At 42.3% G+C, this 144,179-nt stretch overlaps 1 protein-coding gene across 4 annotated transcripts; it reads left to right on the forward strand.

The window, feature by feature from the left end:
- The first annotated feature begins 6,866 nt into the window (after window positions 1-6,866).
- Window positions 6,867-77,775, forward strand: LOC147634911 (phosphoserine phosphatase, chloroplastic-like). 4 transcript variants are annotated; one of them, XM_086804156.1, is made up of 8 exons: window positions 6,939-7,317; window positions 34,085-34,217; window positions 34,343-34,450; window positions 34,588-34,681; window positions 76,683-76,832; window positions 76,933-77,031; window positions 77,101-77,154; window positions 77,437-77,775. In XM_086804156.1, exons 1-8 carry the CDS (start codon window positions 7,107-7,109, stop codon window positions 77,575-77,577), a joined length of 990 nt encoding a protein of 329 aa, XP_086660282.1. In that variant the 5' UTR covers window positions 6,939-7,106; the 3' UTR covers window positions 77,578-77,775. The 4 variants fall into 4 exon arrangements, with proteins under 4 accessions (XP_086660284.1, XP_086660282.1, XP_086660283.1 ...); XM_086804157.1 differs by having other exon boundaries at window positions 76,933-77,027; XM_086804159.1 differs by having other exon boundaries at window positions 7,174-7,317; window positions 34,339-34,450.
- Window positions 77,776-144,179: the final 66,404 nt, after the last annotated feature.

Here is a 144,179-nt window from a genome sequence, read left to right on the forward strand (position 1 = left end):
TATCCCCCTTTTTGTGGGAATCTCTTTATCTCTTGAACCACCTCTTTATTTTTCTCCCTCCCTTTTTTGTGAATCTCTCTCTCTCTCTCTCTCTCTCTCTCTCTCTCTCTCTAGATTAATAAGTCGATGTTAAGCAACTCTCGTCTCGTCTCTCCCCTTGTCGTACGCCTCTTCATAGACTTTGGGATTTTTTGTGGTGCTTCATCCTCAGAATCGTGTGATTGGACATTAGTTCAATGATTTTATACACATGACAATACGGCATATCTTTTCACTAAAGCCTTATCACGCGAAAAGTTAGAGGCCTTCCTACAAAGATTTGGGTCTCTTCCCTTTAAGAGACTACTTTGCAATCTCACATTCGTACTACAAGGAGGTTTGTTAGATATTTGACTTCATCATGTGAGGTTATGCACTTACGCCATGAGCACTTTTGTCTCGCTGGGTTTTCCCCATGGCCATCCAAGTGTATGGGCACCTTAGGTTTAGTTAGTATATAAGCAACCTCATTCACAGTTTAGGGTTGCTTGCTCATTTGTGTACTTGTAGAGAGTTTACATCTATCTCCTTTGAGCTTGCCATTCTCTCTCACACTCTACACCCTTGTGTTCTTGTCATTGATCATTGTGTGTGTGTGAGTCCGACTCTCCATTTTGCGAGATCCAACAACTGGTAGGATAGAGGAGAGTAGGCATAACAAGCCTCCATGGCATGTTGATCTTGCATGTTAATGGTGTAAAATATCACATGAGCGGGGTTAGAGAAGATGTGTGTTGCCATATATATAGGCAGTGATGTGTGTGAACACACTTAGGACCGTCGGGGCACTTTTGCCCTCTTTAGGAGGTTTTTTCTCTCGGCTTGTATATACGCCCATTATTCTAGGACTAACTTATCTTTTATACATTGACACAATCTAATACATTTTGGTGTTGTGTGCATTCTTACTTCTTCTTCTCCAAGCTTTGTGTGCTTTCCTGCAACCCTAATTCCAACAATTGGTATCAGAGCAAGCATCGGCTCTCAGGGCTACACCGCTAGCACCCTCCGACTCACGTTCTCCAATTGAGGTGAGCTTTCACGAGCGCTTGCAGGTCCCTATACTCTGCAAATAAGCCCATAGGGCTTGGCGTTCTCAAAAATTGCATCTGAGGTCGTTTCGGGCTTCGTTTTTGCATTACAAGTTCTGCACAGGTGTTTTCGTCATTTTGTATAGAAATTTCGACAGTGCAGTTTTTTGCAAAACAGGCATACGTATTCTATTGTGTGGACCGTGCTACATAGCACGAGTTGTTTTCTGTTCAGTCTTTGCTTCATTTACAGGTAGCTTTTGCATCAGTTTCAGTCAGTGGCCATGGCTGCTAATAGCAATGATGTATTTCGCATGTTGTCTGCTGATGCAAATTGGATGGAGACAACAACTACCCACTTGGGGAAAAAATAATGTAGCATGTTTTGGTTACAAAAGGAGTGTGGAACATTGTGCAGGGTATGGATGTACATCCAAGTTCTGTGGATGTAGGATCTGTTTTGAGGATGTTGCAGGTTCTGGCAGCTCTACTATTGCTGCTGTTTTACCCACTACTGAACAAGCTCGTTGGGATGGTAAAGATGCACAAGCTCATGACTTGATTGCACTTTCTGTCAAACGTAACATCACCCCACATATTCGTTCAGCTAAAACAACAAAATAGCTTGGGATATTCTAGCTGGTTTGTATGCAGGTCGTAACGAGGCAAAAATCTCTTACCTGCGTAAAGAGCTAGAATCGAAGATTATGCAGGAAGATGATAACATGAATGTTTTTCTTGCTGAGATTAAAGATCTCAAGGAACAATTGATTTCTACATGTGAGATTATTCCTGATCATTCTCTTTTGTAGACTGTTCTTGATGCTTTACTTAAGTCATATTAGACTTTTTCTTCTATGTGGAGACTTGTTTTACTGCAGACCTGATGTTGTCAAGTATGATACTTTAGTCAACAAGCTCTTGAAAGAAGTGCAGTTCAGGCAAAACAGGGCTAGGCAGCGTGTAGTTGATCAGGCATTTGTTGTTGCCAAGCAGAGAAGAAGTGGTAAGGCAGCCCCTTCCACTGTTAGGTAGCAACAATAGGTCTGAGAAGACTCTTGATAAAGGCAAGAAAAAGAGCAGGTGCAACTATTGTAAGGCAACTTATCATGTCATTAAGAATTGCCCTAAGCTAAAGGCTAAAGAGGCAAAGAAGAAAGAGTCAAATGCAGCCACAATAGCGGATGCTTCTACAAATGCAGATTTTGCAAATGTTGTGCAGGATACAGAATGGGCATTTAGCGTGTATTGCCATTATGACCCATCTGTACACATGATGCATGTTTGGCAGTCTCTGTTGACTCTGATGTATGGTATTTTGACAGTGGTGCTACAAAGCACATTACCTCGCATCGTGATATATTCACTTGTCTTGAGGCTGTCCCTAATGGGAATACTGTCACATGTGCCAATAATGCTTCTTACCCAGTGAAGGGCATTGGTAAAATTATGCTTATTGCTGCAAATGGTAGCGCTTTCACACTTTCAGATGCTTTGTATGTGCTAGGGATAAAGAAGAATCTATTGTCTATCTTTGCGCTTGCTAGACTTGGACTTGTAGTCAAATTTGTGGATGACAGATGTACTGTTCATGATTTGACTTCTGGTGATACGATTATTATATCTGGTACCTTGTTTCGTGGGATGTATAGGCTCAATTCTTATGACAAGTGTGTGGAAGATTCAGCAAATGCAATTTCTGATGAAAAGGCAGTTTCAGATGCAAAACTATGGTATGCTCGTTTTGGTCATCTGAACTTTGCTAGTTTGCTGCGTTTGTAGAAATTTGATATGGTTGCTTCATTGCCCCCTCTTGAGGCACCATTAAAACATTTTTGTGAAGGCTAACTCCGTCATTTGGTAAACACTTGTACTTCGTGACTTTCATTGATGATTACTCAAGGCATGCATGGGTATATCCACTGAAGGCAAAGTCCGAAGTGTTTTTGTGCTTTAAACAGTTTTTGCTTATGGTTGAAAATGTATCCAATTGTACTCTGGGCACCCTCCGTTCTGATCGAGGGAGGGAGTACATGTCTAAAGAGTTTGATGCATTTCTGGCTAGTCGTGGGATAAAACACCAATGTACAGTGTCGTATACCCCTCAGCAAAATGGTGTTGCTGAGAGAAAAAACAGGTCACTTATGGAGATGGCACGATGTATGGTCAAGAGCCAAGCTTTGCCACATGCATTTTGGCTTGAGGCTGTCATGTGTGCTGCATATGTACTCACATATGTACTCAACAGGTGTCCCACTAAGGCCTTGCAGTCTATTACTCCATACGAAGCTTGGCATGGCAGGAAGCCTTCTATTGGTCACTTGCGTGTCTTTGGTTGCTTGGCCTATGCTTTAGTGCTTGTGCAACAACGCATAAAATTGGATGATAAGGCTGTCAAATGCATTTTTGTTGGTTACAGTGCTGAGCGCAAGGGTTACAGATTGTATCATCCACAGTCAAAGCGTATCTTGATTAGTCGAGATGTTGTATTTGTGGAAGATGTTATGCAGCCTTTGTTATCATGTACCAAAGAGACAGGTGTGAGCTCACGGGATGTATTTGATACGTTGTTGCCTCTTTTTACAAGTGGGAATTCAAATGTAAGTCCTAAAATGAGGCAAATATTCAGCCTATGCAGATTTCAAACGACATCATAGATCAGCCTATTTCTGATGCAGATTTACAGGATGTAATTCATGAGGATAGGGCTGAAAATGAGCAGACTAGAGGTATGCCTAAATGGCTGGTGCAAACCTTGCGTGATAGTAAAATTGATGCACCTATGACTAGTCGTACTCGTTCAGGTTGTTAGTATGCCTCTTATGCATCAGATTGTTATGCTTTGGCTGTGTCTAGTATGTGTGAAGAGGAAGAACCTCTTTCATTTGATGAGGCACAAAAATCAGAAAACTGGTTGGTTGCAATGCAAAGTGAATATGATGCTATAATGAAGAATGGTACATGGTCTTTGTGTGATTTGCCTATTGGTAAAAAGGTCATTGGATGTAAGTGGGTTTTTAAGTTGAAACGAAAACCAGATGGGAGTGTTGATCGCTATAAGGCTAGACTTGTTGCAAAGGGTTATGCTCAAGAAAAGGGCATTGATTTTGATAAGACCTTTGCTCCCACTTGTTGATCGCTATAAGGCTAGACTTGTTGCAAAGGGTTATGCTCAAGAAAAGGGCATTGATTTTGATGAGACCTTTGCTCCCACTTGTATGACTACCATTCGTAGCATTTGTGCATTAGCAGCTCATAATGGTTGGAATGTACATCAGTTGGACATAAAGACTGCGTTCTCGAATGGAGATTTGCATGAGGAGGTGTATGTATAGCAGCCTCGTGGTTTTGTTCAAAGAGGGCAGGAAAACAAAGTGTGCAGGTTGAAAAAGGCTTTGTATGGTTTAAAGCAAGCTCCACGAGCTTGGTATGAAACGATACATGCATATTTGACAGCATATGGTTTTCAGAATAGTCCAACAGAAAGCACTTTGTATGTTAAATGTGTGGATGATGTACATCTAATCGTTGCTCTCTATGTCGATGACATGCTGCTCACAGGACCAAATGAGAGTCATATTGCTGATTTTAAGGCTGATTTGAATGCCTCTTTTGAGATGTCAGATTTGGGGCATTTGCATCATTATTTGCGGATACAATTTAAGCAGTGCGATGGAGGTATTACTTTGTGTCAGACAAAGTATATTGAGACATTGTTGCGGAGATTTGGCCTTGAAGACTGCAAGCCTATTGCTACTCCAATGGAGACAGGTTTGAAGTTGAGTCTTCATGATGCTGGAGATCACTTTGATGTCATACTCTATCAAACAGTTGTTGGTTGCCTCATTTATGTATGCATTACGAGGCCGGACATTCAGTTTGTAGTCTCACAAGTGAGCAGTTTTATGCATAGCCCAGGGTCTCAGCATTGGAAGGCAGTTAAACGCATCTTTCGTTACTTGAGTGGCACCATATATCTTGGGTTGTTTTATACCAAGGGGGGATCGTTGCCGCCAGATTTACATACTTTTTCGGACTCAGATTGGGGTGGTTGCTATGACACAAGAGTGTCCACAAGTGGTTTTTGTTTCATGCTCGGTAGCTCATGCATATCTTGGTTGAGCAAGAAGCAATCTACTGTGACCACTTCTAGTTTTGTGAAGCTGAGTACAGGGCAGCTTTCACAGCTACGGTTGAGTGTGTGTGTGGCTTAGACAGCTTATGGTGGCTGACTTGGGTGTTGGACAGGAGTTTGCCACCTCTATCTACACTGCGGTCAGAGCGCATTGGCAGTTGTGAGAAACCCAATTTTTCATGCTCGCACAAAGCACGAGTTGTATGGTCTTTGGTGAGTTCAACTAACTCAGCAAATCAAACCTGCGACTTCTCGATTTTCTGTCAACAATTGCCGAGATTTGCTTGCTTGATCTTATGGCTAAATTTGGATTTCCCCTTTGCACAATGGTATGGATTTTCTATTTATGGTTTTTGGGGGGCTTAAGTGGAACTATTGCATATTTATACTTAGGGTTCTTTGCCATGCTATGAACTTTTTTACTATTGGTTAAGATCAAATTGTTATAATTGAAAAATATGTGATTAAGTTCTATAATTTGGGGATTATATGTCACTATGGGTAGGGAAAAACTCATGATACATAACATATTTGATTAAGTTCATTAATTTTTGGGGATTATATATCAATGTGTGTAGGGAAAATGATAGCATCTCAATATACATAAGATATTTGAGATTTCATAGCAAGGTACAATTGAGAGATTTTGTAGCAAAACAATTTTGAAGTTTTGTAGACAAAACAAGATTACGAATTCCATGGCTTTACTTGATGAAATTGCTAGAACCAAAAATCCCTAAGCATCTATGCCATGGAGACCTTGCTCTCCTCTATCCCATTGGCCAATATGTGGTTTTTGGATTGCCACATTGTTTGGAATTAGGGTTGCAGGAAAGCACACTCTTAATGCTGAGGGTCCTATACTCACAGTCCCCCTCTTAAATATGTTTTGTGTACTGAGATGTAATCATGAACTTTTCTCTATCTACAGTGAAATCTAATCCCTAAATTAGAGATCTTAATCATACATTTCACAATCGCAACATCAAATTGGATCTTGGTTAGTTCCAAAAGAGAAATAAAAGACTTCATAGCATGGCAATGATCAAGAACTAGAAGTCTTAGTTGAGCTCCCGTAAACCCCAAACAAAAAACTTATACAATCTTGGAAGGGAGAACCCCAAATCTAACCACAGATTCAAGCAAGCAAATCTAGGCAATGACAGCAAGAAAATTGCAAGTTTGATTTATTGGGCGAGTGAACTCACTAAACATACATGTCACTTCTTTGCCTATTTGGGGTCGTGCTGCTAGAGCTCTGGACTGATAGCAAAGGACCTTGTGTGCCGTAGAGGAGCTTGGGTCAGACATCATCTTCCATCTGTTTTGTAGTTGTTCCCAGCACGAGTCTCGATGGAGATGTGGCCCCAATGTGTGTGTGAAGTGGAGTGGGTGAAGGGGTACTTGTTTGGGCATGTGTGTGTGTGTGAGAGAGAGAGAAAGATACACAGAGTGAAGAAGTGAAATCGATCCCGTCAAGTGGGAAGACTCCGTTGGACACCCACACGCTTAATAGCACAACTTTAAAACCACAAATTAAAATGGACAACTTAATACAACTTGAAATTGAAATGAAATGAAATGGAAAGATGGACACCAGCACTGGGGCCGGAACGGGACGACCCCCCCCCTCGCGTGTTCACATTGTCCACCACTCGAATGTTTCTTTTGGCAGCCTTTATGGTGTGCACGGGAGCAGCGAACGTGAGAACGATTGAGTAACCTTTCATCACCCACTACCAAAAGCTGGCAAGTAGTCTTGAGAAGTATCTACCGATACCCTCACAATTGCCTTAAGACCGGGTTAAGCATTTGGTTTCTCATCTTTGAAACTCAGTTTTTCGGCTGCGATTTGGAGTTTTGGGTTTTGTGGGCTTCCTGTGCAGTGATAAGTCCCCGCCATGGAAGCTCTGCTATGCAGAAGCGCTTCTGCTGTTCTGGGCGCCAACTCAAAACCCTCCCTTCAAACAGCCTTTCCCAAGAGATGCCTATTTTCGAAAGTGCATCAGCACAATTGGGCACCGCCCCTTCGCCTCCGCCTGGCGATGCATTCCTCCAACACCATCACTGCCTCTCTGACCACTCATCCCCCTTGCCCTCCCCCATCCAAAGGTATGGCCTTCCTTGCAATTTTATTTTATAATTTGGTCATAGTAATGTACCGTAGTTTTAGTACTCTGATCCCTTTTTTTTGTAAAAATTGGAGAGAGAGTATTTTAGAATCGTTAGATCAGGTAACGGCAATGCATCATAGATGCGAAGTAGCTAGATCCAGCCCATGCAAAAAAAAGAGAGTAATGCATCATATTTTTGATACAGGAATTGTTCAGCCCTGGTCCCTGCTCCTGCCCGTCGTAATATTTTCTGGCAAAAAGCAGCAGGCCAGGTTTACATAGCATTTAGATGGCAATGCAGATCATAATGTAGGACTATAAAATTTTTCTTCTCTTCATCTTTCTTCTTTTTGAAACAATCTTTAATTACGTGTGTGTTCCTGGACAGTAATCAACATATTAAAGGTCTAATCCAGTAGGGTTAGGGACCCCTACAAGCAGATACTTGGCTAGGGTTCCTGGATTGATAAAACAAGCATAATGGCCTTTTATAGCAAGTTAGCTATTTATGGCGTAGTTATCACGATACAAGTGAGAGCTTGGATTAATATGATACATAGTTGTGTGGATGCACCACTGAAGGTCTAAGTTGGACCAAGAGAGCAAACACGCTCATGCCACACGCATGGCAAGTACGTAGGTTGGCGTGTCAAAGGCCTACGAATAGGCTCTAGTGGTATGGGATGTCGGAGTTAGACATAGGTCTCTGGGATTGTGCAAGAAGCGCTAGCCTTGGCTTGGATGCTGGTCGCCGTTGGGAGGTGAGGTTGCCTGCGGCCTCATGATTTGGTTTAGGACTAACCTTTGCTTTTAGCCTGTTTAGGACAGATTTTGGGAAGGACTATATAGTTGGATTCAAAGCCATCCTAACACAGGGGGTGAAGAGGTATATACGTCTAGGTGTCATAGATGTCGGAGTTCCAAGGTATTCCTCTCATCGTTTTCTCTTTCTATCAAAAGTGAATTGCTCTAAGTTGTACAAGGTTTTTTGTTGGCGTCAGGATTGCATGTGACTCATGTGTCCAAGAGATGAGAAGAGTGTTCCCCTCCCCCTTTGTGTGATTGGGTTGTAGCGACTACCCTGTAGAGGCCTGAGGCGGCTGAGGGCTGATAGCAAGGGAAGGTATCATGACCAAGCCATAGGGTAGCGGCTATTCTGTACAACAGCTAGGCTAGGTGACCAGGCCAGCCAGCCAGCCCTGAACAGCAACGGCCCAGCCAGCACCCTGGGCATCGCATGAATGCATCCGACACAGCCAGGCAGTCAAGCATGGCAGAGGTGGCCAACAGGAATGGTGCTCAAAAAAAGAGAGAGCAGTACTATGGCTGTGTGCGCAGAGAAAACAACAGCAAGGTTGTTGAACAAAGGGGAGAGAAGCCTGCAGAAAAGGCATGCATAAGAAAAAGCATCTGTAGGTTGGAAAAAAACAGGTCGTGAGTTTTTTTAAAGGAAAAGGTTGTTTTAAGAAAAGTAATATTGTTTTTTCACGAAAATATTCGATGGCTTTTTTCTAAAAGAGGGAGGAAAGCTATAAGCACATGTGGGTTCTTTTATTAAAACTGAATAGCACATTAGTTTTTAATTCTAAAAACCTTAACCTTTTGTTATAAAAGGGGGGATTGCTTGTGAGTTCTATGCATCTGAAGTCCATCTCCTTGGTTAAGAGGGTTGAAAGTACTTGGCCAGCTTCCAAGAGTAGGATTGGAACTTCAGTTCGTGGGAGAGCTGGATTTTTGCAGCACTTCATCTCAACATGTGAATTCTCTTTAAGCAGGGGCAAACTATCTTGGGATTGTCATGGGTGATGAAGTACAGAGCGATTGTGTGATGGATGAGATTGTTCACTTGACGACGACCATCAGGATGACGGTGTGATGGTCGATGACTTGGCCACTAAAGGTGACTTCGATGCAAGGATGACATTGCTTGAGGAACATATTACGAACCTTACCCACACCATTGTTGTTATACAAGCAACATTGGCAGGTTTGGTGACAACAGGGAGAGCTGGGACAGCTTTACTTGTATCCTCTTTTACTCCAAAGTCCTATATGGGGGATCAGAAACAAAAGACTCAGGAGACAATTGACTCCTGGCTTCACAGATTGGGTATGGACTTTGAGTTCCATCTTTCCCCGAGGATAAGACGATACAAATGGTAGAGGTGTTCTTGATAATAGGAAAAGCCCTTCCTTGGTGGAAAGAGTTACGAGTAAAGCCCATGACGTGGGTAGATTTTGAGAGTTTTTCGGGAAGAGTTCTTGTAGGCCAAGGATGAGTATGACATTATGTCCAAGTTTAAAACCTTGGAAATGAAGAATTTCCCTTATGACACATATTTATAGAAATTTAGAGAGTTGTAGACTCCTCCAACAACTAACATGGATTCTATTACTATTTTGGGATTCTTTGTGGATGGATTACTTGAGGGATATAAGCTTCACATCAACAATAATCGAAGCAAAATGTTGGATGATGCCAATATTTTTGATGAGATAGTGGCAAAGACACAACTAAAGAAACCCCAACAACTCTCATTGATAGATCATGCATGATCCCAATGTAAACGAAAGTTTAAGTATGGGAAGACTTCATAGACTCGTGTAGAGACCTAGAGTCAAAGAAATCAAAGAAAGCGGAGTAGACAATGGACTCTTTAGTACATTGAGGGAGGGTCGGTGCTTCACTTGTGGTCAGCAAGGGCACATGAGGACGAATTGTCCGCAATCGAAGGGTAAGTCAAAGTTAAAGGGAGCTCATGCGACCGAGGCTAAAGGTAAGATTACTTCCGTACATACTATTATTTTAGATCAGAATTCTTACAAGGGTTGTAGCCTTAATATGAAAGTTTTAGTCTTGCGGACCTACTATGGATGTATAGGTTAGTCGTGGTTCAAAACTGCACAGAGTACTCACAACAACTTAATGAATGCTAAGCTTGCAAAAGTTGGGAGTGGAGATGCAGCCTAGTGATCACTAGTATCATGTCGACATGTCGTCAGGCTCACAGTTCTGGGATTGGCAGGTGTCTCAGTTGCCTATAACTTTCAGAGCTACTTGGAGCCACCAGTATGAATCTAGAAAGAGTAGATTTTATTATAAGAAAAGAGTGGTTTTATAACCACGATGTACAAATAGATTGGAAGGTTCATAAGCTATCTTTCATCATGGACAATGTTTAGTTTTGTCTATAGGGGGGTTTTGATGTCCCATCCACTATTGTAAACTCAGTTGAGCTTTGTAATGTAGTAAAGGATTCTGATTATGAATTGTTTGAATGTGTTCTAGATACCATGTCATTTGATGCTAGTTGTGAGTTTATTTCAGGTAGTCTTGATGTATGGGAGACAAAGGCTTTAGAGAACATTAGAGTAGAGTTTGTTGATGTTTTTTCAGTTGAGTTACGTGATGGTCTTCCTGCTAGTCGGTTGGTTGATCATAAGATCAATTTAGTTCCAAGGTCTCAGTTTGTGAGCTTTGCTCCTTACAGGATGAGCTAGTTGAAAGAGGATGAGATTGTGCGACAGTGTTGGAATGTCTTCGGATGCGACAGATTCGTAAGAGTAAATCTCCTTGGGGGGCACCAATACTTCTAAAGCACAAGTAGGACGGAAGTTGGAGAATGTGTGTATAAAAAGTTATTATCAAGAATAGATATCCCCTTCCCGAAGAGGATGATTTGATTGATAGGTTTTAGGGAGCTTCCTATTTTATGAAGATTCATCTTCGTATTGGTTATCACCGGATACGGATAGTTGAGGGAGATGTCTTTAAGATGGGATTTTACACGTGGTATGGCCATTATGAGTTTCTCGTGTTACCTTTTGGGCTCATGAATGCTCCTACTACTATCCAAGAGATGATGAATGATCTCTTTAGAGATTATTTAAGGAAATTTCTAGTCGTGTTTTTAGATGATATCTTGATATACAATCGTACTCATAGTTGCATGCATTCTTTGCATGCATGCATTTGCATTCGAGAATGCCAAGTTTGCAAAAGAATGCAACGAGGGTGGTTGAGTATGCATTTGTGGCATGAAACTTGAAAGCTGAATTTTAAAGCTAGGGACTAAAAATTCAAACATACACATCTCACAATCAGAATGTCATGACTCACAAATTCACACACATAAACTTCGAAGTTCACATTTAGAACTTCAAAATGGACATTGAAAGTTGAAACTGAAAAGTTCTGGAAATGCACTCACAATATGGCCATAAGTGTAGTACAAAAGTAAGAGTACTAAAGAGTAAAGTACTCTAGTCCCAAGGCTAAAAGCCCAACACACTAAAGTGTGCTCACACGGGAAAAAACCCTTGTCCAGCCAAGGTAAAAAGTACTCGTGTATGAGACCTATCACCTACTGAACAAAATGTTTAATTATCATTCTTCATCCTCCTTATCGGAGCAAGAAGATGAAGTGTAATCCTCATCCGTCTCCACATTGCTAGCTTCAACCTGGACATAATTGGCATTTGTTGCTGCATGCATGTTCTCTATATTCTCATCCTCTATACACTCACGAACCTCTTGTAAAGCAACAAGTCTGTCATCATCTTTCTCCTTGTTGATCATCTCCAAAGTTACCTCCAATTTCTCAAATCCTCTAGCCTTGATTTTGGATACCAGTCGAAGATTGGTGTGTATGTAAACCAATCTCTCGGTGTTTGATGGTTTGAGCCTGTTTCTCTTTTTGGTATGTATGAGAGAGAAAGTGCTCCAATTTCTCTCGCATGGGAAAGCCATACTTCCCAAAGAAAGCACACGAATGGCAAGCTGCTGTAACTTAGGTGTGCTTGCACCAAAAGACTCCCACCACTTTACTCCTTCATGCATTCTACTTTCATCTAAGGCAAGTGGGCGAGAAAAAGTACCCTTTAAGGACTTGTAATCATCCAATTCATCTATCAATGCTCCTTGCTCTGCTACGTTCATATGTGTATAGCGCTCTATGAGCGTCATCCATCCATTTTGAACTTCCTCGTCTGCCTCTTGTCCCTTACCTCTCCATATAGGATGCAATACATAGCCTGCTGCATGAAGGGGAGAGTGCATCATGTCCCAACGACCAACACATAGAGCTTTAACCTCATTCAATTTTGTTACATCAACACCAACCATATTCTGTATGCTCTCTATCATGCGATCTGTGAGCTCATTAACTAATCCCATTGTAGCTCCTTCCCTATTACACATTTGAAGAATCTTCAAAATGGGAGCCATTATTTTCACAATCTCCTTTGCATCGTGCCAAAACTTGGTTTCCAATACCTTGCTTGTGATCTCCAAGCCAATAACTCTGTTCTTAAACAGACTTTGCATTTGGTCCATTCATCACTTACCACTATCTTTCTTAAGCCATTGTAAACCCTTTCATCAAGTGAGTTTGATAGCACAATAAATGTGTAAGCAAACCGTGTGTCTGTTGGCTTTAAAAGCTCCTTCTTGCTGTATGTTCGAAACATTGCCAAAAGTGTAGGCTTTCTTGTGATGAACTTCACAATCTTCTTTGCGTGCTCAAGAACGGGTGAAACCCAGTCCAAGTTGCCAATGTCTTCAAAAAGAAGGTCTAAGCAATGACATGAGCAACGAGTAACAAAGATGTGAGGCCATTGCTGCTCAATAAGCTCTCTAGCTACCACACAATTTGACGCATTGTCCATGCACACTTGCATAACATTACTATGTCCAACATCGAGAATAACATCTTTGAGAATACCAAAGATGTACTCTCCAGATTTCATTTGGCTGCTTGTGTCCACAGCTTTTAAGAACACACTACCATAAATACATGATGCAAGTACATTTATTATCGGTCTTTTCTTGGTATCAGACCAACCGTCACATACAATTGTGCATCCATATTTCTTTCACTTGTCCCTTATACCCAACAGGTCTTTATCTATGCATTTGACCTCTTCTTTAAGCTCCTTAACACGCAATGCTTCATATGTAGGTGGCTTATACGAGGGCCTTGCTTCACCAATGGCTTTGACCATGTCCAAAAAATAGGGACTTCTCACTTTACAATGAGCAATGTCCTCTGCATAGAAAAACCGCCTATTCTTTCTGGCTTGCAATTGCCATGTATCTGCAAGCTTTCCTTGTGACTGGCCAGCTTTATAGACTCTTTGTCTCTTGTTTGCTACATTCGTAACATTGGCTGTACTTGAAGAACCACATGCATTTGATACAGACCCAACATTTGATGCGCCTTGTGATTCTCCCAAATCAACCACTTGTGCATCAATGGCATTATCCCCGCTCCCACATGTAACCTTCTCCATACATCTTTTACATTTTTTGGAGCATGTGCACATTTATCAACACCATTGCCCACAATGTTCAAGATGCGAAGGCCCGCCAATCCAGTCGTGGTGACAATATTTACATTTGCAATGATACAATCCCCTCCCTTTCTGCTCCAAACGAGTGACAAACTCCCACTCAGGACCAGATTTTTTCCCCATTCTTGAAGCTGGGTGATAGGATCTGATTCCTGAACAACCAAATGGCAAACAAGAGGTTTCAATTTTCAGCATTGCAAAAAGGCCCAAATTTGGGGAAAAATGTGTTAAAAAAAAGGCCCAAATTTGACAGAGCACTTGCACATTGCAGGTGCTCTGTCAAATTTGGGCCTTTTTTATTTCAAATTCATTATTCAGCCTATAAAAAGCCCTGTGCTAATTGTATTACACTTTGCAAATGTGCATTGCCCAATGCCCACTGGCCCTTGCCCACAGGCTACAGCCCTCATTGCTCAGGAGTCAGCCCGCACTCCACACTGCACAGCCTTGGCCCTTCAGTGCTCACTGCTCAGCCGGCTCAATCCGCAAGCTCATGCTCATGAACTGCTCAGCCCGTTGCCCACTTGCGAGACGCTGCCCAGTGCCCATGAAGTCGTCGCACGCAATATATAACACAAAACGTTAAAAAAAACGTAAAAACGGCCAAATTTTGGCCCGGCCAAAATTTTTAATGGAAAAAAAAATCCACGTTTGCAAAGGCCACGCATTCGCAAGCATGCTTCAAACATTTGCAAACATCTGCATGAAGGTGCATTCGCGAATGCAGGTAACTATGTTTTAGTATATAGTTGTACTGTAACTCGCGGTGGGTGCCCGGGGGACTAGGGCCTTTGACACACTTGTTGATACCATCAATGCATATTAAAACATTTAAACATGGCCACAGCCTTAACACATATCCATTGTCATGGCCCTGTGAAAATGGAACAGTACAAGTGTGGGCATGGTGGTTGCAGAGTTAGAATATTTTATGATTCACATGGGGGGTGCCCGGACAGAGTTTAAGATGTGTGGACATCCCTAGGTGTGAAGGGGGGAACTAGAAACATTAAACTTTAATGTTTATAAAAGTTGCCCCTAGGCCTTAGTGGCCCTAGGGAACTTTTAAAGTTTGGGGCCCTAGGGATTATTTTGGGGAGGAGGGCCACTCTACTTTTGGAGTGTTTCTCTCTCCTCTCTCTCTCTCTCTCTCTTCCCTTTTGGGAGTCGTGGAGCAAAAGGGACACACAAGCGTGGAAAAGCACAGGGAAGAAGGAGGCGGCTGCTGTATTTGTGCTGTAGCTGCTGTTTTTCTGTGAGCTGTGTGTTGAAGAAGGCCGTACAACAGCCGTACAGTGCTGTACGACTGCAGGCACTGCTGTGGACAGAGAAGCGCAGGGCTGTGGGACTGAGTCAGGCGCCTGCAACTGTTGAATCCAGGCTGTACAGTGCTGTACGACTGCAAGTACAGCACTGTACTTTTTGCAGGTACACTGTACAGCCAGTTCTAGGGCAAGTACAGGTGCTGGACAGTACTGTAGCAGACGGCGCAGGCAACCAGCAGCAAATCAGCAGGCGGCTACTTCTGGTTTTCTGCAGAAACAGCCCGTACCGTTCAAGTACAAGCAAGTACAGTCAAGTACAAGCAAGTACAGTGCTGTTTTTCAGATCTGTACTTTCAAAGACAGCATAGAGGTGAACACAAGGAGGAAGGTACAGGCAAGTACGTGCACATGTGTGAAGCAGGGTTGTGGAAACAAGTGCTTGCAAGTACAATTTGGTACCGTTGCTTCCTCTAGTGCTGTTTCACGAGCTGAATTTGGTAAGCTCCGTTTTTGTTCATCTATCTCTCTTTCTACTGCTTGATGTCTGTTGCAGATATGAGTTATCTGGCCCCTTGTGAGAGGAGGGGTATGGCAGATTTACAAGGGTTGAGACAGAGTTTGGACAACATATGTATATATGAGCTGAGATGTTGTATCATGCTCTTGAGATATGCCAGATGTATGCCCATGGTTGCCCTGCTTAGTGGTCTTGGCTAATCAGAGGGAGGCACAGTGTGTTATTTGGAGACACAGATTTGTGTGCATAGATCCTTTGTGCTAAGAAGGTTTTGTGGGCCGTGAGATTGGACATACAGGTGTAAAGTCTTGGTTGATTTTTGTTGTACTTAGCCATTCATATTATTTTAATTGAATAAAGAAATACCGTAAGAGGCGCCAAGCTTTGGGGCCAACAGGTGTCGCCTTGTTTTCAGATTTGGGCACTTTAGCTCCAATCTGTTTTGTTTTCACATCTAGACTACAAGTGGACGGGTGACTGCTAGTCTACCGCACTCTGGTTTCTATCAGAGGCCGGTTTCAAAGTTCCGTTGCCGGGACCAATCATCAACTTTCTGAAGGGGATGAGCTCGTGGTTGCTTTGAAGAAAGCCATCGCTGAAAATTCAGCAAACATGTCTGATACAGAAGATGAGTACTTCTATCATGAAGAAGAAGAACAAGACATTTCACCTGAGAGAGATGTATCTGGGGATATTTTTGCAGGAGAACAGGCTGCAGATGTTGAGCCCTATGAGGATGTAACCCAGTCAGAAGATGTGCATAGTAAAGAGGATGATGATGCTCGGTTCAAAGATCGTTTGGCTGGTGTTATGGATACTTTTATGCAGCTCACACAGAGTGAGAGATTTGCTGAATTTATGAGATCTCGCACAGAGCCCCGCACAGAGCCCGAGAAAAAGAAGAAGAAGGTTCGTTCAAAGAATCTTCCTCACGGTCATAGTGGTGCCATCCCAGAGGAACCATCTTTTGGCCAGTTTCCGAATGTGCAGCATGCTTATGGTGCAAACTCTCAGAGTTCCTTCTATGGACAGCCACCTATTCCTCGGCAGAATATGCATCCAGGTTATTTTGGTGGTGGTTCCGTGTTCCAATCCATGACTGGGGGTTACCCTCAGGGAGGCATGGGTATGTATGGGCCTTTTGGAGCCAATTTTCAGCCTGGCATGCAAGGGAATATGTATGGTGGTATGCAGTCCGGTATGCAAGGAAATATGTTTGGAGGTATGCAACCTGGGATACAAGGCAATATGTTTGGTGGTATGCAGCCAGGTATGCATAATGGAATGTATGGAAACATGGCTGGAATGTATGGTATGCATGGTGTGGGAATGGGAAATGTTGACCCAATGATGGGTATGAATGTTGGGGGCAGCAATCTTACGAAACCACTTCCATATGATAATCTAACGCCTATGGGAAAGGCGAAGGATTACAAGGAAGGGGGAGCTGCAGTGAAGTTTGACACATTCAGTGAGGCCAAGGATAAATTGAAAGCACTTACCTTTTTACAGCAGTTTGATGCTGCTTTTTTCTGGTGGGAATTACACAGAGTCCTCTAAGGTGAGGAAAGCTGCCACTTTTCTCAAGGGCAATGCTTTGCAGTGGTGGTCAACTCTTCTTTTGCAGGGCATAGCACCCACTACATGGGTCCAATTCAAACAGGTTTTCTCTTCCGTATGGTTCACATCTACATTTGAGGTGGATGTTATGACCGCTTGGCATAAGCTGGATGCTTCAAAGTGTGATAGTTTGGAGGATTATAACAAGAAGTTTTGGGAAGCTTTACTCCCAGTGACTTCTTATCGTGCGATGCCATTATTTGAGCAGGTAGAGAAGTATTGTTGTGGGCTGCCCAAGGAGGTACAAGATTATTGTATAAAGACGAGTAACGAACATGTCACAGATGATTGAAAATGCTATGACAGCTAATGCGTTACTCACAGGTGGTTCATCTGGGTTTAAAGGCAGTAAGAAATTGGGCAAGAAAGCTGAAAAATTTGGGCATGCTTCTCGTGATGCTAAAGGGTCTACAGAGACAAAGTATAAGAAGTTGCCAATGCCCAAGAGGACTTCTGAGGAAAGACAGGCTTTGAGAGATGCTCAAAAGTGTTTTTACTGTACTGAAGAGGGGCATATGTCATTCAATTGTCCCAAAAGAAAGTCCCAAAAGGATCCTGACAATAAAGGAGAGCCCAAGCCAAAGAAACCAAAGCCTTCTGCAGGCTTAGTTCCTGATCTTGTGGGGGAGCAGCTAGGTGGTGAAGCTACAGAGTTGTGCAGGGCATGGGGCAAAGTGAGAGATCAGAATGCTTTGATCTTCTTTGACACAGGTGCTAGAGCCAATTTCATTTCACCAGATTTGGCTGGCCGATTGGGGATTCGCGAAGAGGAGATGGGGCCGTTACATGAGGCAAATATGGCTTGTCCAGGGTATGCAGAACCCGTTACTCCTATTATTGGGAAGCTTCGGCTTCATTTGCAGGGTTATGTGGACAGCGAAGAGTTCTTCATCATGCCTTTGGATGGCTGTGATGTTTTGTTGGGGATGCCATGGTGCCACAGGGTACATGTGGTGGTGGATACTTACAATAGGAAAATTACTCTGACTCATAGAGGGAAAGAGCATGTATTGGATGTAAAACTCAAAGGGGAATCTGTTCCTATTGTATCTGCTTCGGCGATTTCATCAGTAATGAAAAAGCATCTTTCCGCGTACTTGATTTATGTAAAGGATGCACAGGATGATGAGTCTAAGTCTAATTTGTCTATGTTAGATAAGGACAGGACTGATTTCTTATGTGGATTTCAAGACTGTTTTTCCGAGTCATTGCCAGGAGAACTTCCTCCTGAGAGACCAGAAGATCATGCCATAGATCTGATTCCTGGTAGTACTCCACCGAATAGACCGCCGTACCGTGTTAGTGCAGCCCAATAGGAAGAGATTATGAGTCAGGTGCAGGAGCTTTTGAATAAAGGGTTGATACAGCCTAGCTCATCACCCTTTTGCTCACCTGTGCTCTTAGTGCAGAAGAAGGATGGTTCTTGGCGCATGTGTATTGATTACAGGGCGCTGAACAAGAATACCATCAAGAATCGATTCCCCATACCGAGGATCGATGACATCTTGGACCGCTTACAGGGCTCCGCAGTTTTCAGTCGTATTGACTTGAAAAGCGGGTATCATCAGAGACGCATGAGACCCGAGGATGTGCATAAGACAGCATTCCGAACCACGTTTGGGTTGTATGAGTTCTTGGTTATACCCTTTGGTTTGACAAATGCGCCTGCCACATTTAATAGAATGATGGACAAGATTTTCAGGCCTCATAGAGAGTTTGTGGGCACATTCTTTGATGATATGATTGTACATTCACAAACTGAGGAAGAGCATAGAAGGCATTTGGCCATTGTGTTTGCAGAACTCAGAAACCATAGGTTGGTTGTTAATGGCAAGAAGAGTGAGTTTTTCTTGCAGGAGATACATTTCTTGGGGCATATTGTGTCTGGTCATGGAGTCCGTATGGATCCAGCCAAGGTGGAAGCAATACTTAATTGGCCAGCTTTGAGGACCGTGCATGACGTACGCAGCTTTCTAGGATTGTGTTCCTATTACAGGCGTTACATACGGCACTTTGCTGAAATTGCTTCGCCTCTTCATGCTTTGACGAAGAAAGCAACTCTGTTTAGATGGGCTGATCGGGAAATTACAGCATTCAAAAAGCTCAAAGAAAAGCTTACTTCGGACCCAGTATTGGTGTTATCGGACCTCCGAAAGGCTTTTGTTGTCTAGTGTGATGCATGTGGAAGTAGCATTGGTGCAGTTCTCATGCAAGAGGGACATGTCATAGCCTATGAGAGTAGAGTTTTGCAAGATGCTGAGAAGCATTTACAGGTGTATGAGAAAGAGATGTTGGCTGTAATTCACGCTCTTTCTACTTGGAAACACTACTTGCTTGGGGTTGATTTTACTGTACAGACAGATCATCAGACCTTGCGTTATTTCCTCACGCAGACTAAGCTTTCAGAGAAGCATATGCGTTGGGCAAACTTTTTGTCAATGTTTCACTTCCAGATTGTGCATGTGGAAGGCAAAAAGAATGTCGTGGCAGATGCTTTGTCACGCAAGCCACAGGTCTCTGCAGTTTTACTTGCTTATCATCATGAGCTTGATGAAATGAAAGAGCAGTATGCCCATGATGAGGATTTTGAAAGGTTGTATGATCAGATGTCTGAGGGTCAGCGGCATGAGCACTATACTTTCAGAGATGGGTTTTTATTGATGCATGGCAGACTGTGTGTTACCAGGCCATTGCGACTCAAGGTTATGATTGAAAGTCATGCTCCACCGTATGCAGGTCATAGAGGTATTGATGCCACGGTCAAAGCAGTGGAGACTTTCTTTTATTGGCCAACCTTGAGAAGAGATGTTGATGCCTTTGTGAGGCAATGCATCGTATGTCAGAAGGTAAAGTTTGACCGTCAGAAGACACTAGGGTTATTACAGCCTTTACCTATTCCGGATAGACCTTGGGAGAGCATTGCCATGGATTTTGTATTTGATCTTCCACGGACACAAACGGGAAATGATGGCATTTGGACTATCATATGCAGGTTCAGTAAGCAGGCTCATTTCATTCCCGTGCGGAAGACAATTAAAGTGGATCATATGGTGAAGTTGTTCATGGCGAACATCTTCAAGTATCATGGCTTGCCTACGTCTATCATTAGTGACCGTGATCCACGGATACAACTCTCAAGTTTTCATTGTCATTTCATCCACAGACAGATGGTCAGTCAAAAGAGGCTAACTCTACAGTGTTGGATCTCTCAAGTGTTATGTGTCAGAGCACAAGCAACAATGGGAAAAGTATCTTCCTTTGGTGGAGTTTGCATATAACAACACTGTACATAGCTCGATAGGCAAGGCGCCTTTTGAGATTGTAGAAGGAGGGAAGAAGGTACCACCCATTTTGCATACAAAGGATAAGATCTTTGAGGCTGATCAGTATGTGGAGAGCTTGGATGAAGCTTATCGGAGAGTTAAGTTGGCCCTCCAGAAAACTCAGCAGAAGCAAAAGAAAGCCGCAGACAGTCACAGACGTGATTTACAGTTTGCATTGGGTGATTGTGCTTTGAAAAGGCTAGACTCAAGAAGATGAAGGGTAAAGAGCGCTTATTCCCTAAGTTGAGCATGCGATATTATGGACCTTTTCAGGTATTGGAACAGATTGGTGAGGTAACCTATCGTTTGAAGTTACCAGATCACTGGAGGATTCACAATGCTTTTCACGTGAGTCTTCTTACACCTTTCCGTGGGGATGTGCCTGAGGATGCATCAGATGAGGCTCAGCCGGAAGTTGAGGAACTTGATGAGGTTTTGATTCCCGAGCAGATACTGGCACATAAAGAAAGGAAGGTACGAGGTAAAGTATCCCGTCGCTATCTTGTGAAGTTCAAGAACTACTCACCGATGGATGCGAAGTGGATGGAGGAAGGTGACTTAACAGATTCACCTCAGGTTTTGCAGCTTTATCTCAATGCCTTTGAGTTAGAGCCGACCCTTGTTGTGGCTCATTCAGGTTCAGCAGAGCATGGGTCTGGAGCATTACCTGATGCTCAAGAGGGGGGTCGCACCTCCACTCCCTTGATACAGACCAAGGTTGATGTGTACGTACTGTACGTAATGTACGGTACGTATTTGTACGTTGTTCCGTACAGATAAAATTTTTGTGCATGTAAAAATACGTACCATTGTAAAAAATATCAATCTATATGGCATTTCATATCAAAATAAACATAAAAAGATCCAAATACATTTTAAATTGTGAGAGAGACCTACAAGACAATCTAATAAGGTCTTTGCTAATACGCATTTGATTAGTAATCACAAAACCCTTGCCGCATGTTGTAAAACTTGTTACTTCAGAAATCAAACATCAGATACCAAAACCAGTTTTCAATCAGATGACAGAGATCAATCTTCAATCACCAATCACCACTCTTAGAAGTTAGCTCTATATAAACTGATGAATCAGTGTTCACACAACAAAAGTCTCGACTCTCATCCATGTCAAAAGGCTGCAAATGCATCAAAACAAACTGAATACAATGCACATACTACATAGCAAGCTGCAACAGTACGTCATAGAAATGTCCTCAAAAGGCCCATAAGGGCTAGTCCAGAGTCTAGACTCCACAATGAAACATGACCTAAGAGTCAAAACTCCTCATCAGATGATGATGATGACGATGCACCAGAAGAGAGCAAGTCCCCATCTGTCAAGACATTGCCCTCGTCGTCATACTCAGGCTCTGCCATCACGGGCACATGTGATGATGTGAAAGATGTATCATGAGATCCATGTGCTACATCATCATCTCCTGGCTCACTCTGAGTATGAATGAGAGTGACAGCCTCATTCGCCCGAGTCCGCTGCGTACGAACAGGCAGCTTCCCCCGACGAATGCTCCTCCGTCTAGCGCTCTCTGAATCTGCAGCCTCCTCACGCAAAGGTATCGCCAAAGCCCATGCGCGTGACCTTGTGACACGACGATCGATGCTCTCCAACTCTCTATGAAGGAGTCGTATAATATCTGCCTGCTCGTCTCTGACACGCTGCTCCACGTCGCCCTCAGTAGAGGTTGGCACCATCTTCACATGGGTCGGATCTGCCAATGGAAAAGCAAAATCCGACAAGTCAGAACCACAAGCAAAATACTTGCACTGCCATCTACGCGTGCCAGAACCAGCTTGGCTCGGCGTATTAATAACACGGATGACATTCGTGTGCTCCTGCCAGTAGGGGTTGCATGGCTTCGGCATATTGGATCCTGGAAGCTCTGTGACACAAACAAAGAGAGAGAGAGAGCTTAGAGTAGAGTACATACTCCAAAGGAAGAAAGAGAGAGAGAGAGAGAGAGGGAGAGCGTAGAGCATACTCCAAAGGAGGAAAGAGAGAGAGAGAGAGAGAGGGAGAGGGACCCCGGACTCGGGAGGGAGTGAGAGAGAGACGAGATTAATCATGTAGTACATTGGCACACACAGAGAGAGAGAGAGAGAGAGAGAGAGAGAGAGAGAGAGAGAGAGAGAGAGAGAGAGAAATGAAATGAAATGAAATGTTATATTAACGTCTTCAAAAGGCCATAATGACCTATGAGACCAAAAGTTACATCATGGTGGATCTGATACAATGTCTGGATAAAAAAACCCAGAAAATGAAAAATAAAGATGATACTACAGGCACCTAGAAAATGAAACTGGAAATGGAAGGTAAACAGAAACCCTTATAGGGTGTGAATATAGTGAGGGGGGGGGTACACTATGGAGGTGAGTGGAATATAGTGAGGGGATACAATATCATGTGGGACGGAGGGGTACACTATGGAGGTGCCTCCATCTCATAATATGTGCCGCATCGGACGCTGGCGGATCTCCTCAATATCCTCCATGGTGAGTACTCTGACTGGACGTCTCCCATGCCGTGCTAGTATGGTCCTGATCCTCTGTTGTAGTCTCCGCCGGTGTCGAGATGGGCCTCTCATCTTGGGGCGCCTGGACCGCCCCAGCTCTATAGCCCGATCAATCAGTGTACCTCTGGTGCGGCTGTGCTCTGGGGCTAGCTGCAATGCCTGCTGACCTGACTGCTCAATCTCTGGTCGAAAGAAGTCTGTAATCTGCCTCTGTAGGTGTCTCTCCCTCTCTGATCCCCTCCCTCTCAGGAGACCCTCTCTATGTCTACGCAGCTCCAGCAAGTACAATCCAAGGCATCTCTGATCCTGGTATCTCATGACTCTAGAAAGTGGTCCAAAGACCTCTCTGAACAGGCAGTGGAAACGGCCTCGTATCTCATAATATACTGGAGAGAGAGAGAGAGAGAGAGAGAGAGAGAGAGAGAGAGAGAGAGAGAGAGAGAGAGAGAGAGAGAGAGAGAGAGAGAGAGAGTACAGTACGAGACAGAGATGCATCATGAGGGACCAAGGCCATGAGCGAGAGAGCGTGTGAATTACCTGGTTGCAATGTGCACAGTGTGCAGAGACGGAGCGAAACAGAGCACTGTAGGCGAAACAGGCGAAATTCCAAAACAAGGCCAAAATCGCACGTTGAAGGTCAAAAAGGGGTTTTTTTTAAAAAATAAACGTACGGATCGATCCGTACGCGCACGGATCCGTACAGTACGTTCTGTACGGTACGGATCGATCCGTACGTACGTACGGATGCAACCCTGATACAGACAGGCTCAGATGACATCTAGAGGTCGCTTGGTGCAAATTTAATCTCACCCGAAGGTACTGAGGCTGACAGTACATGTGTTTATGGGACTTCTATGATATATGTGTACTAGTCACATGAGATTTTTGTGGATATGTATGGTTCACAGTGGTATACAACTTGGACTATTACTATGCCATTGGTTTGCAGTGAATGTTGATACATGTGTATGGCTTAGAGAGATTGGGACGCTGATCTTGCCATATTGTATATTTCACTTTGGATATTTTGTTGCATCACCAGAATGCAATCGAGGACGCTTGCCATTTTTCAAGAGGGGGGTATGTCATGGCCCTGTGAAAATGGAACAGTACAAGTGTGGGCATGGTGGTTGCAGAGTCAGAATATTTTATGATTCACATGGGGGGTGCCCGGACAGAGTTTAAGATGTGTGGACATCCCTAGGTGTGAAGGGGGGAACTAGAAACATTAAACTTTAATGTTTATAAAAGTTGCCCCTAGGCCTTAGTGGCCCTAGGGAACTTTTAAAGTTTGGGGCCCTAGGGATTATTTTGGGGAGGAGGGCCACTCCACTTTTGGAGTGTTTCTCTCTCCTCTCTCTCTCTCTCTTCCCTTTTGGGAGTCGTGGAGCAAAAGGGACACACAAGTGTGGAAAAGCACAGGGAAGAAGGAGGCGGCTGCTGTATCTGTGCTGTAGCTGCTGTTTTTCTGTGAGCTGTGTGTTGAAGAAGGCCGTACAACAGCCGTACAGTGCTGTGCGACTGCAGGCACTGCTGTGGACAGAGAAGTGCAGGGCTGTGGGACTGAGTCAGGCGCCTGCAACTGTTGAATCCAGGCTGTACAGTGCTGTACGACTGCAAGTACAGCTCTGTACTTTCTACAGGTACACTGTACGGCCAGTTCTAGGGCAAGTACAGGTGCTGGACAGTACTGTAGCAGACGGCGCAGGCAACCAGCAGCAAATCAGCAGGCGGCTACTTCTGGTTTTCTGCAGAAACAGCCCGTACCGTTCAAGTACAAGCAAGTACAGTCAAGTACAAGCAAGTACAGTGCTGTTTTTCAGATCTGTACTTTCAAAGACAGCATAGAGGTGAACACAAGGAGGAAGGTACAGGCAAGTACGTGCACATGTGTGAAGCAGGGTTGTGGAAACAAGTGCCTGCAAGTACAATTTGGTACCGTTGCTTCGTCCAGTGCTGTTTCACGAGCTGAAGTTGGTAAGCTCCGTTTCTGTTCATCTATCTCTCTTTCTACTGCTTGATGTCTGTTGCAGATATGAGTTATCTGGCCCCTTGTGAGAGGAGGGGTATGGCAGATTGACAAGGGTTGAGACAGAGTTTGGACAGCATATGTATATATGAGCTGAGATGTTGTATCATGCTCTTGAGATATGCCAGATGTATGCCCATGGTTGCCCTGCTTAGTGGTCTTGGCTGATCAGAGGGAGGCACAGTGTGTTATTTGGAGACACAGATCTGTGTGCATAGATCCTCTGTGCTAAGAAGGTTTTGTGGGCCGTCAGATTGGACATACAGGTGTAAACTCTTGGTTGATTTTTGTTGTACTCAGCCATTCATATTATTTTAATTGAATAAAGAAATACCGCAAGGGGCGCCAAGCTTTGGGGCCAACAGGTGTCGCCTTGTTTTCAGATTTGGGCACTTTATCTCCAATCTGTTTTGTTTTCACATCTAGACTACAAGTGGACGGGTGACTGCTAGTCTACCGCACTCTGGTTTCTATCTGAGGCCGGTTTCATCCATCATCACTTTGCATAAAACATAAAGCTGGACAAAACATCCACAAATGCTGAAAATGGAGCTTGCACGTGTGACACCGCATAGAGGCCGGAATGGGCTGGACCCCCCTCCCCCCTTGGAGTATTTTATTACCCAAGGAGAATAATATCATGTACAAGCTTTGAGGGCCTTACTCTCCCCACGGGAGATGCTGGAGTATCCATATACAAATGCCATAACACAGCCCAACACGAGGCAACCAAGCCGGAACATAGGCTGTAGACATGCCGAGCCAACAATATAATCCATATACCTCCGTGTGGGTACTGATTCTTCCCCAAAAACCACGGGTCTTCATGCAATAGAAAGGGTACAGCAAGTACAATTCTCCATTCAGCCGGTACAGTAGGTATAATGGCTGGTACAGCAGGTACGGTGGTTGGTATAGCCGGTACGGTTGGTTGGTACAGCAGGTACAGCAAGTATAGAAGCTCGTACAGTCAGTACAAGGGTTGGTACAGCCGGTACGGTGGTTGGTACATTGGCTAGTACAGTTGGTACGATGGCTGGTACAGCAGGTACAACAAGTACAAATGCTGGTGCAACAAGTACAATGGCTAGAAATCATAATAAATGATTAAATACCCTTGCCTCCAGTATTTCTTCACGATGGAAGCCTCCAAAACAGTCCCCAACAGCTGGTATTCTTCATGGGCAGCCTTCAAGAGAGAGAGAAAGAGAGTAGCCATCATTAGGGCAGCCTGTAACGGTGGTAGAGGCTAGTGTGCAGCAAGAGAGCCTCCATTAATGAAGAGAGAGGGCTCCAATTTATAGATTTGGGCCTCCCATGAGCTAAAATGGCAAGAGAAGGCTACGATGACAAGTGGAGAGCCACACAATAGCTGAAGCGACAAGTGTGAGGCCACTTGTCTCACTTTGATCCACTTTCTAACAAATGTCACGCCACTTGTCTCACTTTGGTCCACCTCCTTGCCACATGTCCCAATCTAAGAGATGGGTCCTTCCATAAACTTTATCTCTAAAATATCCCAACTGGTAGACATTCTGTCATAGGCACTTTGCCAACTCTTGGTATCTGCTCAATTCCAGATGTAATGACGCGAACAGAATTTCCATCGGAGTTGGGCCAAAAATAGCAACTCTCCTAAATTTTAGGAGTGTGGTCCTTTGTATTCTGGGATAATCCCCCATTCCCAAAGCTTGTACTTTCCAAATATTTAAACATCCTGGAGTCCATCAGACCCCTTTCAGACTGGGAAATGTCGAGGCTGGTGACATCCTCCCCAGCTTCTTAAAAGTTGTCCGCAACTTTAAGCTTCAAGCCATATATTCAAGATATAATCATGTCCCATCGATTGGGCGAGACGAGACAGTCTCAAAAATCCAATATAACTGAAGAATCCATGTCCCAAAGAAATGGGCGAGACTAAATAAGTCTCCATAATACCAATATCAAAATCATGTCCCAAGATAAATGGGCGAGACAAAAACAGTCCCATAAGTCCAGATATCATAATCATGTCCCAAGATAAATGGACGAGACAAATCAGTCCCATAAGTCCAGATATCATAATCCATGTCCCAAGTAAATGGGCGAGACAAAACAGTCCCATAAGTCCAGATATCATAATCCATGTCCCAAGTAAATGGGTGAGACAAAATAAGTCTCCTGCCAACAAGACATCGGTCCACATGACCCTTGGCATAGACATAAGTCCGTCATGTCCACTTTACCACTTGCACTCCGTGTTGGTACTCTGACCACACACCTTGGATGAGAGGTGGGCTCAAGTAACAAGATAAAACAATCACTCGTAGGCATAGATAACCTGGTGTTCCATAAGCATTTCTGCTACACATAGTTTATAGGCATTTCGGCCACCAATAGTTTGTAGGCATTTCGGCCACCAACTCACACTACCCTCTCAAGTGTCCATGTTCCCTTCCATCTGCTCTCTATTGTTCCACCCACACATGGTAGAAACAATCTTCAAGAGAGCACGTAGGACAAGAGAACACTACACAGGGTATGTTGTGCTTGTCACTACCCTTTGAAGTGCCCATGTTCCCTTCCATCTGCTCTCTATTGTTCCATCCTCACATGGTAGAAACAATCTTCAAGAGAGCACGTAGGACAAGAGAACACTACACAAGGTAAGTGAACCATGAGTTCCATAAGTCCAATGCATCCCAAACAAAGGGAGCCAAAAAGAATAATCCATCCCAGTAAAAGGAAGCCATAAACATAATCCCTAAACCTGAGAGATCCAAATTCCTAGAAAAGAAGTCGAGGAATCCATAGACCTGTATACCATAATCCTTGTATACCATAACTCTTACCACATACTCCGTGCTAACCACACACCTTGGAGTAGAGGTGGACTTTATCCATAAAAGCATCATATCCATGAGATAACCAAAGATTTCTTCTCTATAAACTCGGACAGATTCGTCCATAGAAATTGCTTGTGAAGCCCAATATCTATATAAATCTCGTCGAAGAAAGAAATCTCCATAGATATATTTCATCCCAATAAAGGGAGCCATGAAAAGAATTCATCCCATTAAAGGGAGCCATAAACAATGTTTTCCTGAAACCATCTCAAGGCAAACAACAACACCTTTCTCCTTGCATAGCTATACAAGGGTTAGTGAACATCAAAAACACTTCATAGTAAATAGCAAAAGCACCAACTTTGCAAACTCGAAGTATACTTAGCTGTTCTTTGCCAGGTTGGTCATGAAGCCAACTTTGCAAACTCAAAGTATACTTAGCTGTTCTTTGCCAGGTTGGTCATGAAGCCAAAAGAAATATCTCCTCACCATATCCTTAAGATATTCCGAGATATATCTCCGTCATATAGCTTGCTTGTAAGCTTGATAATATAATCCACAATATCCATATGGAAAGAGTGCTAAATGTGTGCACATAAAGCCAACTCCGTACTTCCAAGATAAATTTTGTGAATTCATAAATCCTTAGATCAACAAGCTGTCTACTGCCCATGCTCTTGCTTCATAAGCTATGAAGCGGCTGGCCATGCTTAACAGCAATGATGGTAAGTGTGGTCCCCACTTGAGATCTTTTCTCTTCCTTATTGATAGAAGGAAGCCTCCGCTTCCAAGAAAGCCTATGCTCTGATACCAATGTAACTAGCGGCGGGTGCCCGGGGGACTAGGGCCTTTGACACACTTGTTGATACCATCAATGCATATTAAAACATTTAAACATGGCCACAGCCTTAACACATATCCATCATCACTTTGCATAAAACATAAAGCTGGACAAAACATCCACAAATGGTGAAAATGGAGCTTGCAGGTGTGACACCGCATAGAGGCCGGAATGGGCCGAACCCCCCCTCCCCCTTGGAGTATTTTATTACCCAAGGAGAATAATATCATGTACAAGCTTTGAGGGCCTCTCCCCACGGGAGATGCCGGATTATCCATATACAAATGCCATAACACAGCCCAACACGAGGCAACCAAGCCGGAACATAGGCTGTAGACATGCCGAGCCAACAATATAATCCATATACCTCCGTGTGGGTATTGATTCTTCCCCAAAAACCACGGGTCTTCATGCAACAGAAAGGGTACAGCAAGTACAACTCTCCATTCAGCCGGTACAGTCGGTACAATGGCTGGTACGTAGGTACGGTGGTTGGTACACCGTACAACCGGTATGGTGGTTGGTTCAGTAGGTACAGCAAGTACAAAAGCTGGTACAGCCAGTACAAGGGTTGGTACAACAAGTACAGAAGTTGGTACAGCTAGTACAGTGGTTGGTACAGTCGGTACGGTGGTTGGTACAACAGGTACAGCAAGTACAAATGCTGGTGCAACAAGTACAATGGCTAGAAATCATAATAAATGATGAAATACCCTTGCCTTCAGTATTTCTTCGCGATGGAAGCATCCAAAACAGTCCCCAACAGCCGGTATTCTTCATGGGCAGCCTTCAAGAGAGAGAGAAAGAGAGTAGTCATCATTAGGGCAGCCTGTAACGGTGGTAGAGGCTAGTGTGCAGCGAGAGAGCCTCCATTAATGAAGAGAGAGGGCTCCAATTTATAGATTTGGGCCTCCCATGAGCTAAAATGGCAAGAGAAGGCTACGATGACAAGTGGAGAGCCACACAATAGCTGAAGTGACAAGTGTGAGGCCACTTGTCTCACTTTGATCCACTTTCTAACAAATGTCAGGCCACTTGTCTCACTTTGGTCCACCTCCTTGCCACATGTCCCAATCTAAGAGATGGGTCCTTCCATAAACTTTCTCTCTAAAATATCCCAACTGATAGACATTCTGTCATAGGCACTTTGCCAACTCTTGGTATGTGCTCAATTCCAGATGTAATGACGCGAACAGAATTTCTATCAGAGTCGGGCCAAAAATAGCAACTCTCCTAAATTTTAGGAGTGTGGTCCTTTGTATTCTAGGATAATCTCCCAATCCCAAAGTTTGTACTTTTCAAATATTTGAACATCCTGGAGTCCACTAGACCCCTTTCAGACTGGGAAATGTCCAGGCTGGTGACATGTACTCTTGAGGATCATGTTAGACACCTCATGATTGTTTTGACTATTTTAAGACAGAATCGACTGTATGCTAAGTTACGTAAATGTGAGTTTTTTATGACGGAGATCATTTTCTTGGGACACAAGATCACAAGAGACGGGTTGAGCATTGACTATGACCGAGTTCATAAGGTTTTGGCCTGGTCGATACTGCAGACAGTGAGACCACTTCGTTCTTTTCTCGGTTTTGTTGTCTTTCTTCCGAAATCTGTGCAAGAGTACTCTCAGCTCACACTACCGAGACCGACTTGTTGAAAGGTTGTGAATGTAAGTCCAATCAGCCTATCCCTTGGAATAACGATTTGGATATAGCCTTCAAACTTTTGAAAGATAAAGTCAAGGAAGCCCCTATCTTAGCACTACCCGATCCTAGTCGGCCTTATGTTCTTGAGACTGATGCGAGTGACTATGCGATCGGGGTTGCTCTATTCCAAGATGGTAGACCTGTTGCTTTCGAGAGTCGAAAGCATGGTTACTATGAAACTCGTTTCAGTGGCTTTGAAACTCATTTCACGTTTCGGTGTTGAAACGTTTCATGTGCACATTGAAATCCTATCGTTTCATGGGGAAAAAAAGGTTGTGATTTTGTGTACTTTTTATCTTTTATAATTCTTTCTCTTTCCTTCTTTCATCCTATTTATTCTTTTCTGTTCTCTTTTGTATGTCTTCTTTGTTTACTGATGATAAATATGCTAATATCATCTTATAACTATTGGCTAGGACCTTCACATTTTATGTATATGATCGTTTCGGTCCTTTGTCCATCTACCTGGTGTTGAAACGTTTTGTTCCAAAATAAATCGTTTCAGTAGTGAAAAGTTTTGCGGTGACCTTGGTCGAAAGCTGGACGACACTCAATCTCGTTGGCCAACCCTTGAGAAGGAGCTTTATGCTGTCATTTACGCTCTCAGGGTTTGGAGGCATTATTTATATGGCTCTAAGTTTGTGGTATTGACTGATCATCATTCAATTAAGTATGTGTGTGATGCGGATGATTTGAGAGGACGAAAAGCTAGATCGGCAGAGTTAATGCAAGATTTTGATTTTGAAATACGCTATTGAAAGGAGTCCATGAATAGTGTAGCAGATGAGCTTAGTCGGACCAGAGAGGTGAATACTTTGTCGCTCACCGAGATTTCCACCAACTTATTTCAGTCATTGAGAGGGCTTTACAGCAAGACTAATAGTTATTTTGGTCCATATTGGCAGAGGGTCCAGGACGGGAGCTCATTGATTTACCAAGACTCAGTGACTGAGCAGCCTGGGAAGCCAGTGGATGAGTCGGAATGGTTTACTGTTCCCTAATGACAAAATTTGGTACCACAGGTCCTGGACACATTAGGTCCAAGATTCTTAATGAGTGTCACGAGATTATGTCCTGAAGTGTTCGGTTTGTCAAGCAAATAAAGTTGAACGCTTTAGACAGGTTGGGATGTTGTATCCTTTGCAAATCCCAGGTAATAAATGGGAAAGTATTTCCATGGACTTTATTACCGGATCGCTAAGAACACATCAAGGCCATCATTCTATTTGGGTTGTGGTGGACCGCTTGACAAAAAATGGCTAGATTTTTGCCTACTCGGAAGACTGTTACAGCTACGCAATTAGCAAGGTAGTTTATCGAGCAATTGTTTAGACTGTACGGTTTACCGTAGGACATAGTCAGTGATAGGGACTTTACAAGTGACTTTTGGCGGCTTGTTTTTGAGAAGTAGGAAACAACTTTGAATCTGAGTTCCTTAAATCATCCTCAATCTGATGGCCAAACTGAAAGGGTGAATCAGAATTTAGAGGACATGCTTCGTGTGCATGTCTCCAAAAGACAAGGTTCATGGGAGGATTATCTTCCTATGTTAGAATTTGCGTATAATAGTACTAAGCATACAAGTATAATTGTACTTTTATGCTTATGTACGGATTTCAACCTAGATCACATGTTACCATGGGATTTTCAGGACTTCAGCATGATGTAGCGCGTACTGTTTTGCAAGATATATAAGAAATGTTACAAGTTGCGAAGGAATCTATTAGAAGTGCTCAAGACAGAGATAGATTTTGTGAAGGAACGATGATGTATTTGTGAGTTCCGAAAGATCTCGAGACTTTACTAAGGATGGGTCGATTTCTGAAATTATCTCCTAGATATTGCGGACCATTTTGGGTTATACGTCGAATTGGTTCAGTTTCATATGAATTGGACTTGTCTTCTCATGTGAAAGTTCATTCCCTATTTCATGTCAGTAGACTTAAGGAAGTACTGGGTGGAACAGACGGGTTAGTTACTCCTCAAGAAATCATAGATGTGGAGGATATGACATTTGTGCCACACGAACCGGAAAAGATTCTTGGATTTCGTGGAAGACGATTACGGAATACGCTACTCACGGAATACAAGATCAAGTGGAAGGATCGTGTTGAGGAGGACGCTACATGGGAGACATTGACTACCCTTCAGAGGGACTACCTTGGGTTTTAACTGAGCTCAAGAGTGAGCTCTTAGAGGAAGGGGAGTATGTCATGTGTGCACAGAGTGTACTTACCGTGTGCAACACCCACACAAGACTAGCTTCGAGGCTTGGGGAAGCTTAAAACTAGGCAAGCTGATTGGTGAGGGATAGACTGACGGGCGGGCACCCAAGTATGGATGGGCAAGCGCCTAAGTGTGGACGCCCGGTGACCGGCCAAGAGCCCATAAAAGGGTGGCCAAGGTTGGTTAGTTGTTCATAGAGTCTTGGGAGTCTTTGCGAGAGCTTTACGGTTAGGAGCCTGGATCTAGTGCAGACGTGCACCTGCTTCATGCAGCTGAGGCCAATAGCAGTCTCGAGGCCTGTGAGGGTAGCTCCGTGTGGTGGTATGGGACGTCACGGGGTAGAGATTGGTCGGTGCATCTTGCTAGTTAGCTCAGCTCGTGGCTCGGTGGGGACAGCCAAGACTTGTGGGTTTTGCCCACGGCTGTCATGGTTGGGTGGTGAGTCAGGCTTGCACCCCCTTCACGTTGTTTGGCTTTGTTGTGCAAGTTTCGAGTCGTGTTTCAGGAGCGCTCTACGAGGAGATCCGTGGGGATTTGACACACTTATAAGTGACCGGACAACTTATAAGTTGTACACACTAGACAAGACTTATTTAATACACGTGGTGCCCAAGTGGAACTCTAGATTTACTGTAGGTGCATGCTTTTTTGTGCATGGGAGCAGGTCGACTGGTTCTATAGGTTGTTATAGCCATCTACCACGACTGATACCCACCAGATGTAGGGGAGAAGTCGACTGACTCCTATTGGATGCTTCCCTACTGCTGGCCGACTGTTTTACAGCCCTGAAAAGCAGCTGGTCAGGTCATGAAACAGGGGAGAAAAGCTGGTCGATTTATATGGACAGATTCTCGACTGATTGGAGACCTTTAGGCTGGTGTACTGCTGCTGGTCGCTTTCTTCTGCGGCTACTGAGAGCTGGTCGACTGCTGTAAACAGCCCCTCAAGGCTGGTCGACTTGTTCTGTGAGCCATACAGGAGGAAGGTGATGATGCAGGGTTGTCCCGGGCTGATGTGGGAGTGCTATGGGCTGATGTGGGAGTGCTATGGGCTGTCCATAGTTGTCCTGCATGTGGTTGATGCCGGGAATGCTCTCTTGTGCTGAGGAGCGACATCGAATTCAGCATATGTTTTTCTTTTGCTATCGTACTGTACTGGAAGAGATAGGTGCTAGCCAGTGGAGAATTCTTGGGCACTTGTGAAGTTGTATTTGGAAGTAGACTCTTTTTTGGTAATCTAACCATAAAGGGAGGGGGGAGCCCATCTTCTAGTCCCTAGTGTGGTGTTCTGTGCAAAGTTGTCATCTTTCCTTTATCTGGCATGCTTATGTGTATTTTCAGTTTTCATGATTGATAAGATTTCCGTGTTATAGTTGCCCTGCTGTTTACAAAAAAACCCAACTAGAATTGAGAGAAGAAAGAACAGCCCTGTAAGTGCCACTGATACAAGAGAAAGAGGTGTACTGTTCTAGCAGATTTGAGACAAGAAACTTGGCAGTGCTTTACAAGGACACATACTTGTTTGGTTGCAGATATCATAGAAATTTGGAAAAATGCTGAGGCTGTATGTTTCGACGTCGATAGCACAGTTTGCATGGATGAGGGCCTTGATGCCCTTGGAGAATTTTGTGGTGCAGGTGAAGCTGTATCTGCTTGGACTTCCAGGTTTTCCATCTTACACCATCCCCATTGATATGTAACTGCAGATTTGTACTCACGAGAAAGTGGTGTGTTTGTGTGCATGCCTTGAAGAAGTTAACTTAGAGAAGTTATTTTTAATCCCAAGGTAGGGCCATGAGTGGGTCCGTTCCCTTTGAAGAGGCACTTGCGGCCAGACTATCCTTGTTTAAGCCTTCATTCAAGGATGTGGAGAATTTTTTGGCCAGCAATCCTCCGAAGTAAGTATCCAAACCTTTTGGGACAGGTTTATTCTGTTTTTTCATTTTTCTTATACTTTCTACCATGCTTAAAGCACTGGCTTGGAAAAGCTGGCTCAAGCTGCAACTGTTTTTGTTGAGGAAAATTTTATGTGTAGGATTACGCCCGGAATCGAAGAGCTTATCAGAAAGCTTCGATCAAAAGGCAGGGTTGTTTATCTTATATCTGGGGGATTCCATGAAATTATAGCTGTAAGTGATTTTATCTCGAGGCTTAGAACTACTTTGCATGACTTTTCTTGCAAGCAGGCATGCTCGCACTCGTACTTACACCTGTGTGTGTGGAGAGAAAGAAGAGAGATTTTTTTACATGTATGAAAGACCCAAAGGGTCTGTGAGACCAAAAGTAATGCATGTGATCTGTGGGTGATTTAATGGCAACAAAACATGAAAGAAAAAAAGGACTAGCTACCGAAAGAAGCATGACCCATGTATGCATGTACACTGTGATCAATCCAATGAGCCATTTGGTGTCCTCATCCAAGAATAGTACAGTCCTTCTCCGAGAAATGAAATGAAATGATATATTAACGTCTCTAAGAGGCCATAGTGGCCTATGAGACCAAAACTGAGAGTACATCTGAAGTTGGTGTCTCATCAAAGAGAAACTAAATGAGACTAAACAGTACAATAAACTGATTGTCCTACAGTTATAAGAACAGAACTGTAAGACTCCGAGATGATATTGAGTAGAAAATACTGGAAAATACTGAAAAATGTATTTCAGGTAGATCCATGTATGCTGATTAGTTGAAGTGTTGGCCTCTCCTTAGATCAAGTATCTTCGCCATGGGGCTGTCTAGAATGGAGAGGTCGTAGAAGCGAGGTAGGCGCCTCCTATGCCGAGCAATAATGGCTCTGATCTGGCGATGGTGAGGATGCTGTGGTCGGGATCTTGGTGGGCGTGGCCAATGAGCATGACATAAGACAACTGCTCTATCGGTGGTGACTCCCTGGGAGCGTGGTCGGTGCCCTGATGGCCCAATGGAGGAGGTATCAGGAGGTGTGTGGGCTGGGTTGCTGGTGCTGGTGCCGAAGAAATCTGTCAGGGTCCTCTGTCTAGGTACATATCCGCAAACCATGTAGGTCAAACCATGATCTCATCTGAGCGTACCAACAATGAGTATCTCCATTCTCTGCCAACTGTATGGATGAGGTCAATGCCAAACGGGAGTACCTCTGCTGAGGGAGCTCCCATAGCCGCTGTAAGAAGGTAACTGCCTGGAATAGGGCCTCGGTTACTACTGGTGGGGCACCCAGCTCAGCCTGAACAATCTCATGTGGTACTGATGATTTGCTCTGAATCATGTGGGCAATCATCATAATCAGTGGTCTCTCCATTTGCCTCCATCCCTCATCTGTCCCTCTCTGAGATTTGTGATGTATACTGGGCCCCCAAATTGGAGCTCCGTACAGGAGGGTCGGTGTGACAAGCGTATCAAATAGCCACAATTTGGTGCGTGGCTCCTAAACTGTATGTGTGCACACTGCCTCTCAAGTGCCCCCAAGGCTGCATGTCCTCGAGCTAATCTAGCTGCTGCTGCCTCCTTCAGGGAGAAACGCGGTCCTGTGAAAGTAACTCCCAAGTAGACATATGACCTGACGTTCTCTACCGGCTCCCCTCGGAAAGTGAACTGAGGCTATGATCTCGTCACCCATGCTTGTGTGGTGTTAAATACCATAACCTTGGTTTTCCCAAGGTTCACTGTCAGATCTCTATCCACACAGAAAGCCTGTAATGCATCCAGGTGTCTCTGTAGTCCCTCTGGAGAGTCTGAGATTAGAACAATATCATCAGCATATAACAAGATGGGTATCAACACCCCTGCCAGGCATGCCCCTGGGCCTCCCAATCTGTCTACATAATCAGAGACTGCATCAATGTACAATCCAAAGAGGGTGGGCGATAGCGGGCATCCCTGATTCACCCCTATCGCGCTGGTCACCCTATCAGATAGTCCGCCTGGAGCTCGGACTCTGCCTGTCACACAGACTCATACAAAGCATATATCCCCCATTGCATATCCTCGGGTATTTCAATGTCATGCAATCTGTGCATAAGCTTGGTGTTATGGCCCTGTGAAAATGGAACAGTACAAGTGTGGGCATGGTGGTTGCAGAGTCAGAATATTTTATGATTCAGATGGAGGGTGCCCGGACAGAGTTTAAGATGTGTGGACATCCTTAGGTGTGAAGGGGGGAACTAGAACATTAAACTTTAATGTTTATTAAAGTTTGCCCCTAGGCCTTGTTTGGGCCCCAGGGATTATTTTGGGGAGGAGGCCACTCTAGTGAGTGCTTCTCTCTCCTCCCCCTCTCTCTAGCTTTTGGGAAAGGAGTCGTGGAGGAGCCTTCATGCGCATGTACTCTAGCGTGGAAAAGCTGAGAAGGAAGAAGGCGGCTGCTGGAGACTGTTTGCTGCTGTTTTCTCTGTGCAAACCAGCCGTACAGCCTTGTACGGACAGGCTGCAGGCTCTTTCTTGGTCCACGCTACACTCAGGAGCTGCTGCAGGTCTTCTCTCCTGCTGGACTGGCTGCGCACAGGCTCTGTACAGACTGTGCAGACAGGTACAACAGCAGTACAACACTGTACGACTGCCGTACAGAGTACGGACAGTCAGGTACAGCAAGTACAGCAGCAGGCGGCATTGGACAGGTTGCTGGACAGGCCTGATTACGCAGATTCAGGCGAGTACAAGTGTGGACAGCAGGCTGCGTGTGCAAGTACAACTCCTGGCACGTATCCCGAGGAAGTACAGACGGGTACGGGGCTGTTTTTCAGATCTGTACATTCAAAGTCAGCGTAGAGGTGAACACAAGGAGGAGGGTACAGACAAGTACATGCACAAATGTGAAGCAGGGTTGTTGATACAAGTGCCTGCAAGTACAGATTGGTACCGTTGCTTCCTCCAGTGCTGTTTCACGAGCTGAATTTGGTAAGCTCCGTTTCTGTTCATCTATATCTCTTTCTACTGCTTGATGTCTGTTGCGGATATGAGTTATCTGGCCCCTTGTGAGAGGAGGGGTATGGCAGATTGACAAGGGTTGAGACAGAGTTTGGACAGCATATGTATGTATGAGCTGAGATGATGTATCATGCACTTGAGTTATGCCAGATGTATGCTCATGGCTGCCCTGCTTAGTGGTCTTGGCTGATCAGAGGGAGACACAGTGTGTTATTGTGGAACACAGATCTGTGTGCATAGATCCTCTGTGCTAAGAGGTATTGTGGGCTGTCAGATTGAACATACAGGTGTAATCTCTTGGCTGATTTTTGGGTTGTACTCAGCCATTCATATTATTATAATTGAATAAAGAAATACCGCAAGGGGCGCCAAGCTTTGGGGCCAACAGGTGTCGCCTTGTTTTTAGATTTGGGCACTCTAGCTCCAATCTGTTTTGTTTTCTCATCTAGACTACAAGTGGACGGGTGACTGCTAGTCTACCGCACTCTGGTTTCTATCAGAGGCCGGTTTCACCTGGCACGTGGTACGGTATCAAAGGCTTTGTGGAAGTCCACAAAAAAGCAGCAGTAATATCCTTCTCTTTTGTGCCCTGCCCTCTTCAATAAGTGCCCGAAGTGTCAGTATGTGATCCAAGGTAATAAATCCTCTCTTGAAGCTAGCCTGTCCATGTGCTCGATGACCATGCCTCTCTGCCCATCGGCTCAGCTCCGACTCCAATATAGAGCCATATAATTTGGCCAAGTAATGACCGATCATGATCGTCTTGTAGTTGCCTGGTACCATGGGGTCCCCACTCTTAAAGAGTGGTACAATGATATGCTCTGTCCAGCTTGTCAGGAAACCCTCACAAATGGCACAATTAAACACATGTACGATGAGCGGAGCCAAAGTGTCTCGTGCATATGAGAAGTGCTGTCCAACTAGCCCATCATGATCCTGTGCCTTTCCATTTTGTAACTTGTCTGTCGCATCTAGATACCCCTTGATGTTGCAGATGGGTATTGAACCCACGGGCCACAACCTCATGCTTTCCACAAATCAACCTTACCATCTCAATTAGATATAAATGTGTGCCTAGAGTTGAAAACCATAAAATAATGAATATATAACCAAGGATTAATTTGGGCCCTTGGGTGATCAAAAAGGTACCAAACGGTAGGCTCTAGATACTTATAATAATTATATATGTATGCATGGATGTATTTATTATTTTTAATGTGATATAATATTTATATGTTTATGTATGTATATACATATGTATGGATGTAATTTAATGTGATATAGTATTTATATGTGTATGAATGGAACAATCGCCATTCTAAAGAACATTGTGGATGTTAGAATGGCCCTAGGGCCATTCTAAAGCACACCATGGATGGTAGATTGGCCCTAGGGACATTCTCCCTATTCATACATGCAAAATACATGAAGATTATGCCTAACGCTATTCCACCATGCACAATGTGCTGGAAAGAATGTCCCTGTAAAAAAGGTGCTGCTAGCCGGTCTAGCTCCGAGTGGAGGGGGGGTGGGGGGCTGTCTTGGTGCATCATATAGCTCTCTAGCATAAGTATGCCATGCCTCAGGTGCAGTAATCGGAGTACCAGGTGTCTCTCCTGAAACATCTTCCATGCCCTCTTGCTGTCCTTCCCTAGGAAGAGTTGGTAGATCTCCTCCTCTAGCTTAGCCAGATAGGCGAGTTTCTTCCTCCACACAAGGCACCGACAGATCATCCTGGCCTGTCTATGCGTGTGAGACCCAATGGCAATCTTACGCTGTAGCTGTGCTCGTGTCTCACGACACTCATCATCATACCAACTGTTCTGTGGGGCAGTGCTGCGGGGGTGGGTGGAAGGGATCATAGTGCAGGGAAACGCATATGAGGCGGATGCATGTAGAACACCTGCCAATCCTCTCGTGATCTCGTCCAAAGGGCTATGCGGGTCTAAAGCGAACAAGCCATCAGATACTGCATCCCAATAAACCCCAACTGTCTCATGTCACCAATTGGCCAACCATTTGGTCCATCTCCAGATTTTGAGTCTCGTTCACTTGAGGCCAAGCCGGTGTCTCATGTGAAGAGGCCAGTATTTTGCTGACATGGACGGGAGCCAGACTGGTGCCACCCGTGTATGACCTGGACTGTGTTCGACCCATGGGATTGTCACACCATGGAAGAGCGAGTATTCGTGCCGTGTTTTGCCTATGGGATTGTCACACCATAGGGAGACTCGTGCCTGGAACTGTGTCTTACCTATGGGACTGTCACTCCATAGGAAGACCAGGTTTTTATGTTTTACGTCGTGCCAGTTTTGTGCCGACAGATATCAGCCATTGCCTATTCCCTCGCAACCTTGGGAAAGCATTACTATGGATTTTATTATGGACTTGCCTGGATCCCAGCATGGAAATGATGCTATTTGGACCATTGTGGACAGGTTTAGCAAGCAAGCTCATTTCTTGCCCGTCAAGAAAACCATCAAAGCTGATCATATGGTAAAGCTTTTTCTTGCTAATATTTTCAAGCATCATGGTATGCCTAAATTCATTGTTGGAGATAGAGATCCCAGGACTACGAGCCTATTTTGGAGGACTTTATTTGATAATATGGGTACTAAGCTTGAGTTTTCATTAGCTTATCATCCCCAAACAGATGGCCAAAGTGAAGCTGCAAATTTAGCAGTGTTGAATTTATTGAAGTGTTATGTGGCAGATCAAAAGAGTGCATGGGAGAAGTATCTTCCACTTGTTGAGTTTGCCTACAACAATACGATCCATGCTTCCACGGGAAAGGATCTGTTTGAGATTATCTATGGCAGAGTGGTATTGCCACCCATCCTTCGTACAAAGGATGAGATTTTTGCAGCTGATGAATATGTTCGTGATTTGGATGTTGCCTTTGGTCAGGTGCGGACAGCCATTGCAAGATCCCAGGATAAGCATAAAATGGCTGCTGACAAGCATAGAAGGGACATGGAAGTCAAAGAAGGTGATTGGGTTTTGCTGAAATTTGAGAAGGCTAGGCTTCGGAAGAGGCCAGGACGAGAAGGATCATATCCTAAGCTTTCTCCTCGCTATTATGGACCCTTCCAGGTGATTCACAAGATCAATGAAGTGTCCTACAGGCTTGCTTTACCTAGTCATTGGAAGATTCACAATGCTTTTCATGTGAGTCTATTTCGGAAATATGTGGGGCCAGATCCTGATGAGCCTGTCACAGAAGATCCGCCAGAAATTGAAGAGCTTGAGGAGATCCTCCAGCCAGAACAGATTGTTTTTCACAAGGAGCGAAAGCTACCTGCCGGAAAGCTTTCCAAGAGATACCTTGTGAAGTTTAAGAATTATTTGCCTATTGATGCCAAGTGGGTAAATGAGGATTATTTTGTTGATTACCCACAGTTGTTGCAGGCATATCTTGAGGCTTTTCAGTTGAGGACAACACTTTAGAAGCCCGGGGGGATGTCACCAATTGGCCGACCATTTGGTCCATCTCCAGATTTTGAGTCTCGTTCACTTAAGGCCAGGCCAGTGTCTCATGTGAAGAGGCCAGTATTTTGCTGACATGGACGGGAGCCAGATTGGTGCCACCCGTGTGTTAGCAAGATAGTGTCGTATGGACGGGAGCCAGACTGGTGCCACCCGTGTATGACCTGGACTGTGTTCGACCCATGGGATTGTCACGCCATGGAAGAGCGAGTATTCGTGCCGTGTTTTGCCTATGGGACTGTCACACCATAGGGAGACTCATACCGAGAACTGTCTTACCTATGGGACTGTCACTCCATAGGAAGACCAGGTTTTTATGTTTTACGTCGTGCCAGTTTTGTGCCGACAGATATTTTGTACTTACTCCATGAACGGGAGATATGTCCATGTTACTATTTGCACATGCACACATGATTTGCATGTTTGAAACTGTTTCCGCATGACATGTATTTTTGTGTTTGCCTGCTTGACGTGTTACTTACTGAGCGGGGACGCCTGCCAGTGAGTCGTGAAGTCTGCTCTGTCTTCTGACGAGTTTGAGTGCATGTGAATAGGTGGTAAGTATATTGCACATGTTGTTTTAATGTTACATATTCTAACCCTTTGTTTTATAAGGTTTAATGTTCACACACACTTAAAAGTGGGCATTCCCTTTGGGCACCCACTTAGGGGCCAAGGTGGGGAGCCCCACTTAAGTGAGTGTGGGGGTGGGCATGGTCACCTACCCAACCCACCTTAGAACTGGCCACCCACATGCAAATCGTGGGGAGCCAGCCAACACTAAGGTTGAACTTCACTTTAATTTTATTAAAAGAAAGGCCTTCTCCTTCAGCGTGGACATCACCCGGCGAATCGCTTCTACCATCTTTTGGCGACCATCTCTTGCGCTCGTTCTCCAACCGGCGGCTGAGTACTCTCTCTGCTCCCAGGCGGCTGAAGCTTGCTGCGCATGCTCCTCTAGTAGGATGTGCGCACCATCTGCAGCAAGACTGCTGCGCATGCTGCCTTTCCCACTGAGCATGTTACCTCTCCCACACAGGCACTTTACCTCTACAATAGGGGACTGCATCTAAGGCTGCTGACTGCCCTATCCTCTGCACTACAGGCTGCAGCCAAAGCACCTCCCCATGCTCCCCTGCAGGTGACTGGCTACTGTTCATGCTTTTCTACTGTCTATGCAACTGCTGGCTGCGCATGAACTTCTACAGGCGGCTGGGTGGCAGACAGCAGGCGGTTCTTAGCAGACGGCTGCACTTCTCCTAGGCAACTGCATCCCCACCACCTATAGGCGACTGTGCACAGCATCACCACCTGCAGGCGGCTGTGCACTCCATCTCCAATAAGGCAGGAGGCTGTGTGCTCTAACTCCAGCAAGCTGCTCATTCTCCCCACGTTGCAGCCAGGCCTCTCCTCCCTTGCAAGTGGGTACTCCTCTCACAGCAGGCGGCTGTGATCTTTGCGGTGGTACTTGTCCTAGTGGCAACACTAAGTTTATCTACAAGGCGGCTGTGCCATCTCAACAAGATTGCACCTTTTCTCCACTGGCGACTACAAGAAGACTTTTTTTTTTTTTGAAAAAAGATCCTTCTATTAGTTAATGAGAGAACGCCATAAGGCTACAAAGCTCACCTCGCAAGGAGGGATAAAAACACAGTGAACTTCTGAGCTCCACCCCCGTGGCTGGCCGCTCTCTGGGGGGGGCTACCTAGTAGTACATGTGGGAGGTGAGAAAAGCCAAACTGGAGGCCTGTAGTGCCAAGCGACATCCTCGCCCCTCGCGGTGAGGAAAGGGCCAGGCTGCCAAGTGCGGAGGAAAGCCTTGCGGCGCCCTCTCATGCGATCCGAGTCGCCCTGGAGTTTCCCCCAGTGTCCTCTCAAGGTGTGAATGACGTCCACCCAGAGGGCCTGTATGACCTCCGCCGGTGGAGTCGCCTGGCGGTCAATGGCCTCCCTGCATCGGGCTCTCCAAATGTGCCAAGCCGTCATGCTGCTGATCAACTCCCATCTGTGCCCGACCCCCTCTTGAGGGGCTGCCGAAGAGAAGTCTGGCGTCGGAACCACCGCCATCACCCTGTCAGAGACCTGGATGGTCGCACTACCAGGGACGTCCTCATATCCAAGGGCCGGGCCGCTGTCTGTGGCCCAAGCCACCGCACCCCACGTCACCAGCATCTCACCTGGTGAGCCTGCAAAAACCATCCTGAGAGCGCGCTGCCAGACCTGCTGTGCTTGTGGGCAATCCCATAAGCAGTGCCGCTGCGACTCCTGTGCATGGCCGCACCGAGGGCAGGACGCTGGGTGATTGCCGAAAGCTAGCCAAGCCCCCACAGCCAGTCCTCTATGCGCTGTGAGCCAGAGAAACAGCGTCACCTTCCGGGGCCGGAAGCTGGCCCAAAGGCGCTGCCAGAAGTCCCGAAGAAAGGCAGGGGAGAGCCCCTGTCACCGCCAATGCTCGGCCGCCGCCGGGGTGCTCGCTATCCTGTGTCTCTGAATCCGCCGCCCCAGCCTCGCTGTGTACTGAAAAAAGGGGATGCCTGGGCTGGTATGGGCCAAGTAGGGATCTCGCCAAAACCACTCACCTGGATCCCACTGAAGGCGAATAAGAGGCCTGCAGTCCCAAGCCCATAATCTCCAAGAACAGTCCTCCCCTATCGAGGCCGGTGAGGGGTCTACATGCCACTGTCTCTGATGAAAGCCGACCACCCGCACCCTCTGAAGAATACATCCCTGGAGCCCATCCAAATCTAGTCGTGTCCTCTGAAGCTGGCCACCCTCTCCCACCTCGAAAGTGAGTGGGGCGACTCTCTCCGCAGTGCCGCAGAACGCTAGAAGGATCTCATGCCGAGTAAAGACACCCATCCACTGTGGAGGTGGAGGGTCCTGTACTGGGGTCCGCCACTCCCTGGGGATGGCCGCCTCAATGTCCTGTCTCATCAACTCTCTGCCCCTCATCCCACTGAGTCTCCTCTCCTGAGCCTCTAGAGGCAGCTGTTGAAAACCTATCCAGTCGTCTAGGGACTGGGCTGGGCCTGAGCTCAGCGGGCCCCACGACACGTGAGACCGCGATCCAACCATATGGCCACTGGGGAGACGAATCAAGGGGTTCCAGATCAAAGGCTGCCTCATGCGCTCCTCATCGGTGCCCGGGGGAGTCTGGAAGAGTGACGGCCTCAGATGCGACCAGGCCCTCAGAAGGCTAGCTGCAAAACGCTCCTCGAAGCCAAGGCCCACTCCTCTGGATCGCTGCTCTGTAAAGATCCACCTGATGCTGGGGGTCCAGGGGCCGCTAAGAGAAGGGGTGCGGCTGAGCATCCTGGAAACAAGAAACTCCTTCCACGGCTCAGCGCCTGGCAGGAGGCCACGAACTACCAACTTGCCAAGCAATGCTCGGCTTTGGCAAATAGGATCAACAATGCCCAGGCCGCCTCTCTCCTCGGCTGAGTGATCACCGCCCATGCCACCTTGGCCCTGGCGGGCCGCCCGTTGCCACCGGACCAAAGAAAGTTCCTGATGAGCCTCTGCACCTGGCCAATGCATGCCCGAGAGAAGGCCCAGCAAGAAGTGATGTACCACATAGTAGCAAGCAGAACCTGGTTGGCCACAACTACTCGGCCAGCCAGAGATAAACGAGCGGTACTCCAATACAGAAGCTTCTTCCGAATGCTCAGAAGAAGGGGGGCTATCTGCTGCTCCGGAGATATGTCAATGCCCACATAGCATCCCAAATAACGCACTGTAGTGCCGGGGGGCAGCCACTGAAAACCGTCAACTGGCCTCCAAGTCGGGGGGGGGCATAGAGCTGACCCACAGCCCACACGACTTGTGCCAGTTGATCAAAGCGCCCGAAGCTCTGCAAAACCTGTCCATGGCTAAGGCGAAGCGGCGGAGGTTCTCCTCACCTCCCTGAAGATAGACAGCAGTGTCATCCGCAAACTCCGAGTCTAGGAGCTCCTCCGAGGTGCGGATGGGAAGCTGGAGGCCCCGCAAACCTGTATCCTGTGCCGTCAAAAAAGTGCTCATGGCCTCCGCCACAAAAAGAAAAAGAAAGGGCGCCAAGGGGCACCCCTGCCGCACCGAGCGCGAGAGCTGGAACCTCTCTCCGCGCACGCCCTGTATCAGCACCTGGCTATGAGCCGATGTGTAGAGTGCAGAGACCCCACGGATCCACTGAGGGGGGAAGCCCATCCTCTCCATAGTGCCTTCCAAGAAGGCCCAGTCCACCCGATCATATGCCTTCTCGAAGTCGAGAAGGAGCACTGCCAGATCCTCCTGTCGAAATCTAGCCAGAGCCGTAGCCTCCCAGAAAGAGAAAATGTTATCCAGAATGCTCCTATCCTGGATGAAGCCAGTCTGCGTGGAGTGGATGATGTCTGGAAGGTGAGGCTGAAGCCGCCTGCTGATCGCCTTAGCTAGGACCTTGTAGGCCGTGCCTAGCAAGGTGATCGGTCTCCACTGTCTAATCTCCAGTCTGTCTCCTCCCTCTTTGGGGATCAAGTGGATCAACCCCTCTGCCATGCTGTCCGGCATGACTCCTGACTCCATAATCTCCTGGAATGCCAATCTGAAGCCCCTGTGTAAGAGGCCCCAGTACCTCTGGAAGAAAGCCACCGAAAGACCGTCCTCTCCTGGGCATTTGCCCCGAGGTAATGCCTGAAGAGCCTCCTCCAGTTCCGTATCCGAGAAGGGGGAGAGAAGGGAGTGCTGCAAATGGGCCGGCACAACCGGTCTCGTGAAGCTCCAGACTGCCTCCCGAGCCTCTCTCACCCTGTCATCTGCTGGCTCAGCAGAGAGAAGGTCCCTGTAAAAATCTGTGGCTATAGCCCGAACCCTGGGAGGATCCACCACAACCTGGCCATCAGCCTGCCGAAGACGCATGAGACCCTCTCGTCTGAAGCGAGGCCCTGTCGCCTCAAAGAAATCTCGAGTCACTCTGTCTCCAGCCTGTGTCCAAAAAGAAGCCCGAGCATGGAATCGGAACTCCACCCTCCTCTCCTCGATGGATCTGATCTCCGTGCGAGCCGACTCCATCTGCTCTGAGATCCAAGGGCTCGTAGGATCCCTCTCCTGGAGTCTCTGGAGGGACGCCAGACTCCTCCGCAGGCTCCTCTCCTGCTCTCTGAAGGCCTCCAGCCGGTCCAAGGCAGCCTGTCTGAGCATCTGGCTGATCTCCTGCAAGCCACTGGCAAGATCGCTGGCTGCCGATCCTCTCCTGAACTGCAGCTCCTGCCAGACCTGCTCAACTCTGATCGCAATCTCGGGCTCCTCTATGAGACAATCTGGAATCCGGACGCTCTGGCCCTGCTCTCCTCTCGTGGGGTCCTCGATCTGGAGAAGCACTGGATAGTGGTCTGAAAACGAGGAGCCTGCAAGTATGCCCACTGTGCCACCTCTATCACAGGCCCACTCATCAATGTAAAACCTGTCGATGCGGGATAGGTTAACTCCTGTGGCCCGTCTATCCGAGCGCGAGAAAGATAGACTCCCCTGCAACCTCCCAAACTCCGGGAGAGTCCACGGATCCTGGCCTCTCACCTGTAGCACTAGTTCCTCCCAGGCAGCGAGCTCCGGCCCATGAATGGTCTCCTGGCTGCCCCCCATCCTGTCCTCTGCATCCTCCAGCATGTTGCAATCCCCTCCGAGGCACCAGTGGTCTGCCAAAGGGAGGGACTGCCTAATGGTGCTCCAGAACTCGGCTCTCCCGGTCGCCCCATTAGGGGCGTAGAAGTTGAGGAAGCCAATGCGGTCTTCCCCAACCCGAAGGATGATCCACTGCGCACGACCCTGGACCAGAATGCCAGAGTCCACAACCTCGGATAGAAGCTGCTCGCTGACTGAGATGCATACTCCACCCTGGTTCCCCTGGGAGCCATATGCCGGTGACCAAAAAGTGTGACTCCTGCCTGGCAAGATCTTCCCGCAGGTGCGGGTACGCCCGGCAGAAAGGTGGTGCTCCTGGATGAAAAGGATATCTATGGGTCCTCCAACGAGAGCCCTCTGGATCTCCTGGCGAAGACTGCCCCGACCAATGTAGCAGCGATGTCCACCGAGACCCTGGATGTTCCATGAGAGGATCCTCATGGATGAGCTATGGCAAGTGAAGCAGCCTCCACTGGCTCACCCCTCTCAGCCGGCCCGGATGATCTGCCCTCCACTCTGTGAGTCTTGGGCGCCGGCTTGGAGGGAGAATAATCACTGTCTGTCCGGGTGCGGAGTCTCTCCAAAAAGAGGGTGACCTGTCTCTGTGTCCAGCCCCACTCCGCCTTCGCCCTGTCCAGGGCATAGGCGTGAGACCAATCCTCTGCATATATGTATCTAAAGGTAGGCTGCACCCTCGGGGCGGCATGGAGGAGAATCAGAAGCACCGCCTCAACTGAGGTGTGGACCGGATCCGCCCGCCAGTCTCCTATACCAAACAAGCTCATGCGGGCTGAGTGTAATCGGGTCTGCAATAGGTCCGTGAGCCCCAAGTCACTGAAGTGGTGAGAAAACTCCAGTATCTGATCACGTAAAACTTCCTCTACAGAGTTGCAATCCCATGCTGTGTCTGGGGCAACACTGAGAGGAAAGGAGAAAGCCACCATGCTGCTCACCACAGAGGGAGAACGAGAGGGATGGCACACCACGCAAACTCGCAAGGGCGCGACCAGTGTCTCGAACGGGCCAGCGTCCAGCTGGAGGCACCTGAAAAAACCGTAATCCACTGGTAGCCCCATCACTCGCGGGGGCCCCCCAGGGGAGGCTGGAGAGAACTCTGTGGCGGGCGAAGCGAGGATCGCCATCTCCACCGGCCCGGAGTGGCGGTGGAACAGCCGCTGGACTGAGCTCTGGCCTACCCAGCTGCGCTGCCCCGGGGCAGTGGGTGGTCTGGCGAAGTATCCTGGAGAGGCCGAGGGAGGGATGGGGGCTCGTGGCGAGGAGGGGGGAGAGCGAGGAGAGGATGGAGAGGCATCTGCCAGAGGATAGGTGTCAGGGGGGGCCGCCGGGGGAGGCGGGAGGGGGGGGGGCTGGGGGGGGGGGAGGGGAGGGTGGAAGGAGTGCTCTCCGGGTGAGGGGAAGGGGAGCCGGGGGTCGAAGAGTGTGGCCCAGGATCCTCAGGAATCTGCTCCAAGGAGGGGGCGGGGCCCCCCGCGGGGGGAGGCGGGAGCGGGGTCTCCACGTGGGAGGCTCCACCAGCGGCCTCAACGGGCACTGAGTCTGAATCCTCGTCCATCGGGGTGGGACCTGCTGGCCGCCTATCCCTGACAGGAGCATAAGTGCGGATAGGTGCCTGTACGCCAGCCGGAGTCGCCTGTCCGCCAGCCTGTGCTGCCTGTTGGCGTCTGCGACGACGGTCCCTGCGGGCCGGGCGTTTCCGCCGGCGAACCTCCTGCCATCCGCCAGCCTCCTGGGACTGCGCGGCATCCTCCGCCGGGGCCTGCTCGTCAGATGATGGCGCTTGCTGTGACGAGCCAGGGATGTCCGGTCTCTGAAGTGGATGGCCACCCCTCGGGTCTCCTGCAGGGTGTCCAGAGGCGGCATAGCGTGAAGGATGAGCCCCCTTGCGGGGACAGGCGCGTGCGAGATGGCCCATCTCCCGACATATGTAACACTGGCCGGGGAGGCCCGAATACTCCACGCGCTGTATCATATGTCCTCCAGAAAGACAAGGGAGAAGGATCGTCTTCGGGAGGGACTCCGGTGACGGAACCACAACCCGAATGGCCGGGAGTCCTGCTGCCCGAGCAATCACTGAAGCCGCTGTCTGAGGCGTCTCCACCACCTGCCCGAACGCCTTGCCAATGGATGACAAGAGGGGCAAGTACTCCCTACGGAGTCCAGGAAAACAGATAGTGACGGGGAAACTTGTCGCGCCTGCTAGCGGGTCAGAAGCGGGTCGAAACCATGAGTCCATCGCGCCAGGAACGCCCGGGATGAGCGGAGGGCAATGGGGCTCCGAGCCAGCACCATCTGAGCTGCCTGTGGGGACTCGAAATCCACCTGATAGTAGCCACGTCCCAAAAAATCTACGCTGACGATCTTGGCGGGCACGCCAACAAGGCTGCCTTGCAGAAGGTCGCGAAGCTCTCTCCGCATCGGACGGCTACCCACTATCTTGCAGACCAAGGAGGAGGCCTCAAGAGCGGAAACTGTGGAAACAAACAACTGAAGATCTTCAGCTGTGAACTCCAGACGGAGACCGGAATCGGCAGGGTTAGTCGGAGCGGCTTCCATGGAGTCCTCTAGAGGGAAAAAGCCAGAAACCGGGGTCACCAACGGGAGGGACACAGCCCTGCGAGGGAAAAAGAGAGGCGGAGGGCTACAGGGGCGGGGCGGGGCGGGGCGGGGCGGGGGAGCTGAGGCGGGGAGGAGTTAGCGGTGGGCGGAGGGGCGAGACGGAAGGGAGGAGAGAGAAGGCGGAGGGGGGAGAGGTGGCGGGGGAGAGAAGAGAGGCAGGGGAGAGGGAGGCGAAGGTGGTTAGAGAGGCGGAGGAAAAAAGGATGGGGGAAAGGCGGGGAAGGCTGCGAGGAAGGTGGCGAAGGAAGAGAAGGCGGGGAAAAGAAAGCGGACAAGAGGAGGGAGGCGGGGGAGTGAAGGCGGGGGAATACGCTAGGCAGAAGGCGGTGGAGAGATGGCGAAAAGGGGCGCGCTGAAGAAGGCGGGGGAGAGGGCGGAGGAGACAGCGGAAGACTGGCGGGGGGGGGGGGGGGGGGCGATGGCGAGAAGCAGCGGGGGGGGGGGGGGGGGGGGGGGGGGGGGGGGGAAACGGAGCTCGCAGGCGAGGTCGACAGTTTTCACTGCATAGATTACAAGAAGACTTCACATCTTCTGGGTGGCTACATCTTCTACACAAATACCACGGGTATTGGTTCTCTATCAGCCATCCACAAGTAAGTGAATTTCAGATTTAAGTAAAGTATTTTGTGTTTAAATCTGATAAGGGATTCCCGACTCCCTATACGGCCAACACCCGTTTGGTGCCGGGTTGTCCAAGCTCTATTGGAGAACCTCGGTCCAAAGGTGCTGAGATCGGGAGAGTCAGGCGTTAGTACGAGAGCGCCTGTTTGTGCATGGTCTCGGAACACCAGTGAGGCGCTCTCCTCAGAGTCCAATGAAAGCACAGGACCGTAGAGATTGGACCACGCTAGTGGTCATTCTGCTTCGAGCATCTACATCGAATTTCGACTTCGAGCTTATTTTGTTTTGTACTGTTTTCATATGTACATGGACATCATCTGGTTCTTGGAACCCATGGAGCATTGTATTTGTTAAATACTCCCAATAAATATATCATATATTGAGGGGGGGGTCGGCCCGTTCCGGCCCCAGTGCTGGTGTCCATCTTTCCATTTCATTTTCATTGCAATTTCAAGTTGAATTAAGTTGTCCATTTCAAATTGTGGTTTTAAAGTTGTGCTATTAAGCATGTGGGTGTCCAATGGAGTCTTTCCACTTGACGGGATCGGTTTCACTCACGTGTAAACTGATATCTCGGGTACCTGGGTAGATGAGTGGCTGGCCCATCTCTCTTGGATCTACCTACTAGTGTGAAACTCAGGTATGCATGATCGGCTGCTATGCCAATGGGCCTACTGGAAATCGTGAAACCCTGCACATCAGGTATCAATGAAGGAGATCCCATCAAGTAGTCCACTATGCTCGCTCCCCCTTTAGAGTTCCACAGTGTGAGAGCATCTGATCCTTGCCATCTCGTTAAGCCATTGTATATGACCAACCCATGTGCACTCTCGAGTGTGAGAAAATGCCTGCCATAATCTGTAATCTCCCCCTTATCCTGTGTTGATCTCTGCAACCCTACATCCTCTGCCGTGATCTCCCGGTACATAGCCTCTTGAGTATCATACAACTCTGTCTGCTCTGTGCCTGTATGTGCATTAAAGTCTCCCAATAGTAATATGTCTCCCATGCTGGCAAACCTCATGATATCATCATATAGTAGTATATAGGGCGACTCTCCTGATGGTGCAAACCTGGAGTGGGCTGGGGGAAAGTAGCATACCGCCACATATAGCTCGCGGAGCCCCCCTCTGCATATTCGGACCCACATGTACCTCTCATCTGCATCTCTATGTACCACATGTATTTTGTCACGAAGCTCCTCCTTGTAAAGTATTGCCACTCCTCCAGATCCTCTGGTACCTCCCACTATGCGTGGCTGAGGGCGGAAAACTGATTCCCATCTATAACCCCGGACGTCAGGAAGCCTCTTGTTTGTGCACTGATGGATCTCCGTATACATAGCAATATCACTATGTCTGAAAGTATCCTCAAAGTATCCTGCATTTGTTCTAAGGGCTCCGTTGCAATTCCACACCGTGAATCGCAAGGTCTCATAGGCCACGCACTGTCACCAATTGGCCGACCATTTGGTCCATCTCCAGATTTTGCGTCTCGTTCACTTGAGGCCAGGCCGGTGTCTCTTGTGAAGAGGCCAGTATTTTTGCTGACATGGACGGGAGCCAGACTGGTGCCACCCGTGTGTTAGCAGGATGGTGTCGTATGGACGGGAGCCAGACTGGTGCCACCCGTATATGACCTGGACTGTGCTCGACCTATGGGATTGTTACGCCATGGAAGAGCCAGTATTTGTGCCGTGTTTTGCCTATGGGACTGTCACATCATAGGGAAACTCGTGCCTGGAACTGTGTCTTACCTATGGGACTGTCACTCCATAGGAAGACCAGGTTTTTATGTTTTTATGTCGTGCCAGTTTTGTGCCGACAGATATTTTGTACTTGTTCCATGAACGGGAGATATGTCCATGTTACTATTTGCACATGCACACATATTTTGCATGTTTGAAACTGTTTTCGCATGACTTGTATTTTTGTGTTTGCCTGCTTAATGTGTTACTTACTGAGCGGGGACGCCTGCCAGTGAGTCGTGAAGTCTGCTCTGTATTCTGACGAGTTTGAGTGCATGTGAACAGGTGGTAAGTATATGGCACATGTTATTTTAAATGTTTCATATTTGTAACCCTTTTGATTTATAAAGTCTTTTGTTCACACACACTTAAAAGTGGGCATTCCCTTTGGGCACCCACTTAGGGGCCAAGGTGGGGAGCCCCACTTAAGTGAGTGTGGGGGTGGGCATGGTCACCTACCCACACTGGTCACCCACATGCAAGTGTGGAAATCACTAGTGTAACTCCACCTTAATTTTTATAAAAAAAAGGCTTCCTCCTTCAAGCGTAGAGAGATCACCCGATTCCACCATCCTCGTGAAGATCAAGATACGGCGACCATCTCCTACGCTTCTGCTCCTACAGCAACCAGGCGGCTACCTCTGCTTCTTCTCTCTCAGGCGACTGCTTCTCCACATGCTGCTGAGTCTCTAGTACAGGCGGTTGTTCTTGTTGCAGGTGGCTGCGCCTACACCCTCTCCCCTCCTACAGGTGGGCTGCGCAAGTTGCAGCCAGGCATAGCTGAACTGCACAGGCTGCGAATACCCCATAGGCTGCAGCCCCAGGCGCCTGTGTACAGCAGCCAGGCGTCCCTTTTCTCACAGGCGGCTGTGTGCACCTCTACAGCCGGTCGTTTCCTTTCTACACAGGCTGCGTTATATCCCCAGCAGGCTGCCTCCATATGGTGCTGCTCTTGTAGGCGCCTGTGTGCTCACGTGCTGCGCCTGTCTTCAGTAAGGCTTCCCACCATCTATAAGTGGACTGCCCACTCTCAACTGGCGGCTACCTCTTCAAATCAACCGGTTCATTCACGCTGTAGCCAAGCCTCTCCTTCCTTGTTAGTGGGTGCTCCTTCTCTCACAGCAGGCGGCTGTGCTTTTTGCGGTTGTACTTATCTTGGTGGCTGCACTAAGTTCACCACGAGGCGACTGTGCCATCTCAACAAGGTGGCTTTTTCTTCACAAATACCTCGGGTATTGGACTTCCTTCTGTCATCCACAACAGGTAAGTGAATTTTCAGATTTAAATAAAGTACTTTGTGTTTAAATCTGATAAGGGATTCCCGACTCCCTATACGGCCAACACCCGTTCGGTGCCGGGTTGTCCAAGCTCTATTGGAGAACCTCGGTCCAAAGGTGCTGAGATCGGGAGAGCCAGGCGTTAGTACGAGAGCGCCTGTTTGTGCGTGGTCTCGGAACACTAGTGAGGCGCTCTCCGCGGAGTCCAGTGAAAGCACAGGACCGTAGAGATTGGACCACACTAGCCTCTTGGCATAGTTTGCATATCCTCTCTGCTCTGGGAATCCGTGCTGCCCTACCTGCCTCAATCTCAAGCTGGTGTGATGACACTCTGAGCTGGCCAATCACCACTCGGGCACTGTGAGGCATGTACACATCCATGTATCTAGGTCTGTATGAATCCATCCGCTGAGATACGCATAAACTGATCTCTCTAGTATAGCATCTTCCGCGGTAGAGGCTGACTGGGTGTAATCCAAGTCTCTTGAGTGTATCGCTGCCATAAATCCTGCGGAAGGACTCTGATCCTCTCACTGTGAGAGAACTGGATGTGTGGTGCATGTATATCATACTGGAAAGGTGGCAGGTGATCTATGTCAAGACCATGCTGAGTGAGCCACTGTATCATCTGTGAATACCATGATCTCCTATCTCCACTCTCTGCGAGCTACCTGGACGCCTCAAAAGATCTATGTGAGTCGATCTGATGGCATATCTATGATCCTCTGTATGAAGCAGATCGTCTGGAAGAGGGCCTCTACTAGCATAGGAGGTGCAGCAAACTCCGTCCGGACAATGTCATGTGGGACGGAGGGTTTGCTGCGGATCATCCATGAGAGCATGAGAATCTGAGGCCTCTCTATCTGAGACCATGTGGAGGTGGCAAGCCTAGGTGCCCATACTGCTGCAGCATACATCAAAGCAGGGGTGACTAGTGTGTCAAACAACCACCCCTTCGTGCGGGGCTCTTGTAAGTGTGCTTGGTGACACTGTCTCTAGCATGGCTAGAGCTGCATACCCTCGTGTGAGTCTATCCTTGGTTGCCTGTGCCATAGTAAATCTTCCTGGCGGAGTCGTAAATGTAATCCCCAGGTACAAATATGAGTCTACCACCTCTACCTGTCCTCCTGCTATATATATATATATATATATATATATATATAGATATATATATATATATATATATATATATATATATATATATATATATATATATATAGATATAGATATAGATATATATATATATATATATATATATATATATATATATATATATATATATAGAGAGAGAGAGAGAGAGAGAGAGAGAGCTTTATTAACGTCTACTGGAGGCCGACGTCGGCCTATGCGACAAAACAATATACAATTGTCAATGTCCTTTGGGTATCCAGATAATAGAAAAAGATACAAGGTACAAAGCTGAAAAGCTAAAAAGCTAAAAACTGAAAAGCTAAGGATCGATGGGAGAGTGGACCGTCAAAACTGACAAGGGATGGATGGAGCTCTATCACTAGGGACTCAATGTGCAGTACTGTATGCATCGGGTATACAATCATGCTATGCTGGACCAATGAAAGATAATATTCCCATTTGGACTACTGGTCATGACAGAATGACTTGAGAACATCAAAGGCCAATTGGTTATAGATTTTTGTCTGGTCGTCTGTCTATGGATGGAATGCACTAGACAACCATAACTTGGTCCCAAAGTCCTCAAAAAATGCAAGATGAACTTAGAATCCCTGTCTAATGTCATGGTGCTAGGCAAACCACAAATGGGATACCAATGTTTGAGAAAAAGCAATGTCCTCGACTGTGGCTGTATGCTTGCATGGGACGAGCATGCAAAACTTACTAAAGCGATCCACGATGGTAAAACACTGAGTGTTGTGAGATCCGGTGGATGCTGGTAGAGGCCCTACAAAGTCCATAGAAATGTCGATAAAAGGTCCGTCAAGAATAGGGTGAAGTAAAACAGCCTTTCTCGTATGTGGAACCTTGACCTTTTGACAAATCTTACAGGCTTGAACGTATGAATAAACATCACGTCTCATTTTTGGCCAATAAAAGAACCTTTCCAATTTCTCTAGGATCTTGTTGATACCTCTATGGCCTCCAACTAAGGAGTCGTGGACATCATGGACAAGAGTTGCGTGCTTTTCTCGAAGGACACAAAGACGATTCTCTAGAATAACCAATTGTTTTGCACTAAATAATGGCTAGGCTCAAAATTCAGGGCCAAACTGTATTGAGTACCAAACTCTGTGGAATCGACATACTGATCTTTCATGCTATCCAAGTCTTTCATGCTATCCTTCATGCGGAATCAACATACTAATCTTTCATGCTATCCAAGTCTTTTCCAAAGATCTCGAGAATGGTAGACTCTTGCATGGTCTAGACGTTGGTCTTTCTACTACGAGCATCTGCAACAACTGGGTTATGCTTATCAGGGATGTACTCAGTCGTTCCTCCAAACTGTTGGAAGATTTGACTCCATTTGGCTCGCCGATCACTCCATTGGGCACTTGGCATGATCTGTAGCCACTTAAGTGCTTGGTGGTCTATTTTGACTGTGAAAACCCATCCATAAAGAAAAGGCTTCCAATGTTTGAGCGTTGTCATCACACTCAAAAGCTCTCTATCATAAACTAAATAATTCCTTTCGGTAGCATCCAACTTTTAGCTGTAGTAGGCCACGGATCTACAATGGCTACATTGTTGGCATCGGTAATGACCTCAAAAGATTCATCCCAAGATGTTAACTTCAAAACAAGCGCTTCTGAGGATGCACAATCAGGTCCACATTTTTGAAGCTGACATTCCAAAAATAGCTTTTCGGACAGAGTGTGGTCACTACGAGTTCGTAGTCATGCCGTTTGGACTTACCAACGTTTCGACAACCTTCAATAAAATGATGTTCAGGATATTCGCAATGCATATTGGTAAGTGTGTTTTCATATTTCTTGATGACATACTTATATTTTCAGCACTGCGGAGCAGCATGAGAAAGATGTGGAGAAAGTCTTGCAACTTTTGCGAGATAATGGACTCTACATCAAGCCAAAAAGTCTATCTTTGGCGTTACAGAGGTTTAATACTTGGGCTACAACATTAGTTCCTCCGAGATTCGATTGGACCCCACAAAGGTTCAAGAGATCTTGGATTGGAACATTCCTAAGACCCGCCCAAGAGATCCGTTGTGGGTCTTTGCTAGGCCTATAGTAGACATGTTGACTAGTTTTCCAACCTTGCAACACCTCTCACCGACTTGCTCAAGGGGGTGAAAACCCATCGGCAAAAAGCCACAGTTATAGACAAGGCGCTTATGCATTCTGTGCACTTCAAATAAACCACTTTTGAGATCTATTTTAGTGAAAAACTTTGCACCGTTCAAACGCTCCAAAATGTACTCAATCCTGGTGGGCATAGGAAACTTATTCTTGATGGTGAGCTTGTTTAATGCCCTATAATCTACACAAAGGCGTGCAGAATTGTCCTTCTTTTGGATAAATAGGATGGATGCAATAAATGGTGAGGAAGATGGCTGAACGAATCCAGCTCGGAGGAGCTCAGATAACTGCTTTTCTAACTCACCCTCTAAAGTCTTGGAAAGACGATAGAGAAACTTGTACTCAAAAATGTACTCAATCTTGGGCATAGGAGACTTATTCTTGATGGTGAGTTTGTTTAATGCCCTGTAATCTACAGAAAGACGTATACACTTGTCTTTCTTTTGGACAAATAGGATGGGTGCAGTAAATGGTGAGAAAGATGGCCGAATGAATCCAGCTCGAAGGAGCTCAAATACCTGCTTTTCTAGCTCAACCTCTGAAGTCTTGGAAAGACGTTAGAGAAACTTACTAGGAGGTTCTACCCCACGGACCAAATCGATACGATGATCCTCAAGATGAGAGGGTGGAAGACTGGATGGAAAATCGTCCCCAAGCATAATGTCCTAATGTCGAGAAAGAAGATCAGCCAACTGAGGGACTGAAGAAGAAGATGAGACAGCTCCTATCGATGAGGTCGAGATTGTCTGAGCACAAACATAAATCAATGCTCCTTCCGCTCCCTTGTGGATAGTTCGTCGGGCCTAGAGATGAGAAATCAAAGGAATGCCAAGAATGCTCCTATCCCCACCAATCATTACGGGCTCAGGAAAACCTTTACAAATAGTAAAAGTGTCCTGTCCCCAATCAAGAATGGGTTCATACCGGAGAAACCACTGGATTTCTAAGATCATGTTACACCCCAAAAGAGGTGAGACAATGAAATCTCGCTGGAATGAGGCCTTTTGTGAATGGAGCAATGAATTAGGGTTTCATGTGGGAGACATACACAGAGAAAAAGGGAGAGAGAGAGAGAGAGAGAGACATATGGGGATAAGTCAACTCATCAAGTATGAGTGTGTGACTCCCCTATCACACATGTATATTTGCACTAGTACACATAGTGCACTTAGTACATTAAAAGTACTAACTGTACTATGTACTATAACTTATGGGCTTGAACACACTATAAGGGTGGGCATAATGCCTTTACCCCAACAACCTCCCACTTAAAGGCAAAGTGCCCTTAAATGAACGAAAAGAAAAAATCAGCATGTACATGATAATATACAAGGCCATATCAAGGCTGAAGCTGGCCTCATCCAATGCCCATCAAGTGTCTGCAATGAGCAAACCGCTCCGGAGGCAAACTCTTTTTCAACAGATCAGCTGGGTTGTCATCCGTATGAATCTTAACAAGCTGAATTTGCTTGTTCTCTATCACCTCTCTGATGAAGTGATACTTCACATCCACATGCTTCGTCTTTGCATGAAAGACAGGGTTCTTTGCCAAGTGGATGGCACTCTGACTGTCACAATGCAACAATGGAATATCCCCTGTATAACCCAAATCAACCACTAACCGAGATAGCCATAATGCCTCCTTGCAAGCCTCTGTGGCTGCAATATACTCGGCCTCTGTAGTAGATAAGGCAGTGCACTTCTGCATCCTGGATATCCATGACACGGCCCAAATCAACCACTAACCGAGATAGCCATAATGCCTCCTTGCAAGCCTCTGTGGCTGCAATATACTCGGCCTCTGTAGTAGATAAGGCAGTGCACTTCTGCATCCTGGATATCCATGACACGACACCTGCTGTGAATGTAAACACATAACCGGTAGTCGACTTCTGGTCATCTGGATGACCGGCATAATCCGAATCCGTGTAACCATGCACTAATGCATCTTGTTTACCAAAGCAAATGCACATATCCTGTGTGCCCTTCAGGTATCTCATGACACCTTTCACTGCTTCCCAATGCTTCTTGCCAGGTTTAGCCATGTATCTAGAAACCACTCCCACTGCAAATGCAATGTCCGGCCTAGTAGCAACCATGGCATACATGAGACTGCCACAAGCTGAAGCATACGGAATCTTGGCCATATCAGCCCTGTCACTATCCAACTGTGGACTGTCCATAGCACTGAGTTTCACATATGGAGGCAAAGGAGTACTAGTCTTCTTCCCCCCGTCCATATTGAACCTCTGCAAGACTTTGCCAATGTATTCCTTCTGAGACAAATACAACACATGCTGATTTCTGTCCCGAAGTATCCGCATACCCAAAATGTGATTTGCATCACCCAAATCCTTCATATCAAAGGTTTGATGCAGCCTCTTCTTCAAGGCATCCATCTCTTTACGAGATTTCCCGGCAATCAACATATCATCAACATACAAGATGAGTATCAATAGACTGCCATCCAAAGCTTTCTTGGTGTATAAGCAGTGATCTATGTCACTTCTCTTGAAATCTTGGGATTTCATGAATGTATCAAATTTATGATACCATTCCCTTGGTGCCTGTTTGAGCCCATAAAGACTCTTTTTCAGCTTGCATACAAGCTTCTCCTTTCCATTCACTGCATAACCCTCTGGCTGTTGCATATATATCTCCTCATGGAGATCACCATGAAGAAAAGCAGTCTTCACATCCATCTGAATCAAATCCAGATCATCATGAGCAACCAAAGCTAATACAGCTCTAAGTGTGGTCATTTTGACCACGGGAGAGAAGATCTCATCAAAGTCCACACCATATTCCTGCTTGAAGCCCTTAGCCACTAGCGTGGCTTTGTATCTTGGCTTTGCATCTGGTGCAACTTTGAGCCTGTAAACCCACTTGCATGGCAAGACCTTCTTGCCTGTAGGCAAATGCACCAACTTCCATGTTCCATTTTTGTGCAGAGAATCCATCTCTGACTTCATGGCACGCTCCCAAAGAGCCTTGTCTGCCCTCTGTAAAGCCTCCTTATAACATGAGGGCTCCCCGCAGTCAATAAGCATCAAGTAGTCAATCCCTGAAACAAACCTGTCAGGGGCTCTCGAGGGTCTTGTGGACCTCCGTACACAATGACCATCATTTACAGTTGCTGTCCAGCCTGCATATCACCTATTGGTGGCTCCTGTTCCATGCCATAAGGTTGAAATATCATGCCCGGTATCTCCTCTAACTGTGGTATATCCATAGGGATATCTTCTGCCATCTGTGGCTGTCCATTTGGACCATTTTCAGCACCATTTAAGGGCTGGTTTTGTTGCTGTAATGGCTGATTTACAGCCCTTGGTTGTTGTCCATGATGTCCATCATCATCAAAGATGACTCTGCCAGGCTCCTGTTGCCTTGCAGGCTCCTTATACATGCATGTTTCATCAAAAATGACATCATTGTTGCGTATAATCTTTCTATTCACTGGATCCCAAAGTCTATATCCCATTTCACCTCTGTCACCATATCCTAGGAATATGCATTTGTGAGACTTAGGATCAAGTTTGGTGCGTATTTCCCTGCGTATGTGCACGTACGCAACGCAACCAAACATTCTCAAGTGCTTGTATGACGGAGGCTTCCTTGTCCATACTTCCTCTGGCACTTTCCCACCAAGCCTCGTGTTAGGTGACCTGTTTATAAGATGAACGGCTGTCATAATAGCTTCAGCCCAAAAACCATGAGGTAACGCAGCATGTGACAACATAGAACGGACCTTCTCGTGAATGGTCCTGTTCATCCTCTCTGCTGTCCCGTTTTGTGGAGGATCATAAGGAGTAGAGAGCTCCCTCTTGATGCCTTTAGCATCACAAAAGTCCTGAAACTGTTTGGACATATACTCTCCACCATTGTCGGAACGCAAAGCCTTCAGTGTTTTGCGAGTTTGATTCTCAACATGAGCAACAAACTTCTGAAACACTGAGAATGTATCACTCTTCAAACGAAGAGGATAAACCCACACCTTGCGTGTGGCATCGTCAATAAAAGACACAAAATATTTTGCCCCTCCCAAAGAAAGCTGAGGCATCTCACATACATCTGTATGCACAAGCTCTAACTGAGCATCTTTCTGTCCAAGAGCTTTCTTGTGGGGGCACTGGAGTTGCCTGCCATATATACAATGCTCACAAAACTGAAAACGTGAGAACTTTAGAGAAGGCAAGTAACCAAAACGAGACAATTGCTCCATTCCTTTGACACTTATGTGTCCCAACTGGCTATGCCACATAGAAATTCCCGACAGCTCGGTTGCATTTACATTAGCATGGTGACAAACACCTGCATGCATGAAGTAAAGAGTGTCCACCTTAGAGCCTCTGGCAACAACCAGTGAGCCCTTACTAATCTTCCACTTTCCACGACCAAATGTGGTAACATAATCAGCATCATCAAGCTGTCCAGTAGAAAGCAGGTTCTTCTTGATCTCAGGCACATGCCTGACATCATGGAGCATAAGCTGTGAGCCATCTGAAAACACAAGCCTCACATCACCTCTGCCAAGAATCTTGCATGCATGGTTGTCACCCAAATAAACTACTCCTTCATTGCCAGCAGTATACCTGACAAACAAGTCTCTACAACCTGTGACATGAAAGGAGGCACCTGAATCAATGATCCACGAGTGCATACCATGACCATCTCCTGCAAGAAGTGAATGGGCATCAAGTGAAAACGTGAATAGGACCTCATCCTCACTGTCACTTGCATGTGACACATTGACTTCTTCAATCTTGACTCCACTTTTGCCCTTTGGCTTTGCATCTTTGGCTTCATCTTTGTCTTTGTCTTTTCCTTTGCCCTTTTCCTTTTGATCATTCTTCCATTTGTAGCATTGCTTTTTGAAGTGTCCCTTCTTGCCACAATAATGGCATTCCAAGTCCTTTTTGGAGCGGGACTTGCTCCTTCCCCGTTCTTGGCTTTTACCGCTTTGCTGGGATCTCCCACGTGCATTCATTGCATTGGACTTTCCAACAGAATTGTTCTTCCTGTTCATCTCTTCTTGAAGAAGAGCACCCTCCACATCTGCATATGACAGCATAGCATTTGAATTGCTAGTGGCTGTCCTGAATGTGTCCCAACTCTCTGGCAAAGTGCATAAGAGAAAGGTGGCTTTGAACTCATCGTCCATTGCCAACTTTTGATTGATGACCTGGCTGACAATACCATTAAACTCATTTAGATGGGCTGCCATAGACGCCCCTTCCTTCATTTGAAGACCTATGAGTTTCTTCAACCAATACACTTTGCTTGAGGCACTTTGCTGGGCATACAAGTCCTGCAATCTTTGCCACATTCCCCAAGCTGTCTTCTCTTCATGAATGCTGAAAAGTAAAGAGTCTGACACAGACAACATGATAGTAGATCTTGCCAGCTCATCCATATCTTCCCACTCTTCAGCAGTAAGAGAAGTGGGCATTACACCCCTTTCTTTGATAGGCTTGTGCTGCTTCTTCTGGAGCAACACATTATAGCACTGGGTTTGCCAAATGTCATAGTTATGTGAGCCTTCAAGCTTCTTGATGTGAAGCAATGAAGAGCTCTCACCTGTGGTTGCCATAGCAATATGCAATCTGTACCAGCAAGTATAGCAGTAATAAATGCTCTCCTGGCTGTCCAAATGAGTGAAAATCAGACTTTTACAGTCCCCACCATTGCATACAACAGTCCCGAACAGAAATTGGGCAAAAGCCCCTTGACTGCAAGTGGATTTCTGAGGATTCAAGGCATAAAAGTCTTGCCTGCTGCTTTGCCAAGCTCAACAAGCATAAAATCTTGAAAAGCCCCTTGATTTAAGATCAATTTCTGATCATACATGGTACATTAACGCACATGAAGGCATCCAGAGTCTTCACAGTGCTTCCCTCTGGCCACATATACATCCAGTACATAAAAGCCTCTTGATTTACAGGCACATTGAGTGCTTGACAGGCATCAACACATTGCCCAAAGGATCAAATGCCAGTGCCTGCATGCAAATCAACTCAATTGGCACAAAAGCCCTTTGATTTGCACATCAATTTCCTGCAATTTTACCCGAATGTGAGATTTCTCACATCGTACAGCATGTATGAATGCCCAATTGCACAATTACATCAAAAGCCCCAAATTTTGACATCCAATTTCTTGCAAATTGACGCGGAATGTGACCAATGTCACCTAATTGTTGCCAATTTTGCTCAAAATTTGAGCAATTTGAACCTGTACCTGCTCAATTGATGATTGGACATGCAAAATCCCAAAAAATTGAAGCAAAATACCTCGTACAAATTTCTGATTTCTGTTGGGCAGCACTCAGGGAAACTCGTTAGTCTGGACTCTGAAGCCTTGTTTCTCTCTCTGTTGAAGGGAGAGAATGGAAGAGAGTAATGGAAGCAATGGAAACCTTCGTCTACAGCAACACCTTTGCAGCGCTAAGTGCAGCACTTCTTGCCGCCTTTGCAGAACCAAGGGTGCCGCCCGTGTCTGCAACGCTAAGCAGTTTCGATGGCTGTGACTGCTCTGTGTTGTGTCGATCAGCAGAACTGCTTGTACCTGCTACCGTCTTTTCAGCACTTGCCACCTGTCGTGCACTATTGTGCGCTGCTTTGTTGCGTCTGGTTCGCTACCTGCTGTGCGCTGACTCAATGCCTGCTGTGCAGCGCTTTGCAGCACCTGTGCCTACTGTGCTTGCTTTGCTGCGCTGCCTGTCATGGCAGCTCTGCTGACACCTGCAACACCCAAGCCAGCCACCTGTTGCCGCCAGTCACTTGCTTCGCTTGTGTGCACCTTGTGTCACCTCAACAGCACTGTCAAGTCGCCTCAGGAGCCACGAGATACAGAGTGTCGCCTGGCTACAACATTACTGCAGTCCGAAGGTTGAAAGACAGCTTCGCAATAGGTAGGGTCGCCAACTTGGATCTGATACCAGTTGAATGGAGCAATGAATTAGGGTTTCATGTGGGAGACATACACAGAGAAAAAGGGGGAGAGAGAGAGAGAGAGACATATGGGGATAAGTCAACTCATCAAGTATGAGTGTGTGACTCCCCTATCACACGTATATATTTGCACTAGTACACATAGTGCACTTAGTACATTAAAAGTACTAAGTGTACTATGTACTATAACTTATGGGCTTGTACACACTATAAGGGTGGGCATAATGCCTTTACCTCAACATTTTGAACCTGAAAAGAAAATTGTTGTGCCTTTTAAGATATATGGGTGTAGGGACCACGTGTAAACCCGTCCACATCCAAATGATAGGGCACCAAGGTACAGCTCATTCTGGTAGCCAACTGGGGAGAGATGACATCCTCAGAATTGCCCATGTCAAAAAGGACTACAAACTGGCGACCCTTGGCAGAGCCATAAGCTCGGATCAAGCTTTTTTGTGCAATCTCACCCTCACTCTCCTGCCTAGCATCAAATACCACGAATTGCATGGGAAGCATAGAAGGTAAGAGTTGAACTACGTTGTGGTAGTAGGCGGTGCTCGCCAAGCGGGAGATGTTGTGGCAACTGTGGAAGAAGGCTACTTGGAGGCTTGCTCCGCTTGCCATTTTTTACAATCCTTCTTTCCATGCCCCAATGTATGACAGAAGAAACAACGGTTCTCTGTCTAATACTTTCTTTGCTTCTCTCGAGGAAGGTAGCCTCCAATTACGCCTGCTTTAGTCTTTTCCTGGGGGTTTTTCTTAGGCTTGGATTCCTTATCCTTCTTACCCCTGAACTAGAGCTAGAACTACTATCCTTCTTAGCATCTTTAGAATTGCGAAGAAGACTGCTGTAGCTGGGGTTTGGTACCAGACTGCGGTTGTTTGGCTTGCCTCCATTCATCTTCATTTCTTCATTTTAAGCAAGAGTCAAAGCCCTATCATAGATACTGGGTTCAAAGTTACAAACTGTGAACCGAATGTTAGGATCCAATCCATGAATGAATTGATCCATCTTGGCCTGCTCAGATAACCTTAACTGTTGCGAGTAACATTCGCTCATGATCGAGCTCTCGGTGGTGCTCTTGAGCTGCGAGGTCAGCCTGACGCTGGTCTTCTTCAAGCTTACGTTGGGCTTCCTCATAATCCCATTTGTCTGCTTTTTCTTGTTGCTTTCTTGCTTCTCTTCCCGCCGTTTCTCTTCCCGCCGTCTCGCCTCATCTTGCTCTTCCATCTGAAAGAAAAGAGAGATGAAGTCGGGGGTAGCTGATGGATTTGGTTTTGCTACAGTGGCCTCCAAGAGTTGGTTATCAGCTTTGAGAAGAGCTAAGGGATCTTTGGGTGGTGGAAGAAAATGATCTCCTTTGAGGGAGATGTCTTCCTCATGATATGCACTCTCCTCTTTAGACATGTTGCTGAAGTTGATGGTCGTGCCGGAGAGAAGTTGGGCCATCCAAGGATGCTCTCACACTAGGATGCGGTGTGTGTGGACAAGATGAATCTGATACCAATGTAACATGCAATAGAATTATGCATAGATCAAATGATCATGTCACACAAAGTCTCACACCGCCTTCTGTATCCGAAGTTTCATGAGTCTATAGCAATCCACTTTATCACTTCAAACTTAGAGAGAGAGAGAGAGAGAGAGAGAGAGAGAGAGAGAGAGAGAGAGCGATCTATACACAATATTGGGTCCCAATTATAGTGATCTCTACACAGTATTGGGTCCCAATTACACACTAAAGGACCCCCTCCTATTTCTAGGAGTATTTGCTTTATTTCTTTGAAGAGAGTGACTACAAGACTGACTTTGAGACTGTAGATCATCCAAATGCAAGACCTTCAGAAGACCGAGAGTAGGGCTGACTGCACACTGCTGTAGAGCCACCAATGATGACCAATCTCAATGCCAATGCAGTCTTCCAAGGGACTGTAGGAGGACTACAATCTATGGCTAAGAGAAGACTGAATTGGGGAATGTTTCTAGGGCTGTGAGGGACTGTATATACATGCGTTTTCCTTCACCTGGGAGGATGGAGAAGAAACGATGAGATGCTGAATATGCAGGCTGAGATGTGCTGCGTTTTCTACAAGAGAGGAGCAGAGGGATAATGCGTTTCAGCCTGGGGAAGATCTATGCTTGACAATGATCGTTTCTTGATGATTGAATGAATGAATAAGCACTAGGTATATATATTCATCAAGGGAGTTGGTCTGTTTGCTATCCAATCACGGTGCCAAAACCAAGATTGTTTTCTATATCAATACCCTGTACCTTTTCCATAACCCAGAGAGAGAAAGATAGAGGACGTGTCAAGCAACCCTTGAATACACATAAGTTCAAGACGAAGAGGAACAATACATCTCTTCCATGAACATCCTCCCGTGCATCTTAGCTTGATCTTCTGTATCCCAATCTCTTCAACAAGGCCTGCAATCCACTATGAGGGAGAAGTGGCCGCTGGCTGTCCCCACGTGTGTGCCTCTTTTCAGTCCTGTGGCAGTTTGTCCCTTTCCAAAAGAGAAAGAGAAAGCGAAACTCTGCCTGCAACTCTGTGCGCCACCTTCTGCAGCAGCCTACAACCCTGCGCCGCCTTCCCCCAAAGAGAAAGAGAAAGCGTAGTCCAGTCTGCTGTTCAGCCCGTGAGCGCCACCTAGAGACTGCTCATCATGAAAAAGCCAGCCCCTCTGTGCGCCCACGTATACTGCAATCCGGCTCCTATTGCACAAAAGAAGATGCCTATGCATGCTGCAGCGCAGCCCGGAAAAGCCCATAAAAGGTCCTGCGCTGAAGCTCTATTTGTCGCTTGTGCTCTTTGGCGCCCAGCCATACAAGGAGAAGAAGCGCCCGCACACACCACACACCGTTGACTCCACCACCCTTCCCTTAATAAGGAGGCGCCTCAGCCCGCTTTTCTCCAAAAAGCCAAAAACTAAAAGCAATAGCCCAAAAAGCGCATCCATTTTTAAATCATCTTAGGTTATAAAACCTCATAAACTTAAATCCTTTTGTCCGAAAGGTTATAAAACCTTTATACTTTAATTCTTTTTGTCCCCTTCACACTTGGGGCTGTTCACACATGGGTTTCCTAACTGATGCCATTCACAGTGTCCATCCTGTCCCCTTGCCCACCTGCATACTGTCTAGAGGAAAACACGGGGTCGTAACAGCGTGTATGTCGCATCCACGAACGCCAAAACCTGTAAACCAGCCCATGTGGCTCATCCATGAATGCATAAACTAGTGTAACAGCATGTATATCACATAAAACCCATAATTTCAGCAAGCTGTAGGACTGTTTTGCTGAAAAACAGCCATCCGGGGTGTGCAAGATGGTGTAGAGTAGTGAAAATCTTCTTCCCCAAGCATGATATGGCTATAGTGGGCTTAGAAATGAAGAGAAATGCAAAAAAGTCAGAGTTTTCAGCCTCCAAAAACCTACTTGAAGCTCAAACTTGTGCAAGAGATAACTCTTTCATGTTCAAATAAGCAAGAATCCCCCATTCCCAAAGCTTGTACATTCTTGATCTTATGGGCATCCAAAGCCCTTCCACACACATGAATTCTGGAGATGCCCAAAATGGTGACATTTCCCCTAGTTTCTTAAAACTTGTCCTGAACATTAAAGCCTCAAAACATATATCAAGATATAATCCTTTCCCATCAAGTGGGCGAGACCAGACAGTCTCAAAAATCCAATATGTTTGAAAGAATCAATATCCTAAATAAATCGGTGAGACAAAAGAGTCCCGTAAGTCGAGATACCATAATCATGTCCCGAAATAAATGAGCGAGACAAAACAGTCTCATAAGTCGAGATATCATAATCATGTCTCTCTATCCATACTCCAAGTCGAACCCAACTCCAAGAAGTAGTTACTCGTTTCCCAATCCCCAGTGTCACGCATGCTACTCTCCACTGGCTTCCATGCTTACACTTGCAAAGACCAGGCCAAGAAATAGAAGATTGATTGACCGTGCACGCGGATATAGAACGTCCACTGGATCTGAGCACAGATGTCAAGTCCCTAGCATACCAGATTCTAGTCTACTGACACTTGGCATAGACATAGTTCCCTGCCAACAAGGTGTCAATCCACATGACCCTCGGCGTAGACATAAGTCCCTTGCCAACAAGTTGTCAGTCTACATGATCCTTGGCGTAGACATAAGTCCCTTAGCAACCAGGCGTCATGTCCACTCTACCACTTGCACTCTTTGTTGGTACTCTGATCACACACCTTGGAGGAGAGGTTGACTCAAGTGTGTAACATAAAAAAAAGAATCACTCGCAGGCATAGATATCCTAGTGCTCCATAAGCATTTCTACTACACATAGTTTATAGGCATTTTGGCCACCAACTCACACTACCCTCAAGTGCCCATGTTCCCTTCCATCTCCTCTCTATTGTTCCATCCATACATGGTAGAAACAATCTTCAAGAGAACATGTAGGAAAAGAGAATAGTACATAGGGTATGTTGTGCTTGACACTACCCTTTGAAGTGCCTATGTTCCCTTCCATCTGCTCTCTATTGTTCCTGAGTTCCGTAAGTCCAATGCATCCCAAATCAAGGGAGTCATAAACGATGTTTCCCTGAATCATCTCAAGGCAAACAACAAAACCTTTCTCCTTGCATGGCTATACAAGGGTTAGTAAACATCAAAAACACTTCATAGTGAATAGCAAAAGCACCGACTTTGCAAACTCAAAGTATACTCAGCTTTTCTTTGCGAGGTTGGTCTGAAGCCAAAAGAAATATCGCCTCACCATATCTTTAAGATATCCCCGAGATATATGTCCATATAGCTTGCCTGTAAGCTTGAGAATATAATCCATAATATCCAGGTGGAATTCGACTTGCAAACGGCGTCAGACCGAGTCATGCAGCTGAGTCCCCTTGCATTGCGTACGGCACATACCTTTTTTGCGCGGTGGTGGCAATCCTCTGTCCAGCCTCTGTTCAAGCTGTAAATCAGCCGGCCAGCAGTGGAGAACATGCAGAAGGAGTCGGCCAGCACCTCCCATGCACCTCTTAGGTTTTTGTCGCGATAAAAGGCTGTAAACGGGAAAAGCAGGCGCCTCACATAAAATTGGAGTATTACTCAAGATTAGAGCTCCTCCGCCAGTTTTAGCTCGCACGTGTGCTTTTTAGGTCTAGAAGGGGGCTCCAACTTGAAGGAGGCCCAAATAATGTCTAGTGCCCAATTTTTGGCCACCACGTGTATTAAATAAGTCCTGCTTAATGTGTACTCACTTATAAGTTGTCCGGCCACTTATAAGTGAGTGTGAACCTGCATCAATAATTATTAGCATGTGAACTCATAAAGCTATAAATTGAGTTTTTGGGACTACTCACCACCTGCAAAACACATGTAGACCACTTGTCAGTCCCAAACAGGTGTGCACATACACGTCCACAGGGTGCCCAGGCATCCCCGATCCCACGGACAACACAGGGAGAAATCTCAGGCATTGCCCAGGCAAACAAGACAAGTCATCCAAAGATAAAATCAAGATCATGTACACATATGAGCGCAGTTATATTGGAAGAAACACCCATCTGCCGAGTTGTATTCAATAAAATGTCCAGGACTCATGATCCTTCCGGAACCTTCCCAGAACATAAATACAAAAGATCTCCAAGATAGCTAGTTCCAGAGAATTTCATGATGTCAGGCTCCATGGGCCATACATGTACAGCATGTCAGGCCCCACAAGCCACACATGTACTATCATGTCAGGCTACACCAGCCATACATGTACTGTCATGTCAGGCTCCATATGCCACATAGACACACCATGTCAGGCTACACCAGTCATACATGTATGTCATGTCAGGCTCCACATGCCACACATGAACATTAGAAAAATAGAAGCTGTAAGGAATTTTGTGACATTCCCCCCGGCTTCTCAGCTGCTGACCGCAACTGAAAAGCTTCCAAGTAGGCCTTCAGAGGTTCCGAATAATCCGCAAAATAATCCTCGTCCATCCATTTTGCATCCATAGCCGAATAGTTTTTAAACTTCACAAGATACCTGCGCACTAGCTTGCATGCTTGCGCTCTTTATGAAAAACTATCTGCTCAGGTTGCAATACCTCCTCAAGTTCATCCACTTATGGTGGATCTTCCAAAACTGGTTTCATAGGAGGTGGTCCCACATAAGGCTTCAGCAAACTGACATGAAAGGCATTGTGTATTTTCCAGTGATCGGGCAATACCAATCTATATGCCATGTCATTTATTTTCTGCAAAATTTGGAATGGCCCATAATACCTGTTTGAAAGCTTAGCAAACCGGCCTTCCTTACCTGGCCGTTTCCGAAGACGTGCTTTCTCAAACTTAAGTAATACCCAATCACCTTCCTTGAAAACCACCTCTCGCCTATGTTTGTCAGCTGCCTTTTTTTGCTTAGCTTGAGATCTTTCTATGGTTGTCCGAACTTGTACAAACGTAGTATCCAAATCACGGACATACTCATCTGTTGCAAAGATTTCATCTTTGGTTCGTAAGATAGGTGGAAGCACCACCTTGCCATAGATTATCTCAAATGAAGCCTTATTAGTTGAAGAATACACTGTGTTATTGTATGCAAACTCAACCAATGGCAAATACTTTTCCTAATCTGACTTCTGCTCAGATCCATAACACTTGAGCAAGTCAAGCACAGCTGAATTTGCAATTTCACTCTGACCATCCGTCTGTGGATGATAAGCTGATGAAAAACTCAACTTTGTGCCCATATTATCAATCAATGCCCGCCAAAATAAATTGGTAGTTTGAGGATCTCTATCCCCCACAATAGACTTGGGCATGCCATGATGTTTGAAAATCTGAGCTAAGAACAACTTTGCCATGTGCTCTGGCTTGATTGTTTTCCTCACAGGAATAAAGTGTGCCTGTTTGCTAAAACGATCTATAATAGTCCATATAGCATCATTTCCATGTGCCGATTTCGGCAAATCCATAGCAATGCTTCCCCATGGTTCGTGTGGAATGGGTAAGGGCTGAAGCAAACCAGGTGTCTTGTGTCTGTCAAACTTGACTTTCTGACACGCTATGCACTCTCGCACATAAGCTTCAATATCCCTGCGTAGAGCTGGCCAAAAGAAATATCTTTCCAAAGCCTGTGTAGTAGCGAGAATACCACGATGACCAGCATATGGTGGAGCATGACACTCTTCCATAACCTTTTGGCGTAATTCACACACTACACAAATACGATTTTGCATCATCAAAAACCCATCTCTAATTGAATAAGATGGGACAGCAGTACCATGATTCAAATCAGCCCAAATAAGTTGAAAATCTGTCCAAAGCATACATATCTCGCATCCTTGATAAGTCCTGGTGGTAGGCAGTAGTTACAACATGCACTTGTGGCCTGCGTGACAAAGCATCCGCCACCAAATTCTTTTTGCCTGGGGTATGCAAAATCTGAAAATGGAACATGGACAAGTAGTTTTCCCACCTTAGATGTTTTTCTGAGAGTTTAGGTTGTGTCAGAAAGTGCCGTAAACTCTGGTGATCTGATTTTACCATAAATTCAGCCCCCAAAAGATAATGCTTCCATGTTTGAAGGGCATGAATAACAGCTAACAACTCTTTGTCATAAACCTGCAAATACAATTCCGCATGTTGCAAGCGACAGCTTTCAAAAGCCACTGCATGTCCCTCTTGGTTCAAAACAGCTCCCAAACAATCTCGACATGCAGCACACTCGACCACAAAAGGTCTATGCAAATTTGGAATAATAAGAATTGGCCAAATACTCATATAATCCAAATGATGTTCGGAAAGCCATTTTGTGCACATCTTGAGGTACCACTCGAATTTGATGGTAACCACTCTTAAGATCAATGCGACTGAAACAAGCAGCTCCATCAAGAATATCAAGAATATCATCAATTCAAGGAATCGAAAACCTGTTCTTGATAGTAATCTTGTTAAGGGCCCTATAATCAACACACATTCTGTATGTCCCATCCTTTTTCTGCACAAGTAAAGCTGGAGAACAATAAGGCGAAGAACTTGGCCTTATCAACCCCTTCTCAAGCAAATCATTTACTTGAGTCATGATTTCCTCCTGTTAGGTAGCACTCACCCTATAAGGAGGTCGGTTAGGAGGAGAGCTCCCAGGAATTATATCAATACAATGATCCTCTGGCCTCTCTGGGGATAACTGTCCTGGTATTGAATCAACAAAACAATCAGCATATTCACTTAAGAAATCAATCTTATCTTGATCTACGGGGGTTACAGCATCATGCTCAACATTATCACATACAAAGACCAAGTAAGAACAAGCTGATTTCTTTATTGCCTTTGAAGGATATATGGCTTACAACGGGTATGGTACTCCCAATAGTACCCGCATCAATACAAACTTCCCCACCCCTATGAGTTAACATAACTTTCTTTTCTTTGTGCAAAATCTTGGGATCCAAACGATAATGCCAAGGCATCCCAAAAATCACATCACATCCTGTAAGTGGTGCTACGAGGAAGTCTTCATGATCCAAATATTCCTGTATTTGTATGTGAAGGTTCCCACTAATGGGAGTAACCTTAGCTTCCTTGCCCTCAAAGGCAGCATCTGCATGAAAGTCTATGCCCATTTCCTCGGGCTTTAACCCAAGAGCAGCACCCATTTGTATGGATATGAAGTTATCTGTATTATCAAAAAGGAATAAAGCTGTTTGGTCCTTTAACTTGCTCCAAGCTTTACATAAGATTTTGCTCTTTGGTTCATTTGCAGTGTTACCCTGAACATCGGGTATAACATTCACACTCGGTTTGGCATCCTGCATATTATTCTTTTTGAGATTCTGGAGGCATTGAGCTTTCATGTGATCTTTGCTCCCACATGTGAAGCACTTCCTCTCTCTCATGCAATCAAAGATATGCTGTCTGTGTTAGCAGTCATCTCTTGTCTGTATATTTACACCAGGGTCTCTGTTGTGGGTGTGGCTGTCCGATTTAGGTGTTTTCTCATTTTTTTCCCACTTTTGATATTTTTTGATATTTTTTTTCCACTTTTGATATTTTTTCCATTTTTTTTCCTGGTGTGGGAGGCTGTTTGTGCCTGTCGACTGTTCCAGATGTTGGCCGAATGGACACTGGGGACCCGACCTAGTGTGCTAACTTGGCCGACTGCACCAAAGCTGGTCGTGGGCATTTTTGCATGCTGTCGGTTGTTTTTCAGTAGGCCGACTGGCTGCCTGGGGCCATATAAAATGATCCCTTGCCCCCCACACTATTCACTTTGTATTCTGGGATTTTCTTGTGTATATAGCAAAGTTATACGCTTCTCTCTCTCTCTCTCTCTCTCTCTCTCTCTCTCTCTCTCTCAGTTCTGCGTTTTTCTGTTGTGCACTTGCTCCTGGTGTTTTTAGATCTTGTCTTCATCTCCGCTGCATATTCTGACACGGTATCAGAGCTCTAGGCTCTTGGAAGATCTTGGGAACTGTGTGAGCAAGAGGGGGGCTGTTTTAGTTCTTCATTTTTTCCCACCCACCCTCCCTTTTCAGTTACACCCCCGTAATGGCAGATTTACTTGAGATGGTTAAAAAGCACGTGAAGATCTCGACACTCCCCACGTTCCCGGTGGACCGTCAGTTGTTGGACGGGAACAACTATGGCATATGGAAGGTAATGATGGAATCTGTTTTGGAGTCTTACGACCTTGCTGATTTCATTGTAGTCGGGGTTCCACGGCCGGAGTTAGAGGAAGTGGAGTTACCTTCTATTCGGAAGGAACGGGAGGCAGAGGCACAGTGATGGGATCGTGTCAATGCTAGAGTCCGTTCTTTCATCCCACAGGTAATCAATCATATCAAGCATATGACGCTGGCCAGAGGTATCTGGCAACATTTGGCTTCTCTCTACAACAGGGTACCACCCATGAAGAGAATCTCCTTGGAAGTTCAGATTGGGGGATGAATCTTGAAAAGTCGTCGTGCGGGAACACATCAACAAGTTGCAGGCTCTTCAAGAGGAAGTTCTCCAGGCAGGGAAAGAGATATTGTCAAAGGATATGGCCATAACGTTGCTGTCACATTTTTCCTCTCAGTACTCAGCCTTTTACTCTTCGTTGATTACCAGTGGAAGGCTTAGCACCATCACATGGGAGGAGCTTGTGCCCATGGTCTTGGACCAGGGAGAGCATTTCACGAACCCTCCACAGGGTGGAGGTTTTGAGGCCTTAACTGGCCAACAGTCGAAAGGCTGTAATAATAACAACAAGGACAAAGGGAACGCTTCATCGGAGAAGTCTTTTGGGAGGAAGTTCGACTCAGACCGAGAGAAATTGAAGGTCGAGAGGACCTGTAATGATTGTGGCGAGAAAGGCCACTATTGAAGGAAGTGTCCCAAGCGGACTGGGAAGAGTGTTGATTCTTCAGCTTCAGCTGCAAAGACTCTAGCCTTTGTGCACTTGGAGATGTTGGACACAGACCTTTGGAGTTGGTACACACTGACTTGTGTGGACCTATGCAGACAGCATCCTTGGGAGGTTCTTTGTACTTCATGCTGCTTGTTGATGATTGTTCGAGATTCACATGGGTTTATTTCCTTTCACTTGACACCAATGACAGCAGCAGCACATTGGCAGTCATAGGGCCTCTCAAAACGTTTCCTCTCAGATTTTCGGAAGAGGCTTTGGGACAATTTTCGGCCTAGAAAGATCACCCTCTTTCTTTGACTGATGGCACATAGGAGCTTGGCGGTTGATACTTGGCTGGTAGTTGGACGTTGGCCAGTAGCTTGCCCGAGGTGCAACCACTCTCAGAAGTCTCAGTGTCATTGTCTTTGGGACTTTCCGAAGGCTCAACAGATTTGGCGGTGGATTCTCCGCATTTTCACTATGGACAAGGCCGCAACCTGGATCATTACATGGGCACTGTTGCTTGGGCCACAGAGGTTGTACCAGTCACAGCCCCATCTACAGACTATTGGCGACGAGGCTCATGCAAGAGATGGGAGATTTGCAGTAACATTGCAACATGGGACATTTTGCGAGCTAGATGCAGCGAGGCCATTGAGGGCACTCCGCCCTTGGAGTCCATTAAGAGCATTTGGCTCGACATTATTCCTACCCTCTACGGTCAGTAGGGAGAAGTTATAGGGAGGTTTTGACCACATGCAAAAGCGGCGGGAAGCTTTCTTGAAACTCTGGACGCTTGGCCCTTTCCTCATAGATCGAGGTGGTGACCCCACTTGGCATTACAGACCGCCTGTGTGGGTGTTGCTCCCTCCCCCCCCCCCCCCCCCCCCCCCCCCCCCTCTTCCTTTATGAGATAGCCTTCTCCTCACAAAGCGGTCAGTCTTCTCCTATGATCATTTGATTCCCTCCTCATACATGAGACGAGTTTGTATCTCGTCCATTGTGGCTTTTTTTCATTAACTAATAGAAGGATCTTTTTCCCAGAAAAAAAAAGTATGTAGGGTCGGAGCCCAGTGAATAGCTCATTGAGGATCCACTAAAAGTGGATGAGCTCGAGGAGATTTTGCAACCAGAGCAGATTGTGTATCGAAAGGAATGCAAGCTTGCTGTAGGCAAAGTTTTCAGGTGTGACCTTGTGAAGTTCAAGAACTGTCTTCCCATTGATGCTAAATGGATAGATGAAGAGTTCTTTAGAGATTGCTCTCACTTGCTTCAGACGTATTTGGATGCTTTTCAACTGCGGACGACTGTTTAGAAGTCGGGGAGATGTCACCATTTGGCCACCCAACTGGTCTACCTGTGCTTTCTCGTTATGTATGTACATTGGACTGGCGTCCATGGCAGTTGCATATGCCGGGGATTGATGCCCACTCATGTGATACCGTGGACTTGGCTTTCCGCTAGGACTTATGCCTATGTGTACATGCTGGGAAATGTATGGAGGGTGTTTGTGTTGTCTCTAGTATCACGTTTACTTGCCTGGAACACGTCTATTTTGGTATAGTCTCATGGGTAAGGGAATGTCGCTTGTGAATCGTGTGTGTGAAACTGTCTGCTAACATGGTTATGTGGCATGTGACAGGTGGTAAGTATTTGTCAAAAACCTAGTCTTAGGAATTAGCATTAATTTATAAGTGAGTGTGTACACACTTTATTAAGTTTTGGGTGACCACACACTGATGTCCCGAGGTGGACAAAACTCAATGTCCACTGCCTAGACCTAATTCCCTTTGTACAAAGGAAGAAACCATGTGTCCATCCTAGCTCGCACCACAAGTCACTTGTCCTCTCTAGGGTGGACATCTCATCATCTCTCTCTCTTCCTTCTCTCTCCCCCCCCCTTAATGAGCCTCTTTGGTTGTATTTTTTTGCACTTTTTCCTTCCCAACTCCATATCCAAGCTTGCTAGTGTATTTTCCAAGCTTTCAAGAGTGTTTCCAGGTGGTATTGACTCCCCTACACCCTCCCAATGTCTGAAATTCAGCAAAATAGCTCTTACATGCTGTAATTTTTGGTCTTTTGGCTGAAAACCGTAATTTCAGCCTTCCTTTCTCAAGTTGAACCATAGGGGGAGTTTTCCCAAGGTTCCCTTCATCCTCTTGAAGACTTTTGTAGCAAAGGATCGCAATAGATCGAAGATTTCAACACTCCAGACGCTCCCATCTCGAAGACTTCTGCTGTCATCGACTCTACTTGCAATTGGTAAGCTTTAATGCTCAATTATGGAAGCAAGTAGTATGAGGGAGGAGTAGGACTCCATGTTCACATACCGTGTGTAGTGTTCTCTTGTCCTACGTGCTCTCTTGCAGATTGTTGTTACCATGTGTTGGTGGAACAATAGAGAGTAGATGGTAGGGAACATGGGCAATTGAGAGGGTAGTGAGAGTTGTAGATCTACATCGACAACCATATTGTTTTCAAGATTGTATTCATATGCATTGGTATTGAAATTTGGCTAGAAATGTCCATGTACTTGTATTGAGCATGTTGTCAATTAAGCATCTTGGTGTATTTAGGTGTATTGATTAGCATTGTGTTCATCCAAGTATTCCACACCGATCAATGGAATTACAACGGGCATGACATTGACGTGTGTGGGACGTGCACGACTCACTACCCCTTGGCAGCACTTGGTGCTTCGTCCTTGGACAAGGGCTCACAAAATGCTTGGTGTCTGCACTTAGCGACTTGTACTTGAGTTGTAGTATGTCCATGGCATCCAAGTGCAGGATGCACGTGTTGCACTGAGCAGATGCCTTCTATTGACTAATAGGAGCCTTTCTCTTGTTTGGGGTTTTGGGGAGGGGGGGGGGTTGCTGAATTTTGCTAGAACTGTTCTGATGGCCAGGGAATGTGAAGCCTCTGTGATGGGAGCATGTCATAACCGTGGCGAATCTCCTGGGTCTGCCTCGGTCGGGTGGACGGTCGTGGTACTCTGGATTGAGGGTGTCTGGCCTGCAGGGGGATAGATTCACACTGTGTGTGTGTGTGTGAGAGAGAGAGAGAGAGAGAGAGAGAGAGAGTTTGGGGGGTAAACTTAGTTGCTGCGAAGGCCTAGATGGGCTAATCATAAAGTTTTTTCGACTTGTCAACTGATAATTCTTTCTACTTTGTTTGCTTTTTGTATGTAGCCTGTGGCAAAAATTCTAGAGATTCCAGAAGAAAAGGTTTTTGCCAACAGACTGCTCTTTGACAAGAACGGTGACTATATGGGCTTTGATACTAAGGAACCTACCTCAAGAAGTGGTGGAAAAGCTGCAGCCATTGCACATATTAAGCAGGTATGGAAGAATGTTATTAATGGTCAATTCCATGTACCATTGGAAAGTTCAGGTTTTATAGGAGGGTGCTATAACTTGTGTTTATTTGATGAATACTAAGGCTGGTTACACAGATGTGCGGGGTGCCCATCTAGGGCTCCCAGTTTGGGGATGGACAGACAATCTGGCCTGCCCAGCTCCCTGCCTGTCTTACAGGCAGGTATGATTTCTTATTAAATATGTCGGGCCATCACATGAGCATAAATCTGAGTCTAGTTTTTTGTTTCAGAAATTACACTACAGCAAATTGGTCATGGTTGGTGATGGGGCGACAGACCTTGAGGTAATGTCTTCACTCGCCTGCTTGGCTGCAATTATGGATCAAAAGATGCTTTAATCATGGATCAAAGGATGCCTTGATCAGGAGTTAAAAGAGGGTATTCACATGATAAATGGTGAAAACATTTTTGGAGTGCTTACAATCTCAAGTAGCATTTCCATGTTCATTAATTATTTCAACATGCTTGTATTCTGCTCGTAACTTCTGTGAGCTTGTATGTTCTTTTTTAGTTTAGTTTCTCTTGTGTAGTGTCATATATCTAAGACAATCTTTTGCATTATGAAGGCCCGCCAACCAGGAGGGGCGGACATTTTCATTTGCTATGGTGGAGTGCAGTTCCGGGCGCCTGTTGCAGTACAATCTGACTGGTGTGTTTTGACTTTCAAAGATCTGATTGAGTCTCTAGACCAGCCAGTTTGCACCTGAAAAAGTTGAAAAAGGGCATGACCAATTTGAGGCTTATATATGTAACATAATGTGCAATAAAATGCCATTTTTGAAGGCTGAAGCAAAGGTACATGTGTAGCATTATTTTGCAATAGGGGTGTCATTGTGTTCTTACAGCGATAACGATTTGCATAAAGAAAGGCTGTTGCCAATTTAATAAACAACATTTTGTGGGTGTCTGATGTGCCCGTGGAGACCATGTTCTTTACTCTTACCAAATCATTCTAGAAGAGAGACTGCAAACTCAAGAAGGTTCATAATTCAAATGGGGATGCTATTTGCCTCCTTGGTTACAGCCCAACGGTAGCACTCTTGCCTCCCTCCTATGTGGAGTTACAGGTTTCGAACCTACCCCTGTTGCATTCAGAACTTCAGTCTCAATACAAAAAACGGGGATGCCGTTTCAAATTCATATTATTAACAAGCTTATGATGTATGAAGTTTGATGTAGCTTTTGCTACATTAAATATCACTAGAAAGAAAGAAAGAAAGAAAGAAAGCTGTATTAACGTCTACTAGAGGCCGAACTCGACCTATGAGACAAATCAATGTACAACTGTCAATGTCTTTTGGATGTCCAGAAAAAAAAGGACAAAATGAACATGAAATAAACTATGAAAGTACTGAGCTAGTGGGGGGGTGTGATGGATGGAGCACTACTGCTAGAGGCAACCTATATGCGCAGGGTTACAAGAATGCAATGCAGATCTGTCTAGCTCCAACCAGTACCATAATGGGGGTTGTAGTATGTGATACATAGGCGATGGCGAGGCAAAAATACCTCGGAGCATGATCTCCGAGTGTGAGTGTAAGTGAGCTAGCCGCTCCTGGATATGGTGCTGATGTCGAGCCCATATCTCTGTGATCTCCCTCTGATGTAGTTTGGGAGTCTCGTAGCTTGGTGCTCTCGGTCTCCGTCTGGCTCGGAGGTCCGTAGCACGCTGAAGTGTAACCCCCTCCTGTGTCAGGGTAGGCACTGGGATAGATCTCTAGAAGAAATCAGTGAGCTGGAGCTGTCGCCCACCTCTCCCTGTGGTATGAGTCCGTAGCAGTGTCTCTTTGTGGCGCTCTCTCTCTAGCAAGAACTCGCCAAATCTACGCTGGTCTGCGGACTCCATGATCTGGCGGAGTGAGGGATGTCCATTGAAGATGGTGGTGTCTCTCTCTCTAATGACACTAAATGCTCTGCATCTGCATACATAATGTTCCTTCTCACTGTCAACCTCCTCTTGGCATAGTCTGCATATCCTCTCTGCTCTGGGGATCCGTGCTGCCCCACCTGCCTCATCTCAAGTTGGTGTGATGACACTCTGAGCTAGCCAATCACCAATCGGGCACTGTGACACATCCATGAATCCAGGTCTTTGTATGAATCCATCCGTTGAGATACGCATAAACTGATCTGTGTAGTATAGCATCTTCGGCGGTAGAGACTGACTGGGTGTAATCCAAGTCTCTCGAGTATATCGTTGCCATAAATCCTGTCGAAGGACTCTGTTCCTCTCACTGTGAGAGAGCTGGATGTGTGGTGCATGTATATCATACTAGAAAGGTGGAAGGTGATCTATGTCAAGACCATGCTGAGTGAGCCACTGTATCATCTGTGAATACCATGATCTCCTATCTCCACTCTTTGCGAGCTGCGTGGACGCCTCAAAAGCTCTATGTGAGTCGATCTGATGGCATATCTCTGATCCTCTGTATGAAGTGGAGAAAGCTCGTCAGAATCCAGCATGCGTTGGTGCTCGCAGTCCCCCCTCCTCTGCATATGAGCTCAACTTTGCCTCGAGCATTGTGCCACAAAGTTTGGTCAATGTATGACCAATCATGATAGTCCTGTAGTTGCTGGGGTCTAGCATGTCTCCCGCTTTGTGGAGAGGCACGATGGTGTGCATAGTCCACTCAGCTGGTAGGCCCTTCTCTAGTGCCCTATTAAAGAGGTGAGCAACAAAGGGTCTCAGTGTGTCAGCCGCATAAATAAGATGCTCACTCTGTATACCTGTGTGGTCAGCCGATCTCCCATGCTATAACCGGCGGATAGCTCTCTCTGCCATCGAGGCGGTAAAGAAAGTAGAGGTGGTAGGGCGGGATTCCTGTGGTTGTGGTATGGGCGGCTGCTGAGGGATATGGTAGAGGCTCTTTGCATATGTGTGCCATGTGTGTGGATCCTCAATCTGGGTACGAGGGCGAGGCTCTCTCATCCTGCGCCATGCAGTGGCTGCATCTCTGCTCATGAGTAGGTGGTATATATCCAAGTACTGTGCCTCCTCATATGCATGCCTCTTACGGCGTGTGAGGATCCTCATCTGTCGGCTCGCTTGGCTCTGTGTAATGGTCCCTAGTGCTCTCTGGGCACGGAGGTGTCTATATAGCTCTCTGCACTCATCATCATACCACCGATTCTGGGGCATGCTCCCATATCTATCTATGTGTGCAATGTGTGTATGATGGGAGAAGCTGCGGGTGGCGGCCGTATGTAGTAGAGATGACAGTTGGGTGGTGAGTGTGGCTAGAGGTGACAGGGGATCCATCTGGAATAGCCCGTCATATACATGATGCTCATATATGTTTGCCAAGTCATGGGTGAAGTAGAAAGTTGTATGCGATGCCTGTGTGGGTGTTGGTGTGGAGCTCGCCAGTGACAGTAAGAGGTACGTGTGATCCGGATTCCGCACCAATAGAACAGGGGGGGATGGTGAAAGCTGTCACTGCCTGTGTGGTCTCCATGGACCCCATAATGTAGTGCATTGTGCTACCTCCCCCCCCTCGATCGTGGAAAGCATGTCAGTGCTCCTGAATCTTGCCACTGTCTCATCCCTTTATAAATAACGAGATGGTGTCGCGCTCCCAGCTCAAGTAAGTGATGACCATATCTGGTGTTATCCGGCCCCATGTCCTCTGACACCCTGCAAGCTCCTGTGTCCTCCACCTCTAGTGTGTGCATCACCTTGGGGTGCTCGAAATCATAAATGTCACACTGTCGGCTCTGTGTCCGTGCATTGAAGTCCCCCATAAGGAGGACTTTCCCCAGGTTGAATTAGTGTATGATCTCATCTGAAAGGGCTGCATATGGTGACATAGGCCGCCTGGCGCTAATCGGTGACCTTGCCATCGATGATGCATCGCGATAGAGTGCTCTCTTGCTCTCTTTCCGGGCTTGTAGGACTCTCAGCATGCATGTTTTCCTGTGTTCTAGCTGCATCCTTGTAAGGTCGTCATCCAAATAGATGGGATTGTAATCCTCGTAGAATCACCCTCTTCCTCATGAAGGTGACCCTCTTTGTCTCTCCTGCAAACTGTAGGATGAGGGCTAGCTTGCGTGTTGAGTCTTTCCCGGCTCTCCATGCTTTGGTGAAGGGGAGAGGGTCCTCTTTCCTGTAGCCGAGCTTCATGAGCTGAGAGTTCTCACTATGTACCTTGGTAAACCAAGGTGATGATCTTTAACACTCCACACTGAGTAGACGGTCGATAATCTTTCAAATACAGAGGTAAGTTGGATGATGTTGGCACTTAATGCATTCACTTAGGTGCCACTTTTATTGGGCTGATCTTCACCATGTGACCAATAGCTCATGCTCGGTTAGTGAGGGGGTACACCACTCTTCATGATTCGAGTTTTTTCAAGCACATTCTTTAGAACCAAGAACCAGGAATTAGCTTTTTTACTTTAAACCACAAAAAGTAGGAAAAAATAGCATTAAACTCACGAATTCTCTCGCAACGTCGATTTGTCCATTGAATAGTAGTAACACCGGTTTCAATCGCCATATCCATGATCCACGTGCAAATCAACACAAATCAATAAAATAACATTTTTTGTTTAGTAAATATTAAAATTTACTTCAAAAATATTAAATTTACAATAAGAAAGAAAAAATGACAACAATTAACTAGAGATTGCTCTGATACCACTATTAAAATCGTAAAATCTCTCTAGATAATTGTTATGCATAAACATGCATAAATCAAGCATAAACTCATCCACCCGACCACGAGCCCAAGGGATGCACACATGAAATATAATGGAGTTTCATTTTGTAGTTTGACTTGGTTGGAGAGGATCGGAAGAGAGATTACCGATGATGGTTATCATGCATGAGCTAGAGCAAAATGTTGATGCCTCATGAGATAGACTCTTTTCTAGATGATTAATTGCATACATCATCTATTTACTTTGGATAGAGAGTCTTTCATGGAAAGAATTAGAATCATTGAGAAAATTACCATAGTAGGAGTGGAGTAGGGTTTGGTACTCTTGTGTTTCTATTGGTTCTTGTCATACCACATCCATATATTCTCTTTTCTTTTTGGTCCAACTTGGATGCCACATATATTAAAATCGATTACCTTCATTTACACAAATCTCAGTCAACTACACCTTAGTAGGACTTGGCTACTCCCCAAAAGCCTTCACACAAATCTTTACTTATAATTAGAGAGTGTCCTTAGTCTCAATAATCGATTTATTGAGAAGCCCAAGTATCTCAGCAAATGCATGTCTTTCTACCATGAGGGTAATGATTCACCAATTGAGACTGGTTGTATTGGCTTCAAATAGAGATCATGAGGGCAGAGAGCGTTTCTAGGTAAGAACAAAAGTGCAGAATATGTACCACGAGGAAGATAGGGATAGAAGAACATTTGTTCTTGTCTAAATGAGGGACCATGAATAGTCAAATCAAATGGAAATATCTTTAACGGTGAAGACAATCCCCTAACGCATATAAGAGGCCAACATGGAGAGCTCATAGTAGTAGCTTTAGAGAGCCAGGTGTACCTATTCACAAGGATGTGACGTGTCATCATTATGATAGCTCCAAATCAAGCACTTTCTTGAGTGGCACATGAGTACTACACCACATTATGTGGCGATGACAATGACAATGACAATGACAATGACAACGAGTACTACACCACATTATGTGGCCATGACAATGACAAATGGTTACCCTATTGGACACCTTTGGTGCAGCTTTGAGGCCTTTTGATGTAGTACATGGTATATTGTGTTGTGCTTGATTAGTTCAGAGTTTTACTTTTCGTAGCATGACTTTTAGTCTTTCATAGTACTACTTTTGATCTCATAGGCTATTTATGTTAATATATATATCCTTCTTTTGCGCACACAGTATTCCTACCTACTACTCTCATATCATTATGGAATGAATATCCACTTCTCCTCCTAAAGAAAAAAAGATTTCTGCCTAGGTTTCCTTGAATGAGGTGGTGCTACGACATTGCAAGGCATCAGCACCTAGTCATCCACTTTTATTGCTCGTTCTCTCTCTAAAAAATATTTGCATCACTTTTTGTCAAGTCTCATGTTCAGCCTCAAAAGACCTAAAAATTCTATATCCCCCCTCCCCTCCCCCCTCCCCTCCCCCCTCCCCACCCCCCCCCTCTCTCTCTCTCTCTCACACACACACCCCCCCCTCTCACACACACACAAAAGCATTTAGTGATGAACTTTACTTACACACCTCAAATCTCCATAGAACATTTTGATAATTTGATGCATAAAATTAATTATTGGTTAATAGGCCACACATGCTCATCAATACTTGGGTGCTAACTCTTTAGGAAGACCAGCTCAGTGATGAAGTTCAAGAAACTCAAGATAAATTCTTAAGAGTCCACTTAGGAAAGTAAGTGGGTTTCTTCTATTGAATCAGAGGAGATCGTAAAAAATGCCTAAAAAACATTGAGAGTTTTTAAGCAACTCCTTGTTTTCATGTTTAACTAATTGGGTGATTAATCTTTCTTCAAAGAGATGAAGGTACTGATTACACAATAAAGGGGAACATGATAGTCTGAGCTACCTTATGGTCAATGAACATACATGGATTTCTTAATCACAACTATTCCACCTTCTCTACAAGTGAATACTTAAAGATCAATAATTTCATAGCGCAGTAGCAATAGGCCTATTGATTGGTCCCATAAAGTCAGTCTCCAAAATTACACCCATCTTGTATACTCACTACAATGTTGAAGGTTTTTTCACCTTATCAATAATTATATCAAAGTCTTTTGCTCCAATGGGTTTAAAAGGCCTAGAGAGACTAGTCAAAATGGCCCTCACTAAAACTTTTGTTGTTGAACCTTACATGCATCTACAACAATGTTTTAGTAGTGGGCATTAGGACCTATGTACTAGAGGGACTAGTGTTCTTAGTACATTTACCTTTGAATCATTCTATGGGAGGTAGGTTGGGATGTATTTTTAGCGTAATTATATTGCACAAAAACTTCAAAGTTTTACAAATACTTTGCATCATACACAAATACTTTTGAGTATTACTTATTATGCAAAAAAATCTAAGTGCTTTGGTTTCGTACCTTGCACAAAAACTCATAAGGTTTTCTTATCTTGTGTTATCTCAATGTATGGACTCAAGTATTTAATACCTTAATATCTTAGATTATACCTAAGTTTTAATCTAAGGGTTTATATTCTTTCACGAATACCTTAGGACATTACTAGACATGTCTACCTTGCACAAATATCTTAGGACATTATGAAGGTTTATCCTCCATAATACCTTATATTATTAGTAAAGTTTTAAAATCTTAAAGGTATGAGATTTTTGCTTCTCTTTGTAAAGGAGTATTTTGATGGAAATCAATGCCTCACTCTCGTCATTATGATTGTGCAGGGGGTTGTTGTATTGCCCCCTTCATGAGAGGAGAAGCGACTTTGTGTTTGAGCATGCCCAAATGCCCAACAATGGCTAGTTTAGAGTGTGGAGTTGGCCATAGGTATGATGGATAAGAGGCAGCTTATGTAGTTAGGCACTATGCCAAGTAGGATACATGTGTGTGGGTTGATAGACCATACTCTAGGATAAAAGGAGATCTTCATGGAGCACATCGTTTCGTGGATTGTAGGTCGAAACAAGCTTACATACACCCTCCAATGGGTATGGAAGTTGTGTTGGAGGGTATGGAAGTTGTGCCTAGAACTTCGGTCTGGTGTTTAGTTTTATATTAGCACAGTTGGGTGACATTGTTTGATCCATGTAGATCAGGCATAGGATATAACTGGACCTGTGAGATGACCGCTCTCCTTCGGTATTATATATAGATGTGTTTGGAAACTCCTTACTCGTATTCAGGTCATTAGATTCACTACATTATGCATCCTTACACTATTGTATGACATCCTCCGCCTTAGAGTCTGCCTAGACTACCAAAAGCTCCCTACCTAAAGCACATGGGTGGGGGGAGATGCCAGTTCAATATTGTTCTTCTTTAATTTCAATGTATTGTGGAAGATCTTTCTATTTGTGTGAACGCAGCAGTTACAGTTTTTGCAAATATTTAGAGACAGCGCAGCGGTAAGGGCTCTAGCCCTACCTCGCGAGGGCTTGAGTTCAATACCCGCTCCATCCTCCCGCATGCATAATATAAAAATATCAATGATTAAATAATACCCTCTCAAAAAATAACTTTGAAAAATACTTGGTGGAACCATTTTTTAAAGCCTTGAAAATTAAAGCTAGCAAGGTTTTTTACATTTCCTTCTGATAACTCTTGACAAAATGCAATTATTATTAAGAATGGAAGGCATATCAAGCCACTGCTGCCTATATAAGACATGTAAGCAGTTTTAAGCATGTAAGACCTATCGGTCTACATGCAATTTGATAGATCTCATAATTGTAGTCTTCTAGTTGCCTTGGTTGATACTCTCCTAGTTATTGAAATATTCGAGCTAACTAGTAAGCTCTAAGATAATTAGGTAGATTGCAATTTAATTCACTTAGATTTGAATGACATGGCTAGTTTTTTTAACTTGTAAGAATTTTTAAGTTTCTATTTTCCTTAGTAAGTTCATAATATAGTTGGTGTAGGAATTTAGTGGATTATGACTGTGTCGTCTTGATTTTTACCATGTAATAGTTGCATTTAGTATATTTTTGGTTGTGCTTGTAAAATTTCATATTGCATCCAAGAAATAGGATGGCTAGATTTAAATTTTTAATTTATGAAACACTTGAAACGTATTCTTTCAATAGGATTTTTAAAATAAGTACTAGGAAAATAAATCTTTCTCTTCTGTTTATAGAATATATATATAGAACCCATAATGTGGATGGTTGGCCTAAAATTGAACCTTTCCAAACCTTCACCTTCAACTTTAAGACTTGAGAAGTACTTTGGACATTATTTTATTCATTTGAAAGGCCTCAAAATACTTTGGACATTATTTTTATACATTTGAAATCCACTACTCTAATCAAAGTACATTGAACAGATAAATTGTCATGGTGGGCCATTGTGGCCTTCAAATTTAAGCACTTAACAATACACTCACCATGGTACTCAAGCAGCTAAGAAGCTGAATAAAAGCTACTATCAATATCTATGCATGCATAAATCAATCAAATATTTAATACCTCTTTACCCTTTGCAAGAAGCCAAAGTATTTGATAAGTTACTCAACCTATTCATTTGCCTCTTCCATTAATCCCAAGTTACTTTCTCATATTATTCCTTGATATTCTTTTCATATCATACATTCCTCATCTGATATTGTGCTAGTATCAACAATGTTCCTCTTTGATATGAAAGCACCTTGCCAACTAGCTAGTGAATACATTTTTTAGCAGCAGCTAATGTTCTCTTTGCTTCCATTTGTGAGCTGGTTGCCCACAAAGTTTTTGGATAGCATTTGGTCTTGGCTCTGGAAAGAAATCTGGGCATGATTCTCGTTTTTATTGTGTGGAAAGTTGCTCAGTATAGCTGTGGATAATCTAGTGCTATGCGCATTCTCATGTTGAGTTCTTGTACAGGGGTCGGTTGTTCCGAGTTTGTGTGTTGTCTTTATATTTTTGTGACATCATACTGTGTTCATACTTTGATTGCATATTTGAAGTATTTATCTTTTGTTCCAGGTCCCCCATCGATTACAGTAGTATTAGAGCATAGGCTTTCTTAGAAGTAGAGGCTTTCTTTCATCAATGAGGAAGAGAAAAGGTCTCAAGTGGGGACCACACTGACCACCATCCGTTGTCTATTGAGCATGACCAACTTATTCACTTATTGAAGCAGTCATGCGTCATGAGCATGAGCAGTAGATAGCTTGGACTTAGGATTTATGGATTCACAGATTTTATCCTCGAAGTATGGAGTTGGTTTTATACTCTTGTGTTCATCACTCTTTCCATATGGATATTGTGGATTATAAATCAAGCTTACAAGCAAGCTTATATCTCAAGATATCTTATGGTGAGGAGATATTTCTTTTGGCTTCATGATGAACCTAGCAAAGAAAAGCTAAGTATACTTTGAGTTTTATAAAGTTGCAGCTTTTTGCAATTTATTGAAAGTGTTTTTGGACACTTTCAATAAATTGTGGATTATAAATCAAGCTTATATCTCAAGATATCTTATGGTGTGGAGATATTTCTTTTGGCTTCATGATGAACCTGCAAAGAAAAGCTAAGTATACTTTGCCTTTTGCAAAGTTGTTTTTTGCAATTTATTGAAAGTGTTTTTGCAAAGTTGCTGCTTTTTGTAATTTATTGAAAATGTTTTTTTTTGGACACTTAATCCTTGCATGCCCGTACAAGGAGAATTGTGTGTTGTTTGTTTGCTTTGAACTGTTTTTCAGATATGTCCCATGACCATGGACTAAGTTTTTCGCATATCTTTGCTCGAGCATTTATACATATATGATGGCTTGGCACATCTATATGGTTATCATTGGCTAAGTGATTCTTAGGCTTTATATACAGCTCTTTGGCTCCCTTTAACTGGGATGGAGCATCTTTTTGGCTCCTTTCTTTGGGATGCATTGGATTTATGGAACTCAAAGATATCTCATGGATCGAGGAATTTTCTATGGATTTCTATTGGCAGCCCCAAAATGCCTGTAAAACTATATGTAGTAGAAATGTTTATGGAGAACTAGGATCTCTATGCCTGTGACTCGTTCTTATCTTATATTATGCACTCGAGCCCACCTCTCTTTCGAGGTCTGTGATCAGAATATCACCACGGAGTGCACGTGTGGTAGAGTGAACCTGAGCCCACCTCTCCTCCAAGGTATATGGTCAGGGTACCAACATGGAGTGTACGTGATAGAGTGAACTTGAGCCCATCTCTCCTCCAAGGTGTATTCTCTGAGTAGTACCAACATAGAATGCATGCGGTAGAGTGGACATGATGCCTCGTTTGGTAGGGGACTTGTGTCTATGCCAAGAGTCATGTGATTTAGCATCTCATTGGGGGAGTGTCTCTACGCCAACTGTGGATGAAATCACTCATGGAAGGGTTGGTGACCCTGATGAATGATTCTGTGAACTCATGGAAGGGTGGTAGCCCAAGTGAGTGTCGCATCATCGCATGGAAGGGTGGTAGCCCTACTAAGTGTTTCATGAATTCATGAAAGGGTCGTTGTCGTATTGAGTGAAGTCTCATGAAAGGGGAAACCCTAGCGAGCATATTTGTCTTCATGGAAGGGTCGTTGCCCTGGTGAAGCACTTGTACTTTTGTGCAGAACGCACGAGACTCGCTTAGTCTCACCCATTTATTTGCAGCATGATTATATCTTGGATACATGCATTAAAGCTACAGAAGATCTCAAAGTATTCTTTTGTATGGCTATGGTTGGATACTACAGATTGGCACTGGATCTATTACACTTGATGAGTATTCTTGTGGTACCAAGCTCATACAGTTGTGGACAACTTCTTATAAGGCGGAGGGGACGTCACCATTTGGTCCCTTCACCAACCTTGATCAGTGTTTTGGGGAAAGCCCGCACATAGAATAGAACCAAGGCAAGAATGGGGATTTTCCACATAAGGAGTAAGCTGAAGCATTCACTAAGATGGTCACGATGCATGAATGTCATGGGATTCTAATCATTTATGTGACTTATGAGGTTTATGATTCAATGTGTTTAGACATCATCAAAGTTTGGTCGGACATATTATTATTTGGGTATGAACCATGGACAAAAAGAGGCACCTACTACAAACTTAGGGAGCAAGCTCAGGAAAAGCTAATAAGTGGGATATTTTGAACAAACACACCCACTTTTGACAAAAAGGAAAAGAACAGCTAAAAAGAGAGTTGGTCGACTCCATAAAAAATAGGAGGGGCTATTCTTTTAGATTAGAGCTCATGGGAGCATTGGTGGGCTATAGTAGATGGTCTCTTTTTCTCTCTTTTGCACTTCAGAGTATACGCCGACATAAGCTATTTTGATCTCTCTCTCTCTTATGCGCAGAGGTGTATGAGTCGGCAGTAGCTATTGTTCTCTTTTCTTCTGTCTCTGAGCTGGCAGGACAACTGTATATTGGTGCTTTTTCTGATCACCCACATAGAGTTTTTGGATAGCTTTCGGTCTTAGCTTTGGAAAGAGATCTTGGCATGAGCCTTGTATTTGCTATGTGGAAGGTAACTCAGTATAGATGTGGAAAATCTGGTCCTATGTGCACCCTCACCTTGTGTTCTTGTAAAGCTTCTAATGAATAAATAAGTTCTTATGGGGGGCGGGTCATTCTGGCTTAGTGTGATGTCTTTATATTTCTGTGGCTTCCTGATGTGTTCATACTCTGTTTACATATTTGAAGTATTTATCTTCAATTCCGGGTCCTCAATCAGTTACAGTAGACCTACTAGCATGCTTGCCTTAGCAAGGCTTTTTTCTTCTTGATTGTAGCCATATTATAGTGATGTGTGTGAACACACTAAGACCAATCGGGGTGCTTTTTCCCTCTTTAGGAAGTTTTTTTCTCCGTGCTAGTATACACCCATCTTGGGCTATACTTATCATCTTTTGTACACCACACATTCATTATCTGTCTAGCATCTCATTGTGTGCTCCCTTGAGCTTCACCACTATGTGTGTGTGTGCACGCATTCCTGCAACCCTATTTCCAACATTTGGCATCAGAGCGCCTGCGCTCTTTGCCCTTGTGTTGCTTGGGTGGCTACCCTTCACCTCGAGTCGTATGTCTTCTTGAATCGGATCAATGAGACTTTTGGGAGAAGAAAGAGGATCGTGAAGTGTGTAGTACTTTGTACTACTGTTTTTTGGTCAGATTTTCGTTTCGGGTGCGTTTTGGGGGTCGCTCGCACGGTTTTTGGTTTTTAGTAGACAACTTCAGGGACCGGATTCTCAATGTTCTTCATCGGATCCTAGAGTAGTTTTTTCAGATCTATATAGAGACGGGTGTGCAGATACACAAGAAACCATCAAAAGACACTCACCATGTTAGATCTAGTCTACAAGCGACATTGATCTCTACATTTTACGAATAAATTTCTACTCACTTTACTCTGCATTTCTTTCATACACCTTGCAGGTCTCCATTGTCAGCAACATTATTAGCAGCCACCTTGGTTGCATAAAAGTAGCACTAAGCACTTTGAGCAGGTTGCATGATTACTTGCTTAGGTATTATCAGAAATGGTAGAGAGTGATGTATTTTGGATGTTATCCATTAAGGATAAGCTTGTCGGTACCAACTACCTGTTTTGGTCTATATGATGCGACATGTATTGGTAGCCAAAGGGCTATGGAATATTGTGGTTGGTATTGAGAAACATCTTGGTGCCTCTAATGAACATGATGCAGAAGGCACATTTGCAGACACAGACCCAGCTTCACATGGTGCATTATCACAGCACAACATACCTCCTACACAATATCAAACAAAGTGGGATGGAAGAGAGCACATGTGTTGCTTTCTTTGTCAGTTAAGAGGGGTATCATTCCTCACATTCGGTCATGCAGGATTGCTAAACATGCTTGGGATGCACTCGAGTCATTGTACCATCATGTATGTAATGAAGCACGTGTTACCTGTATACGCAAGCAATTAGAGTCAGAGCATATGGATGAGGGAGACTCCGTGGATAGTTTCCTTACAAAAATCAAGGATTTTAAGGAGCAGTTGGCTAGTGTTGATGAAATATATTCTGACAGTTCATTGGTACCTACTGCCTCTTGAATATGTTGCCAGACTCATATCAAGGTTTTGTTTCTACCATCAGACTCATGATGAAAGACAATACAAATGCCTTGAAGTTTGAGGAATTGGTTTCTGTGCTCTTACAAAAAGAGTAATCCAGGAAAAACATATCTATAATGCGTATAGGAGATTAGGTTTTTGTTGCCAGTCCAACAGAGGCAAAGGTAAATCCTTTCCTCATCATAGTTACAAGCAAAAATCAGAGTCATCGAGCAAGCCTGCAGACAAGGAAGGCGACAAACTAAAAGTTCAAATGCAACTATTGCAGGAAGCCTGGTCACTACATTAACGAGTGTAGGAATTGGCTGGAGAAGGTGAAAAAGAAAGACTCGGGTATGGCTATAGTAGCTGATGCATCAATGTCTAATGTGGAAAACAATGAATCTGCAAACTATGCACATGATGATTGGGATTTCATTGTTCAATGTGTTATAAAATATGTGATCTAGCATCCATTCTTAGTGTGATTTCCTTAGTGATACGTTAGAGTGTCTTGTTCTAAGGTTAGAAGGCTCATTTACTAGAGTAACTGAGTGTAGGTCTAGTAGATACTTTCCTATGATGGAGGCATCACCTTTTCGGTGATTCAGTGAGAAATCTAATGGGAGTCGAGAGATTCATGGGCCCTAGATGCCTCCTTCTCCTGAGCCTCTTTAAATAGGGTATACTACTCATACTAGAGAGAAAACTAGAGAGCTAAGTGGTAGAGAGTGTAATGCCCATGATTTGTGTATACTAAGTGGTACTTTGTGGAAATACTATCCTCTTTGCATTTTCCATTATCTTGTGTTTATGTGATGCTTGTGGTGGTGACCTTGAGTACACTCTATTACTCATTGGTTACATCTAAGCAATGGCATGTGTTACTCTAGTGGTGTGAGTTTGCTTATGTGATAATCAGTGATCCATTCAATCATTGTCAAGCTTAAGATCACACCATGTCTTTTAACATGGTATTAGAGCTCCTTTCTATGGGATTGTGCTCCGTGAGTTGATAGGACACATCTTAGTGTTTGTGGGTTTTTTTACAAGTGTTATTCTCTTATCATTTTATTGCAAAGCGGTGAGAGTTTCATTGTTGCATTTGTTGTAAATTGAGGGCTGGTTATTTGCATTTGTTGCTTCATTTGGTGGTATGCTTGAGTAGTAAGAAGTCAAAGTCATCTTTGTATAAACTTCTTTGTGAAAACATTGCTTTGTGCAAACCTAAAATCATCACTCTTATTCTTAGTGAGTGGCATTAGTGAGATTAAGAGAGGGGATTTAATCCTTAGGGTCACACCATTGTGGGTGTGAAGAATACTCTTGGTGAGAAGGTTATTTGTGAAAAATTCTCATATGTGAGAGAGGGAAAAGCTTAAGAATTTGAAGGAAAAGCTCTTGGAGCAATTAGAGAAAGGTGAGGAGCACTTGAAGGAATTATTGCAACCCTCAAAGAACAAATCAAGAAGGTACAAAGGTCTCGATTTTTTTGTGTGAAAAACTGAGTGAAAAAAGAGCCTTGGTTGGTGAATTCAATTGAAAGAACTCTGATTTTTAAATCTTGCTTTGAGTAAGAGAAGGTGTAGCCCATCTTGTGGTCTTGTGCTCTATATATTTAAAGTGAAGAAATTGCCTCGAATATGTCTACTGTAGACAGAGGTATCAAGCTTTTGTGGTGTGCAAAAAAAAGAGCATGGTTGCTAATTCGTGAATTTTTTAATCAACAACCGACTGCATCTCCATAGGGCTTCAATAGCCTATCTCGGGGCATTGGGGCTAAGCACTATAGCCTTCTGTAATTGCTAAAAATTGGTGTCAACAACGACGAACAGTGTGTTAAGAGACTAGTTCGCAGGAAATTGGTTAATTATGTGGCTAATGTGTCATTAATTTCATGCATTCATTTCTTAAAATTGGGCCTAGTATATGCACTCTATGCTAAAAATTGGTGTCAACAACGAACAGTGTGTTAAGAGACTAGTTTGCAGGAAATTGGTTAATTATGTGGCTAATGTGTCATTAATTTCATGCATTCATTTCTTAAAATTGGGCCTAGTATATGCACACTATGCAGGTCCAAAACTGCAAACTGTAGAGTAAAGGGAGCTTATTGGTGAGCTTAATCAAAGTGGATTAAGAAGTTAATCAATTCCATTAGTTGATTTAACCACTGTTGCGCAACTTGAAGTAAACCATTCATGATTCTAGCATTATATGGTAGTGATGTGTGTGAACACACTTAGGACTGCCGGGACACTTTTTCCGTCACTAGGAGGTTTGTTCCCCCATGCGTATGTACACCCTTTGATCTACTCATTTTGGGGTGTGTACTTATATTTTGTATCTAGCACACATTTGTTTATTCTAATCTAGTGAGTTTGTGTGCTCTCAAGCTTCTCTATCTCATGTATGTGCATTGTTGCAACCCTAACCCTAATTCCAACAATTGGTATCAGAGCCAAATTCCTTGACACTTGATCTAGTAGTCTACCTCCCTCTCCTCTCACGACCTTGTTTTTCTGTCTCCAATTGAGTTACCCTCTTGAGTTACCCTCTTATTAGGAGAAGAAGTATATACTGTAGTGTTCTGTATACAAAGTATATGAAGTTTTTGGGGTCCGAGACATAATTCGGGTGTGTTTTGGGCACCAGAAGGTTTCTGCAGACATTCTAGAGAGGCATCATTTTGGATGCGTTCTGCTCGATTTTGGGTGTTTGGGCTGTGCAGCCACAAAGATTTTGTGTGTAACAACATCTACAATGTCTTCAACAACATCGACCATCATACTTTTGCTAGTTACACTCTATTCTCTACTCTGTGTTATTTTTCATACACTTTGCAAGGTGATTCAGTCAGTTAGCAATCTGAGGTTACATTCTGCGAATGCTGAGTTCTTGTAGTGTGTTAAAAGATTTTGCATTTTGTAGTAGATAGTCATGGCTAGGAGTAGTGATGTATCAACATGTTGTCTGCTGAGGATAAACTTAATGGGTCTAACTATCCATTGTGGTCCTATATGATGAAGCATGTACTAGTTGCTAAAGGCCTTTGGAATGTGGTTAGTGGTAGTGAAACTTGTCCTGCTTCACAAGTACTAGTGCAACCAGGTGCTACAGGTACATCTGAAAAGTAGAATCTGATGCAAATGTGGCTCCTCCACATGCACCACCAGTACCTCCCACTGCTGCTCAAATGAGATGGGATTGAAGAGATGCACAGGCACATGCATTGCTTACACTTTCTATAAAGAGAAGCATTATTCCTCATATTCGGTCATGTAAGACTTCAAAATAGGCATGGGATACACTCGCTGTATCATACCAAGTGCACAATGAAGCACATGTTGCATATCTATGCAAACAATTGGAGTCTGAGCACATGAATGAGGGAGACTCAATAGACAGCTTCTTGACAAGATCAAAGATTTTAAGGAGCAGCTTGCTAGTGTGGATGAGATATATCCTGATAGTGCATTGGTGCTCACAGTTCTCAATGCATTGCCGGATTCTTATCAGAGTTTTGTCTCTACCCTTAGACTCATGATGAAGGGAAATCCAAATGCCCTTACATTTGATGAGCCGGTTTCAGTACTCTTACAAGAAGAGCAGTCTAGGAAAAACAGATGTGTTATGCGAGTTGGTGACCAGGCTTGTTTGCCAATCAAGGCAAAGGTAAAGCTTCTTCGCATGGTGGCTATAAGCCAAAATCAGAATCCTCAGGTAAGGATACAGAGAAAGAAGGTGATAAGCCTAAAAAGAAGGGCAAGTGTCACTATTACAGGAAACCAGGGCACTACATAAATGAGTGCAAGAAAAGGCTAGAGAAGGAGAAAAAGAAAGAATCAGGCATGGTTGCTGATGCATCTGCACCAAGTGCAGAGAAGAAGGAATCTGTAAGTTTTGCTCAAGATGATTGGGCATGGAGTGTACATTGCAGTTATGGCTCTTTTGTTCATGATGTATGCATGTCAGTGGTAGAATCGGATGCTTGTTGGTACTTTGACAGTGGTGCTAGTAAGCACATTACTTCAGAAAAAATTTGTTCTCGTGTCTAGAATCTATCCCAAGTGTAGGAACTGTCACATGTGAAAATGGTTCCTCATATCCTATCAAAGGAGTTGGTAGAGTTGTGCTCACTATTGCAAATGGGGACGCATTTACTCTTTCTAAAGTTTTATATGTGCCAGGCATTAAGAAGAACTTGCTGTCAATTTCAGCCTTAGCCTTGTCAGGCTTGATGATGAAATTTGTGGATGATAGATGTACACAGTTTAGGATAGAAATGATGGTTATTTTATTATTTTCTCAAGTACCTTATTTCATGGCCTATACAAGATGGATGTATTTGAGAAGTTACAGCATGATGCTTGTTCAGTCTCTACAACTCGTGCTATGAGTGATGCAGAATTATGGCATGCATGATTTGACCATCTGAATTATGGCAGTTTGTTATGCCTTCAAAGGCATGATATGGTATTTGAGTTGCCAACTCTTGAAACCCCTGCTAGACATGTATGTGAGAAGTGTATTCTTGGTAAAATGCATCGGCATCGTTTTCAAAGGATGAATCTGTGAGAGCTGTCAAGAAATTACAATTTATACATAGTGATGTATGTGGTCCTATATGAGGAAACCATCTATTGGGGGATATCTCTACTTCATTACTTTTATTGTGACGATTACTCTAGATATAGCTGGGTGTATCCATGGCTGAAATGCTTGGAGTAGAAGTCAGAGGTTTTTATGTCTTTAGGCACTTCGTATCCATGGCTGAAAATGCATGTGAATGTAAAGTTGGCACCCTTCATTTAGATCGAGGGGGGGGGGGGAGGGGGGGGGAGTATATGTTGAAGGAATTTCATGTATATATGGCTAAAAAAGGCATAAGGCATCAATGTACAGTGCCATACACACCTCAACAAAATGGTGTGGCTGAGCGGAAGAACTGTTCTCTAATGGAGATGGCATGATGTATGGTGAAAGCCCAGGATTTACCTCATGGTTGTTGGTTAGAGGCAACTATGTGCATAAACTATGTGTTGAACAAATGCCCTACCAAGGCCTTGCAGTCTAAAACTCCTTATGAAGCTTGGCATAGCAGGAAGCCTTCTGTGGCTCATTTGCATGTTTTTGGTTGTCTTGCTTATGCTCGTGTGCTTGAGCAACAACGTGGTAAGCTTGATGATGATAAGGCAGTTAAATGCATATTTGTGGGATAGAGTTCAGAAAAAAGCAAGGGATACAGACTCTACCATCCAGCCTCAAAGTGAATTTTGGTAAGTAGAGATGTTTTTGTCAAAAATCAGTTCAACCCATGCTTTCACGCAAAAAAGAGCAGAATGTATGCTCACAGACATGTTTGATTCGCTCCTACCTTTGTTTAATGGAGGACAGCCATATATAGAGCAATTGAATGCTTAACCAAGTGCTAAAATTCAGCCTTTGCAGGTTAAAATTAGTAGGATGTAGTGGATGAGGAGAGAGTAACCATAGAAGAATCTAGGCGTATGATGCCAAAATGTCTTGTGCAGACATTGAGGGATAGCAAGTTGGCAGCTCCTTTACCTAGCAGAACTCGTGCAGGTTCTCATTATGTAGATTATTTTCATGTGGATCATGTTCTCATTTCTACTTTATGTAATGAGGAGGAACCTGTTTCCTTTGAGGAAGCACAGGATGATGATCATTGGATGCATGCTATGCAGGATGAGTATAACTCTATACTCAAGAATGACACCTGGTATTTACAGATCTACCTCATGGCAAGAAGGCCATTGGTACTAAGTGGGTTTACAAGTTAAAACGCAAAGTAGATAGTAGCATTGATCGCTACAAGGCTAAACTTGTTACAAAGGGATATGCCCAGCAAAAGGGCATTGATTATGATGAGACCACCCACATCTCGTATGACTACCATTAGGTGTCTCATTGCTTTAGCAGCACATCATGGGTGGAATGTATATCAATTGGACATTAAGACTGCATTCTTGCATGGTGATTTACATGAGGAGGTGTATGTATCACAGCCTCTTGGTTTTGGTGTGAAAGGAGAAGAGTCTAAAGTATGTATCACAGCCTCTTGGTTTTGGTTTTGGTGTGAAAGGAGAAGAGTCTAAAGTATGCAGGTTGAAAAAGGCTCTTAAGCAGACTCCTAGAGCATGGTATGAGAAGATTCATGCATACTTGGCTGCAAATGATTTTTGCAACAGTCCAATAGAGAGTACCCTCTATGTGAAGAGGAGTAAGGACACATTTTTGGTCATAGTTCTATACGTTGATGACATCCTGCTCATAGGACCCGATAGAGATCAGATTCTAGCCTTTAAGGATGATTTGCAGTCTTCGTTTAAGATGTTAGATTTGGAGCCGTTGCATTACTATTTGGGGATTCAGTTAATGATGGCATTGTTATGCTGTAGTTTAAATATATACAGAAGCTATTAAAGAGGTTTAATCTTGAAGACTGTAAACCTGTGGCTACACCTATGGAGACAGGTACTCGACTTAGTCTTCAAGATGCAGGAGACTCTTTTGATGCTAGTTTGTATTAACAGGCTGTTGGATCCCTTCTTTATGTGTGCAACATGAGGCTAGATATACAGTATGCGGTCTCGTAGAGTTGAGCAGATTTATGCATAGCCTAGGTACAAATCATTGGCAGGCTGTTAAGTGGGTTTTCCACTATTTACAGGGCACTTAGTATTTTGGATTATTTTATCCAAAGGGGGTTGAGTCACACTTGCATGCTTTCAGTGATTCAGATTGGGCTGGATGTTATGACACACGAGTGTCCACTAGTGGGTTTTGCTTTCACCTTGGTGATTCATGTATATCATGGCTCAGTGAGAAGCAGCCTACAGTGGCCACTTTGAGCTATGAAGCTGAGTACAATGCAGCTTTTACAGCTACAGTTGAGTGTGTGTGGCTCAGAAGTTTTATGGTGGCTGCGCATTAGCAGTTGCGAGGAACTCAGTGTTTCATGCTCGCACTAAGCACATTGAGATGCATTACCACTATGTCAGGGAAAGAATCTCTACAACAGAGATCAGCTTGGTCTATGTGCATACACATGATAACATGGCAGATTTATTCACTGAAGGCTCTTCCTCATGAAAAGTTTGAAGATTTTCGTAAAGCTTTGGGCGTACTGACTTTTCAAGATTGATTGGCCATACCCTATACATGTTCACATTATCACTCTAGGGGGGATTTTTAGCATTACATGGTAGTGATGTGTGTGAACACACTTAGGACCGCCGGGGCACTTTTTCCCTCCCTAGGAGGTTTTTGCACTTGTGCGTATGTACATCCTCTTATCTACTCATTTTGGGGTGTGTACTTATCTTTTGTATCTGGCACATTTGTTTATTCTAATCTAGTGAGTTTGTGTGCTTTCAAGCTTCTCTATCTTGTGTGTGTGCTTTCAAGCTTCTCTATCTTGTGTGTGTGCATTGTTTTAACCCTACCCTAATTCCAACAATGATTTGGTGTAGAAATCATGGTAGAATCTAAGCTCCACCGATTGCAAAAATCTCTCCTCATTTTTTTGTGAAAGTGAAAGTTTCATTTTATAAGGTTTTTCGACCTTAGTGGTTGGTCATAAGGGTTATTCAAACCTTGATCTCCTTGTGAGATTCAAAAAGGCTCATTGCATTCTCAGTGAATTTATGGCACTCATGATGTACAATGATCTAGCACTATAAAGAGCACATCTCATCTTGCATTGCTTAGTGAAAATGGGTTGAGGGGTTCTAGCCAAATGCCAAAGTATTTGAACACTAAAACTAAACCCCAAATTGCATTAGCCAAAGGTTCCTAGACCAGTTTCAAGATAAGGCAAAGTCACACTATCTAGAGCGTTCAAAGTTCATGTGTACACATCTTCACTTATTTGGTGAAGGGATACTTGAGTAGAGCATTTCTGGGCGAAAAGACAACCTCCATTGTAAAGTCCTAAAGCAATAAAGGACTTTCCTATTTGTAACACTCTATGTGTGTGTTAGGTTAAGTACCATGGCAACTATTGATAAAATAGATAAATTTGATGGCTCCAATTACCATACTTGGGGAATCAAAATGAAAATATGTCTCATAGAAAAAGACATGTGGGGAGTGGTTAATGGGACTGAGAAGAGGCCAAATAGAGATCCAGATCTCATCTCACTAAGTGGACCAATAGAATAATGTTAGGCCTGAATACCACCTACCAAAATGTATGTTAGAAGGAATATTAGAAAAAGAGGCTAGACGATTAAAAACTAGTCTGATTGAAAACTTTCTCCACAATTTGAGCTTACTTCTCTTTGTTTCCCACCTCTCTTACAACATCACTTATTTCCACCATATCTTCTTCTTCTTCTCTCAGCCTCTCTTTTCTTCCATCTTAATAGTCTGGTAAACTTCGTTAAGCTATGTTTGCTTTCTTTGTGATTTTATTTTGTTTGTTATGTTCGTTAACCTTCTTGACCATGATGTCATTTGTGAAAACTTACAGGGTTATTTATAAACTTGACTACAAAGAAAATGGAGTGCAAGGTTCACAACATGTCTTTAAATTGTTGAGACCAATGAAATGGTAATAATATTCTATTTTGCCTTTGTAGATGAGATCTAGGAGAAAACACATTAGCAGAATTGAAAGTGTGGAGCTTTTCAATAGGAAGGATGCTGATGGGCAGGCTGGATCCCTCAGCGGTTTAGGAAGTCAGACTAGATCATGATGAGACCTAGCACTCGAGGAGCATTCAAGGTAAAATGAAAAGATATTGGTGATCCTAACAAGCATTGGAAAGGTAGGATCGTGGAGTTCTGGCGATCAAATGGTGTAATCCAGTTCCTTGTGCACAACATGTTTATATACAGAAGACGGACATGATGCTACATGGTACTGCAGGTACATATGAAGTAGAATTTGATACAAATGTGGCTCCTCCACATGCACCACCAGTACCTCCCACTGCTACTCAAACAAGATGGGATGGAAGAGATGCACAGGCACATGCATTGCTTACACTTTCTATAAAGAGAAGAATTATTCCTCATATTCGGTCATGTAAGACTTCAAAATAGGCATGGGATGCACTTGCTGTATCATATCAAGTGCACAATGAAGCACGTGTTGCATATCTGTGCAAACAATTGGAATCTGAGCACATGAATGAGGGAGACTCAATGGACAACTTCTTGACCAAGATCAAATATTTTAAGGAGCAGTTTGCTAGTGTGGATGAGATATATCCTGATACTGCATTGGTGCCCATAGTTCTCAATGCATTGCCGGATTCTTATCACAGTTTTGTCTCTACCCTTAGACTCATGATGAAGGAAAATCCAAATGCCCTTACATTTGATGAGCTGGTTTCAGTACTCTTGTAAGAAGAGCAGTCTAGGAAAAACAGATTTGTTATGTGAGTTGGTAACCAGGCTTTTGTTTGCCAATCAGAAAGGTAAAGGTAAAGCTTCTTCGCATGGTGGCTATAAGCCAAAATCAGAATCCTCAGGTAAGGATGCAGAGAAACAAGGTGATAAGCTTAAAAAAAAGGGCAAGTGTCACTATTGTGTAGGAAACCAGGGCACTACATAAATGAGTGTAAGAAAATGCTAGAGAAGGAGAAAAAGAAGAATCAAGCATGGATGTGGCTGATGCATCTGCACCAAGTGCAGAGAAGAAGGAATTTGCAAGTTTTGCTCAAGATGATTGGGCATGGACTATACATTGCAGTTATGACCCTTCTATTCATGATGTATGCATGTCAGTGTGGTGGCAGAATCAGATGCTTGTTACTTTGACAGTGGTGCTAGTAAGCACATTACTTCATAAAAAAAATTGTTCTCATCTCTGGAATCTGTCCCAAGTGCAGGAACCATCACATGTGCAAATGGTTCCTCATATCCTGTCAAAGGAATTAGCAGAGTTGTGCTCACTGCTGCAAATGGGGACGCATTTACTCTTTCTAAAGTTTTATATGTGCTAAGCATTAAGAAGAACTTGCTGTCAGTTTCAGCCTTAGCCTTGTCAGGCTTGACGAAGAAATTTGTGGATGACAGATGTATAGTTCAGGATAGAAATGATGGTTATTCTATCATTGCCTCAGGTACCTTGTTTCATGGCCTATACAAGATGGATGTATTTGAGAAGTTGCAGCATGATGCTTGCTCAGTCTCTACGACTTGTGCTATGAGTGAGGCATAATTATGGCATGCACAATTTGGCCATCTGAATTATGGCAATTTGTTACGCCTTCAAAGGCATGATATGGTGTCTGAGTTGCCAACTCTTGAGACCCCTAACTAGACATGTATGTGAGGGATGTATTCTTGGTAAAATACATCGGGCATCATTTCCAAAGGATGGATTTGTGAGAGTTGTTAAGAAATTATAGCTTATACATAGTGATGTATGTGGTCCTATGAGGACACCATCTATTGGGGGATATCTCTACTTTGTCACTTTTATTGATGATTACTCCAGATATAGCTGGGTGTATCCATGGCTGAAAATGGTTAAAGCAGAAGTGAGAGGTTTTAATGTGCTTTAGGCACTTCGTATCCATGGCTGAAAATGCATGTGAATGTAAAGTTGGCACCCATGGCTGAAAATGCATGTGAATGTAAAGTTGGCACCCTTCGTTCAAATCGAAGGGAGAAGTATATGTCCAAGGAATTTCAAGCAAATATGGCTAAAAAAAGGCATAAGGCATCAATGTATAGTGCCATACACACCTCATCAAAATGGTGTTACTAAGAGAAAGAATAGGTCTCTCATGGAGATTGCATGATGTATGGTGAAAGCCCAAGATTTACCTCATGGTTTTTGGTTAGAGGCAACTATGTGCGCAAACTATGTATTGAATAAATGCCCTTCCAAGGCCTTGTAGTCTAAAACTCCTTATGAAGCTTGGCATGGCAAGAAGCCTTCTATGGCTCATTTGTGTGTTTTTGGTTATCTTTCTTATGCTCTTGTGCAGCCTGAGCAACAACGCGGTAAGCTTGATGATAAGGTAGTTAAATGCATATTTGTGGGATACAATTCAGAAAGAAAGTGATACAAACTCTACCATCCAGCCTTAAAGGGGATTTTGGTAAGTAGAGATGTTGTTTTTGTCCAAAACTCAGTTCAGCCCATGCTTTCATGCAAAAAATAGCAGAATGTATGCTCACATGACATGTTTGATTCACTCCTACCTTTGTTTAATGAAGGGCAGCCATATGTAGAGCAATTGAATTCTCAACCAAGTGCTGAAATTCAACCTTTGCATTTTAAAATCAGCCTTTTAATGAGGCAATTATTGAGGATGTAGTGGATGAGGAGAGAGCAGCCATAGAAGAATCTAAGCATATGCCAAAATGGCATATGCCTAGAAGAATCTAGGCATATGCCAAAATGGCTTGTGCAGACATAGAAGAATCTAGGCATATGCCAAAATGGCTTGTGCAGACATTGAGGGATAGCAAGTTGGCAGCTCCTTTACTTAGCATAACTCGTGCACGTTCTCATCATGCAGATTATTCTCATGTGGATCATGTTCTCATTTCTATGTTATGTAATGAGGAGGAACCTGTTTTCTTTGAGGAAGCACAAAAGATGATGATAATTGGATGCATGCTATGCAGGATGAATATAACTCTATACTCAATAATGACACCTAGTATTTTGACAAATCTACCTCATGGTAAGAAGGCCATTGGTACTAAGTGGTTTTACAAGTTAAAATGCAAAGCAGATGGTAGCATTGATTGCTATACAAGGCCAGACTTGTTGCAAAGGCATATATTAGGTGTCTCATTGCTTTGGCAGCACATCATGGGTGGAATGTACATCAGTTGGACATTAAGACTACATTCTTGAATGGTGATTTACATGAGGAGGTGTATGTATCACCTCCTGGTTTTGTTGTGAAAGGAGAAGAGTCTAAAGTCTGTAGGTTAAAAAAGACTCTTTATGGCCTTAAGCAAGCTCCTAGAGCATGGTATAAGAAGATTTATACATACTTGGTTGCAAATGATTTTTGCAACAGTCCAATAAAGAGTACCTTCTATGTGAAGAGAAGTAATGACACATTTTTGGTCATCGTTCTATATGTTGATGACACGCTACTCATCACAGGACCCGATATAGATCAGATTTTAGCCTTTAAGGCTGATTTGTATATTGTCTGAGATGTCAGATTTGGGGCCGTTGCATTACTATTCGGGGATTTAGTTTATGCAGCGCAATGATGGCATTATTATGCTACAGTTTAAATATATACATAATCTATTGAAGAGGTTTAATTTTGAAGACTGTAAACCTGTGGCTATGGAGACAGGTACTCAACTTAGTCTTCAAGATGCAGGAGACTCTTTTGATGCTAGTTATTATTAGTAGGTTGTTGGATCCCTTCTTTATGTATACAACACGAGGCCAGATATACAGTATGCGGTCTCGCAGCAGTTGAGCAGATTTATGCATAGCCCAAGTACAAAGCATTGGCAGGCTATTAAGTGGGTTTTTCACTATTTACAGGGCACTCAATATTTTGTATTGTTTTATCCAAAAGGGGTTGAGTCATAGCTGCATGCTTTTAGTGATTCAGATTGGGCTCGATGTTATGACACATGCGTGTCCACTAGTGGGTTTTTCTTTTGCCTTGGTAATTCATGTATATCATGGCTCAGCAAGAAGTAGCCTATAGTGGCCACTTCCAGCTGTGAAGCTGAGTACAGGATAACTTTTACAGCTATAGTTGAGTGTGTGTGGCTCAGACGTCTTATGGCTGATTTGGGTGTTGGACAGTTGTCTAGCACTATGATTTTCACTGACAGCCAGAGCGCATTAGCAGTTGCAATGAACCCAGTGTTTCATGCTTGCATAAGCACATTGACGTGCATTATCACTATGTTAGGGAAAGACTCTCTGGAGGAGTAGAGATTAGCTTGGTCTATGTGCCTACACATGACAATATGGCAAATTTATTTACGAAGGCTCTTCTTCGTGAAAAGTTTGAAGGTTTTCGTAAAGCTTTGGGCTTATTGCCTTTTTAGGATTGATCGGCCATACCCTGTACATGTTCACATCATCACTCCAGGGGGGATTTGTAGCATTATATGGTAGTGATGTGTGTGAACACACTTAGGACCGTCGGGGTACTTTTTTCCTTACTAAGAGGTTTTTTCCCCCAGGCATATATACACCCTCTTATCTACTCATTTTGGGGTGTGTACTTATCTTTCTAGCACACATTTGTTCATTCTAATCTAGTGAGTTTGTGTGCTCTCAAGCTTCTCTATCTTGTGTGTGTGCATTGTTGCAACCCTAACCCTAATTCCAACAAGGATGATGATAATAAAGACCTGGTATTAGATTGCCACATGCCATACAAGTTATATTCTAAACCACAATTAATACCTCTATGAAATAAGACTCAAAGTTTATGAAAAAGATTTAGATAGGGCAGTATAGGGATGCAGACCATGGTCATCATGGTCATTTTTTATAACAACATTTATTATACTGACTACACAGCCACGTACACATATGCTTTACACCCTGTATTACTTAACTTTAGATCATTCTATTGAGTATTTATGAACTCCACCATTCTAGATTAAGAGGAAAGAAATGCTAGAACTGTTCATGCCACCTAACCTCCCCTCCACACTAGCTAATTTTGAAACCATATCAAATAGTTTTTCTTGGTGATTCAAGACTCAGGGGTGGCTTAAGGCATACTTCATAGAGGTAACACCACCACTGCCCATTTCTTTACCATCACATTATCCTGGCGCACACATATTATGAAATAATTTCCTCTTACATAGTATGATGATTTTGTTAAAATTCGTGGTGCTCATGCTAGATCAACTATGTGGTGGAGAGAGACTCACAAAATACAAGAAAATATCTTGCTTACTAAGTTGCTCAAATACAACTAGGCTTCTTGCTCCATACAAAATGCCTCTTAGCTTCACCTTTAAATAGATTAGCTAGTGGACCTTAAGTCCCTTCACACACACACCCTTCTCCTCCCCTTTTACATAACCTTAGTCTCTTAATACCCCCCCTCAATACCAACTATGAAAGAAATTGGAATAGGTGGTATTGGACATAGGATGCCTTTATAACATTAGGCATACAAGGTTAGGAATATAGGTGTGGTTACATTGAGATTTAAAACAATTTCTCAGTGGAGTTAGAGGCTGATATAAAGTTAGCCTCTGACTCTTTGTTAGGACATTTAGAAGTGATATGTCCCGTTTGTTTACACTTGTTATATTTCATTTTGTTGGGATATTTGATCCAACAATTATTTGCCAAATGACCCACCTTTTTGCAATGGTGGACACATCTTACTTTGATCACTTGATGACAAAGCTTGTTCGATATTCGATGAAGTGGTTGCATTTGAAGATTCAGCTCCTCCCTTTGGCCTCTTTTCTTCATCAAGACAAGATTGAATGACTCCTTCACATCAAGGGTGGGATTAGGTATGTTCTTCAGTGGTGACTAAGGTAGGGTACACCTTCTTGCAAAACAGCCACTGCATCATCTTCATCCATTCTCGCATTCACTGATGCAAGTTGAGCCATAAGGCCCTTCAAGTGAGAGATGAAGGCTCCAATGCCATCTCCCTCTTTGAGTTCCAAGCTGAAAAATTCAATTTTGAGTGAGATCTTGGAATTCTTACCACCACGAGCTCCATAGAGCTTATCAAGCTCATCCCATTTCTCCTTTGCAGTGTCGGAAGCTGCTCCACATGGTGAATGAGAGCCTCATCAAGATGAAGCATGATGATGGCTTGTGCCCTCTCATCATCTTCAATATCTTCAGCCTTAGTTCGATCAATAACCTTAGTGCCGGAGATGAATGGCCAAAAACCTTTGGACATCATCTTGTATTTGACAAGGACTTTCCAAGTGTGGAAGCCCTCTCCTGAGAACTTCTTAATTTGGGTGTTGTCCTTTGACATTGGGTATTGAAGGAGGTTACTAGAGAGTAATGGGCTGATATATGAAGAGGAAAAAAAACCAAAAATTTATGATATTTAGGCTTAAGTAGAAAGAGAAAGGCTTATGAGAGTGCAACAACCCTTAATCAAGTCAAGGATGTTACAAAAAATAGGAGATTAAGATGGTAAATTTTATGGTTTAGCACTTAGGGTTTGTGCCCAACCAGTAATTTTGATGGAGATTAACTTCATTAGTGTTAAAGAACACTTTGTTTGGTGATTAAGATCACCATTAGTGTTTAAAAACATGATTAGTGCTTAAGAGCACATTTGTAGCATCTAATGACACTTGCATTGGTGATTAGATTCATCGTTAGTGTTTAAGAACACTCTTAGTGTTTAAAAACACTTTGGAATAACTCCCCTATATTGGATTAGTAGCCTCATTAGTGTTAATAACTCCCCTATATTTGATTAGTAGCCTCATTAGTGTTAATCAACACTATTAGTGCTCATAAGCACACTTTGAAAAAACTTTGTGCACTTGAAGATGATGTTAATGATGGAGCTTGATAAGAATGAGGCTCATGAATACCTCAAGGTGTATGGCCACCGCTTCAAAATCAAAAATAGGATCAGCAACAACAAGCCCTCACAAGAGAACTTATTAGGTGATTAGAGCAAAGAAGAGGAGATTAGTGAAAGAGAATCGCTATTAATAACAAGCTTTCATGGAGAAGAGAACCAGTAGGCGCTTGGTTTTTCTTTGATTGTGAGAGCATGAAGCAGCCATTAAAGCTTGAGCAAGCTTTCATGGAGAAGAGAACCAGTAGGCGCTTGGTTTTTCTCTGATTGTGAGAGCATGAAGCAGCCATTAGGGCTAGAAATAAACTATAGACTCCTGAGGCTATGGGCTTCAAAAGCCCTAAGCCAATGTAGCCTGCAACTGCCTATACACGGTGTATTTTTATACGGCCTCCAGCGTAGCAAAAAGCCGGCACACTCAGGCGGAAATGCCACAGCAGCGAAGCAGGAGATCTAACGATTGGCTGTACAAAAATGTGCGCCCGGATGTCCTCTTCACTTTCTTAGTTGAGAGCTTCCCAAGATTTTGCCTCCATGAGCTGCTAGGGCTCCTCCATTGGCAGGAGGTCCACACAAGAGACCTATTCTACACCACAAAAGGAACCTAATCAACCAAAGCTCTAGATACCATGTTAAAATTCATGGTGCTCATGCTAGATCAACTATGTGATGGAGAGAGACTCACAAAATACAAGAAAATATCTTGCTTATTAAGTTGCTCAAATATAACTAGGCTTCTTGCTCCATACAAAATGCCTCCTAGCTTCACCTTTAAATAGATGAGCTAGTGGACCTTAAGTCCCTTCACACACACACCCTTCTCCTCCCCTTTTACATAACCTTAGTCTCTTAATAGATTTGATAAGGGTTGAAAATTCAATGTTGATGAAAGCTATTCTTCAAGGTTTTGATGCAAATAATACCCTTCAACCCAACAACAAGAATTTTTTATAAGCTTACAGTCTAGTCTCCAAAAAATACCGGCCTGTTGATGCTGCCAGACTGGGAAGAGCTAATGCCCATGGTAGAGGAAGGTACATTGTGGGTAGCATTCAGCACAAAGCTCACCAATCTAGCTATAAGATTTGTTGAAGATTTGTATATGGTAGCATATATATGATAGCTTATAGCTACAAAAGATTAAAAAAAAGTAGCATTCAGCACGCACAAAGCTCACCAATCTAGCTATAAGATTTGTATATGGTAGCATATATGATAGCTTATAGCTACAAAAGATTAAAAAAAAGTAGCCGCTCTTGTACATACAAGGGGGGCTACTCAAAGATAGAGATAGATGATGAAAACCCCAGTATTGAGTGAGGACCTCGGCATACAACCAGAATAATATGGACAAATCTATAAATGGGCATCAACATGTAGAGTGGACCCACTTTAGATGGCTAATCAAAAGGTGGTTCACCCGGACAGAGCTTGCAGATGAACAAAGGAAGGATTCTCATGTTTTCTATAGCTTTCCTTTGTTATTCAACAAGCTTCAATAAAGCCTATTGAAGGATACCCATCCAGCAAGACGATTGTAGCATCATGCAGATTTTGTGAAGCTAATTGTGGTACTCCTTAACCAAAAGAAGGAAGTTGTGGAGAACTTTGATAAAGAAGTCTTATGCTTTGACATGAATAGAGGTCTAAAAAAGGAGAAAATCATGTACTACTATCATTTCCTTCGATGCTTACTAGGTTACATGCATATCACATTTGAAAATATGATTGATACATCATTTTGGACCCCACATCCTTATTCAAAAAAGGACACTACGTAAGCTACAATCTAAAAGGAGCCATTACAAATTCAAGCTTGGAGACCAAGCCTTTACGATGTAGCAAAAATCTGAGAATGAAACTTACATCAAGTAGGGGGAATGTTAACCCCATTTTAGAATTAACAAAAGCACTATGTGCCATATAATAAGAGAGTAGCAACAATAAGTAGCCAATGCTCAAGTTTATTAGTTAGTTCTTAAGTTTTGGCCAATGATCAAGCTTATTAGTTAGTTTTTAAGTTTTGGCCACCCAAATGTGAAATAAGAGCCAGCTGTATATAAGACACTTTCTCATAATGAAAATACACAATTCCCCTTTGTGTTAAGTCAATTCTTGCTATCTCCTTGCTCTTGCTCTTGCTCTTGCTCTTGCTCTTGTGTGTGTGTGTGTGTGTGTGTGTGTGTGTGTGTGTGTGTGTGTTGAGAGGGCATGCTTGCTTACTCCTAGTATGTGTGTGTGTGTGTGTGTGTTGAGAGGGCATGCTTGCTTACTCCTAGTATATGTGCCTTTATTTATGAAAGAGAGCATAAAGAGTGAGAGAGATGTGTCCTGGCAAGAAGTTGTAGCAAACCTTTTGTGTTGAAAGCAAGAGGGAGGCTTGGAAACTTGGAGTTAGTAACTACTATTAGTGAAGCCTCATGATAATTATTTTATGTTTCTATACCTGCACAAATGAGACAGAGTTCGTGTGTGTGTGTTGAGAGGGCATGCTTGCTTACTCCTAGTATATGTGCCTTTATTTGTGAAAGAGAGCATAAAGAGTGAGAGAGATGTGTCCTAGCAAGAAGTTGTAGCAAACCTTTTGTTGAAAGCAAGAGGGAGGCATGGAAAGGGCAAAAATATCTTGTATGAGGGGATAAACAGGAGTAAAGGAAAAAAAGATAATCTTGTATGAGAGAGAGAGAGAGAGAGAGAGAGAGAGACCCATTTTATGATGAATACCTCTTTTATTAATGATGTACTCATTCATCATTGGTTTTAAATGTGAGATATTGTGCGTATATGTTTTTTAAGATGAGAGCCTCATTTAATTGCAAGTTGTACTCATTTTGCATGGAAGTGTTTTAAATGTGAGATATTTTTGAAATCATTACTACATTGTAGATTTGTACAATTGATTTTTTGGCATTTATGCAATATTTATTTTTTACTTTTTCTTCAGAGAGAGCATTATTTAAAAACTTTTTGTTAAATCTTAAGTGTTAAAAATTTGAAAAATACTTTGTTTTATTAGAAACATTATGCTCTATTAAGGAGTTTGATATCGTTCTTTTTTTATTTTTGTATGTGTGAGCTTGTCTCCAACTAAGTATGGGTAGAAACATTACGATCTATGGGCATTTACCAAGGCAAAAACTAAGCCTTGAGGTTGAGAGCAGGCTATTTGAGCTCAAAGTGCAAGTCCTTTAAGGAGTACTTTGATTTGGAGGGATTGCCTTCTTTGACACTTAAGCCACTATCTCTAAGTCATGAGAGCATATTAAAATAGAGTCAGTACATCTATCTACTGGTGATGAAGGATTCTTGCTCGACATAGAGATGCATCAATTTTATAAGGTATTTATAGACATTGCTCTGAATGAGTTGCGTGTAAGAAAACATTAACTGCAAAGATTCACAGTGTGTTGGAATTGATCAAAGGTTTGCCTTTGAATAGTAGTTTGCATGTTGCTTTGCATAGTGTTGAAAATATTCAAAAAGTTAAGGAACTGCCAAAGTGTTATGATGGGTATATCACTTTTGAGCTTCCACCTTGTGCTGATAAGTCTGCAATGTGTGGGATGGAACAAAATAATGATGGTCACTCTTGGATGGAGTATTTCACTTGTAGTTTAGATTGTTTTGATGGTGTTGTGCATTTGAGTCGATGTTCGGGTCACTTGAGGTGTGTCAATATTGATTATCCTTACTACTCTAGGTTGCATTATCAAAAATGAGACACAGTGGAAAAGGAGGTTGAAATAAAGTTATCATGTGGGTCTTGTAGATCCTCAATATAGTAATATTTCTTGCAAACATTGCTCGCAGATGCCTGAGTGTGTTAAAGTGTGTCATGTTGTCATTTACTATTGCCTACCTAGAGACCATTACTACACTACAAGATGTGCTATACACTTGGGTAATCACATGAACACCCTTATGAAGAGGTTGTGAGTAGGGATATTGAATAGCAGATAGAGGAGAAGGTAATGTCTCGTGCTAGAATGAATCCTTTCACTACTCCAAAGCAATTGGAGAATGTTGTTGCACAAGATGTTATTTTGGACATGCTCATGGGTGACCATCAACATGGAAAATCAAAAATTGGAGAGGATGAGTTTACAAGCATGCTTGAGTTTGTAACTCTACTGTCGGATAAAAAGAGGATTGGTAGATGTCTGGAATATGTCAAAAGAGATAAGCATATCACTACAAAGGGCCTTAAAGCCCTGCTAGACCTGAAGAATCATTGTAGATACACTTTCATTCATAGTGTGCTCTTCCCTGGTTGAGCGATAAACATTAACTGCACGTTTTAAAATGTCCACAAAGGGTCCCGGTAGTGGACTGGATTTGGTGAATAGAATGAGGAGAGGTGGAAATTTTCAAGATATGTGGGTGCATTTTGATCATGTGTGTTCACAGAGTGTCTAGTTGGCCTACAATGTTAGCCCATGTTTATGATCCTTTCATGCATTCACTTTTGACCATTTCTACCTGTGAGTTCAAAGACTTGGAAGATAGGTTTGCTCAGATTGAGTTCTAGAAGATGCTTAATTCTGTGGTGCAGGATAATGGCTTTGGGAAGCTTGAGTTTTAGGGATTCATGGCGGATGAGGCAAATGCTAACTGGATTACAGTACATATAGTCTACTTTGGAGGGGGGGAAAAAAGTGCCAAAGAGAGAGAGGAGTTGTATTTTTCATTGGGAGAAAAGCATGGTCCGTCGTCGTACACATAAGTGTATATGTCCTTCATTTCAAGAGGACCATAAGTGCTTGTGTCGAAAATGGAGAAATGCACCATCAAAAGTGGCCATGGAGAATTGCAAGAATGAAATTATAAAATTCTGGCATGTTGGTCATGCAATGCAAGGCGAGATCCCTTCATTGGAGACTTGGCTTGCTTGGTGGGAAGTCATAGCTTTTCACTGGGGATATCATCACATCTATTCATCTCATATTCTCATCACTTCTATTCATATCACATCCATCCATCCATTCATTCCCATCTATCTGATTCACATCACATCTCATCACATCTATTCACTTCACATCTCATCACCTCTATTCACCTCCCATTCATTCCCATCTATCTGATTCACATCTTATCTCATCACATCTATTCACTTCACATCTCATCGCCTCTATTCACCTCACATCCATCCATTCATTCCCATCTATCTGATTCACATCTTATCTCATCACATCTATTCACCTCATATTCTCATCACTTACATTCACATCACATCCATCCATCCATTCATTCCCATCTATCTGATTCACATCACATCTCATCACATCTATTCATTTCACATCTCATCACCTCTATTCACCTCACATCCATCCATTCATTCTTCCCATCTATCTGATTCACATCTTATCTCATCACATCTATTCACCTCATATTCTCATCACTTCTATTCACATCACATCCATCCATCCATTCATTCCCATCTATCTGATTCACATCACATCTCATCACATCTATTCACTTCACATCTCATCACCTCTATTGATTCCCATTTATCTATTCACTTCACATCTCATCACCTCTATTCACCTTAGAACCATCCACTCATTCCCATCTATCTGATTCACATCTTATCTCATCACATCTATGCACCTCATATTCTCATCACTTCTATTCACATCTTATCTCATCACATCTATGCACCTCATATTCTCATCACTTCTATTCACATTACATCCATCCATCCATCCATCTATCTGATTCACATCTTATCTCATCACTCTATATCACATAATTTAAACATAGAATTTAAGAGAATTCTAATTTTTGATATAAAGATCCTTTACGCATCTATTTATGCATAAATTTAAGGAAAATAACACTTTTGAAATAAAAATAAATCCTTTATGCATCTTTCTATGCATAAATTTAATTTTAATGAGAATAACACTTTTGAAATAAAATAAATCCTTTATGCATCTTTCTATGCATAAATTCAATTTTAATGAGAATAACACTTTTGAAATAAAAATAAATCCTTTATGCATCTTTCTATGCATAAATTCAATTTTAATGAGAATAACACTTTTGAAATAAAAATAAATCCTTTATGCATCTTTCTATGCATAAATTCAATTTTAATGAGAATAAAACTTTTGAAATAAAAATAAATCTTTTATGCATCTTTCTATGCATAATTTTAATTTTAATGAGAATAACACTTTTGAACTAAAAATAAATCTTTTATGCATCTTTCTATGCATAAATTCAATTTTAATGAGAATAACACTTTTGAAATAAAAATAAATCTTTTAGAATGCACAAACGGAGGGGATTACTCTTTTAGAATAACCTAATGATAATTTTTAGTTCCACAAAATTTAAGAAAACTTTGCCATAACCTCCTTTGTATGGCTGACCATTTCTCAATTTTTACATTCTAACATCAATTTAAAATTAATCCCAATTTGAAGTAAAGTACTCTAATCTACTCAATTTTCACTTTAAAGAGTAAACAATAACAAAAGTTTAAATCAATTTATTTGTTACTCATTTTAGGATATAAGAAAGGCTGAATTCTTAATGAAGAGAAGGGGGTGGCCTTTTCATCAAGGCATAATGTCCATATTCACATTAAAAAAAGCAAGAATCAAAAAACCATAGATTAGAATTTAAAAAACGTAGAATTTTTAACTTACATGGAGTTTTTGTGAGCTTTCCTTTGGCTTGAGGGATTGAGGGTTCTACTCTTGTTTGGATCAAGAGTGGCCACCAATTCTTTGTAGTCAAAAACAATAGAATTATCAAGTGAATTCGATGTTTTTGGCTCTGGGGAGGAGTAGAGTAACAGTGCATAAACACTGTTAACCTTTTACAAAGGAGGAGGCTTCTATTTATAGGAAAACATGAGCCTCTAACGAAGCAAATTGATTCTAGAATTTTCTAGATCAGTTTGGTCAATTTTTGACCATTTTTAGGTCAGTTTAGCTTACTTTTTGGATCTAGTTGAAACAGGAGAGAGGAGAGATGAAAATATCTCATTATTTATGAGTTTAAATTTCCTCCACACATGTGAAATAGGTGCCTCCTTCATGAGGGGAATTCCCCACACTGAGGTGTCAAAAATGCATCATTTCCTCTAAATATCTCTTCTTTTTTATCTAATAAACCTTGTCCTTAGTCAACTCTTCATCTTATGTGAGTATTTACTCATTTTTGGGAGATTTTTTTTTATTCTTTAATTTAGTTTATATTATTCAAATCCTTATCACAAGAATGGTCCATTAGACTGAAATTTTCATCTGAACATTCCTCCATGGGAATTTTCAATTTTACAGATTTTTAATTTGACATCCCTTAACTTGATCCACTGGGTCAAGTGTTAACAGCAGCAATCTGTCAGCACAATCCACTAATCTCATAGTGATTTGCTAAAGTCATTAACGTCATTCCAGTTACGAACATCATCACAGGGACTCGTCCCATTCATCCTCATTGTGGTTTTTCTCAGCTTATTACATTTCAACCAAAAATTCAGGAATCATCATTTTTTAATCAGAATCCAATTCAACTCATCAGTTCTCAACCATAATTTAAAATCATATCAACCACATTCGAATTCATCATTTGGATAGCATTTTTGCTTATAATTTCAAGTCTTAGATTTACTCGTATATACTGTCAGAGCTGCAGTTATACCCTCGGTATATACGGGTAGTCACCGTCCTTGGAACTATAAGGTAAATACCATCATGTCTAGGCATCAAACAAGTCAGGTATTCCATGCAATTGCGGTACGTTCATCTGAAGACCCAATTACTAATTTATGAATTTCAGTCTGAATAAAATTAGTATGAATTTTATCACACAATTACAACCTTTTACTGCTTCTTCATAAAATTTTGACATTTTTGGCTTCTCGGTTGATCCATATTAGCCAATTTGTTCTAATACCAACTGTGAGATCCCTGTCCCCTCCGCGCAACAAGTTTAGGGGTGTTAGCAACGGAAGTAGCACTTCTTGCGCGGGGTAGGGTCCCTCACTCGGGGCCTCGCCCACGGATATCCGGACAAGAGACTAATCCCTCGATTTTTCCAAAATCGAACCCGGAAAAACTTCCCTCGCTCGAAAAGCATAGGCGATTCCTCCATGATAAAATTTACTCTAACGTAGTCAAAAGCCTTAACTAACTGAACCGATCTGACTGAACCCGCAAGTCTCGTAGTCAGATCAAGGAAAAGATTGTACTTGGATCATAGAGACCAACGCTTTTTTCCTCATTGAGAGGCACAACCGTTGATTCTTTTCGATAGAACAATTTTTATCCGGGATTTATTTCATCTATTGTACCATAAAAGAATTGAGTCTCATTTTAGGGATCCATCAGTCCAGCCTACCCCATCCAGTCCTGTGGGTTAGCCAACTGCAAACCACTATAGTGATGGGATCCAATTAAGAATTTGGTTAGGTTTTGTCTCGGGTACCAGGGAAAAGAGTTCCCAGGACCCCTAGCCGGGTATTCATGCAAACTTAAAATTAGTCACACCACTTACACACCCAAAATGAAATTGCCTTTTTGACAAAATCAGCTGTCTTTAAACAATCATTTAATGAAATCATAGAGTCACTGATCATAATTCTCAAAATCTCTGGTTGAATCCTTAATTCCAATCATTCCTCAACATCGGTGTACCTATGGCATCATTGGCAACCAGAACGCTCACCACCTGTCCACTTGGGGCCTTTTCGATAGTTCCTAGCTCAAAGTAACCGGCAATATATTCACATAACAAAATGGAATCTCTGTTAAAGATCAACAAGATCCACCAACGGATCCATATAAAAGAGCCATGGACTCATCCGTTGAGGACCAGCAAGATCAATCAACCAGATCCATGCCCGAATTCAGAAAACAACTCTTACTCCTTGTTCCAATATCTTCCCCGACGCATGCGTGGGTATCGTCTCGGTGACCTTGAGCCCGAGCACCGTATGGTCAGCACCCTCTAGGATCCTTCGCAGGTGACCTAGCATTTCACTCATAGGCCGCTTCCTTGGTCCCTCATCCACCGTACCGGGAAGCTCACCATTTTAATCGAACTGAGGCTGGTCAAGACCTTGGCCAACCTTGCTACGCGAGACGTCCTCCATTAACTCTCCGTCAGCTGTTGTAACTTTATCAAAATAGGTCTCCACCACGACCTCATTCACAAGACGGTCAAAATGCTTCCCTAGCATTCTTGACATAAAATAGTCATTTAAAAACATGTCAAATAAACAGTTTCTATAACGAACTCTCGTCTTTCCACATTATTGCATTATCAATCCACTTTATTTAATTCCACAACCATTTCATAAATATTCCTATTCTCATCCAATCACATCATTTTCATCTCATCACATCTTTCCTCAATTTATCCTCATCAGATCTCATCCACTCGCATCTACCCATATCCACATCTCATCACATCATAATCATTCACATCTCATCGATTCAGACCACATCACATTCACTCACATCTCATCCATTCAGACCACATCACATTCACTCACATCACATCTCATTCATTTTACCTCACATCTCATTCATTCACATCTATCCTGATTCACATCCCATCACATCACATTCATTCATATCCATCCTGATTCACATCCCATCACATCTCATTCATTCACATCTATCCTGATTCACATCCCATCACATCACATTCATTCATATCCATCACATTCACATTCATTTATATCCATCACATTCATTCTCATCACCATTATATCACATCACCGCTATCCACATCATATCTCATTCATACACATCTCGTCTCATTCATCCACATCCATTCAATCGTTCACATGTACGACTACTTACATCTATCCATACATTCATATCTATCACTTCACATCTACATATATTCATGTCACATCTCATCTCTGTACATCACATCACATTCCTTCACATACACATTCACATCCATCCTTCACATTCACATTCATTATCATCACATACATTCACTCACATCCCATATCATTCATTTACATCCTGATTCACATGACATGACATCTCATCTATCTGATTCAATTCTTATCTCATCACATCCATTCACCTCACATTCGCATCACCTCTATTCACATCACATCCATCCATCCATTCATTCTCATTTATCTAATTCCCATCACATCTTATCACATCTATTCATCTCATATTCTCATCACTTCAATTCACATCACATCCATCTCCCATCTATCTGATTCACATCACATCTCATCACATCTATTCACTGCACATCTCATCAGCTCTATTCACCTCACATCCATCCATTAATTCCCATTTATCTGATTCACATCTTATCTCATCACATCTATTCACCTCATATTCTCATCACTTCTATTCACATCACATCCATCCATCCATTCATTCCCATCTATCTGATTCACATCACATCTCATCACATCTATTCACTTCACATCTCATCACCTCTATTCACCTCACATCCACCCATTCATTCCCATCTATCTGATTCACAGCTTATCTCATCACATCTTTTCACCTCATATTCTCATCACTTCTATTCACATCACATCCATCCATCTATTCATTCCCATCTATCTGATTCACATCACATCTATTCACTTCACATCTTATCACCTCTATTCACCTCACATCCATCCATTCATTCCCATCTATCTGATTCACATCGTTTCTCATCACATCTATTCACCTCATATTCTCATCACTTCTATTCACATTACATCCATCCATCTATCTGATTCACATCTTATCTCATTACATCTATTCACAAAATTTAAACATAGAATTTAAGAGAATTCTAATTTTTTATATAAAGATCCTTTACGCATCTATTTATGCATAAATAGAATTTAAGAGAATTCTAATTTTTTATATAAAGATCCTTTACGCATCTATTTATGCATAAATTTAAGAAAAATAACACTTTTGAAATAAAAATAAATCCTTTATGTAACTTTCTATGCATAAATTCAATTTTAATGAGAATAACACTTTTGAAATAAAATAAATCCTTTATGCATCTTTCTATGCATAAATTCAATTTCAATGAGAATAACACTTTTGAAATAAAATAAATCCTTTATGCATCTTTCTATGCATAAATTCAATTTTAATGAGATTAACACTTTTGAAATAAAAATAAATCCTTTATTCATCTTTCTATGCAAAAATTCAATTTTAATGAGAATAACACTTTTGAAATAAAAATAAATCTTTTATGCATCTTTCTATGCATAAATTTAATTTTAATGAGAATAACACTTTTTAAATAAAAATAATTCTTTTATGCATCTTTCTATGCATAATTTCAATTTTAATGAGAATAACACTTTCGAAATAAAAATAAATCTTTTATGCATCTTTCTATGCATAAATTCAATTTTAATGAGAATAACACTTTTGAAATAAAAATAAATCTTTTAGAATGCACAAACGGAGGGGATTACTCTTTTAGAATAACCTAATGATAAACTTTAGTTCCACAAAACTTAAGAAAACTTTGCCATAACCTCCTTTGTATGGCTGACCATTTCTCAATTTTTACATTTTAACATCAATTTAAAATTAATCCCAATTGGAACTAAAGTACTCTAATCTACTCACTTTTCGCTTTCTAAAGAGTAAACAATAACAAAAGTTTAAATCAATTTATTTGTTACTCATTTTAGGATAAAGAAAGGCTGAATTCTTAATGAAGAGAAGGGGGTGGCCTTTTCATCAAGGCATAACGTCCATATTCACATTAAAAAAAGCAAGAATAAAAAAACCATAGATTAGAATTTAAAAAAAGTAGAATTTTTAACTTACATGGAGTTTTTGTGAGCTTTCCTTTGGCATGAGGGATTGAGGGTTCTACTCTTGTTTGGATCAAGAGTGGCCACCAATTCTTTGTAGAGGATTTAGTCAAAAACAATTGAATTATCAAGTGAATTCGATGTTTTTGGCTCTGGGGAGGAGTAGAGTAACAGTGCATAAACACTATTAACCTTTTACAAAGGAGGAGGCTTCTATTTATAGGAAAAAATGAGCCTCTAACCAAGCAAACTGATTCTAGAATTTTCCAGATCAGTTTGGTCAATGTTTGACCATTTTTAGGTCAGTTTGGCTTACTTTTTGGATCTAGTTGAAACAGGAGAGAGGAGAGATGAAAATATCTCATTATTTATGAGTTTAAATTTCCTCCACACATGTGAAATAGGTGCCTCCTTCATGAGGGGAATTCCCCACACTGAGGTGTCAAAATGCATCATTTCCTCTAAATATCTCTTCTTTTTTAACTAATAAATCTTGTCCTTAGTCAACTCTTCATCTTATGTGAGTATTTACTCATTTTTGGGAGATTTTCTTTTATTCTTCAATTTATCTCCTCCCTACATTTGGATTAATCTTATTGGTCCATAGGAACCTTAATTGGAGCATAATTCAAAAATTTCTGAAAATTTGGACCCTTAGGCTAAGGTCCTTTTACCTATTTTCAATTAATTCCAATTGGACATTGGAAAGTTCTTTTTGAATTTCTGTTTCAGGGGAAACCATTTTAGACACTAGGAGGATTTTTATATCCAAAAATATCTCAAATTTGAATTACCTCTCTCTAGATATTTTCTCTCTCTAGGCCAAAACAAGGTAAAACAGGATCTTTCTTTTATTTCACAGAGGTGAATAATTATAAGATCAAAAGGGGAGGTTCTTACACCTGCACACCTCAAAAGCTGGAGGGAGGAATCTTACATCCTACCCCACTTAAAAAATGCGAGATGTCCTCATCTGGCAAAATTAGAGGACAACTCTTTTCCCTAAGATCCAACTAATTCTAGGGTTCCTTATAGTCTGATGAACCTAACAGAATCCTGGGATAAAGATCCCTTATATAGAACTCATCATCAGATAACGATTCACTTAGATTATATTATTCAAATCCTTATAACAAGAATGGTCCATTAGATTGAAATTTTCATCTGAACATTTCTCCATGGGAATTATCAATTTTACAAATTTTTAATTTGACATCCCTTAACTTGATCCACTGGGTCAAGTGTTAACAACAGCAATCTGTCAGCACAATCCACTAATCTCATAGTGATTTGCTAAAGTCATTAACGTCATTCCAGTTACGAACATCATCTCACAGGGACTCGTCCCATTCATCCTCATTGTGGTTTTGCTCAGCTTATTACATTTCAACCAAAAATTCAAGAATCATAATTTTTTAATCAGAATCCAATTCAACTCATCAGTTCTCAACCAGAATTTAAAATCATATCAACCACATTCCAATTCATCATTTGGATAGCATTTTTGCTTATAATTTCAAGTCTTAGATTTACTCGTATATACTGTCAGTAAAGAGCTGTAGTTATACCCTCGGTATATACGAGTAGTCACCGTCCTTGGAACTATCAGGTAAATACCATCATGTCTAGCCTCAAGCAAGTCAAGTATTCCATGCAATTGTGATACTTCCATCTGAAGACCCAATTACTAATTTATGAATTTCAGTCTGAATAACAATTTGAATGAATTTTATCACACAATTACAACCTTTTACTGCTTCTTCATAAAATTTTGACATTTTTGGCTTCTCGGTTGATCCATATTACCCAATTTGCTCTGATACCAACTGTGAGATCCCTATCCCCACCGCGCAACAAATTCAGGGGTGTTAGCAGTGGAAGTAGCACTTCTTGCGCGGGGCAAGGTCCCTCACTCGGGGCCTCACCACCACGGATATCCGGACAAGAGACTAATCCCTCGGTTTTTCCAAAACCGAACCCAAAAAAAATTTCCTTGCTCGAAAAGCATGAGCAATTCCTCCATGATAAAATTTACTCTAACGTAGTCAAAAGCCTTAACTAACTGAACCGATCTGACCGAACCCGTAAGTCCCGTAGTCAGATCAAGGAAAATATTGTACTTGGATCATAGAGACCAACGCTCTTTTCCTTATTGAGAGGCACAGCTGTTGATTCTTTTCCATAGAACAATTTTTATCCAGGATTTATTTTATCTATCGTACCATAACAGAATTGAGTCTCATTTTAGGGATCTATCATCCAGCCTAACTCCATCCAGTCCCGTGGGTTAGCCAATTGCCAAACCACTGTAGTGATGGGATCCAATTTAGGATTTGGTTAGGTTTTTTCTCGGGTATCAGGGAAAAGAGTTCCCAGGCCCCCTAGCCGGGAATTCATGCAAACATAAAATTAGTCACACCACTTACACACCCAATATAAAATTGCCTTTTTCACAGAATCAGCTGTCTTTAAACAATCATTTAATGAAATCATAGAGTCACTGATCATAATCCTCAAAATCTCTGGTTGAATCCTTAATTCCAATCATTTCTCAACATCGGTGTACCTATGGCATCATTGGCAACCAGAACGCTCACCACCTATCCACTTAGGGGGCCTTTTCGATAGTTCCTAGCTCAAAGTAACCGGCAATATATTCACATAACAAAATGGAATCTCCGTTGAAGATCAGCAAGATCCACCAACAGATCCATATAAAAGAGCCATGAACTCATCCGTTGAGGACCAGCAAGGTCAATCAACCAGATCCATGCCCGAATTCAGAAAACGACTCTTACTCCTTGTTCCAATATCTTCCCCGACGCATGCGTGGGTATCGTCTCGGTGACCTTGAGCCCGAGCACCGTATGGTCAGCACCCTCTAGGATCCTTCGCATGTGACCTAGCGCTTCACTCATAGGCCGCTTCCTCGGTCCCTCATCCAGCGTACCGGAAGCTCACCATTTTAATCAAACCAAGGCTGGTCAAGACCTCGGCCGACCTTGCTATGCGAGACGTCCTCCATTGACTCTCCGTCAGCTGTTGCAACCTCATTCACAAGATGGCCAAAATGCTTCCCTAGCATTCTTGACATAAAACAGTCATTTAAAAACATGTCAAATAAACAGTTTCTATAAAACGAACTCTCGTCTTTCCACATTATTGCATTATCAATCCACTTTATTTAATTCCGCAACCATTTCATAAGTATTCCTATTCTCATCCAATCACATCATTTTCATAAGTATTCATATCACATCTCATTCATTTTACCTCACATCTCATTCATTCACATCTATCCGGATTCACATCCCATCCCATCACATTCATTCATATCCATCACATTCACATTCATTCATATCCATCACATTCATTCTCATCACCATTATATCACATCACCGCTATCCACATCATATCTCATTTATACACATATCATCTCATTCATCCACATCCATCCAATCGTTCACATGTACGACTACTTACATCTATCCATACATTCATATCTATCACTTCACATCTACATATATTCATGTCACATCTCATCTCTTTACATCACATCACATTCCTTCACATACACATTCACATCCATCCTTCACATTCACATTCATTATCATCACATACATTCACTCACATCCCATATCATTCATTTACATCCTGATTCACATGACATCACATCTCATCTATTCATTCATCATCTATTTGATTCACATCTTATCTCATCACATCCATTCACCTCACATTCGCATCACCTATTCACATCACATCCATCCATCCATTTATTCTCATCTATCTAATTCCCATCACATCTCATCACATGTATTCATCTCATATTCGCATCACTTCTATTCACATCACATCCATCCATCCATTCATTCCCATCGATCTGATTCACATCACATCTCATCACATCTATTCACTTCACATCTCATCACCTCTATCTGATTCACATCCATCCATTCATTCCCATCTATCTGATTCACATCGTATCTCATCACATCTATTCACCTCATATTCTCATCACTTCTATTCACATTACATCCATCCATCTATCTGATTCACATCTTATCTCATCACATCTATTCACAGAATTTAAACATAGAATTTAAGAGAATTCTAATTTTTTATATAAAGATCCTTTACGCATCTATTTATGCATAAATTTAGGAAAAATAACACTTTTGAAATAAAAATAAATCCTTTGTGCATCTTTCTTTGCATAAATTCAATTTTAATGAGAATAACACTTTTGAAATAAAATAAATCCTTTATGCATCTTTCTATGCATAAATTCAATTTTAATGAGAATAACACTTTTGAAATAAAATAAATCCTTTATGCATCTTTCTATGCATAAAATCAATTTTAATGAGAATAACACTTTTGAAATAAAAATAAATCCTTTATGCATCTTTCTATGCATAAATTCAATTTTAATGAGACACTTTTGAAATAAAAATAAATCCTTTATTCATCTTTCTATGCATAAATTCAATTTTATGAGAATAACACTTTTGAAATAAAAATAAATCCTTTATGCATCAAGTTCTATGCATAAATTCAATTTTAATGAGAACAACACTTTTGAAATAAAAATAAATCTTTTATGCATCTTTCTATGCATAATTTTAATTTTAATGAGAATAACACTTTTGAACTAAAAATAAATCTTTTATGCATCTTTCTATGCATAAATTCAATTTTAATGAGAATAACACTTTTGAAATAAAAATAAATCTTTTAGAATGCACAAACGGAGGGGATTACTCTTTAAGAATAACCTAATGATAATTTTTAGTTCCACAAAATTTAAGAAAACTTTGCCATAACCTCCTTTGTATGGCTGACCATTTCTCAATTTTTACATTCTCACATCAATTTAAAATTAATCCCAATTTGAAGTAAAGTACTCTAATCTACTCAATTTTCACTTTAAAGAGTAAACAATAACAAAAGTTTAAATCAATTTATTTGTTACTCACTTTAGGATATAAGAAAGGCTGAATTCTTAATGAAGAGAAGGGGGTGGCCTTTTCATCAAGGCATAACGTCCATATTCACATTAAAAAAAGCAAGAATCAAAAAACCATAGATTAGAATTTAAAAAACGTAGAATTTTTAACTTACATGGAGTTTTTGTGAGCTTTCCTTTGGCTTGAGGGATTGAGAGTTCTACTCTTGTTTGGATCAAGAGTGGCCACCAATTCTTTGTAGAGGATTTAGTCAAAAACAATTGAATTATCAAGTGAATTCGATGTTTTTGGCTCTGGGGAGGAGTAGAGTAACAGTGCATAAACACTATTAACCTTTTACAAAGGGGGAGGCTTCTATTTATAGGAAAAAATGAGCCTCTAACCAAGCAAACTGATTCTAAAATTTTCCAGATCAGTTTGGTCAATTTTTGACCATTTTTAGGTCAGTTTACCTTACTTTTTGGATCTAGTTGAAACAAGAGAGAGGAGAGAAGAAAATATCTCATTATTTATGAGTTTAAATTTCCTCCACACATGTGAAATAGGTGCCTCCTTCATGAGGGGAATTCCCCACACTGAGGTGTCAAAATGCATCATTTCCTCTAAATATCTCTTCTTTTTTAACTAATAAACCTTGTCCTTAGTCAACTCTTCATCTTATGTGAGTATTTACTCATTTTTGGGAGATTTTCTTTTATCCTTCAATTTATCTCCTCCCTACATTTGGATTAATCTTGTTGGTCCATAGGAACCTTAATTGGAGCATAATTCAAAAATTTCTAAAAATCTGGACCCTTAGGCTAAGGTCCTTTTTACCTATTTTCAATTAATTCCAATTGCACATTGGAAAGTTCTTTTTGAATTTTTGTTTCAGGGAAAACCATTTTAGACACTAGGAGGATTTTTATATCCAAAAATATCTCAAATTTGAATTATCTCTCTCTAGATATTTTCTCTCTCTAGGCCAAAACAGGGTAAAATAGGATCTTTCTTTTATTGCAGAGAGGTGAATAATTATAAGATCAAAAGGGGAGGTTCTTACACCTGCACACCTCAAAAGCTGGAGGGAGGAATCTTACATCCTACCCCACTTAAAAAACGCGAAATGTCCTCATCTGGCAAAATTAGAGGACAACTCTTTTCCCTAAGATCCAACTGATTCTAGGGTTCCTTATAGTCTGGTGAACCCAACAGAATCCTGGGATAAAGATCCCTTATATAGAACTCATCATCAGATAACAATTCACTCAGATTATATTATTCAAATCCTTATCACAAGAATGGTCCATTAGACTGAAATTTTCATCTGAACATTCCTCCATGGGAATTTTTAATTTTACAGATTTTTAATTTGACATCCCTTAACTTAATCCACTGGGTCAAGTGTTATAAGCAGCAATCTGTCAGCACAATCCACTATTCTCATAGTGATTTGCTAAAGTCATTAACGTCATTCCAGTTACGAACATCATCACAGGAACTCGTCCCATTCATCCGCATTGTGGTTTTGCTCAGCTTATTACATTTCAACCAAAAATTCAGGAATCATCATTTTTTAATCAGAATCCAATTCCACTCATCAGTTCTCAAACAAAATTTAAAATCATATCAACCACATTCGAATTCATCATTTGGATAGCATTTTTGCTTATAATTTCAAGTCTTAGATTTACTCGTATATACTGTCAGTAAAGAGCTGCAGTTATACCCTCGATATATACCGGTAGTCACCGTCCTTGGAACTATAAGGTAAATACCATCATGTCTAGGCCTCAAGCAAGTCAAGTATTTCATGCAATTGTGGTATTTCCATCTGAAGACCCAATTACTAATTTATGAATTTCAGTCTAAATAACAATTTGTATTAATTTTATCACACAATTACAACCTTTTACTGCTTCTTCATAAAATTTTGAAATTTTTGGCTTCTCAGTTGATCCATATTAGCCAATTTGCTCTCATACCAACTGTGAGATCCCTGTCCCCACCGCGCAAGAAATTCAGGGGTGTTAGCAGCGAAAGTAGCACTTCTTGCGCGGGGCAGGGTCCCTCACTCGGGGCCTTGCCCACCACGGATATCCGGACAAGAGACTAATCCCTCGGTTTTTCCAAAACCGAACCCGAAAAAACTTCCCTCGCTCGGAAAGCACGAGCAATTCCTCCACGATAAAATTTACTCTAACGTAGTCAAAAGCCTTAACTAACTGAACCGATTTGACCGAACCCGTAAGTCCCGTACTCAAATCAAGGAAAAGATTGTACTTGGATCATAGAGACCAACGCTTTTTTCCTCATTGAGAGACACAGCCGTTGATTCTTTTCCATAGAACAATTTTTATCCGGGATTTATTTCATCTCTCGTACCATAACAAAATTGAGTCTCATTTTAGGGATCCATCAGTCCAGCCAAACCCCATCCAGTCCCGTGGGTTAGCCAACCGCCAAACCACTGTAGTGATGGGATCCAATTAAGAATTTGGTTAGGTTTTGTCTCGGGTACCAGGGAAAGGAGTTCCTAGCCCCCCTAGCCGGGTATTCATGCAAACTTAAAATTAGTCACACCACTTACACACCCAATATGAAATTGCCTTTTTCACAGAATCAGCTGTCTTTAAACAATCATTTAATGAAATCATAGAGTCACTGATCATAATCCTCAAAATCTCTGGTTGAATCCTTAATTCCAATCATTCCTCAACATCGGTGTACCTATGGCATCATTGGCAACCAGAACGCTCACCACCTGTCCACTTAGGGTGCCTTTACGATAGTTCCTAGCTCAAAGTAACCGGCAATATATTCACATAATAAAATGGAATCTCCGTTGAAGATCAGCACGACCCACCAACGGATCCATATAAAAGAGCCATGGACTCATCCGTTGAGGACCAACAAGGTCAATCAACCAGATCCATGCCCGAATTCAGAAAACAACTCTTACTCCTTGTTCCAATATCTTCCCCGACGCACGCGTGGGTATCGTCTCGGCGACCTAGAGCCCGAGTACCGTATGGTCAGCACCTTCTAGGATCCTTCGCAGGTGACCTAGCGCTTCACTCATAGGCCGCTTCCTTGGTCCCTCATCCACCGTACCGGAAGCTCACCATTTTAATCGAACCGAGGCTGGTCTCAAGACCTCGGCCGACCTTGCTACGCGAGACGTCCTCCATTGACTCTCCGTCAGCTGTTGCAACTTTATTCTCCATGACCTCATTCACAAGACGGTCAAAATGCTTCCCTAGCATTCTTGACAAAAAACAGTCATTTAAAAACATGTCAAATAAACAGTTTCTATAACGAACTCTCGTCTTTCCACATTATTGCATTATCAATCCACTTTATTTAATTACACAACCATTTCATAAGTATTCCTATTCTCATCCAATCACATCATTTTCATCTCATCACATCTTTCCTCAATTTATCCTCATCAGATCTCATGCACTCGCATCTACCCATATCCACATCTCATCACATCACATTCATTCACATCTCATCCATTCAGACCACATCACATTCCCTCACATCTCATCCATTCAGACCACATCACATTCACTCACATCACATCTCATTCATTCACATCTATCCCGATGCACATCCCATCACATCACATTCATTCATATCCATCACATTCACATTCATTCATATCCATCACATTCATTCTCATCATCCATTCAGACCACATCACATTCACTCACATCTCATCCATTCATACCACATCATATTCACTCACATCACATCTCATTCATTCACATCTATCCCGATTCACATCCCATCCCATCACATTCATTCATATCCATCACACTCATTCTCATCACCATTATATTACATCACCGCTATCCACATCATATCTCATTCATACACATCTCATCTCATTCATCCACATCCATCCAATCGTTCACATGTATGACTACTTACATCTATCCATACATTCATATCTATCACTTCACATCTACATATATTCATGTCACATCTCATCTCTTTACATCACATCACATTCCTTCACATACACATTCACATCCATCCTTCACATTCACATTCATTATCATCACATACATTCACTCACATCCCATATCATTCATTTACATCCTGATTCACGTGACATCACATCTCATCTATTCATTCATCATCTATCTGATTCACATCTTATCTCATCACATCCATTCACCTCACATTCGCATCACATCCATTCACATCACATCCATCCATCCATTCATTCTCATCTATCTAATTCCCATCACATCTATTCATCTCATATTCTCATCACTTCTATTCACATCACATCCATCCATCCATTCATTCCCATCTATCCGATTCAAATCACATCTCATCACATCTATTCACCTCACATCTATCTGATTCAAATCACATCTCATCACATCTATTCACATCTATTCACTTCACATCTCATCACCTCTATTCACCTCACATCCATCCATTCATTCCCATCTATCTAATTCACATCTTATCTCATCACATCTATTCACCTCATATTCTCATCACTTCTATTCACATCACATCCATCCATCCATTCATTCCCATCTATCTGATTCACATCACATCTCATCACATCTATTCACTTCACATCTCATCACCTCTATTCACCTCACATCCATCCATTCATTCCCATCTATCTGATTCACATCTTATCTCATCACATCTATTCACCTCATATTCTCATCACTTCTATTCACATCACATCCATCCATCCATTCATTCCCATCTATTTGATTCACATCACATCTCATCACATCTATTCACTTCACATCTCATCACCTCTATTCACCTCACATCCATCCATTCATTCCCATCTATCTGATTCACATCGTATCTCATCACATCTATTCACCTTATATTCTCATCACTTCTATTCACATTACATCCATCCATCCATCCATCCATCCATCTATCTGATTCACATCTTATCTCATCACATCTATTCACAGAATTTAAACATAGAATTTAAGAGAATTCTAATTTTTGATATAAAGATCATTTATGCATCTATTTATGCATAAATTTAAGGAAAATAACACTTTTGAAATAAAAATAAATCCTTTATGCATCTTTCTATGCATAAATTCAATTTTATTGAGAATAACACTTTTGAAAAAAATAAATCCTTTATGCATCTTTCTATACATAAATTCAATTTTAATGAGAATAACACTTTTGAAATAAAATAAATCCTTTATGCATCTTTCTATGCATAAATTCAATTTTAATGAGAATAAAACTTTTAAAATAAAAATAAATCCTTTATTCATCTTTCTATGCATAAATTCAATTTTAATGAGAATAACACTTTTGAAAATAAAATAAATCTTTTATGCATCTTTCTATGCATACATCTGAACATTCCTCCATGGGAATTTTTAATTTTATAGATTTTTAATTTGACATTCCTTAACTTGATCCACTGGGTCAAGTGTTAACAGCAGCAATCTATCAGTACAATCCACTAATCTCATAGTGATTTGCTGAAGTCATTAACGTCATTCCAGTTATACGAACATCATCACATAGGGACTCGTCCCATTCATCCTCATTGTGGTTTTGCTCAGCTTATTACATTTCAACCAAAAATTCAGGAATCATCATTTTTCAATCAGAATCCAATTCAACTCATCAGTTCTCAACCAGAATTTAAAATCATATCAACCACATTCGAATTCATCATTTGGATAGCATTTTTGCTTATAATTTCAAGTCTTATATTTACTTGTATATACTGTCACTAAAGAGCTACAGTTATACCCTTGGTATATACGGGTAGTCACTGTCCTTGGAACTATAAGGTAAATACCATTATGTCTAGGCCTCATGCAAGTCAAGGATTCCATGCAATTGCGGTACTTCCATCTGAAGACCCAATTACTAATTTATGAATTTCAGTCTAAATAACAATTTGTATGAATTTTATCACACAATTACAACCTTTTATATCTTCTTCATAAATTTTTGACATTTTTGGCTTGTCAGTTGATCCATATTAGCCAATTTGCTCTCATACCAACTGTGAGATCCCTGTCTCCACCGCGCAACAAATTCAAGGGTGTTAGCAGCGGAAGTAGCACTTCTTGCTACGCAGGGGAGGGTCCTTCACTCGGGGCCTCGTCCATGGATATCCAGACAAGGGACTGATCCCTCGGTTTTTCCAAAACCGAACCCGAAAAAACTTCCCTCGCTCGGAAAGCACGAGCAATTCCTCCATGATAAAATTTACTCTAACGTAGTCAAAAGCCTTAACTAACTGAATCGATCTGACCGAACCCGTAAGTCCCGTAGTCAGATCAAGGAAAAGATTGTACTTGGATCATAGAGACCAACGCTTTTTTCCTCATTGAGAGGCACAGCCGTTGATTCTTTTCCATAGAACAATTTTTATCCGAGATTTATTTCATCTATCATACCATAACAGAATTGAGTCTCATTTTAGGAATCCATCAGTCCAGCCTAACCCCATCCAGTCCCCTGGGTTAGCCAACTGCCAAACCACTGTAGTGATGGGATCCAATTAAGAATTTGGTTAGGTTTTGTCCTGGGTACCACGGAAAAGAGTTCCCAAGCCCCCTAGTAGCCGGGTATTCATGCAAACTTCAAATTAGTCACACCACTTACACACCCAATATGAAATTACCTTTTTCACAGAATCGGCTGTCTTTAAACAATCATTTAATGCAATTATAGAGTCACTGATCATAATCGGGTTGAATCCTGAATTCCAATCATTCCTCATCGGTGTACCTATGGCATCATTGGCAACCAGAACGCTCACCACCTGTCCACTTAGGGGGCCTTTTCGATAGTTCCTAGCTCAAAGTAAATGACAATATATTTACATAACAAAATGGAATCTCCATTGATGATCAGCAAGATCCACCAAACGGATCCATATAAAAGAGCCATGGACTCATCCGTTGAGGACCAGCAAGGTTAATCAACCAGATCCATGCCCGAATTCAGAAAACAACTCTTACTCCTTGTTCCAATATATTTCTCGACGCACACGTGGGTATCGTCGGCGACCCAGAGCACCGTATGGTCAGCACCCTCTAGGATCCTTCGCAGGTGACCTAGCACTTCACTCATAGGCCGCTTCCTTGGTCCCTCTTCCACCATACCACCGGAAGTTCACCATTTTAATTGAACCGAGGCTAGTCAAGACCTCGGCCGACCTTGCTACGCGAGACATCCTCCATTGACTCTCCCTCAGCTGTTATAACTTTATCAGAATAGGTCTCCACGACCTCATTCACAAGACGGTCAAAATGCTTCCCCAGCATTCTTGACATAAGACAATCATTTAAAAACATGTCAAATATATAGTTTCTATAACGAACTCTCGTCTTTCCACATTATTGCATTATCAATCCACCTTATTTAATTCCACAAACATTTCATAGGTATTCCTATTCTCATCCAATCACATCATTTTCATCTCATCACATCTTTCCTCAATTTATCCTCATCAGATCTCATCCACTCGCATCTACCCATATCCACATCTCATCACATCACATTCATTCACATCTCATCCATTTAGACCACATCACATTCACTCACATCTCATCCATTCAGACCACATCGCATTCACTCACATCACATCTCATTCATTTTACTTCACATCTCATTCATTCATATCTATCCCGATTCACATCCCATCACATCACATTCATTCATATCCATCACATTCACATTCATTCATATCCATCACATTCATTCTCATCACCATTATATCACATCACTTCTATCCACGAATAAATCCTTTATGCATCTTTCTATGCATAAATTCAATTTTAATGAGAATAACACTTTTGAAATAAAAATAAATCCTTTATGCATCTTTCTATTATGCATAAATTTAATTTTAATGAGAATAACACTTTTGAAATGAAAATAAATCTTTTATGCATCTTTCTATGCATAAATTTAATTTTAATGAGAATAACACTTTTGAAATAAAAATAAATCTTTTAGAATGCACAAACGGAGGGGATTACTCTTTTAGAATAACCTAATGATAAACTTTAGTTCCACAAAATTTAATAAAATTTTGCCATAACCTCCTTTGTATGGCTGACCATTTCTCAATTCTAACATCAATTTAAAATTAATCCCAATTTGAAGTAAAGTACTCTAATCTACTCAATTTTCACTTTCTAAAGAGTAAACAATAACAAAAGTTTAAATCAATTTATTTGTTACTCATTTTAGGATAAAGAAAGGCTGAATTCTTAATGAAGAGAAGGGGGTGGCCTTTTCATCAAGGCATAACGTCCATATTCACATTAAAAAAAGCAAGAATCAAAAAACCATAGATTAGAATTTAAAAAAAGTAGAATTTTTAACTTACATGGAGTTTTTGTGAGCTTTCCTTTGGCTTGAGGAATTGAGGGTTCTACTCTTGTTTGGATCAAGAGTGGCCACCAATTCTTTGTAGAGGATTTAGTCAAAAACAATTGAATTATCAAGTGGTTTCAATGTTTTTGGCTTTGGGGAGGAGTAGAGTAACACTGCATACTTTTACAAAGGGGGAGGCTTCTATTTATAGGAAAAAATGAGCCTCTAACCAAGCAAATTGATTCTAGAATTTTCTAGATCAGTTTGGTCAATTTTTGACCATTTTTAGGTCAGTTTAACTTACTTTTTGGATCTAGTTGAAACAAGAGAGAGGAGAGATGAAAATATCTCATTATTTATGAGTTTAAATTTCCTCCACATATGTGAAATAGGTGCCTCCTTCATGAGGGAAATTCCCCACACTAAGGTGTCAAAAATGCATCATTTCCTCTAAATATCTCTTCTTTTTTAACTAATAAACCTTGTCCTTAGTCAACTCTTCATCTTATGTGAGTATTTACTCATTTTCGGGAGATTTTCTTTTATTCTTCAATTTATATCCTCCCTACATTTGGATTAATCTTATTGGTCCATAGGAACCTTAATTGGAGCATAATTCAAAAATTTTTGAAAATCTGGTCCCTTAGGCTAAGGTCCTTTTTACCTATTTTCAATTAATTCCAATTGCACATTGGAAAGTTCTTTTTGAATTTTTGTTTCAAGGGAAACCATTTTCGACACTAGGAGGATTTTTATATCCGAAAATATCTCAATTTTGAATTACCTCCCTCTAGACATTTTCTCTCTCTTGGGGCCAAAACAGGGTAAAACATGATCTTTCTTTTATTTCAGAGAGGTGAATAATTATAAGATCAGAAGGGGAGGTTCTTACACCTGCACACCTCAAAAGCTGGAGAGAGGAATCTTACAGTGTATGTGAAAGAATGGATGTGGATGAATGAGATGAGATGTGTATGAATGAGATATGATGTGGATGTGATGTAACGTGGAAGGGATGAATGAAATATGATGTGGATAGATTTGATGTGATGTAATGTGGATAGAATGTATATGATGGGATGGTAATGAGAATGAATGTGATGGACATGAATGAATGTGATGTGATGGATGTAAATGGATGTGATGTAAATGAATGGATGAGATGTAATGTGATGTGAATCGGGATGTGAATGAATGAGATGTGATGACATGTGAATCAGATAGATGTGAATGAATGAATGAGATGTAATGTGATGTGAAACGGGATGTGAATGAATGAGATGTGATGTCATGTGAATCGGGATGTAAATGAATGATATGGGATGTGAATGGATGATATGTGATGTGAATGAATGTGATGTGATGTTCTATTCTGGGAAAATCTTAACAATGTTATGCAAGAAGAAGGATTCCCACCGGTAGCTGACTTTGCAAGATGTGGCCGACAGGCGGCCAATTGGATTGCAATACAAACTGTGTACAATAGAGGGCCTGACAATGTGTTAGATGGTCTCGAGAGCATTCTTGTCTCTTTCATTGTGGGAACAGAGTCTACAAAAGCACACCAAAAAATTAGTGTTATCTCAGCATGGATAGACACATCTCGACATGTGCGAAGCATGGAGGCTTGCTCGGACACCAGAGTGTGTAGCAAAACAAGCCACCTCTATCATGGATTGGTGGAAAAAAGGTAATGTTTTGAAAGAGAATATAAAAGCTCTGAGGTGATGGTTTAATTGGTGGGAAGAAAGAATTCTCCATTGGGGAAGTCAACACGAGGTACAATGGCTTTATTTAATTCAGTTTATAGCCTTTAAATACAAGTTGTTTTTTCATAATTGTATGCTTTGTGATGTATGGTCATGCCTCTTATAGCCCATGGGAAAGATTAAAAATACCCAACACAAATCTCTCAGAGAGTGTAAATGCTAGTTGGTTAGCAGGAGAAGGATGTGCAAGAAAAATATCACTCTTTGATGCCTATGTTACAGATGTGATTAATTCCTACATGCAATGTGCAAAGTACCTAAGTTTTGAGATTGGTCGCTATATGGGAACAAGACCTAATATGGAAACATTATTACATAGAGTTTCAATGGGAAGGACTTCGACCCTACTATGGTTGTTGCCAATGTAATGCAAACGGCAGTAACAGCAGGTACACCATTGTTTGAGTAGCCTATCCTTCATGGAGACAAGGAGATAGTGCAAAGAAAGAAAAAAGGGAGTATTGCAACTAGCTCACACAAGCCTGGGTATGTGATGGAGTCAAAATAGTGCAAGCTTAGAGGAATACCAAGACAAATTTGTTTTAAAGACAAACATGTAAACATGGAACAAGATAACGTGCAGCAAATGGATGAAAAGCATAACCATCATGACCAGTCTTCAGAAAGCAACAAAGCAGAAAATATGGATGAGAAAAATATAATTGAGGAGAATGTGTACAAAACTATGTGGACAATAAGAAGAATGCATGTTCATTACAAGCGTAAAGGTTTTGGGGTGATAAATAGGCTAAAGCGTCCTTCCTACTACATAGAGAGCAGGTCCCCAGAAGAACTTGCACTTTGTTTTTGGTCAGCAAAGGAGTACAATGGAAAACAAATATTTCAGTGGATGTGGTTTTGCAATCATGATGTTCAGCACACATGGAATGTGGATAAGCAAGTTAATATTGTACCTCAATTACCTAGGATATGGCCAATTTCCAAGGGGACAAACATGTCAGCTGTTGAAGTGAAATTACTTCAAGAGGCTGGTTTTACTTTGCGTATGGCTTATCAATTCCCATTGTTTCAAAGATTTGATCCAAATCATGGAGTTTTGGGCATTGATGGAATTACCCATCCATCTAGTAAGAGGAATAAAAAGTGTCAACATGGAATATCAAAAGAGGCAGAGAAAAAGATAGCCAGAGCCTGTAAGATTCCTCTCCCAACCCCTTTTTGATGTCTAGTATCTTCCCCTGTATTCAACCCCTCTTCAGAAATATAAAGACCTTGTTTCTAACTATTTTAGCCTAGAGAGAGAAAATATTCTAGAGAAAGAATATTCAGATTTTGAATATTTTTGGATAGAAAAATATCTCTTATAATTCAGATGAGTTCCCCTGAAACAGAAATTCAAAAAGAATTTTCCAATGTGCAATTGGAATTAATTGGAAATAGGTATAAAGAACCTTAGTCTAAGGGTCTAGATTTTCAGAAATCTTTAGACTATGGTCCAATTAAGGTTCCTATGGGCCAATAGCATCAATCCATGTGTAGGGAGTAGATAAATCCAATTTGTAAAAAAGAAGATACCCAAAAATGAGTAAATGCTCACATAAGGTGAAGAGTTAAAAATGTACAAGGTTTATTAGTAAAAAACTATGAGCAATATTAAAAATATGAGATATTTTGGGAATAATGATTTTATTATGACACATATGTAAGGAAGGGGAGTCCCTTAAATGCTCACATAAGATGAAGAGTTGAAAATGTACAAGGTTTATTAGTAAAAAACTATGAGCAATATTAAAATGATTCCATTATGACACATATGTAAGGAAGGGGAGTTCTTTAAAGGATGTGCATATTTCACATAAGATGAAGAGTTGAAAATGTACAAGGTTTATTAGTAAAAAAAACTATGAGCAATATTAAAATGATTCCATTATGACACATATGTAAGGAAAGAGAGTTCTTTAAAGGAGGTGCATATTTCACATGCTTGAATGAGTTTTAAACTCATAAAAAATTGAGATATTTCATCTCTCCTCTCTCCTCATTTAAGTCTAGTTCCAAAAAGTTAGCTTAACTGACCTAAAAATGGTCAAATATTGACCAAACTGATTTAGAAAATTCTAGAATCAGTTTGTTTGGTTAGGAGCTCAATTTTTCCTATAAATAGAAGCCTCCCCCTTGTTGAAAAATATATAGTGTTTATGCATCGTTACTCTACTCCACCTAAGCCAAGAACTGTGAATTCATTTAATAATTCACTAGTTTTTGGAGCTTCCCTCTTTCTTCAATCCCCATTAGTGGCTCCATCAACATACTTAACCAATTGATTGGTTGGGGGCCTCTACCGTGAACAAAGAATCAAGCAATTTGTAAGGTAATTAGTGAATATTGATCTTTCTATAATTTCTCAATGTTTCTCTCTTCTCAACCCCTCTCAAGCTTGAGAAGTTTAATTGGTATGGTTTTTTTTAAATGCTATTGAAGTTTGAATAGTAGTGAAGAGTTACATAATGCTATTGAAGTTAATTTTCATTTATGTTTAAATTCTAATGATTTTTATGTAAATTCTCTCTCTCACTCAAGAAATGGTCATACTCATGACCCATTCTCAATCCAAATCAAGCTTTTCATAAAGCTTTTCCTTAACCCAAGATTAAGCTATGCTTGAGGCCAAATTAATGGCTTTTTTCTATGCTTTTAGTTTATGTATATTAATGATTCAATCCATTATGGATTAATAATCCAATTAGAGATTATTTTAATTATTTCCTTAATGATAAGCATTATCCCTTAGAAAAAATGAGATTTATCAGTCATAGCAGCGGAGCTATGGCAAAATTTTTATAAAAAATTATGCATAAAATAATCTCATTCAAAGCATAAAAAGAGGACTTCCTACCATATTCTAGGAATTATCATCCTAGATTAATTGAAAGAATTTCATTACAATTATGGAGAAATTAAATTTTAATATCATGCATAAAGGATAAGTTTTTATATCAAAAGTGTTATTTTTACCATTTTTATTTCATGCATAGAAGTATGCATAATGGATAAATTTTTATATCAAAAGTGTTATTTTTATCATTTTTATTTCATGCATAGAAGTATGCATAATGGATAAATTTTTATATCAAAAGTGTTATTTTTACCATTTTTATTTCATGCATAGAAGTATGCATAATGGATAAATTTTTATATCAAAAGTGTTATTTTTACCATTTTTATTTCATGCATAGAAGTATGCATAATGGATAAATTTTTATATCAAAAGTGTTATTTTTACCATTTTTATTTCATGCATAGAAGTATGCATAATGGATAAATTTTTATATCAAAAGTGTTATTTTTATCATTTTTATTTCATGCATAGAAGTATGCATAATGGATAATTTTTTATATCAAAAGTGTTATTTTTATCATTTTTAATTTTCATGCATAGAAGTATGCATAAAAGAAATTTTTTTAATATCAAAACTGTTACTTTTATCATTTTTAATTTTCATGCATAGAAGTATGCATAAAAGAAATTTTTTTATATCAAAAGTGTTACTTTTATCATTTTTAATTTTCATGCATAGAAGTATGCATAAGAGTTGATTATTTTATTATAAAAGTGTGACTTTTATCATAATTGAATTTCATGCATAGAGGTATGCATAAAAGTTGATTATTTTATTGTAAGAGTGTTACTTTTATCATATTGGATTTCATGCATATAGGTATGCATAAAAGATATTCTTTTTATACTAAAAGTGTGATTTTCCTCATAAATGGATTTTATGCTTAACTTAGATGCATAAGAGAAATTCTTTTATTCTAAAAGTGTAATTTCCTACCAAACTGAATTTATGCATAAGAAGATGCATAAAAGATTGATTTTAATTTCGAAAGTGTTAGTCTCCTTAAATGGAATTTATGTATAAATAAACGTGTAGAGAAATCTTATATCAAATATAAGAATTCTCTTTTAAAAAAAAAAGATATGAAATGTGATAAGATGTGATAAGAGGTGTATGAGATGTGATAAGAATTGATAAGATGCGTATGGAAAGTGATAGGATGTGATAAGATGTGTATGGGATGAGGTAAGAAGTGTATGTGATAGAATAGGATGTATATGGGTTGTGATAGGGCGAGAATGGACGTGATGTAAAAGATTAGATGTGAAGACATATGGGGTTACATGAATGGGAATGTGGAAATGGATGTATGTATGTGGATGTGTGGATGTGGAGATGGGAGTATGGATGTATGAATGTGAAAGTGGATGTATGAATGTGAAAATGGATGTATGCATGAAGATGTATATGCATAGATGTGAATGTGGATGTAGATGTGGATGTATAGATGTGAATGGAAATGTGGATGTGGATGTATGTATGTATGTGGATGTAGATGTGAATGTATAGATGTGAATGGGAATGTGGATGTGGATGTATATGAATGTGGATGTAGATGTGGATGTATAGATGTGAATGGGAATGTGGATGTGGATGTATGTATGTATGTGGATGTATAGATGTGAATGGAAATGTGGATGTGGATGTATGTATGTATGTGGATGTGGATGTATGTATGTATGTGGATGTGGATGTATGAATGAGGACGTGATAATGGATGTATGCATGTAGATGTGGATATATGGATGTGAATATGAGTGTGGATGTATGGATGTGGATATGGATGTGTATGTATGAATGTAGATAAGGGATGTGGATGTATAAATGAGGATGTGAAAATGGAGGTATGCATGTAGATGTGGATGTATGGATGTGAATATGGATGTGGATGTGGATGTATAAATGAGGATGTGAATGTGGATGTGAATGTGAATGTGGATGTGAATGTGGATGTATGGATGTGGATATGGATGTGTATGTATGAATGTGGATATGGGATGTGGATGTATAAATGAGGATGTGAAAATGGATGTATCCATGTAAATGTGGATGTATGAATGTGAATGTGAATTAATGTGTCGTCGATATGAGGAAATGGATGAGAATGAGTACACATTGAATGGAATGTGGAATAAGTAATGTGGACTAAGGAGGGATAATGTGGAAAGACGAGAGTTTGATTTAGAAACTGTATTTTGTGACTGTTTGTAAATGACTGTTTTATGTCAAGAATGCTGGGGAAGCATTTTGACCATCTTGTGGATTAAGGTCATGAAGACCTAACTGTTAAAGTTGCAACTGCTGACGGAGAGTCAATGGAGGACGTCTCGCGTAGCAAGGTCGACCGAGGTCTTGACCAGCCTCGGTTCGATTTAAATGGTGAGCTTCCGGTACGGTGGATGAGGGACCAAGGAAGCGGCCTATGAGTGAAGCGCTAGGTCACCTGCGAAGGATCCTAGAGGGTGCTGACCATACGGTGCTCGGGCTCTGGGTCGCCCAGGATACCCACGCGTGCGTCGAGGAAGATATTGGAACAAGGAGTAAGAGTTGTTTTGTGAAACCGGGCATGGATCTGGTTGATTGACCTTGCTGGTCTTCAATGGATGAGTCCATGGCTCTTTATATGGATCTGTTGGTTGATCTTGCTGATCTTCAACGAGAGTCCATCTTGATTTTTATAAGTGATTATATTGCCGAGTATTATGGGCTAGGAACTATTGAAAAGGCCCCTGTGTGGACAGGTGGTGAGCGTTCTAGTTGCCAATGATGTCATAGATACTCTGATGAAGGAATGATGGGAAATTATGAATCAACCGGATAAATTGGAAGATTATGATCAGTGGTACTATGGTTTCATTAAAGGATTGTTTTAAAGTTAGTTGATGCTAAGAAAAAGGCAATTTCATATTGGGTGTGTAAGTGGTGTGGCTAGTTCTATGTTTGCATGAACTTCCGGCTAGGGGGCCTTGGAACTCTTTTCCTTGGTACCCGGGACAAAACCTAACCAAATTCCAAAATTGGATCCCATCACTACAGTGGTTGGGCGGTTGGCTAACCCATGGGATCGGATGGGGTTAGGCTGGACTGATGGATCCATAAATCGAGACTCAACTTTGTTTTTACGATAGATAAAGTAAATCCCGGATAGAAATTGTTCTATGGATAGGAATCAACGGCTGTGCCTCTTGATGGGGAAAAAAGCGTTGATCCCAATGATCCAAGTGCAAGTTTCTTCCTTGATTTGACCAAGTACCGTTAAAGGTGCAGTCAGATCAGTTGATTCGTAATGATCTTGACTACGTTAGAGTAAAGAGTTATCCTGGTGGAATCGCCCATGCTTTCCGGGTAAAGGAAGTTTTTCCGGTTTCGGTTTTGGACAAACCGACGGATTAGTCTCTTGTCCGGATATCCGTGGGCGAGGCCCCGAATGTGGGACCCCTGTCCCACGCGAGAAGTGCTACTTCCGCTGCTAGTATCCCGAATTTGTTGCTCGGTGGGAACAGGGATCTTACAGAGCCCTTGAGTTGAATGCGGTACTAATAGAAGATACATGTGTTACACCAAATGAGCATGTCAAATTTCATCTTCTCACAGAAGGGTACTATGAAGTTTATATCAAAGCATAGTCTTATTTCACTTGCCCTAATTTCCAAAAGAGAGAAGAGAATAAGAAACATTTTCTGGCATGTAAACATATGTATTTCATCTATTTACGTGTTCTTGGACTACATCAACACCAACACATGAGTATGCATCAGCCAACACTACAATTACGGGATATTCATTTTATTCTCGACAACATCATCTAATGAAGCTAGCTGAATCATAGGATGCGTACGACCTCAACATCTTGAGTAGCTTTTTAATAATTGCAGTATTTTGATTCTCGTTTGTAATTTGATGGTATGTATCTCTTTTTGTTCTGGTTGCTACTTTTTAATGTAGAGGCTTCATATAGGAGATGATATCAATGTTTTTTTGCTAAAGGGCATTCAATGCAGACCTGCATTGGGATTTGATGAAATGTATCTCTCTTTGGTTCATTTTCTACTTCTAAATGTAGAGAATGGCATTTTAGCACAGCTTTCATTTTTATTGAAGGGTGTTCTGTCATGTCTAGTTGCTAATTTTTAATGTAGAGAGGGTGATTATTTTGTGAATAAAAAATATTTTTAAGTTTAATATTATGCTCAGTCTTTGAGAATATTCATGAGACAATTTTTCTCTCTCCACTAATATGCATGTTATTTTGTTCTCTCTCTACTTTTATTCTCCTAGGTACACATTCTCTCTCTATATGTTTTTCTAGTTATCTCTCTACTTGGTACACATCCTCTTTCCTTATGTTTATCACTACCACTAATAAAAGGAGGGAGATTTGTTTGCAATAACATCATGTGTGCAAAAAGCTCTATTTTTTTGTGTGTTTGTTCAAAAAGATCTAAACAAACAGCTCGAGCAAAAGGAAGAATTCATGAGACTGCAAACACAGATGCTAGAAGAAGAGGAAGCCATGTTGGCAATCAAGAAAGAAAAGAAAGAAGGTAGAATACAATCAAAAGGAAGAATTGATGACTTAAAAGAAGGATGTCAGAAGAAGAGGAAGCCATGTTGGCAATTAGGAAAGAAAGAAAGAAGGTAAAATTCACCATGTCAGAGTTCAAGAAGATAAACTCACAGAGATAAACTTGGGAGATGAAGAAGTACCAAAACTAGTTAGATTTATTCCAAAGTTTGGTTAAGATAAGGAAGAATTGATGACTATAAACAAGGATGTCTTTGCTTGAAGTTATGAAAGGCATTAACCCAAGCTTTTATTAGCACAAGATCAACTTGAAAGAGGATGTATTTCTTATTAAAAAATAGATGCTAGATGAATTTCATTTATGCCAAAGTAGGTGAAGAAGGAGATGGCTAAGCTTCTAAGGGTTGGGTAAAGTTTACCCAATAGATAAAGCAAAATGGATGTCACCCCTTGTCATTGTCCCAAAAGAAGAATGGAAAGCTTAGAGTTTGGATAGATTATAGAAAATGAAATGTAAACTATTGCTCATCCATTTCTGTTACCTTTCACGGATCCTTTGCTAGATTTAGTTGTAGGACATGAGACGTACTCTTTTCTAGATGGATTCAGTGGGTACAATCAAGTTCAAATGGCACCAAAAGACCAGGAAAAGATTTCATTCATGGAAGAATGGGGATCATTTGCACCCAAAGTGATGACATTTGGCATGAGAAATGCACTAGTAGCAACATTCCCGAGAATGGTTTAAGAAATATTTGATGAATATTTCAACAAACAATCATGAATATTGAACAACATTCATGAGAGTGTTTCTTGATGACTTCAGTGTGTTTGAAAGGAAGTCAGAACACTTGCATCAATTAATGCTATGTTTGGAGAAGCACCAAAAGGTAAGGCTTAGTATAAATTTGGCCAAGTGTGCTTAAGCTAAAAGAAATTATTCCACTATAAAATAATGCGTGGGATGATCTACTCCATCAAGAACTTTATGCATTATTAGTTAGGAAGTCCATTTAAGTTTTGTGTGGATCACAAGGCACCTTGTTGCTTCAATAATTTGCCTTCACCATCAAGCATAAACTAGGAAATAAGCACGATACGGGAAGATTTTCTACCTAAAGATTAAAGTTAGAAAAAGAACTAATGGGAGTGGAGGATGACTTCCCAAATGCTTAATTGTTTATAATGAAACTGGTATAATCAGCCAAGATGAGAGAAACTGGTATAATGAATGATGTAGTTTTTGATTGACCTAACATTTCTAGGAAGCATGGATAAGGACCATATGACAAGATTGGTCCTCAAAAGCAAGTCATTCATGATGACAGTTGGACAACTATAACATGTGCATTGATCAAATCTTGAGAAAGTGCATTCCAAATCATGAACAACAGGCTGTGTTGTTAACAGAAGCACATCGCGAGGAGTTAATGGAGGACACTTCTCTGGAGATATAACTAGAAAGAAGATATTATAGGCTAGATCATAATGGCCAATGGTGCTCAAGGATGCCCATGGAGTTTTAAAGGAGTGTGACAGATGTCAATAGTTTAAATGATTATGTAAACCTTTTTCTTTTTAGGTTTTTCTTGCTACCAAAATTAGATCCCAATTGTGGGAGGTTGAACTAAAAACAAGTCATGTCTTATTGTTTGTTTTCTCTTGTTAATGCATTTGAAATTTTGTATGCATTTAAATTTGTGGAATATTCATTTAAATTTTTGGAGTACTCATTTGAATTTGTGGAATGCTCATTTCTTTTACTCCATGACTATTGATATTTGCATAATTACCTTGGAAGCTACTTCATGGAAGGCCTGACAATGCAAACTTCTTAAGTTAACTCATTTACTTATTTATAATCATCTTGATATTTGTCTACACTAAGTTAGGGGGGATAAATCTAGGAAGATCATGTTAGAAAAAATATGACTTCAACATTTGGTAGGTCATAAGGTAAAGAAGACAAAGTTCTACCCTATATTATATCCATTGAAAAATTCTTTGAGAAATAATTCTAGATCCTCATTTAATGATTTTATTATCTACTCAAGCTCTAATAGTTCATGGGGCTGAATAGAGAGAATCTTAGTAGATTCTACATTTACCCACCATGACTATCTAACATGTGTGTTTTTACGTGCACAGGAAGTCAAGTGGTCATCATGCAAAATTATCGCCTACAACACTAGCGTTGATACGGCCTTAAATGATCTTGTGAGGATCTCCCTCTTGTGAGGATGCTTCATGCTTACAAGCTCTTTTTTCCTCTTTTCTTTGTGTAGATACTTTATGCTTTTATTTGGTTATATTTTTTCCTTGAAATCTCTCACTACATATGGTACTTGTATGTTAGTTTTACAAATAATAAGTGGTACCAGAGGTAGAGATTTTGTAAATTTCCCTTGAGTGGATGAGCACATATTAGGCTAGAATACCTGCTAAGACCTTCTCTTTGATGAAGTGATAATGGACCTCTATGTATTTGTTCCATGCATGAAACAATGTGGGTCCTTTGCCACCAACTACTAAGACCTTCTCTTTGATGAAGTGATAATGGACCTCTATGTGTTTGGTCCATGCATGAAACACTGGGTTCCTTGCCACCAACTGTATGATGCTACTAGGATGTCACAATAGATGACAACCTGCCTATCTATATATAGCCCCAAATCTCTAAGTAGCTTACGTAACCAAGCTACCTCACGTGCATAATGGTGAGCTACATAACCATCATATGTTAATCTCCTACTTAACCTATATGGTCCTAGATCTATCCTTGGTGTGTCCTTGCAGCTTCCTTAGCCTTCCTTACACTAATAGCCGTGGATAGCCATGGACCTAGTTTTTAAGTATGGTTGCCCGAGGTGTGAAGGCTAGGACCCAAGCTAAGCGTCATTGTGTATTCTCACCATTCATTATTTTATGCTAATTTAATAGAGTGCTCTTCTTCTCTACTATCCTATGCTATTGCTTTCTTGCTTGCCTCTTGCGTGTTTGAGCTCTTATGTGCTTTTCTTGCATGTGTGTGAGAGAGTGAATATGTGTGATTGAGTGAGAGAGGATAGTCAAGCTTCCATTGGAGTGTGGTGGCGGCATTGGAGTGGAGCTTGGAGTGTGGTTGCATGGCAACATCATCTCTATTAGAGGGATCACTACATGGGATGAAGTCATCCAACTAGAGGATAATCTCAAAGTCACAACAAATGTCATCCAACTAGAGGATAATCTCATGGTCAAAGGAGCTAAAGCATCAGATTCTAAATCTATTGCCTCACGAGTCACGGGATAGAGCAATTCTACAATTAAACCCGTTGCTAAAGGCGACACTTTAGTGGAGATGAATTTCACAGATTTCATGAAAGCACTCCAGGAGGGAATGAAGGCCAATAGGGCCTCTGAAAATGTACATATGTACCCAAGGATAGAGCTTCAATGGTGCTCAATCTACCAACAAAGACTAGTGTGATGAGTGTCCAGTCCTAAGGGCACACCATAATGGTAATTATACTTTTTGTGGATGTTATGGTCATGCCGCTTCACAATATCGTGCAAATTTACAAATCCTTGCTAATGCTTCTAGGCCTCAACAGTTGGCTTTATCGGCTCCATCATAGCCACGAACCATAATGCGTGTAGCAACATCTCAACCCAATTTGGATCAAACGACACAACAACCCATTGCGAGGGGGATTTATAATGTACAAAATGTGTCGTTACCTCCACTAGTTTTGAGACCTCAACCTCCACCCCCAAGGATCACACCTCTTAATCAAGTAAGCTTCCATGAGCCTATTGATTACCAAGAAGATGAGGTTGATTACCAAGTAAGCTTCCATGAGCCTATTGATTAC

Source organism: Cibotium barometz, chromosome 10 (genome assembly GCF_041138505.1).
Source record: "Cibotium barometz isolate CiBa-2024 chromosome 10, ASM4113850v1, whole genome shotgun sequence".
NCBI lineage: Eukaryota > Viridiplantae > Streptophyta > Polypodiopsida > Cyatheales > Cibotiaceae > Cibotium > Cibotium barometz.

Bases quoted from the DNA above. Each gene is read 5' to 3' on its own strand.
- LOC147634911 (XM_086804156.1), top strand. From the start codon at position 7,107: ATGGAAGCTCTGCTATGCAGAAGCGCTTCTGCTGTTCTGGGCGCCAAC. The intron at 76,833-76,932 runs GTATGGAAGAAT...ATGAATACTAAG, and splicing joins CCATTGCACATATTAAGCAG to GCTGGTTACACAGATGTGCG. The intron at 77,032-77,100 runs GTATGATTTCTT...TTTTTGTTTCAG, and splicing joins CCTGCCTGTCTTACAGGCAG to AAATTACACTACAGCAAATT.